This window comes from Salvelinus alpinus, chromosome 6 (genome assembly GCF_045679555.1).
Source record: "Salvelinus alpinus chromosome 6, SLU_Salpinus.1, whole genome shotgun sequence".
Classification (NCBI taxonomy): Eukaryota; Metazoa; Chordata; class Actinopteri; order Salmoniformes; family Salmonidae; genus Salvelinus; species Salvelinus alpinus.
In genome coordinates, this window is record NC_092091.1 from 70,636,837 (window position 1) to 70,781,015 (window position 144,179).

At 44.2% G+C, this 144,179-nt stretch overlaps 5 protein-coding genes across 15 annotated transcripts in view; 2 read left to right on the forward strand and 3 right to left on the reverse strand.

Annotated features, from left to right (window-relative positions):
* Positions 1-9,488: 9,488 nt before the first annotated feature.
* On the reverse strand, positions 9,489-69,182 carry gstcd (glutathione S-transferase, C-terminal domain containing). Of its 6 annotated transcripts, none has more exons than XM_071407718.1 (13): positions 69,067-69,182; positions 68,492-68,738; positions 68,099-68,326; positions 67,304-67,768; positions 65,203-65,472; positions 61,949-62,042; positions 31,390-31,505; positions 30,960-31,004; positions 30,296-30,424; positions 21,728-21,861; positions 20,235-20,265; positions 11,323-11,392; positions 9,489-10,256 (listed from the first exon to the last, which is right to left on the reverse strand). In XM_071407718.1, the coding sequence occupies exons 2-13, from the start codon at positions 68,690-68,692 to the stop codon at positions 10,087-10,089; spliced, it is 1,953 nt and encodes a 650-aa protein (XP_071263819.1). In that variant the 5' UTR covers positions 68,693-68,738; positions 69,067-69,182; the 3' UTR covers positions 9,489-10,086. The 6 variants fall into 6 exon arrangements, 4 of the variants coding, with proteins under 4 accessions (XP_071263819.1, XP_071263818.1, XP_071263821.1 ...); XM_071407717.1 differs by having other exon boundaries at positions 68,492-68,706; positions 69,067-69,161; XR_011675699.1 differs by lacking the exon at positions 20,235-20,265.
* On the forward strand, positions 69,177-73,640 carry ints12 (integrator complex subunit 12). Of its 2 annotated transcripts, none has more exons than XM_071407722.1 (7): positions 69,177-69,489; positions 69,919-70,089; positions 70,651-70,809; positions 71,274-71,470; positions 71,693-71,852; positions 72,233-72,385; positions 72,711-73,640. In XM_071407722.1, exons 2-7 carry the CDS (start codon positions 69,931-69,933, stop codon positions 73,329-73,331), a joined length of 1,449 nt encoding a protein of 482 aa, XP_071263823.1. In that variant the 5' UTR covers positions 69,177-69,489; positions 69,919-69,930; the 3' UTR covers positions 73,332-73,640. The 2 variants fall into 2 exon arrangements, with proteins under 2 accessions (XP_071263823.1, XP_071263824.1); XM_071407723.1 differs by having other exon boundaries at positions 69,331-69,489; positions 72,233-72,379.
* A 116-nt stretch (positions 73,641-73,756) lies between these two features.
* arhgef38 (Rho guanine nucleotide exchange factor (GEF) 38) lies at positions 73,757-91,762 on the reverse strand. 5 transcript variants are annotated; one of them, XM_071407716.1, is made up of 18 exons: positions 91,692-91,758; positions 91,280-91,342; positions 90,876-90,950; positions 90,287-90,562; positions 84,659-84,849; positions 84,169-84,286; positions 83,718-83,865; positions 83,580-83,597; positions 82,862-83,061; positions 82,364-82,500; positions 81,981-82,085; positions 81,578-81,700; positions 80,077-80,277; positions 79,556-79,735; positions 79,170-79,304; positions 78,293-78,494; positions 76,106-76,425; positions 73,757-74,536 (listed from the first exon to the last, which is right to left on the reverse strand). In XM_071407716.1, exons 4-18 carry the CDS (start codon positions 90,522-90,524, stop codon positions 74,354-74,356), a joined length of 2,499 nt encoding a protein of 832 aa, XP_071263817.1. In that variant the 5' UTR covers positions 90,525-90,562; positions 90,876-90,950; positions 91,280-91,342; positions 91,692-91,758; the 3' UTR covers positions 73,757-74,353. The 5 variants fall into 5 exon arrangements, with proteins under 5 accessions (XP_071263817.1, XP_071263816.1, XP_071263814.1 ...); XM_071407715.1 differs by having other exon boundaries at positions 91,280-91,762; XM_071407713.1 differs by having other exon boundaries at positions 90,287-90,950.
* Positions 91,763-98,684: 6,922 nt separating this feature from the next.
* On the forward strand, positions 98,685-106,639 carry ppa2 (inorganic pyrophosphatase 2). The gene is made up of 12 exons (XM_071407725.1): positions 98,685-98,955; positions 101,716-101,780; positions 102,423-102,467; positions 102,585-102,638; positions 103,236-103,355; positions 103,935-104,021; positions 104,548-104,674; positions 105,154-105,281; positions 105,496-105,581; positions 105,803-105,872; positions 106,013-106,052; positions 106,212-106,639. The coding sequence occupies exons 1-12, from the start codon at positions 98,781-98,783 to the stop codon at positions 106,238-106,240; spliced, it is 1,026 nt and encodes a 341-aa protein (XP_071263826.1). The 5' UTR covers positions 98,685-98,780; the 3' UTR covers positions 106,241-106,639.
* A 4,254-nt stretch (positions 106,640-110,893) lies between these two features.
* The window catches only part of tet2 (tet methylcytosine dioxygenase 2), a 59,353-nt gene continuing 26,067 nt past the window's right edge, over positions 110,894-144,179 (reverse strand). Inside the window, exons 2-10 of the mRNA XM_071407724.1 lie at positions 125,655-128,813; positions 125,467-125,557; positions 124,132-124,225; positions 123,317-123,525; positions 114,933-115,083; positions 114,724-114,813; positions 114,049-114,186; positions 113,488-113,845; positions 110,894-112,980 (exon numbers count right to left, since the gene is read on the reverse strand). Of these exons, the coding sequence (XP_071263825.1) occupies positions 111,554-112,980; positions 113,488-113,845; positions 114,049-114,186; positions 114,724-114,813; positions 114,933-115,083; positions 123,317-123,525; positions 124,132-124,225; positions 125,467-125,557; positions 125,655-128,769 (5,673 nt within the window). The 5' untranslated portion in view covers positions 128,770-128,813 and the 3' untranslated portion in view covers positions 110,894-111,553. The remainder of the gene's footprint in view (positions 112,981-113,487; positions 113,846-114,048; positions 114,187-114,723; positions 114,814-114,932; positions 115,084-123,316; positions 123,526-124,131; positions 124,226-125,466; positions 125,558-125,654; positions 128,814-144,179) is intronic.

Here is a 144,179-nt window from a genome sequence, read left to right on the forward strand (position 1 = left end):
GAAGAGACTTGCTTGGACCAAGAAACAAGCAATGGACATTAGACTGATGGAAATTTGTCCTTTGGTCTGGAGTCCACAACCAATGATCTCCGCATGTGTATTTCCCACCGTGAAGCATGGAGGAGGAGGTGTTATGGGTGGGATGCTTTGTTGGTGACAATGTCAGTGATTTATTTAGAATTCAAGGCACACTTAACCAGCATGGCTACCACAGCATTCTGCAGCGATACGCCATCCCATCAGGTTTGGGCTTAGTGGGACTATTAGGGTTGCACATTTTGGGGAATATTCAGAGGTGGAGACTTTCCGTGGGAATAAACAGGAATATGGGAATTAATGGCAATATATGTAAATTAACAGAAATATATTCAAATTAATATTAATACCATTTAAATGTAGATGTTTTTTGCATTGGATATATTTACCATATTATATGGAGACAGCAACAAACATTTTACCTTAAAAGTAGACATAATTGCAAATGATTAAATCCTTCCAATAGAAAAAAAAAACTATTTAGTTACGAACTTTAGTTAAATGAGTTGACTCTTCACACGGCATGATTTCACTGAACAACAAAAGAAAGGGAATATTGAATGATCCCCAATGATCCATCGCATCTCCCAAAAACGTTTTCAACATACATCTGTAAAATGATAGTCTAGAAACTAAAGCTTTGGTTGTCTTCCTCTCAGGCTTCCATGTCTTCTCCCTGGACCTCCTCAAAGTCCACCTCTTGAACATTAGACTCTGAGGCCTCATCTTCATCTGTCACTTTCCAACCTTGTTGAGGGTGGCTCGTTGTCAGGCTCAAAAAGCCTCAAATCTTCCTGGATGGCAACCAGTTTTTCAACCCTTGTATTGGTCAGCCTGTTGCCTGCTTTGGTGTGTGTGTTCCCAAACAAGGACCAGTTGCGCTCTGAGGCGGCTGATGTTGGTGGGATTTGGAGGATGATGGAGGCAACAGGGGAAAGAGTCTCAGATCCACAAATTCTCTTCCACCAGGTGGCTGATGAGATATGTTGGCACAATCGCCATATTGCATCTCCATCCCAAAGCCCTTGCTTGGAAGTGTACCTCCCCAGACTGCCAACAACCTTGCCCTCATCCAGGCCAAGGTGGCGAGACACGGTAGTGATGACACCATAGGCTTTGTTGATCTCTGCACCAGACAGGATGCTCTTGCCAGCATACATGGGGTCCAACATGTACGCTGCGGCGTGTATGGGCTCGAGGCAGAAGTCTTCACGCTTTTTGATGTATTTCAGAACTGCAGTTTCCTCTACTTGGAGCAACAGTGAAGGGGGCAGGGCAGTAGGGATTTCTGCTCTTACATCTGCAAGCAGAGACTGAACATCAGACAGGATGCCATTGTCTCCCTCAATCCGTACAATGGCTACTGCTATAGGTTTCAGGAGTTTTAGGTTGCTTACCACTCTCTCCCAAAATACATCATCCAGGAGGATCCTCTTGATGGGGCTGTCCATATCGGCAGACTGTGATATGGCCATTTTTTGTAGAGACTCCTTCCCCTCCAGGAGACTATCAAACATGATGACAACACCACCAGGGCAGCTTCAATGTGGTGCTCTTATTCTTCTCACTTTGCTTGGTGAGGAAGATTGCTGCTATAACTTTGATGACCATTCACATACCCAACCATTTCCTTGGAATTCATTGTTTTCCGTGTCATGATGTCCTTGAGGAGCAGATTCAATGCATGAGAAGCACAGCCAATGGGTGTGATGTGATGGTAGGTCTACACTTTACACCAATCAGCCATCATGTTTGCAGCATTGTCTGTCACCAGTGCAAATACCTTCTGTGGTCCAAGCTCATTGATTACTGCATTCAGCTCATCTGCAATGTGTGTCTGTTGTCCCTTGTGTCTGTGCTCTTGTAGAATACTGGTTGAGGGGTGGCAAGTATGTAGTTAATTTTCCTTGCCCACGAACATTCGACCACCCATTAGAAATGATTGCAATACAGTCTGCTTTCTCTATGATTTGCTTGACCTTCACTTGAGCTCTGTTGAACTCTGCATCCAGCAAATTAGTAGATAAAGCATGTCTGGTTGGAGGGGTGTATGCTGGGCGAAGAACATTCAGAAATCTCTTCCAATACACATTGCCTGTGAGCATCAGAGGTGAACCAGTTGCATACACATCTCGATTCATAATTTTCACCTCGAAAAGAGGGACTTTTGTCAGAGGTTGCTTGTTGTGAGTGCTGAGGGAACTTTATGTACTTGGCCAGATGATTCTGCATCTTTGTTGCATTCTTCACATATGATTTGGTACATTATTTGCAAATGTACACAGCTTTTCCTTCTACATTAGCTGCAGTGAAGTCTCCACACATCAGATAGTGCCTGTGACATTGTCCTGTAAAGACTATTTAAAAAAAATTAAAAAAATACAATTCCCTGTACAGATAAATAGTTAAGCAGTTAGATTAAAACAACTCCTTTGTAAGATACATGTTTTAAAATGAAACATGTATGGAAACAGGTGAATTAACACTCCGTAGTTAGCAGGCTCAAGCAAGCTAAAACCCACATGGTAGCAAAAACTAACTATCAGAAATTTTTAACAAGTTAGAAATGATTTAAAAACACATTTTTCTGTAGACTACTATTTATTAGTTAACAAAAAGGCATGTAATGTCATATAAAATATATTCACCCCACCCAGTATTGTAATCAAAACTTGTATCAGAAAGCATGTAGTACTTGGCTCAGACAGTGTAGTAGTGTGGGCTGAAATGCATCTCATCAGTGTGCAAGATCTTGAGAATCAGCTGTACATGTAATGGATGAGTGCGTTGCACATGTGATGGAAGAATGCACTGTGCATGCAGAGGGTTGCAATTCCATTGAGTTGGGGATAGTTTAACCAAAATATGCCACAAGACCTAGAATTGCCTTATGTGTATCCCACAAAAAAGGTTCACTGTTATAAGCTACCTAACCTTTTGATGAATTTAAGCTAAATTCCCGGCCTCAACTTCCCATGGAAATTTACCGGAAAGTTTCTGACCCTTTGCAACCCTAGGGACTGTAATTTGTTTTTCAACAGGACAATGACCCAACACACCTCCAGGCTGTGTAAGGGCTATTTTACCAAGAAGGAGAGTGACGGAGTGCTGAATCAGATGACCTGGCCTCCACAATCCCCCGACCTCAACCAAATTGAGATGGTTTGGGATGAGTCGGACCGCAGAGTGAAGGAAAAGCAGCCAACAAGTGCTCAGCACATGTGGGAACTCCTTCAAGACTGTTGGAAAAGCATTCCAGGTTAAACTGGTTGAGAGAATGCCAAGAGTGTGCAAAGCTGTCAAGGCAAAGGGTGGCTATTTGAAGAATCTCAAATATAAAATATATTTAAATTTGTTTAACAGTTTTTTGGTTACCACACGATTCCATTTGTGTTATTTCATAGTTTTGATGTCATCACTATTATTCTACAATGTAGAAAATAGTTTAAAAAAAACAACCCTTGAATGAGTAGGTGTTCTAAAACTTTTGAGCGGTAGTGTATGTAAATGGTTGATGATTTTATATGGAAACACTCATTACAAGTGACTTGAAACCGAAGCTACATATCTGTGTGATATATTTCTATATTTCCCCCTTTCAGGGGTATAACACTTGCCAGCGATGGGGTGATTGAACGTTGTGCATTTGTTCGTAAAGTTACACTGGGTAGTGGGTACATTGGCCACATCTGTAATTACTATCCCGCACATTGTCTTGGAAGGTGCTACTTGGCACCGGTGGAAGATCAGACCTTTGCAGGTTGTGGGTCAGTGTTCAAGATGTACCAGTGTTTATGTGGTCGAACTGTTAGCCAAGTGAGGAGTATTGAAGAAAGCAAAGGACTTGTTGGTCAGGGGGGGTGGGGAGGTTTGGGAGTGAGGCTGTCATCCTGGGTCATATTTTTGTAACTGTCCAGTGCGTCATGCAGCAAATACTCTGGGCAACCCCGTTGTCTGAAGCACTCATCCAGACAGTACGCTTGTCATAGTCACTCTGTGTACTACAGATCCTGCATATGCAACTGTATTGGCTGATAGGAGACTCTTTTTCAGGGCTGTAGGGTGGAAGATATCTCCACGTAACAGGGAATCCCTGTCCGTCGGCTTCCTGTATAGGTCCGTGCTAAAGCCACTCCCTCCCTTTGTGAAAATGTCCAGAAAACTTGTTACATCTGCATGAAAGGTGAGTGTGAATTTCAGATGCTCACTGCTTGTATTGATGGAGTGGAATTGATGAAGTTCCTCTGCTGTGCCATAGAATAGAAGAGATGTGTCATCAATGAAGCGTTTCCAGAGCTTGATTTAGCCCAAGAATGGACTGTTAGGGCTGAAAATAACAATTATTCTCAAACAACCCCACATACAGATGGGCATAATTCAGTGCCATTTTACTACCCACAGCAGTTCCCTTTTGTTGAATGAACATTTCATTTTCAAACATGAAAAAAGTTCTCAGTCAGAATAACCTCAGCAAATTCAACAATACAGTTAGTGCTAGGGAGTGTACCACTGGGTCGTTGACTAAGACAGAGTGCCAGAGCTACCATAGTTTCTAGGCCTGCCTGCTGGGAGATGTTTGTATAGAGTGATTCAACATCAAAGCGAGCCATAAGCATCTCCCGATCAATATTGTCCATTGTCTTAAGGGTGTTAATCATGTCCATATAATCACATACATAGGCATCTTTTTTCACCAATCTGCAGTTTGTTTCTTGGGAGGGATTTTTGTATCTTTTGACCAATCAGCACTTACAAAAATGTACCATAGTAGTACAATGAAAAAAACACAATGGTATTATTATGGTTGTGCGTTACCATGGTAGAATGTATAATGCAGGTTAAATCCATGGTATTTCTATTATCCATTGTCTACATGATGAAATACCATGGGATTATTTTAGGTGCTTGGTGGTACCATCATATTTCAAGGCTAAAACCATGGTACATTTCCATGATTCAGACTATACCATGGTATACGTGAAAGTACCATTGTAGCACCATGGTACATTTTTGTATCTAGATCAGAGGTTTCGACAATAATTGGGCAAAAGAGCAGAATTGGGCTGCCTGTTTAAACGAAGTCTACGTATCCCACTATGTCATTTGTAGTCACAGGTGTTGCTCCACTGTTTTTCATATCATCATGGTTGCTTGTTAGTTGAATTATAGCCTAGGCAGCTGTTTTAAGTTATTTCATTATTTAGAGAGGAGGGGAACATGTTTAACCAAGCAATTCTGTTTATCATAGCCCATCATTTTGATCCAATATCAATGTTGTCGTGATCCTCGCTATAAGAGCCACATTACAATTCCCACAAAGTGGATTTTCCCTATTGGTGCAATGTGTAGGGTGTTTACATTTTACATTTACATTTTAGTCATTTAGCAGACGCTCTTATCCAGAGCGACTTACAGTAGAGTGCATACATTTTATTACATTTTTACATACTGAGACAAGGATATCCCTACCGGCCAAACCCTCCCTAACCCGGACGACGCTATGCCAATTGTGCTTCGCCCCACGGATCTCCCGGTTGCGGCCGGCTGCCGGCTGCGACAGAGCCTGGGCGCGAACCCAGAGACTCTGGTGGCGCAGCTAGCACTGCGATGCAGTGCCCTAGACCACTGCGCCACCCGGGAGATTGCCTTTCACACCAGCGACGCAGGTTCGCTTCCCTGCCCCGACGTCCAATATCAATACTGTCGTGATCCTCGCTATATGAGCCACATTACCATTCCCACCAAGTGGGTTAACCTTATTGGCTTCCCTGCCCCGCCAATCGCGCCATTGGTGTCTGAAGTGGGATGGCGGCCATGAGGCCATCAGAATGCACAGCCTAGACCTGTGAGGTGGCTGAGTATTTCGAAGCAAGGGACGTGCCTTCCCATTTGGGAAGGTAAAATCACTTTATGAGACATGTTACAATTCCCACAAAGTGGGTTAAACCTATTGGCACAATGCGTAGGGTGACTTCCTTTCACGCCAGCGGCCTGGATTCGCTTCCATGCCCTGCCGTTCGCTACAATATCATTACAGAACATCTCTTGATTATGACCCAGATAGAAAGTACCGTCAGCTGTTGTAATAACTTGATCTGTTATTCACAGAAACATTGTTGAACATGTAACCAAAACAAATGGTTGAATGACATGAACAGCCAGACACATTCAAACCCAGAGAGTCTGTGTAGATGGTTCAACCATAGGATACAGTTAGTGGATATTATGGCCCAATACCAAAACAAACCCTAGAGTCTAGACCAGGGGTACTCCACTCTCTCCTACAAGGTCTGGACCCTGCTCGTTTTCTGTTCTACCTAATAATTAACTCCACCCACCTGGTGTTCCAGGTCTAAATCAGTCCCTGATTAAGGGGAACAATGAAAAAAGGCAGTGGAAATGGCTTCGAGGTCCAGAGTTGAGTTTGAGGGGTGTAGACCATATGCACTTTTGGAGATCTGAGAGGATTTGATATAATACATGAACAATTATACAATCAGCTTGCTATTTCCACACTGATTACTAGTCCTCCACTCTCTCCCACATACACTTGTGACGAGATGTTTATATGTCCGTAAGGTGTGCTTCCCTCTGCATTTGGCTCTTTAGTTGAGGGAGTGGTTCAGGTTTGAAACCAGCTGAAGTTCAGCTGCCGCTCTTTGAGAGAGCACTCATCTGTCCGTTTCTCATTGAAGAGTTGTCTCGTCTTCTGAGCAGTGACGCAGTTACTAGTAGCGTCTGTTTTTCAGAAGGCATATCAGTAAATAAAATGTTACAATGAGAAAAGAACCTCGTACTGATAGTAGAAAGGGTGCAGCTACATTCAGCATGAGATCACTAACACATATCACCGTCCGCATCCAAACTTTACAAGACATGAAGGTTTTAAAACGATTTCAGACTACCTCAGGACTTATTTGTCGTAGCTATTTTTGATACATGGTAGAATTGGCCCTCTATTGCCCCTGTCCCTGAGTAGGTCATGAATCTTCTGCCTTGCTCTAGCATACAGGAAGAAACTGAGGCACTAGGCCTCCCTGAATAAACTCCACAAAAAAACTAGTGCGGTGTAGTCTGGTTACATTGAACCCTGTTGGTCCCTTTTAATGAACTCATCACTAGAATTTCAGATTTGTTTGGTTTCTATTCAAAAAGCAACAACTCACACCTAGACAAGTTAATTACTGGTGCTGGCCTGTATTCCATAGAATAAAATATATGGACTTGTTACTTTTGAGTTTCATCCTCTGAAGATAAAAGCCTCTAAAAATAACTGCAGCTGTATGAAATGGCCATGGTTGGATTGGAACTACTTTCATGCCCATTTTAACGGGAGCTTGTATATCAGTGCCTGTCTCTTCCTCAGTCTCTACACGCCTGCCAGCCCAGCAGGGCCAAATAATAGAACCAAGGACATCGGAAATGAAGCCCTGGTATTTGTCATAGGGGGAAATTCATATCAACAGACCAAATATGGAGCCATAAACTGTTCCACTCTCTATCATAAACAATACGGGGTGTAATGAAATAGGGGAACGTTTATAATCGAAATGGTTAATAATCAGTGGTTAATAAAATAAACTGCTATAAGACCACTTAGTTCTAACTTCTAATTTAAACAGTGTTTTCGCAACCAATTACTCAACCTTGTCGGTTATGTTGAACGGTGTGGAACGTTTTTAAAACGCCTACAGGACTTTAATGATCCTGAACGAACCCCAGGGTGGCAGGACCTCTGCTGTACTAGAACACAATGATCTATGATGATTAATATACATCCCTCCTACACCAAGCAGAGAGAGGGCCACAAACAAATAGATTGGAAACGGGAACAAAATCCTCCCAGCAGGCTCATTAACTGCGAAATAAGCTCAAGCTTCGCTTTTACCTTCACACACACACACACACACACACATCAGCCAAACCACTCTCTCTGAGCAAATGCACGCACGTACACACAGCCGACAGCCAACACTCTCCATTCCCTTATGAGCGTAGTTGGCTAAGTCCGGTTGCCTCTACCTGCTCGGGCACTTCAGTATCCTTCCCTAATGCACGATTAGCCTGGCCATTCCCCACTACTCTCTCTTGCTGCCTATATGCATTTCCGTCATGCACACTTGGGCAGAGCTGCAGGCGCTGAAGGTCGGGCAGCAGTTAGGGGAAGGAGCCGTTTCCCTTTGAAATAATCCCATCCCCCTGGATGAGAGCAGTGTCTCTAGCCGTTCACCCCGGGATAGATTGACTCTGCTTGCGGAATTCAGATGAGGAGCTGAAGATTGGAAGCCTTGGAAGTGTCAGAACCCTTAGTGGAACAATGAGCCTGGGTGAGATTCCATTCTCGTACCTCCATGTTCTCATCTCAAGCCCTTTCAAGGAATTCTGTAAGGCGTAGGCCCCGGGCGCAACGAATAAGGTGCATGGACCAGAGGAGGATGGTGGGATGAGGTATAGAAGGACGGGCTCATTGTAATGGTTGGAATGGAATAAATTGAACGTTATCAAATATATGGAAACCACGTTTGACTCCGTTCCTTATATGCCATTTCAGTTGTTACAATGAGCCCGTCCTTCTACAGCTCCTCCCACCAGCCTCCTCTGGCATGGACATCACATATAAACTACCAACTGCGAGAATAAACAGCTTTAGGGAGTGTATATATAATATATCATTACAACGAATGTTTTTTGTGGTTTCTCCCTAGAAGCAACAGTGCACTCCATCCAGCACGCTGACCTTTCCAACAGCCAAGCCTTCATGAAATATTCATAGATGCTGTTGATGTATTAGGATATGCAAAATACGGCCTTTTTTCACTGGCACTCAGCACAAGGAAAAATAATCCTTGAGGAATCATGGTAAATGCTGCATGAGCCCTGTTTGAGAGTTATGCTTGCTTTGATCAAATTCTGAACCTTTATATACAAAATGAAATAGAACAAAGAAAAGCATTGAATGTCTCACATGGACGGCTTCCAGATTAGAATGAATAATTTAAAAACTAAGCAGGACAGGGATTTTTTGAGCAAGTTTTCTTTAGTTTTTCTTCTTGTAATACCTGATTATTGGTTAGGAGAGATGGGAGAAGGCCCGAGCACTATTACAGAATCGCTATTCATACAATTAGCAAAAAATGGCATGTGGAAATATGATCAATTTATTTTTCCCCTGTTTGAGGTAGGAACATTCATTTGACTTAATGTAAATCCTGTTGGAGCAGACAAGAATGGCCACAATTTTGGCAAAAAATTGAAATGGTAAGAAGCAGGCTTTACGAGTTAAGACACTTTTGAAACAGAACTAAAGTTTGAAACAGAACTAAATTGTCAATCCAGCTACATAATGCAGTGACCTAAATGTATATCAAATCAACAGTTGCGAGCCCTGATGTGGATGAAGTAATAGAGCAAAGTAAATGGTTAAAAATAAACATTTTACAAGACTTTTGGAGTACACTCAAGTTCCAGTGTGTTTATTAATTCAATATCCACATAATTGCCCGCTCATTAAAACTCATTTAAGGGATAAAACAAAGACATTGCTCAGTTCCAATACCCATAAAACCATTCCAAGAGAACTAAACACTAGGACACCTGCCCCAGATCATCATCAGGGAAAAGGGTCTAAAGGGCTTTTTCTTGATTGTAGGTCAAATATCATCATCATCAATTCAACCAGGGTGATTCATTCTTCTCTGATCTCAAGACAAATCCCTCAACTCCTCCGAGATGATTGATTTGACTTAGGATCTTGGTCCAGCGACTGATGCTGTTTGTTTCCTTACAGTGCTGTATTCTCAGTTTGAAACGGACTGTATGTTGGGTCCTATTCTATGTTCTTCTTATTGGACAAGTCCCTCCCTCCCTGATTCACTTGGTTTCAAGACGTTTTCTCCCGACTGAACACAACCCTGGGTCGTGATCATTAGGGCAAACCGTAGCGAAACATTTTGCAACAACAAACGTAAATCTGTCTTCTTATTGGACAAGTCGAGGTAGTTCCTTTTGTTTTTCGACCTTCCTTTGGGTGCCAACTGACATGCCTCTGGTTTACTGTGTGGCATAGTTGTCCCCTCCAGCCCCGCCTCCAGCAACACCCACCAGCATGTTGTTCTTGGGGGAGCAGCTGTCTGGCTCCATGGTCATCACCCTGACAGAGTACCCATGAGTCTCTGCTGCCCAGGAGCGGTCCAGGTCCACCAGGCCCATGCACTGTTTACCTGGAGGAGAGGGGTCAAAGACCAGAGTGATGATGTCACTGATAGAACAATAATGGAGGTAATTTATATTCCACACACTGGCAACTAAGAGGTGAATTGCAGTGCACAGAGACAGTACATAACTAAAACAACTGACAGAATGTTCCCCTGTCTCACAGTAGAATTGTCTTTGTTCTAATCATTCTTAGAATTTGCTTTCATATTACTATGGATAAACAAAGTGAGTCCTTTGTGGATAACACCCGTAGGCCTCTTCTGTACTGTAGCAGCCTTTAAATCAGTTTATTGAGGCGGAATAAGACATGAAGACATTCCACCAGGATCTGTTCATCTTTCCTTATATGACCCTCATTCTCAACATTCTACTGCAGACGCTTCCTAGACCGGCCTCTTCAGTACCAACAACTCTCTTCTTGCCTATTAAGACTTTGGGATCACTTCCACTGGCACTCCCCTATCAAAGCTTGCTTTAAAGGCAAAAGCCCACTAACCGCATTACGCTGCTCAGTGGCTCTGAAGCAGACCCAGACAGACAACAAACGCGTCTACAGCACTCAAGAGTCTCAGACGGACCGACGCTCAGATCTGACGGGCTCGGGGAATAAGGAATAAGATCAAAGATGGTAAGTGTGAGTTGAGGAGAGGTTGAGGAAGGGGTGTCATGGCGGCGGCAGCACCCCGCCAGCGGAATCTTCTATGACAGGAAGTGTCAGGTAGGGAACGTACGAGGGCGGTTCAAAGTGAAAACACAACGGGGAGTACCTTCACTAATTATTCACAAGTATTGAATGTGCTGGTATAGGATATGTTTTGCCTTTAAAATCACGATGAATAAGATTCTATGGACAGGGGGCAAGCAAGCCTACTGAGAGGCACTTTTTAAATACGGACCCAGGTACTGAAGGGAGTATCAGTTTGATGGAGATATACAATAATATCCCCTTTGACTTTGCGGTCAACATGAATCGGCGCCAAATGACATTAGTGGCCTGTTTGTGTTAAAAGGTGATCATTTATTTGGGGGTCAATCACAATGTGTGTGTGTGAGTGACAGTGTGTCTGTCACCTATTAAGCGTTGTTCTGAAGGCAGCTGGACAGCCGTCTGGTCTGCGAAGCGGCAGAGGATCATGTGCTCCTAAATGGAGGGAGAACAGAGAGAGAGATGGAGGGAGAGCACAGAGAGAGAGGTGGAGGGAGAAGAGAGAGAGATGGAGGGAGAGCAGAGAGAGAGATGGAGGAAGAGCACAGAGAGAGAGGTGGAGGGGGAAGAGAGAGAGAGATGGAGGGAGAGCAGAGAGAGAGAGGTAGAGGGAGAAGAGAGAGAGATGGAGGGAGAGCAGAGAGAGAGAGAGAGATGGAGGGAGAGCACAGAGAGAGGGATGGATGGAGAACAGAAAGAGAGATGGATGGAGAACAGAAAGAGAGATGGATGGAGAACAGAAAGAGAGATGGATGGAGAACAGAAAGAGAGATGAGGGAGAACAGAAAGAGAGATGGAGGGAGAACAGAAAGAGAGGTGGAGGGAGAAGAGAGAGATGGAGGGAGAGCAGAGAGAGATGGAGGGAGAGCACAGAGAGATGGAGGGAGAGCACAGAGAGAGGGATGGAGGGAGAGCACAGAGAGAGGGATGGATGGAGAAAAGAAAGAGAGATGGAGGGAGAACAGAAAGAGAGATGGAGGGAGAACAGAAAGAGAGATGGAGGGAGAGCACAGAGAGAGAGATGGAGGGAGAACAGAAAGAGAGATGGAGGGAGAACAGAAAGAGAGATGGAGGGAGAACAGAAAGAGAGATGGAGGGAGAGCACAGAGAGAGAATGTTAACTCAAACTCACACCACACACAGCTACAGCTAAAACTCATCAGCTGACACACCAATATATGCACACATGACTAAGTTGCTTTGAATAAAAGCATGTGCTAAATGGCATATTTATTAAATGTTTTATTTCCACAGACTTCAACCAACCCCAGCAGTAGAATGTTCGTTCCAGGCTTTCCTGAAAGTCTCTGTATAAAGCCATGCTGTACATCATTAGAGCCACATCTCTGACCTCTGGGAGAATGAGTCTCCTTCCTGCTCTTACCACTTCCTAATTTTTCTTCCCCAGAAGGTAAAAACACCAAAACCCAGGGAACAGTAGGGATCTTCTCATGTCTTTCTTTATTCACCATCTTGTCATCTTCTACACCCCTTTTTCTACAACCCTACGGTAAAAACCCCAACCACAGAAAAACACTAGTTATCCTCTAGCTCTAAGTGATTCCATTCTTCACTGTGGAAGGATCAGGACAGTACCGTCCTAGCCAAGGTTTAACCACTATGACTCAGCGCCAAGCACCAATACCTCACATCATTAGCGTTGTATTACAGCCGCGGAAGGCTATCTGTCATGGCGCTCCGCTGTCAGTCTGTTCAACTAGCTCAGGGGGGAAAGAGTGCACACCCGAGACTGTGATTGGTTGGTTCACTGTGTTACAGTAGCAGTGAACTGCCATATTGGTTTCTGTTAGCCACCACCACAGCCACTGGCCTAAGGTTTTAGAGTGAGGTGAAGGGGAAATTCAGCAACTCTGAGGACAACTGAAGTTGATTAAAAAATAATCTTAATTTTGGCCTTTAGCCTTCATCAGGGTTTTAGAGTGGAAATACCGTAGTCACAGTAATACAGCCTCTCTTCGCTAAGACGAGGAGCAAAACACTAAAGGAAGCACCAGTGACTAGATCAATAAAAAAAGTGGTCAGAGTAAGCAGATGCTAAGCTACAGGACTGTTTTGCTAGCACAGACTGGAATATGTTCCGGGATTCCTCCAATGGCATTGAGGAGTACACTACATCAGTCGTTGGCTTCATCAATAAGTGCATCGATGAAGTTGTCCCCACAGTGACCGTACGTACATACCCCAACCAGAAGCCATAGATTACAGGCAACATCCGCACTGAGCTAAAGGCTAGAGCTGCCGCTTTCAAAGAGTGGGACTCTAACCCGGAAGTTTATAAGAAATCCCGCTATGCCCTACGACGAACCATCAAACAGGCAAAGCGTCAATACAGGACTAAGATGGAATCATACAACACCGGCTCTGACGCTCGTCGGATGTGGCAAGCCTTGCAAACCATTACAGACTACAAAGGGAAGCACAGCCAAGTGCTGCCGGTGACACGAGCCTACCAGAGGAGCTAAATGACTTCTATGCTCGCTTCGAGGCAAATAACACTGAAACATGCATGAGAGCACCAGCTGTTCTAGAAGACTGTGTGATCACGCTCTCCGCAGCCGATGTGAGTAAAACCTATAAACTGGTCAACATTCACCAGGCCAGACGGGTTACCAGGACGTGTACTGTGATCATGCGCTGACCAACTGGCAAGTGTCTTCACTGACATTTTCAACCTCTCCCTGTCCGAGTCTGTAATACCAACATGTTTTAAGAAGACCATCATAGTGCTTGTGCCCAAGAACACTATGGTAATCTGCCTAAACGACTACCGACCCGTAGCACTCACGTCTGTAGCCATGAAGTGCTTCGAAAGGCTGGTCATGGCTCACATCAACACCATTATCCCAGAAACCCTAGACCCACTCCAATTTGCATACCGCCCCAACAGATCAACAGATGATGCAATCCACACTGCCCTTTCCCACCTGGACAAAAGGAACACCTATGTGAGAATGCTATTCATTGACTACAGCTCAGCGTTCAACACCACAGTGTCCTCAAAGCTCATCAATATGCTAAGGACCCTGGGACTAAACACCTCCCTCTGCAACTGGATCCAGGACTTACTGACGGGCCGCCCCCAGGTGGTAAGGGTAGATAACAACACATCCGCCATGCTGATCCTCAACACAGGGGCCCTCAGGGGTGCGTGCTCAGTCCCCTCCTGTATTCCCTGTTCACACATGACTGCACGGCCAGGCACGACTCCAACATCATCATTAAGTTTGCCGATGACACAACAGTGTTAGGCCTGATCACCGACAACGACGAGACAGCCTATTGGGAGGAGGTCAGACACCTGGCTGTGTGGTGCCAGGACAACAACCTCTCCCTCAAAGTGATCAAGACAAAGGAGATGATTGTGGACTACAGGAAAAAGAGGGCCGAGCACGCCCCCATTCTCATCGACGTGACTGCAGTGGAGCAGGTTGAGAGCTTCAAGTTCCTTGATGTCCACATCACCAACAAACTAACATGGTCCAAGCACACCAAGACAGTCATGAAGAGGGCACGACAAAACCTATTCCCCCTCAGGAGACTGAAAAGATTTGGCATGGGTCCTCAGATCCTCAAAAGGATTTACAGCTGCATCATTGAGAGCATACTGACTGGTTGCATCACTCCCTGGTATGGCAACTGCTCGGCCTCCGACCGCAAGGCACTACAGAGGGTAGTGCGTACGGCCCAGTACATCACTGGGGACAAGCTTCCTGCCATCCAGGACTTCTATACCAGGTGGTGTCAGAGGAAGGCCCTAAAAATTGTCAAAGACTCCAGCCACCCTAGTCATAGACTGTTCTCTATTCTACCGCACGGCAAGCAGTACCGGAGCGCCAAGTCTAGGTCCGAAGGGCTTCTAAACAGCATCTACCCCCAAGCCATAAGACTCCTGAACACCTAATCAAATAGCTACCCAGACTATTTGCATCCCCCCCTCTTTTCCACCGCTGCTACTCTCTGTTGTTATCATCTATGCATAGTCACTTTAATAACTCTACCTACATGTACATATTACCTCAACTAACCAGTGCCGCCGCACATTGACTCTGTACTGGTACCCCCCTGTATATAGTCTCACTATTGTTATTTTACTGCTGCTCTTCAGTTACTTGTTACTTTTATTTATTTTTCTTATCTGTATTTTTTTTAACTGCATTGTTGGTTAGGGGCTCGTAAGTAAGCATTCGGTGCATCTGACTAATAAAATGTGATTTGATTTGACTGAAGGAATTCATTGAAAATGAAATAGAATAGAATCGTTAATCATATTGTGATGATTCAGCACAGAGGGAGGTTTAGAGAGACAGAGAACATGCATGTTATTTGCCGGAAAATGAATCCGGTTGCTTAAAATGGAATATTGATTTCTCTTTCCAGACTGCAATTATGCGATCAACTATGTGGTCAAATTTCTTTGTCAAAGTTTCTTTCAAACTAGACAGAACAAAACAGGGATAAATGACACACACGACTTTCCACCACCAAATACCCTAAATTCACTGCAAAATACACAAGCAGTATTTTAAGATGGGGAGAAAAATTATTCTTTCATCTGTAAACCAAATCTTTTAAGACATTGGATTTCCTGCAGAGAATAGACCATTACCAAAATATACTGGTAGTAGTCAGTTTAAAGACACATCAACTGTCACATTCCAGTTGTCATGGCGAGGCCCTATAGCAGGTAGTGTAGTGAGTATTGAGGCCATACATCAGGGATCATTGACTAGATCCAGTCGCGGGACGATTTTGTTCTTGAGTAGATGGTCAGGGGTCCGAGAGACAATTACACATAATTTGGAGACTATAAAATGTACTGCAAGAAGCACAAGCAGATACACTACGATTCAAAAGTTTGGGGTCACTTAGAAATGTCCTTGTTTTTGAAAGAAAAGCAACATTTTTTGTCCATTAAAATAATGTTTCTTTCAAAAGCAAGGACATTTCTAAGTGACCCCAAACTTTTGAACGGTAGTGTATATTTGACTAAAACATGATCATTTCAAACCTTGCTTACATTTGTTTATTATCACATACAGCACATGGCCTAAAGTATGTGGACACCTGCTGGTCCAACATCTCATTCCAAAATCATTTCAAAAGCATTCATTTGGAGTTGGTCCCCCCTTTGCTGCTATATCTAATAGTTGTACTAGTTCCCATCCTGACAGACACCTTGTTAAGTTCGCTGATGACACTGCCTTGATCAGCCTGTTGCATGATGACGAGGAACATCATGGCCCGGTCCTAGATAACTTTGTAGAGTGGTGTGACGAATCACACTTGGTTCTCAATACCAACAAGACCAAAGAGATGTGCATAGACTTCAGGAAGCGTACAACACCTACCTCTGCAACATCTATCAGAGGCCAGAATATAGAGATTGTAGAGGAATACAAATATCTGGGTGTCCTCTTGGACAATAAGCTTCAGTGGAGTAAATGTACAGACCTGATCTACAAAAAGAGCCAACAGAGACTGTACTTTCTCAAAAAGCTGGGATCTTTTAATGTAGACTGTACTATACTGACTCTGTTTTACAAATCTTTTATTGAGAGTATTTAAACTTTTTGTATTGTTCGTTGGTTTGGCAATGCCACTGTCAGCTAGAGAAATATGCTGAGAAGGATTATCACCACAGCAAGCAAGGTACTTGGAGTCAAATAGACAGGCCTGGATGAGATCTTTAAAGTCAGGGCCCTCCGCAAGGCTCACAAAATCATTTTAGACCCAAGCCACCCCCTGTACCCCTGTTTTTTTAATGTTTTATTGGTATGTAACTATTATGAAAGTTGTATTGGCAATTTTGTTTTGTATTTAAACACCACTTTAAACATGTACATGACACTGCAACAACATTTCCCCATGGGAACAATAAAGTAAGTAAGTAAGTAAGTAATAACAGCCTCCGCTCTGGGGCGGCAGGTAGCCTAGTGGTTAGAGCGTTGGGAATCCTTGAGCTGACAAGGTAAAAATCTGTCATTCTGCCCCTGAACAAAGCAGTTAACCCACTGTTCTCAGGACGCTGTCATTGTAAATAAGAATTTGTTCTTAACTGACTTGCCTAGTTAAATAAAAGTTACATTTAAAACATACAAAAATTTTAACTATTCTGGGAAGGCTTTCCACTAGATATTGCTGCAGGGACTTGCTTCCATTTAGCCACAAGAGCATTAGTGAGGTTGGGCACTGATGTTGGGCGATTAGGCCGGCTCGCAGTCGGAACTCTAATTCATCTCAAAGGTGTTCGATGGGGCTTTGTGCAGGCCAGTCAAGTTCTTCCACACCGATCTCGACAAACTATTTCTGTATGGACCTCGCTTTGTGCAAGGCGGCATTGTCATGCTGAAACAGGAAAGGGCCTTCCCCAAACTGTTGCCACAAAGTTGGAAGCACAGAATCGTCTAGAATGTCTTTGTATGCTGTAGGGTTAAGATTTCCCTTCATTGGAACTAAAGGGCCTAGCCCGAACCATGAAAAACAGCCCCAGACTATTATTCCTCATCCACCGAACTTTACAGTTGGCACTATGCATTGAGGCAGGTAGCGTTCTTCTGGCACCTGCCAAACACAGATTAGTCCGTTGGACTGCCAGGCGGTGAAGTGTGATTCATCAGTCCAGAGAACGTGTTTCCACTTCTTCAGAGCCCAATGGCGGCGTGCATTTACACCACTCTAGCCGACGCTTGGCATTGCGCATGGTGATCTTAGGCTTGTGCTCGGCTGCTCGGCCGTGGAAAACCATTTCATGAAGCTCCCGACAAACAGTTGTTGTGCTGATGTTACTTCCAGAGGCAGTTTGGAACTCGGTAGTGAGGGTTGCAACCGAGGACAGATGATTTTTACGCAATATGCGCTTCAGCACTTGGCGGCCCCGTTCTGTGAGCTTGTGTGGCCTACCACATCACGTCTGAGACGCTGTTGCTCCTAAAGGTTTCTACTTCATAATAACAGCACTTACAGTTGACCAGGGCAACTCTAGCAGGGCAGAAATTTGACAAACTGACTTGTTGAAAAGGTGGCATCCTATAACGGTGAGCTCCTCAGTAAGGCCATTCTACTGCCAATGTTTGTGTGGCTGAACTAGCCGAATCCCCTAATTTGAAGGGGTGTCCTAATACTTTTATATATATAGTGAATGTCTCTCTATTATGCGTGGGAATCACTTGGAACAGATTTCCAAAATTAAAATCACTTGGAGCTGATTTGCTGTTGTTTTTACAGTCTTAAGTCCCCCAAAAATATTAAAAAAAAAAAATCAAATGCGGGCCAAAATCGGCATGCGGGCCGCCAGTTGGGAACCCTGCCATACATCATTAAGATATTATGATGTCATCATCTCCTACCAGTTCAGTGCACTGTCGGTGTCAAGTGATACGACTTAGGCCCTGTTCTGATACTCTGAAAAGGCATCCTGCCTTCCTTGAAGTAATCACTGATCTGACATAGAGCCGTGCTTTTACCTACCAAATATTGATGACTCCAAGGAAGGGAGTGAACTAAGGATGCATCTGTCCTCCTGTGTGGCTCAGTTGGTAGAGCATTGCGCTTGCAACAACAGGGTTATGGGTTCGATTCCCACAGAGGACAAGTACATCTGCTAAATGACTAAAATGTACATTTGGAATATTATTTGAACCTCCGCTGACCTCAATCAAGACATGAACTTTCTCAACATTCAGTCTCTTGACCGTCGATCTACTCATGATGACTAATGATGTTGTTGTTTTGAAATTGCTTGTTTTTTTGTTGCCGTTGCTTTACAGCGCCTTGACATTTCTTTATGTAATGAACAGCGCTGTAAAACTTTATACAGTAATTTCCGGACTATAAGCCGCAACTTTTTTCCCACGCTATGAACCTTGCGGTTTATACAATGACGCGGCTAATTTATGTATTTTTTTTCTTTTTCACAAGATTCACGCCGCCAAAAAACTGAGCACCGTCACATAATGTGACGTAAATCGAGCGCGCTCAAACTTCCCATCATTCTGATTACGGTAGTCATTTTGTCACCCTCATCATGGCAAAGACACGGAGAAATGCATATGATGCAGCTTTCAAGTTGAAGGCGATCGATCTGGCTGTTGGAAAAGGAAATAGAGCTGCTGCACGGGAGCTTGGCCTTAATGAGTCGATGATAAGACGTTGGAAACAGCAGCGTGAGGAACTGACTCAGTGCAAAAAGACAACAAAAGCTTTCAGAGAAGAAAAGCAGATGGCCCGAACTAGAAAATGAGCTTGAAGACTGGGTCAACACACAGAGAGCAGACGGCCGAGGTGTTTCAACTGTGCAGATCCGACTGAAAGCCAAAACAATCGCCACCGCAATGAAGTTTGACTTTCTTGGTAGGCTACTGTTTACTGCTATTTAAAAAAAAATTGTTACAAGCCGTGTTTCGTTAAAGCCTATTTATTTTTGTTACAAGCCGTGTTTCGTTTAAAAGCCTATTTATTTTTGTTACAAGCCGTGTTTCGTTTAAAGGCTGTGTAAAGTTCATTTGTTTCAATGTACCGGTAGGCACTTGCGGCTTATAGACATGTGCGGTTTATTTATGTACAAAATACATATTTTAAAAAAAAATTGTGGGTACGGCTTATATTCAGGTGCGCTTAATAGTCCAGCAATTACGGTAAATGATTATTAGTATTAGTGGTATTGTAGCGATGTAGTTCCTGTAAATGCTGGCTTTAGTTCCCAGGATACATTCAGGATAAATCAACAGGAGAGCTATTTCTGAGGTCAGATAGTTTATTCTCTCTACTCTCCCCTCCTCTCGCTCTCTCCCCTTCTCTCTCTCTCCCCTCGTCTCTCTACCTCCCCTTCTCTCTCTACCTCCCCTTCTCTCTCTACTCTCTCCCCTCCTCTCTCTCTGCAAAGAGTCAGCGAATGGAAAAGAACATGACTAGGACTACACTTGAAATTAAACCATGCACGTGTTTTGCATCTAAAACAGGGCTCTTCCGGAGTCTTTTAGGTTTTAGTAATGATATATATATATATATATATATAAATAACCTCTTGTACCTCCTGGCAAGGGAGCAACAGGTTTCAGCATGAATGTAAATTATTATGCTTTATAACTGAGGGGTCAAAACTGTTGTAGCCTGTGTAGGAGAACACTGTTCGCAATTACCATAAATAAAAAAGACAAATTAAATCTGACTTAGTTCAATCTTCGCTGCTGATATGCATCCAAACAAATAATAGATTGCGTGGGAAATCTAGCGCTCATTTGAAATGAAGTGAACCTACCTTGTAACTCAGTGTCTCCAGAAACCTTTTGCTGCAAAAAAGAGTTTGAAAGAAGTGAGATATTTTGGGAATAATGCTCAGAGAAAAGACGAGTGTAAAAACTTTTCAGCAAATCTGCACGTTGTGCTTTTCTGTGGGAAAACTATTTGTAGTGCATTGTACTAGTGTCTATTGTTCACACTGACATTCACATACTAAGTCCATCTTCTTTTGTCTTGATAAGTCATGACATAACAAACTATCTTCTGATGATAAACTCCATACGTGACAAAAAAACAAAAACCATGCTCCTTTTGAGCAAGTTCTTTATCCGATGTCCTGGGAAACAGGCAGTTTGATTGTGATGTTAAAGAGTAGCGAGAAAGAGCTTAAAGCTAGCTAATAATCAACATGGCACTGAAGACGTCAAAGGTCATGTCACGTCACGGGCAGTCAGACCACTCAGTTGAGGACTCGAATGTTTCACTTGGCCGGCTATAGCCTCTCGGTCACATACTCCATAGCTAGGTACTGTAAATATGATGTACACACATCCAAAGCTCCTGAGCAGGTGCTGAATATAAAAAAACTCAGGTATTCTGCAGACTGCACTTGGGAATTTAAACTTGGTATGTTGACTCTTGGTGAAGGTTTGTCTTCGGGACCATAACCTGAGGATGAACTAGTTAAGGCTGTGGTGTAGTGCAGAGTAGCATGAATACTGACACTGCTACAGGGCCCACCTCATATCTAGTAACAGCCTTTAGCTATGCCAGTAGCAGTGATATAGCACAACCTTCAGTGCATTCTCTCTTTAGAATACCATGTTTTGTGGTCATTGAGGCCTTTGTGTTGTCAACATGTCATGTATCCTTCCTCCTAGTTCTCATACCAGCCACTTCACAAACCAGTCAGTCAGAGTGCTGTCATGGCAACAGGAACAACAGCACAATAAACTAGCTCCTACATTTTTCTCCCTCTCCCTCGTGTTCATGCCCTCAAGCACATTTCACACTCTTCGGATCATACCTCAGCCTAGGAAAATATCAAGGCATCAAACACATAAGTTCGGCTCCGGCCCCAGAATGAAATGAGCAGAAGACATTTTCCGAGTGATCAGTGATTCGTGTTCGCCAACTTATTTGGTTATGCAGTAGTTTTTTTACTCTGTCATTTTGTGACAGCAGCCCTGTACTGAAAGATCATTCTCCTAATGCTGATTGAATGGACTGAATGAGAGAGCAGGGTGACACAGAAGTCGTAGATGCTGTGGAAGAAAACATAAGCCAGAGACCAACGCAGATAGAGAAGGAGGCAGAGAGGTACAAATGAAGATGGAGAGACCGGTGGAGCGAGAGAGAGGCAGAAATGGTGGGAGATACAGTCGATAAAGATAACAGAAGAAGATGGGTAAGGAGGCACAAGATAAAGACAACTCAGACAGACCGACAGACAGACATTGAGACAGAGAGACAGGCAGAAATACATGCATTGAGACAGACAGGCAGACAGACCTCCTGGGGAAGGTGAACTTCAGTGTGTTCTGGACGAAGCCGTAGCAGCAGGGGCTGACCACGAAGGTCGCTCCCGCCTGGATACACTGCTCTACCACCATGTCTGTCGCAACGCCACACGCATGGAGGGCCACCTGGAGACACACACACACACGTTAAAACACAGGCACACACATTAAAACACAGGCACACACGGTCACACAAATTTGTTATAAATTACCCAATCAGAACACCCTCTTTCTCTGCATCCATCGCATCGTCACGGTACGATACACCTCATTGGAAAACATCTAGCAAACCTAACCCTGAGTCAATAGGGAAAACAAACCGAACCGTTTGGAGAAGAAGAAAAAAACTCACTGATTAACTAGTTAAAGAAGCCGTTTGATGCTGAACGTGTGGAGTAAACAAACTTTTGAGTCGTTTAGCAGTGGAGGCACGGAGGGACCGGGTTTCCCATTGAGCAGGTAAACCGTGACGCTCTGCATCTCAATACACATTACCAGAGGAGTGGTTAGAGGATGCTGGGTGGAGACAGAGAGAGAGCAAGAGAGAGAGCGATGGAGTGAAAGAGACGGAGAGAGAGAGATGAAGTGAAAGAGACGGAGAGAGAGAGATGAAGTGAAAGAGACGGAGAGAGAGAGATGGAGTGAAACAGACGGAGAGAGAGAGATGGAGTGAAACAGACGGAGAGAGAGAGATGGAGTGAAACAGACGGAGAGAGAGAGATGGAGTGAAACAGACGGAGAGAGAGAGATGGAGTGAAACAGACGGAGAGAGAGAGATGGAGTGAAACAGACGGAGAGAGAGAGATGGAGTGAAACAGACGGAGAGAGAGAGATGAAGTGAAAGAGACGGAGAGAGAGAGATGGAGTGAAAGAGACGGAGAGAGAGAGATGAAGTGAAAGAGACGGAGAGAGAGAGATGAAGTGAAAGAGATGGAGAGAGAGAGATGAAGTGAAAGAGATGGAGAGAGAGAGATGGAGTGAAAGAGACGGAGAGAGAGAGATGAAGTGAAAGAGATGGAGAGAGAGAGATGGAGTGAAACAGACGGAGAGAGAGAGAGATGGAGAGAAACAGACAGAGAGAGAGAACCTCTGAGACTCTACTGTAGCAGACTGTTTTCCTAATATCCTTGTCCTGGGGGCCCACTTCAAGTCGATATCCATTAGTACAGTGTTAGTTGATCAGTTGACAAATTGATTCCGGAGTGTTAGTACTGTCTGAAATACATCAGATAAGCGGCATGGTTGGGGTACTCGAGGAGAGGTTTGGTAAACACTGGATTAGTAGATGTTGATAACTCTGAGGAGAGCCTCTTGGACTGAAAGCTAAGACATTCCCATCAAAATCCCATAACATCTATGGTAGGTGGACTTGAGCACCAGGGACCACGTTTAGTTGTGAGTAGGTTGGACCAGGGCCATGTATTTAGAGAGTTGGGCCAATGAGGTTTCTGCATTATGAAGCATTTACATGACACTTTAACATTCTATGGCAGCCATGTTAGCTCCCCATTAACATTACAGGCGGAATATTTATACAATGCTATGTAACTATCTGAATGTCGAGAACTAGAACACAATATATAACATTGTAAAGGTTGTCCTAACTCTCTAAATATTATGGCTCTGGGTAGTACTTATCAGCCTACTGTTACTACTGGTAATTCTCAATCAGCACCCTAGCATTGGAGCCCAGTCAGAAACACTAGCTAGCTAACTCCTAAGTATTTCTCCAATGTCATCAGCTCTGAATGGAGGATCCAAAATGATGTTGGGAGAACTTCAAAAAGAACCCCAGAGACAACGTTCGAGATAACACATGTTGATTCGGCCACGTACAACAGAATCTGTTCAATGTGCGAGACAGCCTCTTCCAAGACTTAAGATTTGAATTATAGCAAATCCCCCGCTAAAGAGCGATTAACGACCATTCTTTCGGGATGAACGTCCCCTAACGTTACATTAAGTCCACATCAAATGTATGGTGGCAGGCTGACTGCTGTAATCCATCACAGCTCTAACATATACCACCTGCTCCTTCACATCTACGTCACAGCTTGGCTTTTCTCTGTGGATTCTGACATTTACCTAACTATAAAACCGCAGCCAAGTTGTTGTATACGCTCCTCTCTCATTCTGTGGTCGCGGCAGAAGGCTTCAGATCACCTCAGCCAGGCATTTCCAGGGAGAGTTGAAAGGGCTCCTGAGAAACACACTGCAGCCTAGAGATTTAAGGGACCTTAATCCTCCTGTTGTTTGGCTGCCAACGTAGCGCCTCTCCTCCCCCCGACCACACTGGGGCCCTGCAGTACCCTGGCCTGGGTTGGCCCGTCTTTGGCATGACTATCTGAAGGCATCGTTCCAGACACGTCGGGGAACTAGAAGACAGGTACTTATAGGAGGACCAGAGTGCTGGGATGTTAGATGCAACTCTTTAAGCCAGGGATCCTTAGTCTTTTGTCCTGGAGACATACTGTAGATTCAGGTTTTCATTCCAACAACATGGCAGCATCTCGTTAAACCTATTATACCAGTGAAGGGAAATCCCTGTAAAATGGTGTATTGAGGTCAGTATAGGCAAAGTATCAGAAGTAGAATGGCCGACACCAGCAATAGCACCAAGACCACCAGCGACTTCAGCACGTGCAGCGCCAGCGGAAAAGAAGAGATTAAGAGTAGAAGCTACTAGCCACATATTAGGAACACATTCCGAGGCATCCTTCTGCCTTTTTATCGTCGGCCATCTTGGAAGCTAGCCCTCCTCCTTGTAGTAATGTGATAAAGATGGAAGTCCTTCCTGCCAACCAGACCAGAGAAATGTTGTTGTTGGCTGTTTTGCATTTCTGAGGAGGAAGCACTGCATACAAATTCCAAATGTATTCTTTCTTCTTGAAACACTCGGAGGGTACTACTCTGTGTGCTTGTATTGGTTACTTACTCAAGAGGGAGCGTTGCAAAGGACAACACAGACACACCATGTGATAAAACAAGACTAAAGAAACAATTGGAAAACCAGACTAAAGAAAGGAACTGTCCACGTGGGGAGAGCCTGTTTCCATTAAGCCAGAGGCTTCTGTGGAGGCCGGTATCAATTATGGATTAATGCGAGCCGATAAAGGATTGAGGATTGTTTGGAAAAAAGCACTCTTTATTAGTCTCACCCGTCTTTTGGGGGGTGGGAAGAGATCTTATAGAAGATTCTGGTCCACAATATTTTTGTTCCCCCTCTCATCTTTGCATGAGTACAACTTCTCTTCATAATGAATAACAACAGACAGTGGGCTGAAATATGAGCTCTGAAACTCATTATTCACAGCTCATACACCCTGGTCCACACACACACACACACAGTCTCAGTGTGAAAAACACTTCACGGTTAACCACGGCAATATATCACACCCCGTGTGCATCGGTGCTTATTACCTCTGGTATTGAATTAACATTTTTCCCCGGTATTACTTTCTACACATTGTGGATCATTTGCACTCTTATCAAATATTGTATCATAAATGATGTACTTGTCAGGGCTATAGGGGGCTCTGTCAGTGATGAGCAGAGATAACCTACCTATAGTACCTACCGCACAGAGCAGCTTTGCTTTGACTCCCACTGTTCTAGTCTACTCAGACCCTAAAACTCATCTACCCCTGCTGGGTGGAGAGGGCTAGGGAGGGAGAGAGGGGGGGAAGAGAGAGAGAGAGTGGTGGGAGAGATAGAGAGGGAGAGAAAGCAGAGAGTGAAAGAGGAGAGAGAATGAAGTGAGAAAGATAAAATAATAATGCGATAGAGGCCAGAAGAGGGAGCGAAAGAGAAAAGAGAGAGAGCGAGAAAGAGAAAGGGAAGATAAAGGGACAACACTGAAAACTGACGCAGCTCCAGATCAGATTTTCTCAGCAGTATCCAGACGTTACGCTCCACTACTCCTGTTCCTCTGAGGACCTGGCTCAATGTTTTCCCCAAGGAGAGGAGTGGTGGTGAGGTGTAGGCCTCAGCCATCACACTAGTACAAGGAGAGGAGTGGTGGTGAGGTGTAGGCCTCAGCCATCACTCTAGTACAAGGAGAGGAGTGGTGGTGAGGTGTAGGCCTCAGCCATCACTCTAGTACAAGGAGAGGAGTGGTGGTGAGGTGTAGGCCTCAGCCATCACTCTAGTACAAGGAGAGGAGTGGTGGTGAGGTGTAGGCCTCAGCCATCACTCTAGTACAAGGAGAGGAGTGGTGGTGAGGTGTAGGCCTCAGCCATCACTCTAGTACAAGGAGAGGAGGGATACACTGGTGGATATTCTATGAGATGAGATCTATGGAGGACAAACCCTCGTCTCCAACAGCGCAGCTCTGATGCCAAACTGATTACACACCTGGCCTGGCACACGCCTTGCTCTTCCAAAATGAGAGAGCACGCCTCCATGGCTAAGAATAGGGAACAACATAATTAGCCTGAGTAAATGACTATCTAGGGCTATAAATGGAGTCATGTATAATACATACTGGGATTATTCAGCATGATGGGCTGCACCTGGGGGTGAGGGAGTGGGCACTAACTGACAGCACTAAATAATATGCCGTGCATTCACACCACGGACAGGTGCACACGCACGTACACACACTACATGGCTGAGTCCACACAGATAATGTGTTAGAAACTCTGGGCTATTAAAAAGTTTAAACTCCTCTGCACAAAACCAAGGGAATTGTTTCTCAATAAATCTTTCTCCTTAATGCATAACCACTTGCTAAAGGTCTCTCCACCTGTGTGTGTGTGTGAGTGTGTAGAAAAACATTCCCTGACAACAGTAGATACCAAACACACTCCCCAACCCACACAGTACTGTGGAGAGTACATTGCTGTGGAGCGGGTCTCCATGAAGTGGCTGGTCTGGACCTGTAGTTAGGCCCTAGTTCTAATAACAGCAGGTATAAATATACCTTCTATTGGTGCCACAGACAGAGAGATGGGAGGAGGAACATTTCAGCACCATATACACTATATACAAAAGTATGTGGACAACCCTTCAAATTACTGCATTCAGTTATTTCAGCCACACCTGTTGCTGACAGGTGTAAAATCAAGCACACAGCCATGCAATCTCCATATACAAACATTGGTAGTATAATGGCCTTACTGAAGAGCTCAGTGACTTTCATTGTTTGCACCGCCATAGGATGTCACCTTTCCAACAACTCAGTCCGTCAAATTTCTGCCATGCTAGAGCTGCCCCGGTCAACTGAAAGTGCTGTTATTGTGAAGTGTAAACGTCTAGGAGCAACAACAGCTCAGCCGCAAAGTGGTAGGCCACACAAGCTCACAGAACGGGACCGAGTGCTGAAGCGCGTAGCGAGTAGAAATGGTCTGTCATCGGTTGCAACACTCACTACCGAGTTCCAAATTGCCTCTGGAAGCAACGTCAGCACAATAACTGTTTGTAGGGAGCTTCATGAAATGGGTTTCCATGGCCGAGCAGCTGCACACAAGCCTAAGATCCCCATGCGCAATGCTAAGCGCTGGCTGTAGTGGTGGAAAGCTCATCGCCATTGGACTCTGGAGCAGTGGAAACGCATTCTCTGGAGTGATTAATCACGCCTCACCATCTGGTAGTCTGACAGACAAATCTGTATTTGGCGGATGCCAGGAGAATGCTTTCTGCCACAATGCATAATGCCAACTGTAAAGTTTGGTGGAGGAGGAATAATGGTCTGGGGCTGTTTTTTATGGTTTGGGCAAGGCCCCTTAGTTCCAGTGAAGGGAAATCTTAACGCTACAGCATACAATGACATTCTAGACCATTCTGTGCTTCCAACTTTGTGGCAACAGTTTGAAGAAGGCCCTTTACTGTTTCAGCATGACAATGCCACTGTGCATAAAGTGAGGTCCATATCGAAATGGTTTGTCGAGATCGGTGTGGAAGAACTTGACTGGCCCTGACCTCAACCCCATCAAACACTTTTGGGATGAATTGGAACACCGACTGTGATCCAGGCCTTATCGCCCAACATCAATGCCCGACCTCACTAATGTTCTTGTGGCTGAATGGAAGCAAGTCCCCGCAGCAATGTCCCAACATCAAGTGGAAAGCTTTCACAGAAGAGTGGAGGCTGTTATAGCAGCAAAGGGGGGACCAACTCCATATTAATGCCCATGATTTTGGAATGAGATGTTCGACAAGGAGGTGTCCACATACTTTTGGTCATGTAGTGTACCTTCTATTGGTGTCACAGACAGAGAGATTAGAGGAGGAAGCCTTCAGCACAATGTCTGTCTAGTCTGAAACTCACTACGATGACTCACTGTCTGAACACCTCGTAACATAATATACCTGGGAGAATAGATGGACATAGAATACGTTTTACATTTTGTTTTAAAAAGGTATCACCGCAGATACTGAGATGAGCGAGATGCAAGACTTCGCTCACAAACAGTATCTGCACAAGTGCACGCGTTCGCTTCACACATTCACAGGGGAGAAGTTGAGCCTTTCCTTCAACGCTCTTAGTTGTGGAAATTCACCCACTACGCTGTTTCTTTCTGCATCTACGTCATATCACAGAGTCTACCTTCAACATCATGTTTGACCTCTTTTAGGGAGGGACTGATAGACAAATATAAACCCCCTGGACCTCAGCCTGGGGGAAGCAGGGAGAAGCAGCAAGCCTGAAGTACAGTCCAGATTCTAGTCTGAATCTCAGCTATGATGACTCACTCTGTCTGAACACCTAGTAACATAATGTACTGGAAGGAGAGACGGCCATAACATGTTTTACATTTAGATTTAAACATTATGTTTCACATATTTTAGAGACATCATATACTGTAATATAACATAATAGACAGTTTAGTTTACCAATCAATTATTATGAACGATGATCTGACACTTGATAGTTAAAGGTGAATGTTTTCAATGTATCTGTCCCTATCAAATAAATACATGATTAACACCAACATTTAGCATCTAGGTTTAATACACACTCAGGCCTTACAGTTCATTTGGGGCGAGAGAGGTTACTTCCTGCCCTGGTTAACCCTGACTGAACTCTGACCTCACCGTGATGAGTGAAGTGACACAATGGGGAAGTTAGCATCCAAGCTGGTTGAACCAAGCTAATGAATTCCTAAATCAAACAAGCACCTGTTCTGTGGCCAACAACCAACACAAGCAGATCAAAATAGACCTGATAATAGCGTAATTAACGACAACTCATTTAATTTGGGACTAATTAGGCAGTTCAGGTCGTTAGAGTGCCGCTGATGAACGTGGGCTTTTATTCGATTCTGGCAGGAGAGGAGAGGAATTGAAATACACTGCGGGAGACACACACACACACACACACAAACACACACATACACACACACAGTGTAAGTTCTAGGCTCTAATCTCATCTGGCCCACAGACTCTGTGTGGAGGAGAGAGAGGAGAGAGCAAGTAACTTAGAACTGCGGTAGCAGCGGCTCGCTGAGTGAAATAAACCACCACCACAATTATCTAGCACAGCAAAGGAGACTTGTGTGTGAACGAGCCACAAAACACACACACACATACTGGCTGATACAGATGCAAACGAGTCAACTAGCGGAGTCAGATGATTCATGTGGTCAAAATGAGAGGTCAATGTAATAAACAGTGCAAATAGCTGGGGAGTTGAAACATTTTGCCTTTATGATAAACATTTACTCTTCCAAACGGTTATTCCTTCTAACCTCTGCCTGAATAGCACATATTGCTCCTACATCTTTTGGCAGGGAGTTTGTTTTCACTCCACTTCAACGCTCTGCAAAGTAAGCAATTAAAAGGAAAATGTGTTTTCTTTTCAAAGTATTGGAGGAAGAGGAGGAGGCGGGGGAGAAAGAGATACTTCTAATGAAAATGGAGCACTGAAAAGCTTGGTCGTAATGTTCTTCTGATAAAATCCTCAGAGAAGGGAAGGACAAGGTCCCAATTATAATCAACTGGAGAGTTGAAGTTACCAAAATAAGCAGTAAAAAGTATTTCTAAGGAAATGTCATTTGTTTCCTCTCAAACAATCAAACATACGTATGTGGGCTAAACTTATAGCAAAATAAGTTCCAGTTCTGGGAAATCATTCTAAATCCATAACTGAACAAAAAAGGAATCATGCTGCTCACTCTGTGACAATGTAGATAAGACACTTTGAGAGCAGCAAGAATGAGGACGATTCCTTTCGTGTGCAAACTGAGTCTTCAAGTGTCACATTGACAACTTGAGAAGATGAGCCATCTAGAAGTACTTGTGAAATCAAACCGTTTGTTAAGCTGTCTTTGACAGTAGTAAGTCTCATGGTGTACAGTAAGTACGTCAAGTAAAAGAGATGGAATGAGCTTCTATATTAATGTCTGTGTAGTGAATATGAATGTCTCAGTGGGTTAGACTAGCATAGTTCTGGCAACACCTTGTTGTGGGTTTGATTTCCTTATAGGACTCACAAACTGCATGTACGTGCCACTGTCAATGTCGACAGTCCTGTAAGTTCCTTTAGACAAAAGCATCTGTTAAATGACCATATTAAATGATATCAAAAACAAGTTCTAATATAATATTCATCTGTACTCACCCCTATGTGGAAGGGTCCAGTGAAGTAGTCCAGGTTGGCATGGATGAAGCCTATGTTGGTCAGGCCCAGTTCAGCACTCCTCACCTTCCCCCTAACCAGAGACTCCTCCTTGTTCTCTATCAGGATCACCTACAGTTAACCATACAAGATTACCTCTTACATTTAGCTAATCAACTCTGGTCCTCTGTTGCTCAGTTGGTAGAGCATTGCTCTTGTTACGGCAAAACAAATGGATTCCCGGGACCACCCATACGTACAAAATGTATGCACGCATGACTAATTCCCTTTGGATAAAAGTGTCTGCTAAATGGCATATTATTTATTTATATATTATTACCTCTTTCAATTTGCTAATCTAACGCTACTCTTAGTTGACTCTTACATCCTAGGTTATGAATAGTTTACTGGACAGCTATAGGCTAAAAGTCTAAGATTTATTTTGGGGAAAAATTCTACAGTGTAAAATAATTAAATTCTCCTACTAAGACTGTTATTTGCAAAGACATGAATGAGATACGACATGCTCGAAAATCTAAAATTCTCTGGAAAAACACAACACAAATGTGTAACTCCGTATGAATTATGTCAAGCCACCCTAATGAGAGCAAATGGCGAGCTAGTTTCAACTTGGTAGACAAGACAGTTGTTTCAACTTTCAACCTACCTGGCAGTCGGGCAGCGTGTGAGCCAGAACGATCCCGACGTGGCCCTGGAGAAACGCAACACGGGAAAAGACAAGACAAATACATACGGAGAAAAAACAAGGCTCAAAGAGAAGCCGAGCACATCAAAGGGGTTGTGTGATCAGTAGCGGCCTACCGCTCTGTCCATTCCAATATTGACCCATTACCCACCCAGTCAGTGCTACTGCTGTGAAGTGTACTGTACACTCCCTTCATCACTCCACTCCGTCTCCCTCCTGTCTGTCTGTCTGTGCATGGAATAACAAGGCTTTTCAAAAAGAGAGAGGGGAAAGAAGACAAGAGAAGAAATGCACCCTTTCATCCTGATTTCTGACAGACAGACTAATGAGGACAGACGGACGGAGAGGGATGGAAGGATAGAGAGACGGACCGAAGGACTGACGGACGCACCCCTCCGCTGCAGAAATCCACCACTGTGTCCCCCGGTCGGGCCAGCTCCGTCACCATGGCGACCAGGTTGTTCAGCTGCTGCCGTTTCCTGGCGGCGCGGACGTCAGACATCTTCCCTGCAGACAGAGATGAAGATTCAGTAAAAAGGAACGTTGTGCTCATGCAATATAATTATAATATATACCATTCATCAGATGCTTTAATATTGGTGTCCCCAGCGGGAATCGAACCCGCGAGCCTTCACAAACATAAGTAAGTCTCATATAAGTGAAATAAGAAGGTATTGGATGGAATGGTAATATCAACATCTTCATATCTGTACAATACCAGAAGTATTTGCTTAGTTTCTATGTTTGACTGGAAGATGAATCAACATTATCCAGTCACAGTACGGTCAAATTCAGGTGGGACATATTTCCTGTTCTTATTCAAACATGTTTGAATTGCTAAATTTCTTCTACCCTTTCTTTCTGTCTTTTCCTTTCAGGAAGGAAAAACTTTTATTACCCAGGAAGATGCTCTCTTTTCTTCATATGAACGCAGAAGTGCCAGAGAGCGTTCCTATTTCATGTGTTCCTGCTTTGAAGTGCACAACATTGTCACACTGTGTTTTACAGGCACAGAGCTATGATGATACAGTACATGCTGTAATCCAGCTACAAGGGCCACTCATCATCATCCCTCATCAACAACAGTTCCTACCGACCGAGTGCAAAACACAATTCAACAGGGTGAAACAAAACAAGCGACAGAGCCAAAATGGAGTGGAAACTTTTCTGCTACTGCAAAGAAACAGAGCCACTTTAGTGGTATGCAGCCTCACAGCATGTACGTTATTAACGCAATACACTATCCCCGTGTTCCTCCTCATCCAACTCCTGTCTCTCGTTGGCGGCGGTGAGCCAAGCGTGGCGTGCGTCTGCGGTACCGTTTCTGGCCCATAAATCTTGAGTGATGATTGCTTCGTTTACCCCGGTGCCATGCTATGATACCCGCTGGAATATCAGAAACACATTAATGGTGGCCTTCCCTTCTCTCCCCAGATCACTGCCGCCTCCGCAAATTGATATACGGGCGACGCACACACACACAGGCCGGGTGGCGGGCTGAGAGAGAGAAGCGTCGACAGTAGCGGCGGGGTACGCCTATATTCTCGTCACGCTAATACAAATAAGGAATTTCACAGCCCTTGCCCTCGCCATTGTTATTTACCTCGCACCGCTTCATATTAAACCGGCTCCCAGGAGTACAAGGGAATGGAAAAAGCAAAGAGAGGAGCACGTCACAAACCATGGGGTGGTATTGACCAGGTAGCAGCAGCAACTTTTCATTTAGATGAGTTATTCAGATCCACGTCTGTTCTCGGCTAAATAGCACGGCCTCCTGTGAGGCCTACTATTGAGCGCTTTTATGCCGTCGGATTGGAGGAGCGCTTCGGGGTCTTAATTGACAATTGCCTTGCGCGGTGGGATGGCGGCTGAAACAAAACGCGCCGAAAGCCGAATGATAAACCTGGGACGTGACGAGTGGTACAATGCAGAGAGATGAGATGAAGGCAGGGTGAGTGCGAGAGATACGCGAGGGGCCAAAGCCCAACAATAAGGCTGACATGAATGATAGTGTTTTATGAGAGGCCGAGTACAGAGTAGAGACAACAGAGACGTGGCTCTGGGGCCTGTTCAGGAGGATTCAACACGACAGAGTGTTCAGATAAAAATGCATTGTGTAGAAGAGACATGCCTCTCTGTCATGTAGAATCATGTTAACTCTACACAAGACATTTCTATCACCACTATTCGGGTACGGGCCTGTGGGATGGATGAGTGGGATGGTAGGAGAGGTCATTTCGTGGCTCACCAACAACCGCTCCACTGTAAGCATGAAAGTGTTGATGAAGAGGGGGCAGCACTAGACGGAAGTAGAGAGGCTATTGTCCAGGACAGACAGAGAGCTGGACCTGGGTCTTTCATCCTTCTTTATCCTTCTCTCATCTGCAGCAGAGAGGAGTGACAGTGACCCACATGGCCCTGGCTGAATAGCCGTAATTGTGCAACCAGCAATTTCCATTCTGCAACACCTAGCAATTTCCACACAGCGAACCGTTCTCACACGAATAGAATGAGAGTAGAAACCGAAAAACTTTACAAGTAGGACAAATATAGTATGAAATAGCAGTGAGTGTATACTAACGTAGTTATTACACTGTAGTTTGGCTGATGAAGTTGTGACTGTGTTTTTGCCTTATTTACAGCCGAATTAGCTAAGGGTCTTGAGGAACCACAGCCAAGTCCAACTCCTCATTTAGAGAGATAAACACACAGGCTGATCTATTACACTGTTCTGTGGCTGGTTTCCTACACTGTCAGCACGTATCACCGAGATCATTCACACACACACACACACACACACTTTATGCAGCCGGAGGAAATTACCTAACAACTCCTATAAGTTTACCCATTAATCTCCCCAATCAAGTGTTAATTAAAAACCTTGAAGGACATATCCCTTTCAAATCCTCAGCTTGTAAGGAAGCACTAATCCTATCATTTATTTAATTAACTCTGAACTACAGGTACTCCAGTTAGGTTGCATGGTGCACCTGGTAGCCTGAAGTGATTGGCTAAGGACAGAGTGTCTGTCAATCTGCACTATTATGTCTATCAGTGCTGGAAAGATGTAATATCATATCAGCATGATGTCAAGTGCTATCACTCAGCAGCATGTACTCGGTGTTACACCAATGGCATGTCTCCCAGGAACTCTGTGTGTGTGTGTGTGTGTGTGTGTGTGTGTAAACTCTCTGTCATCATCAGCTCCAGTTCTAACCCCACAGGGGATTATGCTACTCTGTTACAGGGAGGGGAGACTTCCGATATGGAACACCACAAGATTCCCAGTGCTCCGGATGGAGTTTACGACAACAGGGCAGGGTAAGGCAAGGCAGGGTAAGGCAAGGCAGGGTAAGGTAAGGTAAGGCAGGGTATGGTAAGGCAGGGTAAGGTAAGGCAGGGTAAGGTAAGGCAGGGTAAGGTAAGGTAAGGCAGGGTAAGGTAAGGCAGGGTAAGGTAAGGTAAGGCATGGTAAGGTAAGGCAGGGTTTGGTAAGGTAAGGCAGGGTAAGGTAAGGCAGGTTATGGTAAGGCAGGGTAAGGTAAGGTAAGGTAAGGCAGGGTAAGATAAGGTAAGGCAGGGTAAGGTAAGGCAGGGTATGGTAAGGTAAGGCAGGGTAAGGCAGGGTAAGGTAAGGTAAGGCAGGGTATGGTAAGGTAAGGCAAGGTAAGGCAAGGCATGGTAAGGTAAGGCAGGGTTTGGTAAGGTAAGGCAGGGTAAGGTAAGGCAGGGTAAGGTAAGGCAGGGTATGGTAAGGTAAGGCAGGGTAAGGTAAGGTAAGGCAGGGTAAGGTAAGGTAAGGCAGGGTAAGGTAAGGTAAGGCAGGGTAAGGTAAGGCAGGGTAAGGTAAGGCAGGGTAAGGTAAGGCAAGGCAGGGTAAGGTAAGGCAGGGTAAGGTAAGGCAGGGTAAGGTAAGGCAGGGTAAGGTAAGGCAGGGTAAGGTAAGGCAGGGTAAGGCAGGGTAAGGTATGGTAAGGCAGGGTAAGGCAGGGTATGGTAAGGCAGGGTATGGTAAGGCAGGGTATGGTAAGGCAGGGTATGGTAAGGTAAGGTAAGGCAGGGTATGGTAAGGCAGGGTAAGGTAAGGCAGGGTATGGTAAGGCAGGGTATGGTAAGGCAGGGTAAGGTAAGGCAGGGTATGGTAAGGCAGGGTATGGTAAGGCAGGGTATGGTAAGGCATGGTATGGTAAGGCATGGTATGGTATGGTAAGGCAGGGTATGGCACAGGAAGATCTCCTGAGTTTGTTTTAGGAAGAGGGCCGTAGGGAAGGTGTGAAGTGGGTCATTTCAATCCATCCCACCATCTCAGATTGCACTGAAATGGTTTCTGTAGTTAGAAACAGATAGGACAATTTGATTTATCTTTCAACAAAATAATGTTTCAGGAATGCTAATCTTATCAGTTTCTAACTACAGAAATGATTTCAGAACAATCTGAGATTGTGGGTGTTGAAATCGTCTTTCTAGTGCTTTTTGAGGTGGAACGACTCAAGGGCAAAGCGCACACACCCTGGGAAGGGCGAAGCGCCAGCCCTATTTATAACTCTCCAGGACCTCAGGCGTTTTCCTGGTTTCCTTCATCCCTTTGTTGACAGAGGCTTTTTGGGTATGCGTGAGCACACCTGAAACATTCTGGCTGGAGTTGGAGACTGCAGAGAGGGTGTATAATTAATTTATAATGACGGTTGTAACAACATGGCTGCATCCCATTCCCATTCTGAGAATTTTAAATGGGAGTTTTTATTTAAGGTTTCCGGATCTAATAACCACTAAACAACGTCTGCTCGTACTAATTGCGGTTGCTTGGCTGCCTACTTAAGACTAACAAGTGCTAAAATAGCCTTACACACCTGTAGTTACAATGCTCTCTCCCTTGTGGTTGTGCTCCCCAAAAAAACAAGCAATTCCTTATCAGTTAATTCATTCACTCTTTGTCTGATATAGCCTACAGTCTTCAGCCATTAATCCAATCAAGTACTGCTTCTAATAAAATAGAATACAATATTCCTGGTGTTCTGGTTTAGTGTGATTACGCATTGTTGTTTTCCTGTCGTTTTCCCAGCCTGCACCAGGTCATGATTAGTGCACATGCTGGACTGGACTGTAGTCCACCCAGCCAAGACGTCTCCTTTCCCATGAAATGAGCCAAACCCCATCCCACACTCTCCTCCAACTCCCCCCTCTGAAATTAAAGCTAGACATTTCACTCGTTTCTTGTTTTGGCACACGCTCAGGGCCAGGCTGTGCCTCTTACGTCTGCTCTGAAAAATGGGGCAGGATTTGGACACCCAGCTTGACTAAAAGCCTCACAAACTCGCTTTCAAAGTCCGGAAAGCTCATGAATAGGAATGTCTGTTTTAAAGGGTGGCCCCGGCACCGCATCTCATTAAACCCATCGATTGAGATGATAAATAATACTGGTATAAATCAGCTGTAATAGCAGGTGTGATCTGAGCTACCTGTTTTGTTGCAAAGGATTTACTCATAGCCTAGTCAGAGAAAAACATTGCATTGACACAAAATATGACACAATACTGATTACTGCTACTGCCTTGCAAGGAGAGCTCTGCTAATACTGTGGAAGTATAGGTTTGGTCAGCCAGTACATGTTATATGAAATTCCCATGTACTAACCCCCCTAGCAGACAATAGGAATGTATGCAGGCTTTATGTTGACTACAGATCCAAGCCTGCTGCATAACTATGATGATTCATGCTGCTTAAATCTGAATGAGGGCAACCAAAGGTAACGAATACCTGAGGGCTGCATCACGTCAGACTATGTTGCCAAATAAGATTGGGTGTCGGTTGCCAGGTAGGGTTGGCGTTGTCAGGTTGGGTTGGGGTTGCCAGGTTGGGTTGGGGTTGCCAGGTTATTAGGTTGAGGGAACCTCCAAAGTGAAAACATGTCTGGACTGTAAAATACTGTCGTTTCTGGATTCTCTGTCTATGCAAGGTGGTTTAGTAGAAGCCCTAATAATATGGTGGATCTTGAAAACAACGGTAGGTTACTCAACCATCTTCCTTGTAATTCAGGAGGGATTGTGGAGTGAAAGGAGGACAATCTACATATTGATTTATGCACTCCCCCCACAGCTACATTCCTATTTGGTTTAAAATTCAGAGCCAATTTATAAACCAGCCGCAGCAACAACAGTGTAGTATATCATCAACAGCCTGCGACTGTCATCAGGCGAGGGCTCAAAACAAGCCAAAGCCGACACCTGTGTGACAGGTGGACCACATCCCACATTCTACCCCCGACTTCATCTCTATCATTATCATCCATCTTATGGACACAAGCACAGAAGAAAAGACAACGAAAGAAAAACAGACACTTCGGTGACTGCGAAACACAATCTCACGGTCGGAACAGACGTTCTCATTTAGACTCACCGAAGAGGCATTTGTGGCAGGTACGTGCTTTTGGGAAAGAAACAACTGCCTCCATTGTAAACAGAGTGACAGACAGGAGACAGATTATTAAACTAGCGTAAGTCAGTCGTAGTACAGGAGCTAGCCTATAGCTTAGAGCCACTAGCATAAGTCAAAGTTGTAGTACAGGAGCTAGCCTATAGCATAGAGCCACTAGCATAAGTCAAAGTTGAAGTACAGGAGCTAGCCTATAGCTTAGAGCCACTAGCATAAGTCAAAGTTGTAGTACAGGAGCTAGCCTATAGCATAGAGCCACTAGCATAAGTCAAAGTTGAAGTACAGGAGCTAGCCTATAGCCACTAACATAAGTCAAAGGCCTAGTACAGGAGCTAGCCTATAGCATAGAGCAATCTGTTGAGCAGAGTGTGTTGTGCAGCCAAAACAACGGTGGAGGAGATAAGGAGGACAAGGGCAGCCAACCAGAAGCCACCGTCGCCGCAACATACTACCCATAAACCCTTTCTCCTCTAGTGGAGCAAGATGGAGGTCATCCAACGGAGAGGAGCGTGGTCACAGTCAGTCACGTATGCTCGGAGGAAGTGGAGACGGATGTGTGTGCATGTGTGTGTGTGGCCACCCACAGAGACAGTGGCCACCCACAGAGATCCACCACTTTGTTTATTGTTGCTGCTGTATGAAATGCAGTCATTCCTCTGTCTTCCTCCCCATTGACTTGACTTGACACCCTAGATGTAATTCTGCTCACATAGTGGGTTAGCTAGTACACCTGTTTGGTAAGTGTGATGGGATCTGATTGTGAGTTTCTTTCTGAAAGACGACCCCTGTTGTTTAACCTTACACTGAGTTCTGTCTGCTATGTGAGAGGACTAGCTGAGCAGTAACAGAGTTGCTGGTGGTGTTGGTGTTGTGTGTGTTTGAGAAAGAGAACTTTGCCATTTTGCCACAGATCTGTTCTTGGTGGTGATAATGACAACTGGGCAGGCAGCCAGAGAGGACAGCCAGAGTGAGGCCTAGGGGATTCTTAGCCTTGGATGGATGCCAGGGGGGGTCACCTTCCCCAGTCGGGTCCGGGGTAGGGCCACCCTGCTGGGGTTAGCTAGTCAGGCGAGCCTGGGGATCCACGGGGCCGGCCTCTGGGCTGACACACCGACAGGCGAGCAGGATCCCTGCTGGCTTTTTTTCCTGGCACAGAGCCTTTATTTCTTCCTTTTCTGATGCCGCAGCGCTGTGACGGGCCTATGAGATGCAGCGGAACTCTGACGGGGCCCTATCAGATTGATCAGAACATAAACAGTGGGTAGCCTCGCTAGGGGGCCCTGTGTTTAGATCTCAGGGATCTGGATGAGTGCTCCCACCCCTACCGTCAGAGAGAGGAAGATGCTGGTTCAAAGACAAAACAGACTGGGCTGACATAAGTATGCATACATAAATAATTTAAGTAGGCTAACAATGCATATAGGCTATATTATTCCTTCTACGTAGCCTATTCATATTCATCAGCACTGATCACGTCAATGTAAAAACAGGAAGCATGTAGCACAACCATATATAATCGCATAAAAGCAGCATACATCCAAGTAAGCTTTAAATAAACTAAGCATGGGCTATATTCCTTTAATATATTATTTGCAAGCACGAGGCCTAATGATCAAGTCAGTGTTCGACAGGAAGCACACATTATATCCATGAGTAAAATTACACTTTAAAGTGTAAAGTTGTTCTATCAAGTTGGCCAAGTGATATTTCAGGGTTTAGAGAGAGGCCTTTAAAACATTTTCAGGCTCAATGCCCTACAACAGATTTTTCACACCACACAACCACTTAAGTCAAGGCTAACAAGCAAAAGAGAGTACTACGCCGACATTAACAGAGGCAGAAAAACTGAAAAGCTCACAGGGGTATGCTTGGGCGGTATACCGTATATACCGGGGTATTTGGAAAAAGTCTACTCTTTGAGGTTTTTCAATACGTGTGAATATTTGTAGCTACTTTCCAAGTTATTACCTGCAGTCAACTTGTGCAATACGTTAGGAGAAAGCAGATTGTGTTCTTCAATTCACCTGTCACATTATTTAGCATTATGAAGCTTACTGTAGTTCCCCAGAACAGTTCAGCCAGTCACGTGTTTGTTTGTAAATAGCACAACGGGAGAAAGCGATAGCATTCTACATCTATCGGCGAGTCTGTTGTGCGGCGCACATGAGGTGATGAAGTTACACTTGTACACAATTCACTACTAAATGATATCTTATAATGGCTTTCTGCCAGAAGTCAGAGAGAGCTCTGGGTGAGTTCTGTACAGCTGCCATTTTTTCTCCTCCATTCTTCTCCCATCTGCTCAATGTACACATGCTGCTCTTCCTTCAGAAAAGCATGCATCACAACTTTGTTCATTTGCACAATCTATCTTGTTCACTTTCACTTGTAATTGTCCACACTCACCGAAAACGACATTCAGTAGTTACTAGCTATGCTTGTATAACTTTATGAGCTGGATTTGCCTGTCTTTGCATTTCGTTTATGTTTGTTTTCACTTTTTTTTGCTCGTTAGCATTTAGCTAAAAGCGTCTATGTGATTTCGCAATTAGTTTGTGACAGTTTTGTTAGCATTCTGGTAAAAGAGGCCTAATGGGCTTTCTTGCGTTTTTAGCGCCCCCTTGTGTGCTATGCTGATAATACAGTAAATCCCAGGATGAGAGAAAGACGGTAATATGTGAAAATCTGGATTCCGCCCAAGCCTTCACAGGGGTAAAGTGGGGACTGCTTCATCCAAAATCGAGGATGAAGAATTCAACGAGCCGGGGTGAGGCCTTGCATTGATTTCCTGCCTGTTAGCGACACACGTGCGTAGCCATTAAGATGGAGTTTCGATCGCCTTGTAAAAAAGCCACATTCGCAAACGCAGTGATGGAAATAACAGACTGCTCATAAAAGACGTACAGGAACAGCATGCATGTAATCCAACAGTTAAAACAAACCTCAGACTTGCTCCTAAAAGGCATTGGCCAATTGTGGCCTCAGTCCAGGAGAAATATCAGGGTGGATATTCAGAGTGTTTGTGAGAGACCGTTGCGAATTTGTCACGCTAATTGCTGAGCGAAAACCCTGAGAAGGGTGGAAATAATCCATTTAAGAACGTTTGAGTCAAAAACTGAAATAGCCAAGCCAAGGCTTGTTTCGTTGTATATTCACAACTAGTAGCTTGACCAATGTCTTTGTGCAACAGGTGTGCTTGTCTTCCAAACACCGTGTTGCAGGCCCATGCTCAAATCTACAATGATACAAAATAAATTACTTTACATCTATTAAACATCCCAGAGCTGAAGCAAGCAAGAGCCTCCTTGAAAGATGCAGAGAAAAAAAATGTCACAATACAAAGCCTGCTGGAGGAAGTTTGATAATGACCTATGCTATCCAAGGAGCAGAAGCTTTTACGCAACAGTCACAATGATTCTGTGAATTGTGTGGAAAACAAGCTTGAGCACAACTATCGCTGACAGAATAGTCACTGCCTGCTAGATTTCTTTAGCCTACACGCTATGACAAAACATTCTCCATAAAACCCTGTTCCCACACCAGTATAAAGTCAACCAAGTTTAGGTCTAATTATGTAATACAAACTTAAAATTACACCCAAATTATCTCCATTCATTGTAATTCAAGATCCCCCCCCTACATTTCGAAGCAGCCAGCCAGGCATATTTTCCTTGTTTGTTTAGTTTGGGTGGTGATGGCAGCAGAAGCCGCATGGGCTTGCTGCCTCTAGAAATAATAACCGTAGCTGAGCAGAGACAGATAAAGACTTGTTAAAGAGAGTTGCACTGTTTTTAAAAGACACCTTCAACATCCCCGTTATATGACAAGTCCCTGACAGACGCCCAATGTTTCCTTTAATGGACGCCACAATATCTAGTTGGCAGCTACTGATTATTACCTTGGCCTTCCCACAAAACTCTTCCCTCTCTCTACTCCTCAGCCATTTGAGATTTGAAATGAGTGAATATTGATGTGTATTATTGATGTGTATATTGTATATTGATGTGTATGCAGGACTCACCTGAGAAAGAGGCCTTGGTCTCAGCATAACTGCATGTCGAAATAAAGGTTAAATAAATTGTGTTTGTCACGGTAAAAAAGCTACCCACGGGAGCGAAGATTCTCACTTACTTACAACCATATGGTTGTCATTAGCAGAGTCTATGAACCAAGAAGACAAAAAGAAAAACTAACTCGGTCAATCTCGAGGGTGTGTTGACGGCAATCTACGGCGGCGAGGAAGTACGTTTTCACAGCACTCCTCTGGGAAAGTGTGATGTTTTAACCAGAATCACAGACATTCTGAAAGCACTACACTATGAGGGACACCATAATGTGTAGTGGTGATACAGTCCAGTAGATATTGTAGATGTGGAAATCTGACTACGGACAGTCACAAACCCACAGATCGTAGCACAGCAATCAATAGTCGTGCAGATCAACGTTTTCACAGCATTCCTCTGGGAAAGTGAGATGTTTTAACAAGAATTACAGACATAAATTCCCAGAAACCCCTAGTCTGAGGGACACCATAATGGGTGTTGTGGTGATTCAGTACATACTGTAGATACATGCTGAAGATAGATACTGTAGCAATGGGAAGTCCACTATGGGAAGCCACAAACCCACAGACCTTAACTGCACCTGAGCTTCTGAGGCATGTGAAACTGCTTAACGCCAACCAATAAATAACAATGTAAGTATCAGCTATGATTTAGCCAACGGGTAAAGACCCTGTTAACTGTTGTACTGGTTTCGAGAACCACACATTTACACTCTTAAACATGGATGAGCACAGTCAGAAAAGATGATCATTCCTGCTCGGAAAAGCTAAAACTGTTGACAAGTTGTCATCGGAAACGTTTCCTTTGCACATATGCTTCAGTCAGTGAAACCTTTCAATGTAGTAGGATGAGAAAGTGGTGACAAGAAAACAAAAAGGTAAATGAAGTAAAAGACCAGGGGAAATAACTTCTCACCACGCATCGCTCAACAGCTTTGGAATGTCTGTCAAAACATACACGGTTTAGTTCAGCTTTGGCCAATGGCACCGTTAAAAATAAACATTTTACAATCTACACAAGTGTAGGAAAACAGATCCTCTGTGTCCCTGACTGTGTAGGTGGCAAAACAATATTTTGGGAATCACAAATGTCTTGTTAAAACACAAGAAAATGTCAAAATCTGTGACATACAATTAAAATATGGAAAAAGTGATTGCACTTAAAACATTCATTGATATCGCTTCTTCATGAGCAAGATTACAAAAGACTAAAGGATAACAAGACTGGATTGAAGGGCGAGTTGAGAAATCGAAGATATGCTCTTGAGATGAGACGTCAAAATAATAAAATAAAACAATTATTTACACCATCCCATCTGTTCCAAACAACACTCTCACTAACAGCTAATCATCCAAAACTTAAATGAGCTGCTGGCTAAATCTGGAACAATGTATATTTTCTCAAGTTTACTGAGGCTGTTTTTGTTGTACATTGTCCCTGCTCAATTCAACTCTATAAATAAACTCAATAGATAAAACTCATTAAATAAAACCCTTCATCCCATCAATGGCCACCCAAACCTGGGAAAGACGTCGTCATTACCCACAGATCCTGTCAGCTTTACTACAGTAACCCCCAGTGTGTTTTGTTTGGGGTACATTCATCCTTTAGTCATCTTTGGCTCTGTTCTTCATCGCCCTAGATGTCAGTCAATGAGTAAGTGGCACGATGCTGCAGTCTTCATAGAGACCATGTCATTGTCTTTTGGCCAGTAACCTTTGGGAAATTCCCGAAAACCCCAGGCAGCCGGTGGAGGCTGTGCTGAGCTAAGCTCTAACCCCAGGATCAGAGAAAGCTGGCTGGGCTCCAGACCCTGTCCTCCTCCCCTCCCTCCGCTGGCTGGATCTCAGACGGGAAAGGCCATGGCAGGGCTGCTAGATCCAGAGCCCCTCTGCTTGGAGAGATAAAGGGATTCTGCCACCGCGGTCATTAAACCACCCATCAGGAGGAGACATGGTTGCCCAAAGTCAAAGACAGACAAAGACGGAGTGAGCTTTAGGAAGAAAAAGTTGCTCAGACCTGGCTCTCTCCATCTCTCCCCTCTGTCCCTGAAGTCTGGGTGGGGGGGGTCACTCTGGCAGGCCCCTTCTATTCTACCTCCCGTCATGCTCTCTCCCTCTCTTTGCTCTCCCTCTCTCTGCCTGAATTCATTAGTCCTTTAGCACCCACATTTGATACCAGGGAATGAGCCACTTTGTCTGGATATCGACCGATTTCCTTATTAGGAACCTACATTTCCAAATGTCTCGGGGACGTCTGAATATAATTTGTTTTTAAGGCAAGCCAGCCGGGGATAATGGCCGATTGGTCACAAATGCTACATGGTGCCCTTTCAATAATTATAGAAGGGGATTTGGATGAATCAGTATTCCATTACAATGTGTCGCCAGCATACAAAAGAGGAGAACATTAAAAGGAAACGCCATTACTCAGTTTTCTTCTTGCACCTCCTCCAACCATAAATGAGTTGCCATCTTTCTCAACTGGTTTCTGTTGGAAACAAAATGGCTGCCAACATTAATTCTCAGTGCAACAGAAGGAAACCAGCCAACTTCCTGAAAAGGAAGTTCCTTAGTTAGAGAATGTTCTATCCAAACTGAAGCTGTGTAGCCAATCACCTTTCACGCCTGTTGCTGTTATGGAGACGAAGGCTCTAGTAGCTCCATGGAGAAGTGACATCTGTTTGTTTTCAGATCCACTGAGCCGCATGCAGATGTAGACCTGTTTCACACTCCTAGACCAAACCAACAGGTATCCATTTACACACACACACACACACACACACACACACCTTGTGACAACACACCCCTATCGGTGCCTCGTCGGGACAGCAGTGTGGAGGCGTGAAGGAAGACCAAACTCATCAAGGGGAAGTGAAGGTGTGGATATAACACACACACACACCTCAAACATGAATGAGAGAACATCCACACACAGCCTATTGTTCTAGCCTCTTTACTGTGCCGAGTATGGGGGCGCCAGCAACCCCTCAACCGCAAAAACCCATCTAACCACGTTTTTGAAACCGTAAAACACTGTCATAGAGCCTTTGCAATTTAGCACCACGTCTGTTTGATCCCAAGACATTCAACACACATCACCTGTTGCATTGTTCTTCTTGCCCTTCTGTTCGAACCCAAGACATTCAACACACATCACATTGTTTGAACCCAATACATTTTTTAAATGTAACCTTTATTTAACTAGGCAAGTCAGTTAAGAACAAATTCTTATTTACAATGACGGCCTACCCCGGTCAAACCCGGACGACGCTGGGACAATTGTGCGCCGCCCTATGGGACTCCCAATCACAGCCGGATGTGATGCAGCCTGGATTCAAACCAGGGACTGCAATGACACCTCTTGCACTGAGATGCAGTGTCTTAGACCACTGCGCCACTCGGGAGCCCACACATCACCTGTTGCATTGTTCTTCTTGCCCATCTATGCGATTCACAATAACAACGCTGTAAGTTTAACCCTGTTAAATAATGTGAGGAATGCTAGAGACGATACCAGTTTGTGGAGGGGTGAGAGATGAAGGGAGTGAGAGAAGTCGCTCCGACACTGCTGACGCCAGTTAGGAGGGGAGAGCAAGCACAGCATCGAGACAAGGAGTAATAATACAGAGTGGTTGGCACAGTGTGTCAGAGCAGCGTATGTGGGCTGCTAGAGGAGGGAAGGAGAGAGAGAGAGGGGTAGAGAGAGAGTAGAGAGAGAGTAGAGAGCAAGAGACAGAGAGAGGAGAGAGAGATAGGGAGAGAGCGAAGGGTAGAGAGAGAAGAGAGAGAGAGTAAGAGGGGTAGAGAGAGAGTAGAGAGCAAGAGAGAGAGGAGAGAGAGAGGGGTTGAGAGAGGAGAGAGCGAGGGGTAGAGAGAGAGAGAAGGGTAGAGAGAGTGGAGAGAGGGATAGGGGTGGGTAGAGAGAGATTGACAAGAGGAGACAGAAAACATGCTCCCCTCACTCTTTTTCACTCTCTCGCTTTCACACACATACACACACTTTCTTGCTGCAGTGTGCCATACTGTGAACCTGCTGAACTCACACAAACCCCTCCTGCTGGTCTGTGACATAAATAATGTAAGCAACATAAATAAGGTAAACTGTTGCTACAGTTACCAAGGGATAAGAGTCTTAAACAACGGCATTTCTTGAGTGAATCAGCTTTACCTCAAACAGGCGGCTCCAGTAGTACTCTTTTGTGTGGCATTAGGCCTCCACCAGACACGTAGGCCTACTCAAGCTTGCATTGGGATTCCACTAGGGATGGAATCCTGACAACTGCCTGGCTTGAGTTGGGCCTTGGAGAAATGTCCACAGACTGGTGGCATTTATTTCCATAGCCATCTCATTTTTATGTCTCTGTGTCCAGTTTGAAGGAAGTTGAAGCTAGCTGTGCCGGTAAACTTCCAGTCATTTTGCTAACGCAAGTTAGCAATGCCTTGCAAAACTTCCTTCAAACTGCACGCAGACATAAAAATTGTATCTTTAAGTTCATCGAAGTCTGGGTAAGCAAAAAAGGGCTAAATTTCCCAAATCTCACACTATCCCTTTAAAGCTACAGCACCAGTCGAAAGTTTGGACACACCTACTCATTCAAGGGTTTTCCTTTATTTTTTTACTATTTTCTACATTGTAGAATAATAGTGACAACATCAAAACTATGAAATAACACATATGGAATCATGTAGTAACCAAAAAAAGTGTTAAACAAATCAAAATATGTTTTAGATTATTCAGTGGCCATCTTTTTCCTTGATGACAGCTTTGCACATTTGAAATTCTCTCAACCAGCTTCATGGGGAATGCTTTTCCAACCGTGTTGAAGGAGTTCCCACATATGCTGAGCACACGTTTTTCCTTCACTCTGCAGTCCAACTCATCCCAAACCATCTCAATTGGGTTGAGGTTGGGTGATTGTGGAGGACAGGTCATCTGATGTAGCACTCCATCACTCTTTTTCTTGGTCAAATAGCCCTTACACAGCCTGGAGGTGTGTTGGGTCATTGTCCTGTTGAAAAACAAATGATAGTCCCACTAAGCGCAAACCAGATGGGATGGCGTATCGCTGCAGAATGCTGTGGTAGCCATGCTGGTTAAGTGTGCCTTAAATTCTAAATAAATCACTGACAGTGTCACCAACAAAGCACCCCCACACCATCACACCTCCTCCTCCATGCTTCACGGTGGGAACCACACATGCGGAGATCATCCGTTCTCGTACTCTGAGTCTCAAAGATGCAGCGGTTGGAACCAAAAACTAAAATTTGGACTCATCAGACCAAAAGGACAGATTTCCACCGGTCTAATGTCCATCGCTTGTGTCTCTTGGCCCAAGCAAGTCTCTTCTTCTCATTGGTGTCCTTTAGCAGTGTTATCTTTGCTGCAATTTGACCATGAAGGCCAGATTCATGCAGTCTCCTCTGAACAGTTGATGTTGAGATGTGTCTGTTACTTGAACTCTGTGAAGCATTTATTTGGGCTGCAATCTGAGGTTTAGTTAACTCTAATGAACTTCTCCTCTGTAGCAGAGGTAAATCTGGGTCTTCCTTTCCTGTGGCGGTTTTAAATGACAGCCAGTTTCATCATAGCGCTTGATGGCTTTTGCGACTGCACTTGAAGAAACTTTGACATTTTTCATATTGACTGACCTTCATGTCTTAAAGTAATGGACTGTCATTTACCTTTGCTTATTTTAGCGGTTCTTGCCATAATATGGACTTGGTCTTTTACCAAATAGGGCTATCTTCTGTATACCATCCCTACCTTGTCACAACACAACTGATTGGCTCAATTAAGAAGGAAAGAAATTCCACAAATTAACTTTTAACAAGGCACACCTGTTAATTGAAATGCATTCCAGGTGACTACCTCATGAAGCTGGTTGAGAGAATGCCAAGAGTGTGCAAAGCTGTCATCAAGGCAAAGGGTGGCTACTTTGAAGAATCTCAAATATTCCTTATATTTTGATTTGTTTAACACTTTTTTGGTTACTACATGATTCCACGTGTTATTTCATAGTTTTGATGTGGTCACTATTATTCGACAAAGTAGAAAATAGTCATAATAAAGAAAAGCCCTTGAATGAGTAGGTGTGTCCAAACTTTTGACTGGTACTGTATTTGCTGGATGTAAACCATAGCTTGATGCTTTTATTGTCTGGTGGCTATAAGATGCAGAATGAGTTCAGACAGTGTCAATGATATTCATGACATATAATCAAGGAAGTAGAGACAGCAGGAAAAAGTACTTTTGTAAAGTCTAAATAAATGCAGATTTTCAGAATGAGACACTTTGGTTGGTATGTGTTTTTCAAGACGACACTGCTTTGCAAATAGGTTTGCAGGGAACTCGGCTGTTTCGCACAAATTGTTTATTTTGATCGTAGTCTAGAGGATAATCAGGAGCTCATCATCTCACTTCTCCAGACACAGTGGGCCTCGATTGGCGCGACACGTAGGCGGACCGAAATTGGATCCTTGAAAGTGTGAATGTGAGCAATGAAATGATTTACTTTTCACTCAAAACATATAATGTTGTCACAGACCGGCACAAAGTATTTTTTTCCATTAGTCCACTGTTGATACAGTCCCAAAATGTTTTACATGTCAGCAGTTTTCAAGGTTTTGGAGTTTCAAGAAGCAAAGTGTCACCGGCCACATCCTCATGATGATGCAAAATGCATGATTCATCTGAAATAAATACCAAAAGATAGTGTATTTCCCCTTTAAATAAGAGAACTTTATCGATTGTCTGTTTCACGTACTACTACTGTACAATGCTATTGATGTTATGGAAATGTGTACAATGAGCACAAATTATACAAACAGACTCAAAGCCTCTCTTATGTTCATTAGAATCCTCTGTTGGGTGAAGAATCGTCTGCTTTGAAAGCACAACAGACAGACAGAACGAATGAAAGAGATGAGGAAGCGGTCTCTTTTGGGTTAATGCCTCTGAGTCACTCACTCAGAGTCGCAGCGGGTGTCCAGACAACCTTGGAGAATTCTTAATCAAGCAAATAAATGGTTATGTGAGCTAGGAATTATGGGTAGAGAGAGCCGGAGTGTGACCACAACAGAGAAGACCTATAGTTATGGAGCTGAGCCACCATGCATTATAAAAATAAGTTGAGTCACTGTGGTGGCACCACTGGTACCCCCATTAAAATAGGAGGTTGATTGTCATGATGAGAACAAGTGACAGGTCTTAAAAAGGGGGAGAAAGAGGTCTTGGCGTGAGCAAAGGGCAGCACCATTCGGTGTGACCTTCTGTAATGAGCAGAATGACAGCATTTATTCACACGTTCTGACACACAATTATAATTATCCCTGTAGAATCTGTGAGGGACATCGTTTTCTTTTAAAATTAAGTGATCTGCATTGCATTGCTTGTAGGCTCTGCATTAAAAAAAGAGAGTTGAGTCACTGTTTGTCCACCATTAACAGAGGGGCTTGATTGTCATGGTCAGAACAAGTGACAGGTCTTGGCATAAGGGGAGAGAGAGGTCTTGGCATAAGGGGAGAGAGAGCTCTTGGCATAAGGGGAGAGAGAGCTCTTGGCATAAGGGGAGAGAGAGCTCTTGGCATAAGGGGAGAGAGAGCTCTTGGCATAAGGGGAGAGAGAGGTCTTGGCATAAGGGGAGAGAGAGCTCTTGGCATAAGGGGAGAGAGAGATCTTGGCATAAGGGGAGAGAGAGGTCTTGGCATAAGGGGAGAGAGAGGTCTTGGCATAAGGGGAGAGAGAGGTCTTGGCATAAGGGGAGAGAGAGGTCTTGGCATAAGGGGAGAGAGAGCTCTTGGTATGAGGAGAGAGGACTTGGTATGAGGAGAGAGGACTTGGTATGAGGAGAGAGGACTTGGTATGAGGAGAGAGGACTTGGTATGAGGAGAGAGGACTTGGTATGAGGAGAGGGCAGCACCTTTCTGCGTGACCTAATGAGCAGAATAACAGCATTTATTCACACATTCTGACACACACTTATAATTATCTTCATGGAGTCTATGAGACATACTGTAGTTTTCTTTCAAATGAAAGTGATCTACAACTAAACTGCTTCTGGCATAAGGCTTATGATGCTCCAGCTTACAGATGCCACTTCTAAATCACAACAAAAAGGACTGAGGCATAACCTGTAACCACTTTAGGGTGCTGACTATTTAGTGAAATAGTTCTCTTTCAACATTTCTCTCTTACAAATGCCGTTTCTATGATCACTTTAAAGACATTAGGCAAAACCACTCTTATTGCTTGTTTCAGCTGGCTTACTTTTTAGGGGAGAGTGTCTCCGTATACCCCAAAGCTCACATTCTCAACATGCGACAATTGGAAGTAATTAGTTAATCATGAGTCTAGACTAGTGAGAAAAGAGTAACCTAAACTCTCTGAAAGCTTAGGGGAGCTCCAGGCAGTTTCCCCCTCCATCACTGCGAAGAACAAGTGCTTATTGAGCAAAACAAAACTGGGAATCGGAAAGAGGATGAATATTCATGATATGACATTCGCGGGGAGCAGACGATTATTCCAAACGCACACAACCCGTGGTGCTGCATTCAAGTGTAGTCGTCGACTCAAACCTCAACCCGTGGTGCTGCATTCAAGTGTAGTCGTCGACTCAAACCTCAAACAGTTTCAACAAACAGTGAAATTCGGTTGAAATACCCCTGAAATCCACCTCAAGGGAACCGGTTGTGTTTGAACTGCAATCACAGAAATAAAATGCCAATTATCCACCTAATTGGGCGGAACAACCCTTGAAGCCTCTTGTTGCTAGGTCTAGTTGTATTGGGATCTTTAAATAGCCCATTTAAAGGCTTATCATCAGTTTAATTCATTGAATATGGGTAAGAAAATTGACCTTTTCCCATTTTCCCCTGAAACCTGGATTGGCAGGAGATGCCTGGGGACGAGCACCTTTCGACAAGTATCTGCCACGTAGGCAGACAGTTCCTCCTCTACCTCCCTCTCTCCCTGTTCCCTTGTCACTCACATCCAGAAAGAACCACCACATCCCATCCACCGCACACCCAGACAGACAGAAATATAAATGAGCGCACACCACACACACACACTGATGCACACACACACACTCAACACACTCACACAAGGGTAGATAGAATAATATACATGCGTGCAGGCCTACACACCTTCTGACAGGGGAGTCATTCTACGTTCCCAACAACACGTCTCCCAGTGAGACAGACTTCACCCCAGGGCCCTCAGACGGACAGCTCTCTGACAAGTGATGATCAGACAGACTCCTCTACTCTCAGGCTGGCTGAGCCTTAGACCAACTGTATAACAGCATAATGTACAGAAGAGTGTGTGTGTGTGTGTGTGTGTGTGACTACTCATCGCAAAGATTGGCTGAGAATTGTACATTTCTATCTTATTAATGTGCATTGGGAAAGTTTTAATGGTGGTGGAAAATGTCTGTGAAAACAAGCGATAATGCAGTATATCCAGAAGGGATATAATCTACACACAGTCTGTTGGTGATTGCTGCTAACATCTCCGTCAAACTGACAGCATCTCAGCCCATTCTAAATATGGACTTTTCAAAGAGACGTATTCATTCTATATCAACTGTCAGACAGTCTTCCTTCAGAGAATTCCCATATGTGACTACCTAGACAGCACTAACTCCTACCGGTTTATGCTGTATAGGTTTTATGATCAAAACAGAGATGAATATGATATTGATATTGCCTTGGAATATCCATAACAAGCATCCAACCGCAGCAGCAATCAAGAGTTCATTTCTGTCCGGTCTATACCAATACATTGCCTTTGATGTGTCTTCCTGCAACACACATAACAGGAGGTCCTAATAGCCATACCGTATGACTAGCTTGGTAGCTCACATCATAAGTGTATCAGGTGTGCATCCCAGATGTGAAAATACTCATCGGGTCCTTCACATATTCTCTCAGCATGTATTGGACTAGATGTGAAAGCGTGGGCTAAGACAAGTCTACTGTTCTGGAGCTCAAATGACAAAACAGAGGATGTTTTTCTTTGCGTGGGTGGAAGGAAACTTTGCTGAGGGGAAACATTTTGGTGGAAAATTGAGTCAAATACTATCCCATGTCAGGTCCAGCTGTTAGAGACTTGGGACTGTTTATATATAACCGATGGGCTAAAAACTGTAGCGATCAGCTCAAGAGTGGTAGTGTTAGGGTCAATCCACATTGGAGTCCATTTTGGGTAGTGTGTAGAGGTAGACCGATTATGATTTTTCAACGCTGATACCGATTATTGGAGGACCAAAAAAAGCCGATACCGAATAAAATCGGCCGATTTATGTATATAAACTCGGCAAAAAAAGAAACGTCCCTTCTTCAGGAACCGGTCTTTCAAAGATAATTCGTAGAAATCCAAATAACTTCAAAGATATTCAATGTAAAGTGTTTAAATACCGTTTCCCATGCTTGTTCAATGACCCATAAACAATTAATGAACATGCACCTGTGGAACAGTCATTAAGACACTAACAGCTTACAGACAGTAGGCAATTAAGGTCACAGTTAGGAAAACTTAGAACACTAAAGAGGCCTTTCTACTGACTCTGAAAAAAACCAAAAGAAAAATGCCCAGGGTCCCTGCTCATCTGCGTGAATGTGCCTTAGGCATGCTGCAAGGAGGCATGAGGACTGCAGATGTGGCCAGGGCAATAAATTGCAATTTCCGTACTGTGAGACGCCCAAGACAGCGCTACAGGGAGACAGGATGGACAGCTGATCGTCCTCACAGTGGCAGACCACGTGTAACACCTGCACAGGATCGGTACATCCGAAATTCACACCTGCGGGACAGGTACAGGATGGCAACAACAACTGCCTGAGTTACACCAGAAACGCACAATCCTTCCATCAGTGCTCAGACTGAGGGCTTGTAAGCCTGTTGTAAGGCAGGTCCTCACCAGACAACACCGGCAACAACGTCGCTGGACCAGACAGGACTGGAAAAAAGTGCTCTTCACTGACGAGTCACCAGGGCTGATGGTCGGATTTGCGTTTATCGTCGAAGGAATGAGCATTACTCATGAAGGGTAGGTGAAGGGTCCGTCATGGTCTGGGGCGGTGTGTCACAGCATCGTTGGACTGAGCTTGTTGTCATTGCAGGCAATCTCAACACTGTGCATTACAGGGAAGACATCCTCCTCCCTCATGTGGTACCCTTCCTGCAGGCTCATCCTGACACTCCATCATGACAACGCCACCAGCCCTACTGCTCGTTCTGTGCGTGATTTCCTGCAAGACATGAACGTCAGTGTTCTGTCATGGCCAGCGAAGAGTCCAGATCTCAATCCCATTGAGAACGTCTGGGACCTGTTGGATTGGAGGGTGAGGGCTAGGGCCATTCCCCCCAGAAAGGTCCGGAAACTTGCAGGTGCCTTGGTGGAAGAGTGGGGTAAAATCTCACAGCAAGAACTGGCAAATATGGTACAGTCCATGAGGAGGAGATGCACTGCAGTACTTAATGCAGCTGGTGGCCACACCAGATACTGACAGTTACTTTTGATTTTGACCCTCCCCCTTTATTCACGGACACATTATTAGATTTATGTTAGTCACATGTCTGTGGAACTTGTTCAGTTTATGTCTCAGTTATTAAATCTTATGTTCAAATATTTACATGTTAAGTTTGCTGAAAATAAATGCAGTTGACGGTGAGAGCATGTTCTTTTTTTGCTGAGTTTATTTGTAATAATGACAATTGCAACAATACTGAATGAACAATGAACACTTATTTTAACTTAATATAATACATAAATAAAATCAATTTAGTCTCAAATAGATAATGAAACGTGTTCAATTTGGTTTAAATAATGCAAAAACATAGTGTTGGAAAAGAAAGTAAAAGTGCAATATGTGCCATGTAAAAAAGCTAACGTTGAAGTTCCTTGCTCAGAACATGAGAAAGCTGGTGGTTCCATTTAACATGAGTCTTCAATATTCCCAGTTAAGAAGTTTTAGGTTGTAGTTATTATAGGAATTATGACGTGTCAACTATTTCTCTCTATACCATTTGTATTTCATATACCTTTGACTATTGGATGTTCTTATAGGCACTATAGTATTGCCAGCCTAATCTCGGGAGTTGATAGGCTTGAAGTCATAAACAGCACTGTGCTTCAAGCATTGCTAAGAACTGCTCGCAAATGCAGTAAAGTGCTGTTTGAATGAACGCTTACGAGCCTGCTGCTGCCTACCACCGCTCAGTCAGACTGCTCTATCAAATCATAGACTTAATAATAATAAACACACAGAAATACGAGCCTTTGGTCATCAATATGGTCAAATCCGGAAACTATCATTTCGAAAACAAAACTTTTATTCTTTCAGTGAAATATGGAACCGTTCCGCATTTTATCGAATGGGTGGCAACCCTAAGTCACAACCTTCAACATCATGTCATAATTATGTACAATTCTGGCAAATTAATTACGGTCTTTGTTAGGAAGAAATGGTCTTCACACAGTTCGCAATGAGACAGCCGCCCCAAACTGCTGCATATACCCTGACTCTGCTTGCACTGAACGCAAGAGAAGTGACACAATTTCCCTAGTTAATATTGCCTGCTAATATGCAGATTTAAAAAATATATACTTCTGTGTATTGAAAGAAGGCATTGATGTTCATGGCTAGGTACATTTGTGCAACGATTGTGCTTTTTTCGCAAATGTGCTTTTGGTTAAATCATCACCCATTTGGCAGAATTGAAGTGGGCTGTGATTCGATGGCAAATTAACAGGCAGCGCTTTGATTATATGCAACGCAGGACAACGCAAGACAAGCTAGTGTCTCTATGTAGCCTCGCTACTGTATATAGCCTGTCTTTTTACTGTTGTTTTATTTCTTTACTTACCTATTGTTCACCTAACACCTTTTTTGCACTATTGGTTAGAGCCTGTAAGTAAGCATTTCACTGTAAGGTGAAATGTATTTGGCGCACGTGACAAATAAACTTTGATTTGATTTAGTTAACCTAGTAATATCATCAACCATGTGTAGTTAACTAGTGATTGTGAAGATTGATTGTTTATGAGATAAGTTTAATGCTAGCTAGCACCTTACCTTGGCTCCTTGCAGCCACCAGGTCCTTTTGATGCTGCACTCGTGTAACAGGTGGTCAGCCTGCCACGCAGTCTCCTCGTGGATTGCAATGTAATCGGCATCAAAAAAGGACGATTACCGATTGTTATGAAAACTTGAAATCGGCCATGCCGATTAATCGGTCGACCTCTAGTAGTGTCACCTCATTTTAACATTCTGTCATAAAGAGCACATGTTAAACTTAATAAAAAAACATGTTCTCTCATTTCAAGAGGTTCAATTAAATAAAGTGGTTATATTTGGTGCCTATTAGGTTCCAAATAAAGTAACAGGGAATAGTTGTATTTAAAAAAATGACATTTTTTGCACCTCCTGAGTGACGCAGCGGCGTCACTACAGACCCGAGTTCAATGTGTCACAAACGGCTATGACCGGGAGTCACATAGGGCGGCGCACAATTGGCCCAGCATCGTTTGGCCGGGGGGGCTTTAATTGGCTCAGCGCGCTCTAGGGACTCATTGTGGCAGGCCGGGCGGCTTTTTATTTCACCTTTATTTAACCACATAGGCTAGTTGAGAACAAGTTCTCATTTACAACTGCGACCTGGCCCAGATAAAGCAAAGCAGTGCGACACATACAACAACAAAGAGTTACACATGGAATAAACAAACATACAGTCAATAACACAATAGAAAAATCTATATACAGTGTGTGCAAATGAGGTAAGATAAGGGAGGTAAGGCAATAAATAGGCCATAGTGGCGAAATAATTACAATATGGCAATTAAACACTGGAGTGATAGATGTGCAGAAGATGAATGTGCAAGTAGAGATACTGGTGTGCAAAGGAGCATATTTTTTTAATTATTATAATAAATAACAGTATGGGGATGAGGTAGTTGGATGGGCTAGTTACAGGTGCAGTGATCTGCGAGCTGCTCTGACAGCTGGTGCTTAAAGTTAGAGGGGGAGATATGAGTCTACAGCTTCAGTGAACATGAACCAAACAAGGCAACAGTAAACATGTCATCCCCAACGAATGATGCAGCTGTGGGGGACAATAATAATCTTCAGAAATGACTGTCAAAGCAAGAAAATAACTAGAGCTTTACAGTGATGGTGAAAACTTGGGAGACATTTTGTGGTTAAGTGGGTTCAGATCTTCCTTCAAGTCACAGTGTGCGCACAGAGGGACGTTCGTGCTGTTGTCAAAGCAACCGCACCACATTTAACATCGGTACTTCACCAACACCTTCACTAAGCCAAACCCCCGCCCCGACAACACCTTGGCCTCCACCAACACCTTCACTAAGCCAAACCCCCCCGCCCCGACAACACCTTGGCCTCCACCAACACCTTCACTAAGCCAAACCCCCCGCCCCGACAACACCTTGGCCTCCACCAACACCTTCACTAAGCCAAACCCCCCGCCCCGATAACACCTTGGCCTCCACCAACACCTTCACTAAGCCTACACCCCCACCCACACCCGACAACACCTTGGCCTCCACTTACACCTTCACTAAGCCTACACCCCCGCCCCGACAACACCTTGGCCTCCACTTACACTAAGCCAAAACCCCCGCCCCGACAACACCTTGGCCTCCACTAACACCTTCACTAAGCCTACACCCCCGCCCCGACAACACCTTGGCCTCCACTTACACCTTCACTAAGCCTACACCCCCGCAACACCTTGGCCTCCACTTACACCTTCACTAAGCCTACATCCCCGCAACACCTTGGCCTCCACTTACACCTTCACTAAGCCTACACCCCCGCCCCGACAACACCTTGGCCTTCACTTACACCTTCACTAAGCCTACACCCCCACCCCGACAAGGCTTCAGCAACAATGATCCTAACATGAACTCCTTGTACCAAAACAAGAGCTTGTAATGAGAATAATGTTATAGGCATGACAGCTATGTGCCTCTCTCTCTCCCTCCATCCATCCATCTCTCTCCCTCCCCTGCCTCCTCCTCCGTTCCTCCACGCGTGGCTGCGGGCACGGCACCTCCTCCACGCGTGGCTGCGGGCACGGCACCTCCTCCACGCGTGGCTGCGGGCACGGCACCTCCTCCACGCGTGGCTGCGGGCACGGCACCTCCTCCACGCGTGGCTGCGGGCACGGCACCTCCTCCACGCGTGGCTGCGGGCACGGCACCTCCTCCACGCGTGGCTGCGGGCACGGCACCTCCTCTGTTCCTCCGGCCCAGACGGCATCCCTAGCCGCGTCCTCAGAGCATGCGCAGACCAGCTGGCTGGAATGTTTACGGACATATTCAATCTCTCCCTATCCCAGTCTGCTGTCCCCACTTGCATCAAGATGTCCACCATTGTTCCTGTACCCAGGAAAGTGAAGGTAACTGAACTAAATGACTATCGACCTGTAGCACTCACTTCTGTCATCATGAAGTGCTTTGGGAGGCTAGTTAAGGATCATATCACCTCTACCTTACCTGACACCCTAGACCCACTTCAATTTGCTTAACACCCCAGTAGATCCATATCTGGACATGAGGAATACCCATGTAAGAATGCTGTTCATTGACTATAGCTCAGCCTTCAACACCCTCCAAGCTCATCATTAAGCTCGGGGCCCTGGGGTCTGAACCCCACTCTGTGCAACTGGGTCCTGGACTTCCTGATGGGCCGCCCCCAGGTAGTGAAGGCGCAACAGCGCCTCTTCAACCTCAGGAGGCTGAAGAAATTTGTCTTGGCCCCTAAGACCCTCACAAACTTTTACAGATACACAATTGAGAGCATCCTGTCGGTCTGTAACACCGCCTGGTACGGCAACTGCACCACCCGCAACCGCAGGGCTCTCCAGAGGGTGGTTCGGTCTGCCCAACGCATCACCGGGGGCACACTGCCCGACCTCCAGGACACCTACAGCACCTGATGTCACAGGAAAGCCAAAAAGATCATCAAGGACATCAACCCCCCGAGCCACTGCCTGTTCACCCCTCTATCATCCAGAAGGTGAGGTCAGTGCAGGTGCATCAAAGCTGGGACCGAGAGACTGAAAAACGGCTCAAGGCCATCAGACTTAAATAGCCATCACTAGCCGGATACCACCCGGTTACTCACCTTGCACCTTAGGGGAAGCTGCCCTATATACATAGACATGGAATCACTGGCCACTTTAATAATGTTTAACAATATATAGCCAATATACCGTAGTATATTGTTCATATACCACACCCCCTCGGGCCTTATTGCTTAATTCTAGTCTATGCCACACCAACATTGCTCATCCTAATATTTATATATTTCTTAAATCCATATTTTACTTTTAGTTGTGTGTGTATTGTTAGATACTACTGCACTGTTGGAGCTAGGAACACAAGCATTTCGCTACACCCGACATCTGCTAAATATGTGTATGTGACCAATAACATTTGATTTGATGCATGGCTGCAGTGACGGCACCTCCCTGCTCATTTTTCTGCTGTCTCCTTGTGAGGTGGTGGTAGAAGGATGGGTGTGTTTGGTGAGGCGCTGACAGACGTTGAAGGCCCAGTCACTACAGGTCCATGACAAATTGTCTGTCTCATCTCCACTCTGACTAATTACCCTGACTCAGGAACACAGAGGGAACCTACCTACCTACACTACAGCCAGCAGCAGCAGTCACACGGATCTCTTTAGAGCCTCTGTTCATCAACTAGAGTACCCAACAACATCAAGTTTCTCTATGATTCACCCACTCAGAACGGTCACACTGCCCACACTACTTAGCTCTGTTTAGCAGTGTATAGGAGCAGAGAAAGAGAGCAAGACAGAGCGAGACACCGAGAGAGAGCGAGACACCGAGACAGAAACACACCGAGAGAGAGAGAGAGAGAGAGACACACACACCGAGAGACACACACACACACCGAGACAGAAACACACCGAGAGAGAGAGAGAGAGAGACACACACACACACCGAGAGAGAGAGCGAGAGAGAGAGACACACACACCGAGAGAGAGAGAGAGAGAGAGAGAGACACACACACACGAGAGAGAGAGAGAGAGAGAGAGAGAGAGAGAGAGAGGGAGACACACACCGAGAGCAAGAGACACACACACACACACACCGAGAGAGAGAGACACACACACACACACACCGAGAGAGAGAGACACACACACACACACCGAGAGAGAGAGAGAGAGAGAGAGAGAGACACACACACACACACCGAGAGAGAGAGAGAGAGACACACACACCGAGAGAGAGAGAGAGAGACACACACACACACACACACACAGAGAGAGAGAGAGAGAGAGAGACACACACACACCGAGAGAGAGAGAGAGAGAGACACACACACACCGAGAGAGAGAGAGACACACACACACACACAGAGAGAGAGAGAGAGAGAGACACACACACACACACACCGAGAGAGAGAGAGAGACACACACACACACAGAGAGAGAGAGCGAGAGAGAGAGAGAGAGAGAGGGAGACACACACCGAGAGCAAGAGACACACACACACACACACCGAGAGAGAGAGACACACACACACACACACCGAGAGAGAGAGACACACACACACACACCGAGAGAGAGAGAGAGAGAGAGAGAGACACACACACACACACCGAGAGAGAGAGAGAGAGACACACACACACAGAGAGAGAGAGAGAGAGACACACACACACACACACACACCGAGAGAGAGAGAGAGAGAGAGACACACACACACCGAGAGAGAGAGAGAGAGAGAGAGAGACACACACACACGAGAGAGAGAGAGAGAGACACACACACACACACCGAGAGAGAGAGAGAGAGAGACACACACACACACACACCGAGAGAGAGAGAGAGAGAGAGACACACACACACACAGAGAGAGAGACACACACACACACAGAGAGAGAGAGAGAGAGAGAGACACACACACACACAGAGAGAGAGAGAGAGAGAGACACACACACACACACCGAGAGAGAGAGAGAGAGACACACACACACACACAGAGAGAGAGAGAGAGAGAGACACACACACACACCGAGAGAGAGAGAGAGAGAGACACACACACACACACACCGAGAGAGAGAGACACACACACACCGAGAGAGAGAGAGACACACACACACCGAGAGAGAGAGAGACACACACACACCGAGAGAGAGAGAGACACACACACACCGAGAGAGAGAGACACACACACACACACACACACACACACCGAGAGAGAGAGAGAGACACACACACACACACACACACCCGAGAGAGAGAGAGAGAGAGACACACACACACACACACACCGAGAGAGAGACACACACACACACACCGAGAGAGAGAGAGAGACACACACACACACACCGAGAGAGAGAGAGACACACACACACACACCGAGAGAGAGAGAGACACACACACACACACACCGAGAGAGAGAGAGAGAGACACACACACCGAGAGAGAGAGAGAGACACACACACCGAGAGAGAGAGAGAGAGAGACACACACACACCGAGAGAGAGAGAGAGAGAGACACACACACACCGAGAGAGAGAGAGAGAGACACACACACCGAGAGAGAGAGAGAGAGACACACACACCGAGAGAGAGAGAGAGAGACACACACACCGAGAGAGAGAGAGAGAGACACACACACCGAGAGAGAGACACACACACACACCGAGAGAGAGAGAGCGAGAGACCAAGAAAGAGAGAATGTGGGTTTGCTTCAGTGTCAATTTAGCAAATGTCTGGACTGGAGTGTATATAAAGAGATAGCATGTCGGGGTGATAAGGAATGCATGACTGGAAAGGGAAGGACAAGTGGAACATTGCCAATGTCTGGACAGTTATGTGAGAGGTTGGAGGTAACTAAAATAGCTAAATCATCCAGAGCCGGTTAAGTTCAAGTTTCTGTGTTAAACTACTTCTGAATGAGAACATGTTTTGTTCTCGATACTGTCTGCTGAATTCATTGGAAAGAAACCGGAGGACAGTTGTCGGAATACCTCCCGTATCCGCCCACTGGCCGGAACCACACACAGACACAACGAAAAAGGAAGGAAAATTCGTATAACAGACAACACTGACCAAAACAACATGTACCTTCACACCCACACAACATCCTTGTTTGAAATCCAAGATTCAGTTAGACAGAAAGCACAGGAAAAACCTGAGAGAACAATCCTGCCATTTTATCACAGACAACAGTTTGGAGCATCTCAATAGTTTGAAGATGCACCTTCGTCTTCTCTCCTTTACACAAATAAAGGACATGATGCCACTGTAGTGTATTGAAATTAGTTCAGTGTATGGTGGGATGCATTTCCTCACTCTATTACCCACTGAACTGAACCCACTGCTGTGTGTGTGTGTGTGTGTGTGTTCTTGCTATCTGTACATACACATTCCTCTATAATGACCTTGATGTACACCAGCTGATTTAATGCACGTTAAGATGAGCCGTAAGCATGACACACATGTGAATGTGCACACGTGTAATGGAACCCCTTCACGCTGCGCTAGAATAACACTAGCATCCATCATCCTCATTAAGGCGCACAAACACACACCTCATTTATTAGCCTTCTCAGGGTATAATAAACACACTAATAAGGAAAGTGCTCGCTCGCCCCCTCCACCTCCAAGGAGAGACTCATTTCTCTGCTTGATTCGCGACACCTGGGACTGCAATCAACCCTGCTTCCACCACCCTTCCATCAGACACGGCTGCCACGGCAACAGAGCAGCCACTGTGTTCCCGACGACGGCTCTACCGTCCGAGGAGTGTGTCCCTGTCCTGGTGACAGGCCTGTTTCTCACTTAGCCCCAACCACACTGGGAGAATAGATCACAGCAAGGCACCGCTTCAGAATTCATTAGGGTGGGCACCTTGGAGAACGCATTACGTCTCGAAAGGCTCGGCCGGTCACAGACACTTCCACTGATTGTGTGTGTTTTTGTTTGAAAGGGGGCGACTCGTCGATGGAACTCACCAAGCCAAAGTAGTAGTGATGTTTTATGCAAACACTTATGCATCGTGTACCTGGATGCTCCCGCACATATCAATGGTGTTTGATATGGCTTTCTGGCTCAGTAAGGGTGATTGGATGAGGAAGGGAAGAAGAAAAGGATGGCGAGATGGATGAACGAAGGGAGACAGGAAAGGAGAGAGGGAAGAGGGATGGAGAGGAGAGAGGGATGAGGAGAGATGGATGAGGAGAGGGATGAACGAAGGGAGACAGGAAAGGAGAGGGGGAAGAGGGGAGAGGGATGGAGAGGAGAGAGGGATGAGGAGAGATGGATGAACGAAGGGAGACAGGAAAGGAGAGAGGGAAGAGGGGAGAGGGATGGAGAGGAGAGAGGGATGAACGAAGGGAGACAGGAAAGGAGAGAGGGAAGAGGGATGGAGAGGAGAGAGGGATGAAAGTAGTACCTTCAGTGGGGTTGACGGCCTCCGGTAAGCTGTCCCAGGGGAGGGTCCAGGAGGGGCAAGGATGAGGTGAGAAGACGGCCTGAATACCACTCTCCTGCGGGAACACCCACACACGGACACACACACCATCAAGGTTACCATAGAAACTTCTCTCTCAGAGCCTACAGGGTCTTTCCGGTCTCAACCAGCAGTAATGAAGTGGTTTACAGAGTAGGGAGCGCTCCTCCACCCTGATCGCCGTTAACCCTGTTCCAATCTGAAGAACCACCTGAGGACAAAGACCGCTTTTTCTTTCCAATCCTTTTTTTCTCTCTCGTTCTCTCCTTGTAGAGAAACACGCTGTCTGTTAAGTTGGCCTTGTTACCCGGCTCATAGGGGGATGGAGGTGTTCTCCAGAACTGAAGAGATAGATATTACAGGTAAAGAGCTACGGATGGGGACAAACACTGCATCTTTGAACACTGGCCTTTGGATACTGGATGAAAGCGTTATGAAAGCTTAGTTCACAAAGAACATTCCTCATCAAAAGTTAGCAAATTATTAGAAGTAGTACTACACAGAATTGCCTTTTATCTTTCATTGGTACAAACCAATGCCCTCTTTCTTCAGGCATAAAAAAGGGCAGTTGTTTTCTAAACGGCATACTAAATCACCAAGGACATTCTTCATCGAAATCAAAAGCTTTGAGCTAACCTTCCTTGGCAGATTTTTTATTTTTATTTTTTTCCATTAAAATAATGGACTTCATGGAAATAAGTAAGTATGAAAATAAGGGCATTTGCTGTATGCCTGAGGCAGTAATTCAGAGGGAAAAATCACAAACTATAAAAATGACCTTGAAAAGGCTGCCTGTTTTATGTCATTGTTGGGTAACAAAAATAAAAATGGCCTCTTGAACCAGTTCCAAGCTGGTGCACTACAGCGTAGGAGACAGTAGGTACATACTGCAGAGATACATTTGGAAACTGTCACTCTTATTTCTCAGTGCACCTGGCAAGAAGCCTTTGGAAGCCTGGCACACACACACAGAGAGCTGGGGGAAAGAGGCTCTATGACTGACAGACATCACTGGGCATGTCAATCTTCTCCATCACTACAGTGTGTGTGTGTGTGTGTGTGTGTGTGTGTGTGTGTGTGTGTGTGTGTGTGTGTGTGTGTGTGTGTGTGTGTGAGTGAGTGAAATGGGAAGACAAGGTGAAGCAGCTCTGTATACAATTATATTCTCAGCTTCACAGTAGGAGGTGATTCAGATTGTTTGTGTGGTGGACAGATGAGATGTAGTGCTGGAATTTGGTAAGCAGCAGTGAGGGATAGCACTTCACACTGTTGGAGCCTAGCCCTCTCTCTTTCTGTCTTTCTCTCTCTCTCTGTGTGCCCTGGGCTTGCCTCTACACACACAGGCCCCTTGGCTCCACCAAGGCCCCAGACCGTACAACAGCTGCACTCCAGTCCTGCCGGTGACGACCACACAAACACATGCACACACACACACACACAAAGTCAACCACCCCCGAAATCCGTCTGGGCAGGCGAGGGACGGCAGTATATGTGTGTGGGCAGTATGTGTGTGTGTATGTTCCTATGTCAGTGCATGTTCTAACTGTGTGCACCTGTGTCTACTCCGTAAACGACCAGTGTTGAATATCACATTCTAAGAGGGAAACTTGTTATCAACATTTACGATTGGCTGATGCACTTCCTGCCGTAGTTGGATATCATATCTGTGTGGCCAGCAAGAAATCTCAGATTTATACTTGGGACCAGCCGTGCCAGAGAACAGTGAGGGTGTTCAGGGTTAGGAAGGTTTGAGCCAGCTGAGGAAGCAGTTTCCTGCCTTGACAGCTGTGTCGGTTTATGTCCCACTGAAACCGCTACTCCATAACGTGTTCCAGGCAGCCATTTGGAGTCCAGCGCTAACCGTGCTAACAGTGCTAGTAATTACACCCTGAGAGGCTGTAGGCTATATTGAGTGTGGAGTAATTATGCTAGCGGGTGTGTACTCTGAGCAGTGGTGGTGTTTTTTTGCAATTACTACAAGCAGGATAGTCTGGCTGTAAAATTGTATTCTTTTTGTATTGGATTCAGTGTTTTTATTCAAATCAAAGTCTGAGGGGAAAGTGAAAGATGTGCACTATAGTGTAAAGTGGTGGCAAATATAAAAGTGGCCTATGGGACGAAAATGTCGACTTCAATTTGATTACCTGTCAAACAATTACACAGCAAATTCGGTTTACACTTGGTCTAATGACATGTCTGTAAACAATTAGAATGCGACAAGTGTAGCTGGTCAAAACGACATTTAATGTATACTCATGTGGAATGTCTGTAGACCATCGCTGCGACTCTCGTTTCCCTTGTTGCACAGACATGAAAAAAAGTGAATGTCTCTGAGACTGTCGCAACGTCCGTTGTCGTGGTTACTGGGCTGCTACAGCAACAAATCTAAATGTGACAAGACGATGCCGGATTTCTAAAATTCACAGACAGAATGACCTACTTTTATTTCGTCACACTCACAACCGTAAGCAATTTGACCTTGCAGGTAATGATGATGTTGTGTTGGGTTTATTTTCCTCAATTAATAAAAAGTAGCCTGCGTAAGTTCCGACGTCGTCAGCTATAAAGTTAACGTTACTCTGTTCATTATTGTAACTGGCTAGCCAGCTAGCTATTTAGCCAACAAGCTCGCAACGAACCAAATCATTGTTTTTAGAAAGTACCTTTGAGTTGCTTGGCTGACGTTTTGTGCTTATAATTTTTCATAACGACAACGTCAAGTTTGATGTTGGACGAAAATATAATGTTCATTATGTCACAGCGACAACAGTCCACAAACATATCGATAGACCAACTGCAAACCAGCCTTTAAAGTAACAGAACGCAACAGCAAGGCCGCAATAATCTGCGAGAAAGCCTTCAATTATAGGAAGCGGGACAATTTTACAACCAATTGGAGTGCATAAATCCTTTATCGTTGCAGCTCAGGGACACAGTCAGTAGGAAGAGGGAGTCCTATATTGGGGCAGTTCTGTGTGTTTGCACGCGCGATGTGCCTAGAGGCATTCAAGAGAGAAAGGCGCTGCTGCTAGAGAGTATGGGAGTTTTTACCACTGACAGCTTTCCTGAAACCTTCAATGTGCCTCATCCTCATCTAATCCTCCCAAAAAGAGATGGTGGGAAGGCATGAGGAGAGAGTTGATAGAGGGAAAGAGACCGAGAGGGAGTGGGAGAGAGATTAAAATATATTCAATTACTTTGAGTTTAGTCATCGTGGGCCTGGGGCCTCCAACGAAGTGCACCTCCTTCGTCGTTGTCGTCTCCAGGCTTTCCTGTTTCGCTTGGCTGGGCTGTTGTGCTTTGGCTATGGTTGGGGTGCCGGTAGTGAGGGCCTTGGGGGTGGAGAGGGCCATCCCACAGGCCTGGGCCGCCCTGGGGACCCCAGGGACTTCCTGGACCTGGAGGTACCAGCGCAGCAAGAGAGGCAGCTGGGACAGCATGCTGGCGTTGTGGCTCTGGAGGGATCTCTGTGGAGGAGGTTGAGGGGAAAGTGAAGATGGGGGGCCTGAGTCAGCTAAGTGATTCATCAGAAGTGTCATCTTCACTGAACCAAGAGCCCAGGTTCCACCAGGCTGATCCCCTCTGGAGATGGAGGAGAGAGACAGGCACTAAGAAAGGCAAGGGTTGGGAGAGAGAGAGATGGACAGCTGTAGAGGGGTGTGTGTGTGTGTGTGCGTGCGTGCGTGTGCGTATGTTAGTTATTCTATCCTCATGGGGACCTAAAATCCCCACAAGGATAGTAAAACAAGAAAATGTCTCCCTCTTGGGGACATTTCCCACGAGGACAAAGGCTATTTTAAGTTTAGGGGTTAGGTTTAGGGTTACAATTAAGGTTAGGGTTAGAATTAGGGTAAGGGGCTAGTGGTTAGTGTTATGGTAAGGTTTAGGGGTTGGGGAAAATAGAATTTTGAATGGAAATTAATTGAAGGTTCCCACAAGGATAGAAGAACATAATGTGTGTGTTTCCAAGAGAGAGAGCGAGAATAGAGAGTGAAAGAGAAACAGATAGAGCATAGAAAGAGGGGACAGTAGATAAAGCCAAGGGTCTTTTCTCTGGCTCTCTGTCCTGTGGATCTGTGGACAGACAGCAGTGGCTGTGTGGGAGAAGAGGAGACATGCTAGGCTGAGTGTGAAACTGGAAACCACTGGAGCACAGCTGACCTCTAAGAGTCTCATTGTGAGAACTTCACTTAATTCCAATCCCAGGCTATACAGCTGTGAGAACAGGAGGAGAGATGGAAGAGGAGAGAGGTGTGCAGAGGAGACCCTGTTGACCGCTTGGCTCCAAGGCATAATAGATCGATAACTAACACCCTGTGGTGGCATCTCATAAAAACCCAAACACTAAACAAAATATGGGAAATCTATAACTAAAATGTTTCCAGGAAGATTCAGCTAGGGGCAAATTAAAATAACTTTACAAACTAACTTGATGATGAACCACAGTAAGTGATCGGCAGCAAATCTCATCCTTTCAACACCACTCTCGCAGCCTGATTTCTCATATCCGAAATTAGGCTCCGTCTCCATGACAATGACATCATTTTAAAATCAGCACGTCGAACCAAGCATGATCCCAAAGCCGGTTCATTGAAATGCATATCAACCAACTACATTTAAAATAGACCTATTTGTCATTGTGGTGCTATCATCCACAGCCAGGTGGACCACCTTTGAGAATAGAATCTGTGCCCGCCCACACACACAGACACACACACACACACACACACACACACAGTCTTAAGAAGGCACTGTTCTGCCTGGTTTCCACTGTATAAAGCCTCTGTGGGTGTACAGGTACCACCTGATGAGACATTCTATGTAGAAGGGTGTCATGCATCATTTCAGAGGCCTTCATAATACGGTCGACATGGCAACAGGTTTAAGTACTCAAATGAGGTAGCAGGTGATGACAGGGGACAATAGGGTAATATGCTACTGTTAAAATAAAATGTGCCATACAGTCAGAGCTACCACTTGTCTAAAACTAGCATGGAGACTAAACAGGCCTGGGAAATGCAAGTTGCATAAAGATTGAAGAAACACGATTGCAAGAGAAGTGCTGGTAGTTTACATATTTAGTGACCAGCAGAAGGGAGGCTCGGTCCGTGGAATATAAATCAAGTGCATAAAGCAAGAACTCTGTAGCCTGAGTCCCAGATCTGTTTGTGCCGTTTTGCCAGTGACAGCAATGGAGTTGGAAAGACAGCACAAACAGATCTAGGACTCAGGCTAAGAGTTCTAGACTAACTTCCCTTCAAACATATAACTAACAGAACCTTCAAGGGCCTTCCTTACCAGGTATTGATGGATACAAGGCAGCAACACCACATCAGTCAGAGTGAAGTACAGCCCCTCGGCAAACACATGCTCCAGCTGCGGCAGCTCTGTGGTCTTCACTTTCCTGATGTCAGAGCTCTCCCTAGTGGTCGTGGACGGAACTGCACCACTATCCACATACAGCTTGGCCAGGGCTGCTCGGAGTTCTAGCCCGTCGGCGGACTGCGAATCCTGGGGCTGGGTGATGTCTGTCCCTTGGTCCTCCTGGAGGTCCTGAGAGATTTTCTTCTGGTTCTTCTTCTGCTGCTGGAGCTTCTGCCGGCGGATCTTGTCATCGTTGTGCACCTTGACGGGCTCGCCTAGTGTCTTTTCGAGGTTGAGGAGGGCAGAGGGGAGGTGCAGGGATGGGTTAGTGGGCTGCCGGAGGTGGGCCTCCACGGCCGAGGGGATACTGAGCTCACACAGCCTGGTCCACTGGCTCACCTATAAGGGAGAGGAGGAACATGCATTCATTTTGACTAATATTTGTGGCATTGGTGTAATGTAGAGTTGTATTTTTATACAGCAGTACTGTGTGTCCAAGACAACTAGTAGACAAGTTTATCCCATCTTAATCACTAGCTCATAAAAAAAAATCCCTTTGGGAGAATATAAGATTCAATTGGTTTTCCAATGGGAAAGCTCCTACAGATGTGACAATTTAATTATGCCTAAAAACAAAAACACTAATGTCATGTATACACAAACAGAATCATTCATAGTTTTGCCAATAGCACTGCATGCATATCATAATAATTGAGTGTTGCCCCTTACCTCAGCGCAGGCCTTCAGACAGGTCTTCTTGAACCCTAGCAGTGATGCTGCATCCTTCCTTCTGGGGTCTGCCTCACAGGTCCGGTCTATAATATGCCTGAGCACCACAGCCAGCCCGGCCCTGCAGTATCTCCCAGTCTCATCCAGTACGGCGGGGAGACGGCAGCCCCTCACCAACACAGGCAAGTCCTTGACATGGACCATCGAGACAGCTAAAGACTTTGGTACCTGTCGAAGAAATATTGTTGTTACACATATTGATGTTGACATGTATTCATTCACCATCACTATATTGTGTACTATAGTTGACGGAAACATGGTCAGTAAAGTTTTTCCCAACTTCTTTGCCTGTCATTACTGTCTACAACGCAAAGCAAATCGACAATGACAAACCTGTGACTTCCAGGATTGTGAGCTTTGTGTGTCAGGCTTGGCAGAGACGAGGAAGACTTTGAATGACGTGCACTCGCAGTAAGACAGGAGGAAGAGCGAGATGGAGGTGTGTAGGGGAACAGAGGGCTGCTCGTTTTGGGAGGATAGTTCCAGGTAGAGACACTCTGGTTGCTGCTCCTCATGTGGGTCTGTCTGCGTCATTGTGACAGGAGGTACTGAATAGGTTGAATATTGGTGTCAATCAAACCTGTAAACACGACAAATGGTATTGTGGCAACAAACTCTGACCAAAGTTTGCTGACTAAAGTCAACTCCATACATCTCAAGATGCATGTCTATATCGTGAAGTAGAGTTTAGTCTGCTAGACTAAAGTTGCTAGCTAAGACTTGCATATGCTTGCATATCCAACGTTAACTTAATTTACCTACTGTTAGCTAACGTTAGGTAGTAGCTGTCTAGCTAGGTATACATTGAGCTAACGTTAGTGCTCTACATAGACAGTTAGCCCACGCTTCGTTTCTGTTTAGGTTCTGACTATCAAGCAAACTATGATACACTGAAATTAGCTACTTACAGTTCATGTGAAGCTCACTGTGCACGTTGTTATAGTAAGCTCGTCACTTCCTCAAGTAAGTTTCCACGTGTAACAGTCAATACAGACCGTCCTGATCAATGATACATACATTCAAATACTTACCACAATTAAATGTAAACATTGTATTACAAAATGATTTATACACTACATAGTTATAGTGGCGTATTTTTAATACAGTCTAGATAATCAAAATATGCTACGGGTAATGTCGAGGTCCGTGCAACAAATTAGCTTGCTTGTTTCTTCGGATGTATTTAGTGGATGGACAAGAATGCCGCTAGGAAATAAAGGCGTTTCAGCTACACTAGCTCAAATGCCACTTGTTAAGTTACTGTAAATATTTACGTGTCATAATAACCACATTAGTGTGAGAAATACACGTTAAAGATATTTGAGAGTAAGGTAAGGTAATCAAACATGACGAATCTCAACTAACCTTTGCTAACTTACTAGCTAGCTAGCTACTTGAGCTAGCTAGCTGGTTTCCCAACCAAGGCTAACGTTAACTTAGCTACTTGGTATAGCTAGATAGCCAACTGGACACCTTGCGAGACAGCTTCAGAAGCTGACAGTCACGTACAAGTCAGAATTTCTTACCTAACATTATGTACATGCAAGTTAGTGTAGAAGCAGTTGACCTTTGTGTCAATAGTAACTAGTTGGTTATGTTTTCTGTCTAGCTTTGCCATCCAACAATATCACTAAAGTTACTCACTAGCTGTCAGATTACCAATTAGCCAGTACTATATTTATCAACTGGATGAGGCTAAAAACAGGTAGGGCCTATAGTCAAAGCCTATGCCATATTCTACATATCCTTTATATCTACAGCTCAGTGTGATCATGGCTGCATCTGTGAGTCTGGAGTTGGACCCTGTCTTCCTAAAGGGACTGGGATACCTGCACTCAAAGAGCAAAGACTCTGTGGATAAACTCAGAGCTCTGCTGGACGAGTCTCTATCTGGCAGAGGGAGTGATTCCTCTTATCGCTCATCACTGAAGGTATGGACTACTGTGGCTTAGTTGGTAGAGCATGGTGCTTGCAGTGACAGGATTGTAGGATCGATTCCCAGGACTACCCATACGTACAAAAATGTATGCAGGATTGTAGGATCGATTCCCAGGACTACCCATACGTACAAAAATGTATGCTCACATGACTAAGTGGCTTATGATAAAAGAGCATATATTGTTATTATACTATATGGCATTCATTCACCTCTCTTCAGAACATGATGTTGTCATCATTTTACAGGCTTGTGTGATTATATTTTAATGATGTCATCATATGGGGTTTTGACAGTAGTCCAAAGGGAATCCATAGACATACATGATTGAGGTGTAAAATATGAAACCTTACCTAGGCACCTGTGTCTTGCTTTACCCGTGTCACTCGTTATCATTTCATACATCCCTTCGCTGCCGCTTCTCTCTAGTTCTTTCAGTCACTCCCAACATTTGTATCCTGGAGAAGTAGCTCTAAAGCCTCGTGTTAAAAAATAAAATAAAATATTTGTCACATGCGCCGAATACAACAAGTGTAGACCTTGTGTCTATCAACAGGAGGTGGAGGTGACGAAGGTGTCGGTGTCCAAGATGAGCATAAATAAACAGGACTCTAAGTCCTCCTCCAGCTCCTCCTCTTCATCTAGCAGCAGCAGCAGCAAGTCCAGCAGCTCAGAGAAGAGCAAGAAGGAGGTGGAGAAGAGGCCTTCAGAAAAGGTACAAAATGGAATGGATGCTGTGCCTGAGTAGGGGATAGGGATTTATTCATGATCTGGGCTAGTTTGTTCCAGAACCAAACCAGTACTGCAAATCATGGAAAACATGATTCGTCGTACATAATGTTATTACATAGAATTTTAAGACGTTCATCCATATTCCAGTAATTCCATTCCTTTTGTTGAGACAATCTAGAACCAAACATGCATACACAATTATCCACTGTACATACATAATGTTATACATTGGATACATAATTGGAGTAATTTGTTCAGTGTGACATATCTTCAGTTTGTTGAGATGACACAGAACGTAAACTGTCACGTAAAGGTCATACGTCAACATTTTAGTATGAAATCCGCATTTGTTGAGGTCGAAGTAGAACATACCACCTACATATCAACTTTATAAACCTTCCTAACACCTTCATAACACCGTTATTAACCCTTCCCGTTGTCTTCCAGGTGAGGGTAGAGCCAGGTGAAGGACCTGAACCGTCTAAGAAGCTTCGCCTGGAGCCCAAGCAGCAGGAGAACCGCTCGTCCCCCGTCACAGTCCAGCCCTTCAAAGACATACCTCTGCCTGACTTCTCCAACTTCGACGCAGAGACCAATGCTGACGACTTCGCCATGGAAATGGGCCTGGCCTGTGTGGTTTGCAGGTACGTACCCGGAGGTTTTTGAATGTCACCTGGGTCATTTTTCTGAAAACGAAAAAGTCAATATAATCTTTTCCTGTTTGTCCATTTTTTCCATTTGGTGCCTAATGAACACTACGTCTAACTCTTTCAGTGATGAATGACTGTATGTACTGTGTGTAATGTATTTTCATTGATAAATAAAATCAATCAATTAATGAATTAGTTTCATTTTGATGACCTCAGGCAGATGACGGTGACATCGGGCAACCAGCTAGTGGAGTGCCAGGAGTGCCACAACCTCTACCACCAGGACTGCCACAAGCCCCAGGTGACGGACAAGGACGTCAACGACCCGCGCCTGGTGTGGTACTGCGCCCGCTGCACCCGACAGATGAAACGCATGGTAAGAGATGGATAGACGACCAAGTCATCCTGGCTGAGTCTGAAATGGCACCCTGCTTCTTACACAGTGCACTACTTTTGACCAGATCCCTATGTGCGCTGGTCAGAAGTAGTGCACTATATAGGGAATAGATTGCCATTTTGGACGCAAACCATGTGACCAATACTTATAACAAGGGGTGTATTCAGTGAGTTGAGACCTTCTGAAGGTTGCAGATAGAAATTTAATGAACAGAGCTGAAACGATTCCTTACTCTACCTGACAGACAATCATCTATTTTCTACACAATACATTTCTATCTGAATGTTCTGTAATGTTGCACACTCCCAAAAACACTCCAGTTGAATGGGTTCTTATGCTGTTGTTGTTTTTCCTGCCAGGCCCAGAAGACCCAGAAGCCTTCACAGAAGCCGACACCAGCCGTTGTGTCAGCAGCCCCCGTGGTGAAGGACCCTCTGGTGAAGAAACCGGAACTCAAGGTCAAACCCGACACATCCAGCACCTTTCAGGCCTTCAAACGAACTGAGGTGAAGGTAAGCATTACAACACCAGAGCTGCATATTTGAAATACAAGTCATATTTAGGTAAAAATGACATATTTCAATAACATATACCTTGTCTAATGCAACCTGATCATGTAATACCCAGACATTATACAACATTACATGGCATACAGTGCAATAGCCTTTTCAAAGATGGCGGACATTCAGGTTGAATGTAAAGACAAAATGTATATATGTTGTCATACAAACTGACCATGTGTGTAATACCTGGACATTATACTAGGGGAAAGGATCAGAGTCGTTTTGATGTGCTTAGGAGTATTGCATCTCTAACGCTTGTTTCTTTCCCTCCTAGGCTTCTGCAGCAGTATCTGCCAACCCCTCCAGTAGCAGCGGCTCCTTGCAGTCGGGCAGCGGCCTCACAGGGTGGGCCGCCTTCGGGGCCAAGACCTCCGCTGGCCCTGGCGCCAGCACCAAACCTGGCTCCTCAGGGCCAAGTGGAAGTAGCAAGACCTCCTCCACCTCTACCCCCCCTGGCCAGAAACCTGCCGGACTCTCTGGGCTGGCCAGCTCTAAGACGGGCGGAGGACTGGGCGGCAGTGGCTCCAAGATGGCGATCGGAGGAGGAAATGGAAATAACGGTGATGGTGGAAACGGCTCCAGCTCTGTGCCTCTGAAGCCTCCTCCACCTCTGACCCTGGGGAAGCAGACCCTAAACCGGTCCTCCAGTGGGGAGAACCAGGGGAGGGGGACAAGTCCTGGGTCCTCCCCCAGTGGGTCTCAGCCCAGCCTGGGAGGGAACGGCGGAGGGTCTGGGGGCAATGGAGCAGGGAATGGGACCGGTAACGGGTCGAAGGCGGCGGCTGAAGCGCCAGGGGGGGGCAAGGCGCCCACATCCCAGGAGTCTCAGCTCAACGCCATGAAACGCCTGCAGATGGTGAAGAAAAAAGCTGCTCAGAAGAAGCTGAAGAAATGAATGGAATGGGAGAAGTAGTGAGGGAAGGAAGAGAAAGAAAGAGATTAGTGTGTAAGTAAGATGTTAGAGGTGGAAGTTATGAATGGGAGGAGTGCCAGAGCATTGAATTAACTGTAACATGGATGTAACCTAATCCAATTGAATACTTGAATTTCATTGATGTATGAAATGCTGCTGGAGATACTGTTAGTGGCTATAATGTGCCTCTTCGTTCTGTTGAAACTCAGCCACGTCACAGAAAATTGAATTAACAAGTTTGTTTTGGGTTTTTGGGGGGGCAAAATGTAATAAAATGTATTATTTTTATGACATAGTAGAATTGTCTTTTTTTTGTGAGGATAAATCTCAAAAGTCTGAAAAGGACATGAGATCATCAGCAAGCAGTCATCAAATGAACAAGCCGTTAATTGAACAGGATCCCGCACCACTGATAAAGACTCTTTATTCATCACTGATGAGTGATCTAAAATATACATATTACATGGAGGAACTGTATAACTCTAAAATGCATTATCTCTTTCAAAATACATTTGCTTGACATATATTAGAATAAATCATTTTCATTGGGACAACACACATTCACAATATAAATTCATCAACACTGCAGGTGGCAATACTAAGTGCTCAGCACAATGATAGCTTCATTCTTAGTGCAAAATGCATATATGCAATGATCTTAACAGTCATGATCTTTTGATAATGACATTTTCTGGTCATTCTTTTTTTTTATATAGACAGACAGATTACAGTAAAACCCTATCCCAAATCAACCCTACGCCTGTGGAGATTTGAGAGGATATGGTAATAAATCTACCTTGTCCTGAAATGCTAGCTGGAACTATCAAATGTTCTCAAATCTCCATAGGGCCAGTTTCCTGAACAGAGATTTGGCCTAGTCCTTGGGAGTCTCTATTAAAATTGCATTTTAGTCCAAGACTAGGCTTAATCTGTGTCTGGGAAACCTGCCTGTAGGGGCTAGGAGTCCATTTGGGATTGGGCCTTCTTAATCCCAATCTATTCCTTTATGCGTATGACATTTTGCCGAGGTAGTTGGCTGGGACGTAGCCCTTCTGTCCGTTGGCCTCGGCCAACCACCAGTCCTTGTTGCCTCCCAGGTCGCTGAACTTGAGGATCCTCACATGCTGGTTCTCCTGCATGGTCAGCTCCTGGTCACAGCGTGCCTGGAACCCGTACACCGCATAAAACTGGAGAAACAGACAGAACATTCACATTACAGCAGTTATTGTACCATGCATACAGTACACAGGAGGCTGATGAGGGTGGAACGGCTCATAACGGCTGGAACAGAGCAAATGGAATGGAATCAAACGCCTGGGAACCATGTGTTTGATTTATTTGTTACCATTCCACTAATTCCGCTCCAGTCATTAGAATGAGCCTGTTCTCCTCAATTAAGGTGCCACCAGCCTGTGTGATGTAGTGGAGAAAATGTTAGGTTCATGTTCCTCAGAATCTGACCCCAAACTAATTGGTCAAGTGCCCCAACATACAGTTATTTACTAAAGTAATTTGAAATACAATCTGAGGAAACTTTTAAATCCAAAACGTGTCAAGGTATTGGTTAATTGCGATAGCACAGCGTATTCCATTGGCAAAATTTGCTGTACGGTCTACTGAATTCAGTGTGGTATTTCCTTAATTCACCAGTCGGTGTCACTGTTAGTCCATACAAAAGAAGATACAGACCCCATCACAACTGTATTCCCAAACCCACCATCACCAATATCCATTTACAATCTATATTAACCGCCTCATATTCTGATGGAGGTCAAAAGCGTCCTCCCAGGTCGCAGCAAACCAAGACATAGTAAGAACAGAGCCTGCCCAGCGGCTGCTAAAGGGACTAATGTTGAGTGACAGCGCTGGTGTCGTATAAATGTTATTCACTCCATATAATCTCTATGCGAGATGGAAGTGTGACCCTAAACCTATCAGAGCCAGACTTAACAGGCACAAACACACACCGCCCCAAGGCTTCCAACAGGCCTAATAGTGTGGGTTTTCAAATCATCTGCACTATAAACCAGCACACTTAACTTTTTACTGCTCCATGCAATAACCACCCTCATATTTCATACCACGACTCTGTCATACCACGGCGGTCATAGCACGGCTCTGAGGAGGCCTTTACAGGCATCACTATAAGCTAGTAAAGATACATTGCTTGCTTAGTTAAATCCTTTTTGTAGATTGTTATATTAGCTTGTGATCGATGTATTTCCTGTGCTTTGCTTTCAATGTAATCTTTATTGTTTGTAAATTACAATGTAGCCTGTATATCAAATAGTACATTTTGACGTGTTGTTCAGCGAATGGAGTTCGCCATTCATTCTATTGAGATTGTTATGTCAACTATGTAAAGCCTACTGAAAGGCACACCTAAGCCCTCTGTTTACTCTGAGCCCTGACAACTGAACCAGGATCGGTCCTTCCATTTCGTAATGCACCTGTCACGTAGACACATATTATACAAGTTTATATATTGCCTGGCTGGGCTGATGACACAGTGGATTGCTCAGTCAGATGGAACAGAGTAAATAGGTATTTTAACGTCATAGATTTAGCCGGTGGTAACTTGTGAAATAGACACTGGCTGGAATGCGGATTTAACCAATCAGCATTCAGTATTAGAACCACCCGTTGTATAAAGATATATTATGCTACATAGTGCACCACTTTTGACCAGAGCCTGTATAAAGAGTAGGGTCCATAAGGGTTCAGAACGACCCTTCTTTAACCTAGTGTTACCCCACCTGCTGGTTGTCTGGATCTGTGTCCACATCCTGGCGGATGTCTGGCTCTGTGTCGCCCTGTAGGCTGGACGGGGTGGAGCATCTGTCAAGCGAGGTACTGGAGGTGTTGTAGAGGCTGAAGTTAGGTATGCTGCTCCGGCTCCGTATGCTGTTGTTCCTCCCGCTGCCCGACACAAACAGGCTGAGGTTGTCAAAGTCCTCGTCCAGCACCACGATGGGCTGCTGGGGCTCTGTGATCCCCGTACCCTGACCTGGTCGACCCTGATCCCTGTTGGGGTTGTACTGCTTCAGGAAGGATGAGTACACGTAACCCTGGGTGCCTGGGAGAGAAGGAGAACAGGGGGATGTTTGTGTCTGTCAGACATATCTGGGTTCAAATAGTACTTGAAATCTTCCAGGTGCTGTGATGAATGTGGGCTTGAGCCTGCCTGGAGTGCCAGATGGGCAGGGTTTTCACTTTACGAACTATTCCATTGATTCACATAAAGTATTTGAAAGAAAAGACTATAGGCTGCTATTCAAATCAAATGTTATTTGTCACATGCTTCGTAGACAACAGGTGTAGACCAACAGTGAAATGCTAACTTAAGGGTCAACAATGCAGAGTTAAAGATAAGGGAAAAAATAAGTCTGTGAGAGAGCTAGGTGCAGGGAGGCTCAACAAATGCACAGGTGGTTGGGTTGCATGTGAATAGGGTTCTTTGTGAGACTGGGTGTACTGTGGGTAAGTCACAGGGAGATCGGTGTCACTGTCAACGAATGAAGGATGAAAGAAAGAATTGTGTGATTGCGCAGTCCTTAAACTGCCTCTAAAACGAAGGTTTCCTTAAACCGGGCGTATTGTTGCAATGGGAAATAGTAGTTTTGTTTACTGCATCGGTAGCATTAATATCGACCATATAATAAACAGCTTCTAATGAAGACTAGTAGTCCCAGTGGATGAAACAAATCTGTGAAGTAGTTTCAGAATGCAGTCGGTACCGAGAAACACACACACACACACACACACACACACACACACACACACACACACACACACACACACACACACACACACACACACACACACACACACACACACACACACACACACACACACACACACACACACACACACACACACACACACACACACACACAAACCTTTCTACAACTCCTTGCAAAAACTTGGCTGATTTGAGCCTTGTTATTCTGGAGTACAGAGAAGCGCGGCAGGCATCTCCTTTCTCCTCCTCAGCCTGTGTTTCTCAATGCCCCCAGGGAGAGGCTTTGTACTCTAAGTAACTCTGCTTACAGCGAAAGGCGGCTCGCCGCAAACAACTGGCAGGCACTCAGTGCTAGATGACGTGCGGTGCGGAAAATACATGGTAACAAACTCTTTGAGTTGGCCTTGTTGTGAGGCAGCAACTCTCTAGAGAGTGAGAGACAGAACGAGTCGGTGAGGTTAGTTTGTTCCAAGTATCACCGTGACATCACAGTCAGAGGCCTCTGGGAATTTCCCCAGCAGGCTGGCTGACTTGTCAGCTGTGGTAGGTTAGTAATCAGGAAGTGAGATGTGTATCTATCTACAAAACCCGCCACAGGACAGAAGAGCTCGGAGTTTAGTTCCACAGTAGTGAGGGGGGATGTTTGTCTGGAGTTAGGTCATGTAGATCAGACCTGTAGGATGATGTACTACAGTACCCATAATGCAAAAGACACACCTGTACAATGGACATAAACTGAGAGCATTATGTCTACATTACATAGACCTTAACGGTTGAAGTAGTGAATTAAACATCCTCTATTTGGGCGGTCTATCACCGCTAGTTTAGATAAAAGTGCAATTACAATTTTCTCATACAGATCAAACATTAGGGCTGTGACAAAATCTGTAATATATTTGTTCCATGGCATAAATGAAAACACTTAGCACATCAAACTCTTTGGTCCTTTTAAAAACCCGCTGAATGTCAAATGAATAAATGTGACTGGATGTGTTTCCAACATTAGAGCTGATTTCTAAAGAAGTTCAATCCGCTTTGTGTTTTGTTTCCTTGCCACAATAGTAACGAGCATCACCATACCGGTATCGTCCGGCCCTAACAAAAATGGCACACATCCAATAACTAAGCCACTGTAGCAACATGAGACAGGATGATCCAACAGCGTCACATCACATAATCCAACCTATGATAATGAACTTACTGCCAGTGTCAACCAGCCAGCGGCGCCGGCTCCCCAGGGGGTCTGTGTCCTCCAGCAGGCCCACCAGCTCCCCCTCCAGCAGGCTGACATCCTGCTCCTGACACCCGTTACAGTTCCTCTTCAGCTGGTACAGCCTGTCAGCTGGATACTCGTCCAGCACCCTGGTCCTGTTGCCCTCTGTCTGACGCTGGATCTCTGGGACCTGTGGAGGGGGAGAAGGGAGTTAGGGTGATATGAGCCGAGTCATCAGTGTCCCAATGGGGGAGTGGGGGAATGATCGCTAACGAGTCCCCTTGGGTTGGTGGGGGTGGGTGGGGATGGGTCTCAGGAGGGGAAGGTGGTTCGAAACCCATCCAAAGGAGTCTTGCGCTGTTCAGATACAAGCACATGTAAGCGTACGCACGTACGCACACACACGTACACAAAAACACACAGTTTGTCTTGGGGGAGTAATAACTGGAGTAGCGCTGGGGTTGCCAAGCGCTCTATTTAATCCCAACCCAGAGAGCTCGGCAGAGTCTGGTGGCTCCGATAACTTCTCCAACATTGTTCTTTAATTTACTTTTAATTGGTTCAATTAAACAAATAAGGGAGCCAATCCTGGAATAGGTGGTGAGGCTGTGGGGTAATGCTGCTTTTACCTAGAGCCTACTGGCATTACGGCAGATAGCTGGCTCAGTGAGGATGCTCCAAGATGTGTTTGTGCTGTCTTACCAACTCCTAATGTCATTGGCATGACAACAGCTATACAGCACAAACATATCTGGGACCAGGCTAGCCTTTAATTACCTTAGCTTATCACATACTGTAGTAATAATGGGGGATACATTGAGGCAAGTCCTTCCAGCTTTCAACCATGTTTTCTTCCCAAACTTACAGCTAAAATTTTCTTTGTTTTCTCGAAGCTGACTTTGCGTTCTATTAGAGTCTGTGCGTTGTCCTTGACGAGAGTCAGGTTGTTGAGCTCTTCCATGATGCTGCTTTGGACTTCACTGATGTTGGACAAAGGAGCCTGGACAAATCAAACATTTAATCATACTTTATCATACTTCAATGTGTGGTATTTTGCATAAACTCACAACACACTGTGTCCACCACAAATCCTTTCCCTTTCATACTACAAAATATATTGCTGTTCAATTAAAGTCGCCCTCTCTATTTCACCACACAAAACTCCACATAAACCACCTATCGCCAAATGCACCTCCGCTGTCCCACTCCCTCCCTCCCTCAATCTCCCTTACTCCCCCTTCCCGTCTTCACCGGTAGTTGCTGTATGGAGGGTGCGTGGTGGCAGGCCGTGTCCATCAGGCCTTTCAGCAGGGTCACCAGGCAGAGGACACAGTTGGACAAGATAGTATGTGCGGCCATGTTGAATCTCTGCAGCTCCTCCACCAGCTGAGCATTGAGGGCTGCGTAGTCCCTCCGCGCCGCAACCTGTCCCTGTAGAAACAAACAGATTTAAACATTTTAGCAAAGACCTTGATAGCATTCTGAAATTGTCGTATTTATTTAATTTTAACATTTATGATTTTCTTTATTGTAACAGCTAAAATAATTCAGTTTTTAATGAGAACTGTTATAATGCTGAAAGACCAATAAACTAAACTCTCAATAGCAAAATTATTTTCGGTTTTAATATTGTCGCTAAAATGCTATAATCCCTAACTAAATGAGCTATTTGCGGCTTCAATATAACATTTAGGTATGTTCATTCTAATAGGTTAACGTAAATTGTTGCTAGGTAACATGATCGCTGCAAACGGAATCCTTGTTGAACTCACCTGGTCCTCAGATACAGGTGATGGAGAGGAGGAAGAAGAAGAGGCAGAAGACGTGGAGGAGGAGGAGGAGGGAGAGCGCTCCAGGCGGCTGCAGTAGTCCAATAGTTTGTCGTAGCGTTTCTGGATGAGTTTCTGCGGGGCGGCGAACATGCCTTGGAGTGAGGAGAGGGGTGTCAGGACCAGATGTGCCATCCTCTCTTTCTGAAGGGGTCATATAGGGAAGCAATGATGGAGAATGAGTGTTTTTCCATACATTACATGAATCTTGCCCTGGAGACAGCTCTGCAGAGTGGTCACTAGCTGACACAGCCACAAAGTCATAAAATCTGATTTGAAACCTAACCTTAACCCTAACCTTAACTACACTGCTAACCCTAATGCCTAACCCTAGCCTTGAAGACCAAAAAGCTATTTATTTTTTTCATACATTTTTACATTATAGCCAATTTTGACTTTGCAGCTGACCCATCTAGCGGACATCGTTCAGTTCTGCCTTCAGGGCAAGATTCATGACAATAAACATCAACCTGCGTTTTTGGTGTGAGATCACACAAACATACAGGGAATCGAAATACTGTAGGGCATTTATTTTGCATAGATTACAAAATAGAAGCCCTTGTCTCATTATATATGATTGTGGCTGTGGGAATCAATCAAATGAGGCACGAAATGGCCTACAAATTGGTCTGTCGCAAATAGTTCTGCCATCTGCACTTTAGTTTGTATAATCTCCTCTGAAAACATCTTGCCTTGCACAATTCGAATAATGATGTGCCTATTTCGAATAGTAACAAAAGGCATCATAATGAAACTCGTTGATACAAAAGAGCACCCTTATTCTCCACCCAGAGGGCAGGTGCGTTGCAGTTTCAGAGGCTAGTTGCTGTATGAGCTGTACTGACCTATTAGCGCTGTTAGCTATTAGCGCTCATTAAAGTCTCTGTGGGCCCTCGAGTGGCTCCTCATCCTTCACTGAGAGCACCAAGTAACACAAAGAACTCTATTCAAAAGGCTCGTTATCTCGGAATGAGCAACAGAGCTATCCCCACAGAAAGGAGGGCAGACGGCAGAAGAGAGGGGTGGGAGGGAGACATTAAGCGGGAGAGAGAGACAGAGGAGTGTGAGGAGAGTGCAGTTTTAGAGGGGTAGAGGGAGAGATTAAATGTTTCACCAGGCGGGAGTGGAAGCCGAAAGGTTGACTGACAGATCACTCACTCACTCTGACGGAGGAGTGGAGAGAGAGAGAGGGAGCCGTGTAAGCGCAGGAGGGCACAGCTAGGGCAAGCAGGCCCCACAAGTGAACAGCGTCCACGGAAGAAAGGATAGACAGGCTGACAAGCAGGAGAGAGAAGAGAGGAGAAGAGCCGGTGGCCTGAGAGAGATGGAAGATGGAAGAAAGGAACAAATAGTTAAGTTGTCAAAAAGAACACACAGCTCCTCGACAGGAAATAGTTTGTATTTACTGTGAGAATAGGGTATCCAAATGTGGAGTCAAACTTACAAAGTGCTTGTATGGGTTGTTGCCGTTCTTCAGGTGCTGAGTACCGTTTGTGTCTATTTTGTCTGGATCCTTCATGATGTCCTCCAGGTCTGCAGCATTCTGGACCGCGACACCTACCATCTCCTACACAACATGTAAAAGACACCGTCACTATTGCTTTCCATGGGTATTACTCCCGTATGTCCATATTATTGACTGGAACATTGAGATTGTCTACACCACCTTATTTGTTCTGAATATTAGGACATTTTCAATCCATCCATCCATCCATCAATCAATCCATCCATCCATCAATCCATCCATCCATCCATCAATCCATCCATCCATCCATCCATCCATCCATCCATCAATCAACCATCAAACCATCCATCCATCAATCAATCAATGGCTGGTACATGATTACCTGTATGTGTATCAGGTAACAGTGGACGTTCTTGACTAGTTGTCTCACTGCTTTCTCCAGACTCCTGAACAGCTTCTCCTCCTTGTCGAACACCTCATCTCTCACCTAGAGAAGAGGGAGGGAGAGAGAGAGACAGAGAGAGAGAGAGGGAAGGAAGGAGTTTACTCAGTGGTTCAGATAATATTGACCTTTCCAGCTCCTTAGACTAGTATTTACTTTTTAATGAAGGCAGATTGTTCTATTGATAACCTCAAGACAAAAATAGGTTTTACACAAATGTCCCCAAGTTGTGGTTATGTCATTAACACATGAAGTGTATTTACTCACATTCATATTATAGAACTTAGTGTAGAGTGGGAGAGGTGTAGCAGGTAGATATTTACCTGTGGCTCCACACCTGTGAGGATCTTGAGGTATCCTGTGAGCCTGTCAGACTTCTTCCTGATAGAGTGGATGCTGAACTTATTCAGTTTACCCATGAGTGTCCCCCCATCCTCCTCGGTCCTCTTGTACTTCATCACTACAGCATGACAGAGAATCGGATGTAAAGAACAAGACCAAGTTGGAGCCACACTGTACAATTAGGAATTAGAATACTAACGTTAAAAATAACTTCATCGGATCTCTATGGTTGAAGCACTAAAGGGGTCCTGACATTTAGTAATGGGATGTAAAGCATGGTAATAACTGCCATACAGTATAATACTTGAATTGCTTCCAATCTTAACTACAATGTTCTGTGTTCTATAAAATGTTCAATGTAACAATGGTTTATGTCAGTTCTACACATTTCTCAGACAGTGTATTTAGAGCGGCGTGTGTAGGTGATATCTACATCACACATTTCTCCATCTCAGACTATAGCATATTTAGAGCTGTACCGATGTCCTTCCTCCTCTTGAACTCGTTGATGTTGACGTTGATGATCTTGGCGGCGGTCAGGGCCTCCTGGAGGGGCCTGTTGTCAGGGTGGTCGCTGGGCGTGGCCTGCCACAGCTCCCCGAGCAGCAGAGGGTACTTCATGACCCGCTGGACCGGCTTGATGAGCAGAGAACCCATGTCCAGCAGGTTGGGTTTACCCCTGAAGACCACCACACAGCTTGATGTTAATAATAATGGGACTACACTAGAGGCAAAAAAAATATTTCTGCAAAATTCTGCCAATTTTTAACAGAAATTGCTGCGGAAAATTGAAAAAGATCCCAGCAGATTTGTTTGGGTTACACATTATTATACAGTTAATAACACATGCTAGAAGAGTTAACATGTTAGAGCATGGCACTTGCAACGTCAGGATTGTGAGTTCGATTCCCGGGGCCACCCATACATTAAATGTATGCACTAAGTGGCTTTGGATAAAAGCGTCTACTAAATGGCATATATTATTATTACGATTACACTGACAATAACACAGGATGATACAGTTAGTTACACATAACTAGTCTGTCAATTTTATTATACATTTAATAACATTGTTATACTTAATACTAATTTAAACCACTGAAAATCAATATAGATATGAGATACCTTTTGATATTATAATGTAAATTATTCAAAGATATTCTTACAAGAACGATGATACAAATCTGGTGTACTTACTCTTGGTCGTATATCTGCCTGCAACGAGACACAAAGTCATTGGTTTAATAAAAGTAGTTATGGCCAACAGTATAAATGCCTCTTTGGGAGGAAATGCTTAGTTGATGAATGAGGGGGAAGTATCAAGCAGTGACTCACTTCAGTGACAACACACAGCTGATGAAATGTTGCTTTATTCCTTCCTCTTTCTCATAGGACTTGAGTAAAGAGTTAGCGTCGTCGTGGTGATAGCAGTAGATTTTATAGACGTCCTCCAGCGCTGCTTTGGCCTGAATGAACACTTCCCCTACGGTGGGAAAACAAAACGTGATACATTTGAATTAACCAGTATTAAATCCGTCAACCTGAGTGGCTTATTTAGAAATGTGGCATATTATAATGGCAGTATGGTCAAAACAAGGGTCATGTTCATTAGGTCACTCAATGGAAAACGTTTTTTTTAAGTTTTGAAAACGAGAATTTGCCTTTCTTACTGGACCAGGTAAGTCCAGGTAGTCCCCTCCCTGTTTCAATCCATTTTATTCACTAAGTTTCCCTGATGAACACGACTCAGGTGACTGAGGTTAAACAGAGGTCAGAGGTCACCTACCTATGACTAGCGCCTCAGGGTCTGGCTCAGCTGTGGCCTCCTGCAGCCGGTGGAGCAGCGCGGCCGACACCTCACACACTGTCTCCATGTTAGTAAACAGACGATCCACGTCCACCACCTGGAGCCACACACAGGGAGAGACCTTTTAGACACATAGCCAGTCATACATATACTTCAATGTTCTGTAACAACCCTATAGCCTATGTTAGCCTGGCATGATCTCCCCCAAGTGTAGATATCCCTATTGGGGCAGTGGCTATCTTGGGAAGAGCACACGCCTGATATTCGCTACACTGGTGTCAGAAGTGGGCTGTGTGCAGTTCAAACACCATGCGTCGTCTTTTGAAAATCACTTCATAAACCAACTCTGCCTGAATAATGAACAATACAACATTCACTACCAAGCAAGGTAACACAAGGTAACCACCCCTCTGTATCTCTGTAAGCAGATGATATCACCCACTGAGTACTCTGTCTACTTCCTCGTTACCTGTCTGTCTCTGAGGGGCTTGACCACCTCTCTGATGCAGAGCTCCAGGTCGGTGAGGAAGTCCCTCTCCGTCTGCACCAGCTCCTGGATGACCTTCGACCTGCGGCTCATCTTCCTCAGGCGGACCTCCGCGGGGTCAAGGGCCGGGGAGGCCAGGATCGACGACAGGGGGGACAAGGGCGCCATTTTCTCTTAAGACAGGCACAGGGATAAGTTTAGGATGTGTGTTGGATGGCAAGGTTTTCTTCTATGCAGAATATACCCACTGGGCACAGAAGTCAAATGACTGTCTAGTCTATGTTGCTTCAACGTCATTTCATTGAAATGACGTGGAAACAACATTGATTGAACCAATGTGTGCCCATTGGATAGTCTCTGTCTGAACAGATAATGTACAAAATATGACATAACACAATAACATGGTGAGATATGACATGATCATTGACACAATAAACGTGTTAACTACACATCATACATCTACACATCAATTAAAATGTGAGATCTGTTTAAAAAGGGGCCGTATCAAACGATCTATTCCTGCATTCACTGGCAAAGTAAAGAGAGAGGATACATGTACAAGAGCCCTCTGCATGAAGTTGTATTTACATCCATGGGCACGGTATGTAATGCATGAGAAAACATCCATCTCTCCTGACTTCAACCCTCCCAACCCTCTGCCAGTGTTTCACGCTGATCTAATTGTTTTGAGTGAACTCCGACCAGCCCCCATTAGCATGCCTGTCAGGTTCCTCTCCTCTTTATTCATCCTTTCTTTTTTCTCTCTTTTTTTTATCGCCCTGCTCCCCCTAATCAGTCCCTAGCTGGCAGTCCTTTGCATGGCGGGTGAGGAGAGAGAGAGAGAGAGAGAGAGAGAGAGAGAGAGAGAGAGAGAGAGAGAGAGAGAGAGAGAGAGAGAGAGAGAGAGAGAGAGAGAGAGAGAGAGAGAGAGAGTGTGTGTGTGTGTGTGTGTGTGTGTGTGTGTGAAGAGGAGTGAAGCGTGTGTTCAGGGAAGGGAGATGTTTCCTTTCCGCGTCTGCTGCCTAATCGACCTCAACACACCACTTCCCCCTCTCCGGGAGAGAGATAGAGAGGGAGGGAGAGAGAGAGAGAGAGAGATTGAGAGGGTGGGAGAGAGAGAGATTGAGAGAGTGAAGAGGGAGAGGGAAGAGAAAAAGAGGGGAGAGAGAGAGGAAAAGAGAGAGAGTGTGGGTGGAAAGAGAGAGAAGAGAGATGGAGAGAGAGGGAGAGAGAGAGAGAAAGCGACAGAGAAAGAGATAGAGTGGAAGGAGGAAGAGAGAGCTGTGTCAGGTTACTGAACTAATTGTCTCGCTGATGTAATGCCACGGCGTGTGCAGGCATTCCATCTGCTCCAGCTGGGGGGGATGCACCTGACACACAAACACGCCATCCCGCTACACAACCCAACCCCACCCCCAGCACACATCAAGACAGTCAACAAAAATCTGACGCACAAACACCCACACACCACACCACACTCATACATGCATATGCGTACACATTACACACCCAGCACCCTCACAACACACCCCTCCCACCTCTTCCCCACTTCTCAGTCTCACACTCCTACCAGTGCATTCATGTCAACACACCCCTGGCATTCACTTGTATACATGCGGTATTAAAACGTAACATTCAAAAGCTTTGACATTGGAGAGCTATTTGACCATTTTTCACAGAGAGGTGGAATGAGGATATGATGGTGTCATGTCCTTGGAAGGGCAGGTGATAAGACAAATGCCATGTCAAGCCCTCTAAAGCTGCAAAAAGCTAAATGGACACCTTCACCCCTCCTGGCTATCAGGTTCCAATGGCCCCTCCTAAAAAATAGAATACTTTATAATTCTCCCTAAAAGAATGGTGGTCAATTACTATATTTTGGGGAGGCAGGTAGCCTAGTGGTTAGAGTGTTGGGCCAGTAACCGAAAGGCTGCTAGATCGAATCCCCAAGCTGACAGGGTAAAAATCTGTTCTTCTGCCCCTGAACAAGGCAGTTAACCCACTGTTCCTAGGCTGTCATTGTAAATAAGAATTTGTTCTTAATTGACTTGCCTAATTAAATAAAGGTTAAATAAAATAAAAATTGTTGTAGCAATTAAAATGACTTGACATCACGTAAAAGAGAAGCATGTTAATTAATTAAAATAAAGTGTTCAAATTTAAATAAATGTGAATAAAACGTGTGTCGCATTACAACATAACGTATGAAATACAGCTATTCAAGAGACTCTGCTGCAAGTGAAAAGAAAGTGCAGATTCAGTGGCAGGGCTGAGTACCTTCTAGCCTAGCTCCCTGCCTGGGTGAGAGCTGGACCTGAGACCTTCTAGCCTAGCTCCCTGCCTGGGTGAGAGCTGGACCTGAGACCTTCTAGCCTAGCTCCCTGCCTGGGTGAGAGCTGGACCTGAGACCTTCTAGCCTAGCTCCCTGCCTGGGTAAGACCTGAGACCTTCTAGCCTAGCTCCCTGCCTGGGTAAGACCTGAGACCTTCTAGCCTAGCTCCCTGCCTGGGTAAGACCTGAGACCTTCTAGCCTAGCTCCCTGTCTGGGTAAGACCTGAGACCTTCTAGCCTAGCTCCCTGCCTGGGTAAGAGTTATTGAAATAAAACAGGTCCACAAAAGAGGACCAGCATGTTGTTAAATTAAGCACTTCTATCACAATATAGTCATATCATGGGTCAGTGTTTGATAGAGCCATAATGTAATGGTCTATGTAGTCCCATTGGCCACCATTATGCTACTGTATTATGCTGGTGTGGTTGCAGGCGCAGGAGTTCCCATGAAAGAGGACACGCCAGCCTTTTCACCAGGCTTGGCCATTGAAAACGATCTAACGTACGGAAGCCCTTGGAACACAAGGACCCTGACGGATCACGTATCGCCACAAGGAAAAATAACACGTTAGATGCCCCCGGTCACCCCCCTGCAGAATACAATAGGATGGAGAATGTCATTGAAGAAAGGACTGAGTTCAAGTACATTAGGGGAATAGAGGTGGAGACTTATGGGAAGGGCAAAAGGGCCAATGCTAACGGCTGAAGCAGTTATTAAACCACTGGCTTTGGGTTTAGCTGCGGTTTGTATAGGATATCTCACCGAGTTGTGCTTGGCTCCAGTCATCTCTCCTAATGGCCCACAGGTGAGAGCTGGGCCCGAGGACAGTAGCTAGGTTGATAGGGGCTCTTTGTACCCCGTAGTACGGACACACTATCTGATGCAATAACAAGACACAAAAGGACCTTGTTGAGGCCAATTCACACACACACACACATACACACACACACACACACACATGCACGTACGCACGCACACACAACACAACACACACGCACAAACACATACACACACAAAGACACACACACACACACGTATCATGCATACCAATTGACCAGTTTGTCTTGTGAATATTTAGATACTTAGTAGTGGATGACTGTTCACAGCTTTCAATAACTCACTATAAACTGAGGAGGTGAATTACCGTATGACACTAGCCAGTGTGCAATATCATATCAGGGTGGTAACGCTTTGTGACTGACCATAACTTCTGGTTGCTATGGACCTTGAGGCCAGGCTTGATCAACCTGTTTCACAGCAGACAGAATGATAGAGGAGAACTCAGTGTTCAGGGACAACTCGCACACTTCCCCATGTGACGCCACCATTATGTCAATATTTGCAATGTACCTGTACACTTATACTCAAGGCAGCTTGTTTAGTGTGATGGAGAAACCCTTTAAAGTGGGCGGTGGCGGTGACGATCAGTTTACTGAAAACAATCAGCTGTTTGAGAACTGAGTTGTGACGCTGGTCCTTGGGCACAAGTCAAGAAAACAGAAAGTGGTGATAGGCAACGAGTGCCTGTGTTTCAGGTAAACAGTGGATGTGCTGACAGGACAAGGAGTGTCCTACATCACACTCTGTTCACTACTTTTGACCAGATCCCTATGGGCGCTGGTCAAAAGTAGTCCACTATGGAGTGAATAGGATGTCTCGGTGTTTCAGGTCAACAGTAGGTGTGCTGATAGGTTAAGTGTGTCCTATTCGGCACGTCATTATAATACAAAAGAGTTTAAATGGCTCTTTTGCTTGGTTAGATGGGAGATTGACGGTATTGTTTAATTGTGTAAACTAATGCCCCTAATTGACATTAGCAGGAGTGTGGGTCACCATTGTTCCCTTCTTGAGGAAACCTACAGAACTAGTGGCACAAGAATCTCTACATAGTTAACCTCTTATTTTCTGTAAGGCAGCCAGTGACTACTTGGCTGGTTGGCATTTATTAGGATGACTCATGTACTGGAGGCAGCTCTGCAGGGTAATCATTAGCTGGCACAGCCACAAAGTCGTAAAATCGTATTTTAAACCTACCCCTAACCACACTGCTAACGTTATGATTAACCCTAACCTTAAAATAAGTTTTTAAAAATGTCAAGATTTTTACAATATATAGTCAATTTTGCAGCCCTGCCTCCAGGACAAGATTCATCCCAATAAACGTCAACCTGCGCCTGAAGGTCTACATTCCAAGTGCGTGACAACACCTGATGTAATGCAGTAGAGGAAGGACAGGTGAGGTGAGTTTTTGCTGATGAGACACACTGACTGTCTGGGTAAAGTGAGAGAGGCTAAAAGGACACTGCTGACCTGCAAAATGACAAACGAAAGAAAAAAAACTGACCTTAACATTGACCTTAACCCTGACCGTAACCTAATTTGAACCAATTCTGAAATTAAATATTGGTTTGCAGGTCAGGAGTGTATCTGTATAGCCTTTTTCGAGAAAAGCTATGTCAGCCATTATGACGACCAGTAATGATACTTTAGTTCAATTTTGAACCCAGATTGTGTTAAAATAAAAACAATCTTATGATAAATGTATAAGAATTTGACTTTAGAGAACGTCAAGGCTGACCATGTCGTGGCAGGCACCTAGACATTGTTTAGGCTGTGGTAGCACAGTAGTAACACTGGTGTTGACACGTGTCCATATATCTGGATGTTCACACTTCCCCTTTAAAGTCCCAGAGACCACACACTGGTTTAATAATTAAACGCTTCAGTCAGTGATAGAAACCCTGTTGTAGTTCACTCATAATAGGTTTACTTATCTGGTTTAATACTGGGCCTGTAGCTACAGTATAGCCACTCCTCCGTGCTGTAAGGCTACTGTGGCTCGGTTGGAGCACGGTTTGCATATGTGACCTCATCCCTGCGGGAATAGCTTGGTGCTCCCTCAGTAACATAACAACACAACAGGTGCTCGGCAGAAGCATCCATAGCTACAGTGACCTTCGTCTATCTGGCTTTCACCCTCAAGTCACACGTGTTCCTCTGGAATCTATGACGCTACGGTTGATTTGCTGAACGTCTATAAATGCTTCCCTGTTGAAAGTCAACAGACATGCTGTTGACGTCTTACTGATAGTCTATTGATAGTTTGTTGAGTATCCATCTACAGATGGAATATCCAAGTAAAGTGTCACCTTTTCTTTTACAAAGCACTTAGGAGCAGAACTTACTATCGTTCAAGTCAACAGGAAGCTATGAGATGTTAAAACCTGACCTATAGCTAACCTAGTTGCCATAGTTATGACCTCAGGGGATCCAATTACCTTTAAGTTTGGCACTGTACTCCGTTTTGTCCGACTGACTCCTCCGCACCAGGGTCCCAAGGTTGATGTCACCTTTAATGTCGGCGGCGGGGTCATCGTTGGCCACCACGATGGTGTCCGTCTTCCTCCTCTCCAAGTGCATGTAGCGCAGGAAGTTAGGCCTGGTTCTCCTCTTGATCACTTTCTCTTTTTCCTTCTCTTTCTCACTGCCGTTGTTGGCCTCCTTGTTGGGATCCATGTCGACCAAGAAGCCCTCTTCTTCTCCCCCCGTGCTCTCTGTCCAGCCAGGGAGAAAGAGAGAGGGAGAGAGGGACGGAGGAAGAGAGAGCCTGAGAAGTGCAACAGGTGTACTGTAGTGCACTACTGCCAACGCCACACAGGTACTGTGGCCCCTCCCTCTCCCAGGCACCTGCCCTGCCGTATCTGTCACAGGAGAGCTCTGTGGCCCCTCCCTCTCCCAGGATACTGCCTGGCATACCTGTCAGAGGAGAGCTCTGTGGCCCCTCCCTCTCCCAGGCTCCTGCCTTGCCGTACCTGTCACAGGAGAGCTCTGTAGCCCCTCCCCCTCCCAGGCTCCTGCCTGCCATACCTGTCACAGGAGAGCTCTGTGGTCATGCCCCCTCCACTGCTGTGCAATGCAACGTCCCCGGGAACACCTGCATCTCTAGAGAGAGATAGAGGGATAAGAAAGGAGCAGTGGAAGAGAGAGGGACTATGACCACTACACTAACAAATGTACTATTTTGGATTTACTAAAGAGAAGGGTCTCAAGGGATAACATGCAAAGCAAAAGAATGCATGGAAAACTCTAGGTATTACATTGGTTACAGTATGCGTCAAGACAATGAGCCAGCGTTTGTAAAAAAAAATTGTAATGTAAATGATGGTTATTGTTTTTTTTCCATTTGAAGAACCTGGGGTCTTTAACTAAAGGTGTTTACTATTCAGAATACACAAAACAAAAACACTTCAAATATATAACCAATAGATAACCTTTATTTCTGAGAGCTCAAGGAATCCCACATCCATGTTCATGAGATCATTATTTCCCACCAACTGTAAAATTAGATGCATGAATTCAACAAGTGGGTTGCTGTGGGGAAAAAGTCTGTTCAAATGTCAATTAAGTGATTCATTGCAGCAGATGCTGCACTTTAGGCAGATAAATATTGAAGGATAATAACAGAATGCACAGAATCCACATGTTCACAAACATACAGCATATTCTTCATCATAGAGAAATGTTGACGATAACGCTTAAAGTGGGTCCAGGAAGGCTACAAGCTATAACTAGGGCCCAGAGGTTTCCCTGGTGATTTCACTTGGTCAGGGAAAAAACCCTGGTCCTAATCATACTGTATATTAACAATGATGAAAAGATGGTTGGAAAAAGTTACTTGCTTACCTTTATAGGTCAAATCTCTTCTAAACTACAGCAAAGTAAATAGGGAATTAAAACGAGAGCACAAAGCACCAGGTCAAAGTGCACAGTGAGGAGGGAGGAGGGTTTTAAAGCGTGTATACTCATCTGGGTACAGCATTTGACCTGTGTTGACCAGTCCTAATCGGCTGGGCTAGCCAATAGGTTAGCTTATGTAGTTAAGACAAGCTACAGCAAACATTGAAAGCGATCAACAGTCATGAAGCACTGACTGCACTTGAGAGAAAGAGAGAGGGGCATAATGGCGTAATATAAACATCATGTACTCTATACAGTCTGTCCAGTAAATGAATGGGCCAATTTGAAAAACACATTTTATTGAACCTACAAACGATTTGATCACAGTAACACAATAATACACACGGTTCTCACTCTGCTGATAAAACTGCCATACATTCGTTTCAAGTTTCAATGTCACATGCACAAGTACAGTGAAGTGCCATTCTTGCAAACTCAAAACCCAGCAACGCAACAATGCATTATCTTTCATACTTCAGCCAGATCTGGTTCAACAGGTATATTGGCCATACAACAATAAGCTACTACAATGGTTTCTAGACAGGTAGTGCATTCCATGGTGAGAGGACAATGAATGGAGGCACCATTTCCCTCCCCACTGAAGCACAGGGCGATAAAGGCTCATATTGTGTTTCCAGCTCACTGTGTAGTGTGTTGTTAGACACCTGTTAGTCCTCCATTAGACTGTGTTGCTCCCTGTAAAACATCTCGTCCACTCCAATGATACTCAACTCCAACTCCATCTTCGTGACAATTTAGTAACAGCGTAGAGACTGTACCTCTGAATTACATTTTCCTCTCATACTTGTGTCGTCCCCCCAAAACGAATATATGCAGCTTTTACAAAAGTGAAAAAGCAAAGGAACATGCATGATATTTAATCACCTGACTTATTTTTTTTATCAAGGTCAACACAGTGTGACATACAATAAAGTTACAAAATGCACTGTGACATCGACTCAGAGTATTCAAGTACACATAGTAAACATTACACATCAGGTTGAATGACGTCATCCTGATTTTCTTTTATTCCAGAATAATACTTCCTCTTGTGTGCCAAGCCTGTTCAGTCTGCTGAAGTTCATATGCCCTGGGGGAGCTTGTGGAAGTTAGGTAACCATGGGTGTGGACTGAGGTTCCGGCTTGGCATGGGGCTGCTATGCTGCTCAAAGATAGACTGGCTACAATGACTTCACACATGAGAGAATGGGATTGTCAAGAAGTGACAAACAAACTCAAGATAAAACACACAATAGATGCGGTAAAGAGGTCAATGGAACTCGACCAGAACAATGGAAATACCATGGAAACGTGTGGGGGAAAGATCCCACATCTCCTCATTTACCCCCAGGAAAATTAGCCTACATTTAGGCTATTGTTTACATGTGTATTTCACACTATATTGAGGTAAAAATCTGAGTATAATACTTGTATGGATGTCAACCCCAATACATGTTCATGTCATCGTCACCAATGAACTGCATTACAGTTAGAAATGACTTTGAGTACCACCACCGATTTCTCTATGCTAGCTATGCTACCAGCTTATACGAGCAGGAGTTAGCATTTAGCAGTCACTTCTTCTAAACTTGAAAAGGGACTACTTCTAAATGTTCAACATGGTCTCAGAGTATTTTGTATTATTCTGTACGTAAATCCGAGGTACTCCATTTAGTATCATATGTTACGTTTCGTATGGTATGTTACGAATTATAAACTGGGTGGTTTGAGCACTGAATGCTGATTGGCTGATAGCCGTGGTATATCAGATCGTATACTACGCGTATGACAAAACATGTATTTTTACTGCTCTAATTACATTGGTAACCAGTTTATAATAGCAATAAGGCACCTCAGAGGTTCACGTCGTGCCTAAGAACAGCCCTTAGCTGTGGTATATTGCTTAATTTTAATTTGCACAATATGTTACAAATTTGCTAAACGTACAATATGTTACGAATTTGCAAAACATATGGGCTCCCGAGTGGCACAGGGGTCTAAGACACTGCATCTCAGTGCTAGAGGTGTCACTACAGACCCTGGTTTGAATCCAGGCTGTATCACTACTGGCCGTGGTTGGGAGTCCCATAGGGCGGCGCACAATTGGCCCGGTGCTGTTAGGGTTTGGCCGGGGTAGGCTGTCATTGTAAATAAGAATTTGTTCTTAAAACTGACTTGCCTAGTTAAAGGTTCAATATTTGTTTTTTTAAAGTATATGTTATAAATTCTAATTTGTTGTGGCTAACGTTAGCTAGGTGGCTAGCCCTAACAATAGCTAGCTCTAGGGATTAGGAGTTAAGGTTAAGGGTTAACTAAAAGGGGTTAGGGGAAGGGTTAGCTAACATGCGAAGTAGTTGCAAAGTTGCTAATTAGCTAACATGTTAAAGTTGTCCGTGATAAGATTCGAACATGCAACCTTTGGGTTGCTAGACGTTTGTGGTATACGGCCATATTGTGGGCCTGTTAAAATACATCAATCATGAGTCATTGGACAAATATCCACTTTGTTAGATCACATTTGTTGAATGTGCGCCAATCCGGCGTCCCTCTATCCCCCAAGGTCTGTGTTCCAATTACCTCTTTACCGCATCTATGTCTCAAGTGACTCCCTCCAGCAGGTTACTGAAGGCCTACATACGGGTCAAAGTCAATCAATTCATCTATGTTTGTCGTGATTAAAGTACAGCGCCTTCAGAAAGTATTCACACGCCTTGATTTTTTCTACATTTTGTCGTGTTATAGCCTGAATTTAAAATGGATTCATGTCGATTTTTTTTATCACTGGCCTACACACAGTACCCCATAATGTCAAAGTGGAATTGTGTTTGGAGAAATTTTTACAAATGAATTACAAACTAAAAGCTGAAATGTCTTGAGTCAATAAGTATTCAACCCCTTTGTTATGGCAAGCCTAAATATGTTCAGGAGTAAAAATGTCACATAAGTTGCATGGACTGTGTGCAATAATAGTGGGATTTCTGAATGACTAGCTCATCTCTGCACTTCAAACATACAGTGCCTTCGGAAAGTATTCAGATCCCTTGACTTTTTTCACATTTTGTTACGTTACAGCTTTAATCTAAAATGGATTAAATTGTTTTTTCCCCTCATCAATCTCCACACAATACCCCATAATGACAAAGCAAAAACAGGATTTCTGTTTGCTAATTTATTACAAATAAAAAACTGAAATATCACATTTACATAAGTATTCAGATCCTTTACTCTGTACTTTGTTGAAGCACCTTTGGCAGAGATTACAGCCTTGAGTCTACTTGGGTATGACGCTACAGGCTTGGCACACCTGTATTTGGGGAGTTTCTCCCATTCTTCTCTGCAGATCCTCTAAAGCTCTGTCAGGTTGTACGGGGAGCGTTGCTGCACAGCTATTGTCTGGTCTCTACAGAGATGTTCGATCGGGTTCAAGTCCGGGCTCTGGCTGGGACACTCAAGGACTTTCAGAGACTTGTCCCGAAGCCCCTCCTGCGTTGTCTTGGCTGTGTGCTTAGAGTCGTTGTCCTGTTGGACAGTGAATCTTTGCCTCAGTCTGAGGTCCTGAGCACTCTGTAGCAGGTTTTCATCAAGGATCTCTCTGTAATTTGCTCTGTTCATCTTTGCCTCTATCCTGACTAGTCTCCCAGTCCCTGCCCCTGAAAAACATACCCACAACATGATGCTGCCACCACCATGCTTCACCGTTGGGATGGTGCCAGTTTTCCTCTAGAAGTGTTGCTTGGCATTCAGGCCAAAGAATTCAATCTTGGTTTCATTTTACCAGAGAATCTTGTTTCTCATGGTCTGAGAGTCTTTAGGTAACTTTTGGCAAACTCCAAGTGGGCTATCAAGTGCCTTTTACTGAGGAGTGGTTTCCATCTGGCCACTACCATAAAGCCCTGATTAGTAAAGTGCTGCAGAGATGGTTGTCCTTCTGGAAGCTTCACCCATCTCCACAGAGGACCTCTAGAGCTCTGTCAGGGTGACCATCAGCTTCTTGGTCACCTCCCTGACCATGGCCCTTCTCCCCTGATTGCTCAGTTTGGCCAGGAGGCTAGCTCTAGGTGTAACAGTTTAACTTTACGTCCGTCCCCTCGCCCATACCCGGGCGCGAACCAGGGACCCTCTGCACACATCAACAACAGTCACCCACGAAGTGTCGTTACCCATCGCTCCACAAAGACCGCGGCCCTTGCAGCGCAAGGGGAACCACTACTTCAAGGTCTCAAAGCGAGTGACGTAACCGATTGAAACGCTATTAGCGCGCACCACAGCTAACTAGCTAGCCATTTCACATCCGTTACACTCACCCCCTTTCGACCTCCTCCTTTTCCGCAGCAACCAGTGATCCGGGTCAACAGCATCAATGTAACAGTTTAACTTTACGTCCGTCCCCTCGCCCATACCCGGGCGCGAACCAGGGACCCTCTGCACACATCAACAACAGTCACCCACGAAGCATCGTTACCCATCGCTCCACAAAAGCCACGGCCCTTGCAGAGCAAGGGGAACCACTACTTCAAGGTCTCAAAGCGAGTGACGTAACCGATTGAAACGCTATTAGCGCGCACCACAGCTAACTAGCTAGCCATTTCACATCCGTTACATAGGAAGAGTCTGGGTGGTTCCAAACTTTTTCCATTTAAGAATGATGGAGGCCACTGTGTTCTTGGGGACCTTCAATGCTGCATAAATGTTTTGGTACCCTTCCCCAGACCCTTCCCTTGACACATTCCTGTGTCGGAGCTCTACAGACAATTCCTTTGACCTCATGGCTTGGTTTTTGCTCTGACATGCACAGTCAACTGTGGAACCTTATATAGACAGGTGTGTGCCTTTCCAAATCATGTCCAATCAATTGAATTTATCACAGGTGGACTCCAATCAAGTTGTTGACACATCTCAAGGATGATCGATGGAAACAGGATGCACCTGAGCTCAATTTCGAGTCTCATTGCAAAAGGTCTGAATACTTATGTAAATAAGGTATTTCTGTTTATTTTTTATAAATGATAAAAACCTGTTTTCACTTTGTCCCTATAGGGTATTGTGTGTAGATTGCTGAGGATTTAAAAATATATATATTTTAGAATAAGGCTGTAACGTAACAAAATGTGGAAAAAGTCAAGGGGTCTGAAAACTTTCCATTGGCACTGTACAATTATCTGTAAGGTCCCTCAGTCGAGCAGTGAATTTCATACACAGATTCATCCAAAAAGACCAAGGAGGTTTTCCAATTCCTTGCAGAGAAAGGCACCTATTGGTAGATGGGTAAAAAATAAAAAGCAGACATTGAATATCCCTTTGAGCATAAAGACTTAAAAAAACAAAAAAACAATTAGGAACTCAGTCTGGCTTCCAACTTACTCTTGAAATGTTAATAGTAGAATATTCTTGTTACAGTATGTCAGTCATTGCAAACCTTAGAGAGATATATATAACTTGTCAGAAATGCCCAGATCAACTAGCCCATGTCAGCTAACATTTTTTAGTTACTGTAGGTTTTTTTATCCCAAAGATTTTGTTGTAATGTTTGAGTCACTGAAATATCACGAATACACATTAGACATGGCAAAATGTATAGAATTGCAAGACAATTTGCTTTAATACTGCAACATGTTCTCTGTACCTCATGACAAAATGTGTAGAACAGCAGGGAATAAGCTTTAAAACCTGCAAAAAAAAATCCATATCTGTGTATGTATGTGTGTGATTGTGTTTGTGTACATCAATAGTCTATTTATGAACATGGATACACTTTGAGATTTCAAACCAAGGACAGGTGCAGCTTAGTCTACCACCCGCTGGTGTTTATAGCACTGATGTGTGCATCTTTTGTTTGACAACCTGCGAGGCAATATGACAATAAAAGAAGACTGAGGGGAGGGAGAAACGCTGAAATGGCTAGTGTGGGTGTTTGTTTATCGAAGAACGCTAGCTGGGCACAAAAACAGCAGATAAGGACTTTGGTCTCTGTGGCTTCGCCAGCTTAATTACTAGCTTCCAGAACCATTACACCATTCAGGATGTGCTAGAGATAAGAAACACAAAAGCTAGGGCGCTACAAAGCCGTTACTATGGTGGCCATAAGGAGGACCCCGTCGCTTGAAGGAGGTTCAGAAACTAGTGGGCAGATTAGGCCTGGATACAGCCCTTAGCCGTGGTATATTGGCCATATAGCACAAACCCCCGAGGTGCCTTATTGCTATTGTGGCTTTCAGCGAATCAGCATTCAGGGCTCGAACCACCCACTTAATAATGTGTAATTAGTAGCCTAACTATGAAAAAACAAATGTTTTGCAACAGAATCGGCGTAATGAAGACCCCATGTCTGTAATTGTATTTTTTATTGTACTTGAATTTTTTTTCTAGCACATATATTTTTATTAATATCAGTCTGTGACCTTTTCCAAGATGGCGGTGAACAGGGCCAACCTGCATAACATTTTCATGCTACACAGGAACAACTTAGTGAGCTCGCCATCTACTCTGACGTCGACCTCAAGAAGCCCCTCCAAGGTCAGAGTTCAGCACCTCGCAAGGTCATGTAGTGTGTCATAAATAGTCCCATTTTTTTTTTAGAAGAGATCTTTGTAATCAAAGAAAAATAAGGTAATACCACCAATTATCAATTGTTTGTCAATAGTTGCACATATCACTTGAGGATGAGAAAGTGATTGCTTGAGTATTTGGGCCCAATTAGTGCCCATGTCTGTAATGTTGAACAGGGGTTGTCTTGGCTGCACTGTATTCACTATTACAAACAAACATGTGATTCAACACATCAACAGACAGAGCCACGTCGACCAACACAGTCAGTAACACAAGACAAGTCTACATTCTCCCATTGATGGATGTCAGCCATTTTCTTTTGGCAAAGGTCTCCTGCGTCTTCCATGTTCTCCTTCCCTTGAGGAATGACCTTGGCTGAAGATAGGGGGCGGTAAACGATAAGGTAGGAACACATTCAGGAGTAACGCGGCATCGACGTGGGGAAATACTCAACGGGAAGCAGGAACTAAATGAAAAGAAGCCACTATAATGCGTTTGCTTCTGCGCTCTTCGTTATTGTACACATCGGCATTTCTTGGTTCGCATACTGCCTTTAAAGGCGAGCTTGTCACACAAGCAATTACCTCATATCTGATAAAAACGATGCATTATCAAACCGAAGAGCGAGGACGCCCGAACTCCTCTGACTACAGGATATATTTTAGTAAGTTATTAGCCGAACGTTACCGCCATGCAAGACACGGTAGCTCATTCCTTCACCGATGACCAAAACGTGGCCGTTAGTTAGGGTAAATGGTACGGTATTAGCTAAGGATACATATTTCACAGCTGGTTTGGTAACTTACAATTATGTCCGCGTGGCATGGTTGCATTCGATACATTTCAAGTGGGAGCCGTGTTCTGACTGAAAAACATCCATAATATTAGGTCTAACATGCTGTTGGATTAAAAACGCTACATTTAAATATTATGTTGCAACACTTTCAATTTTCAGAGCTCTTGAATTTTGATGGGACATATTTTGAGTGGCTACAATGTTGCCGTTCCCTTTAACCTTTGTCACGTGTTCTGTCATTGAAGACTTGTTACAAGTCGCCACAAAGTAATCCGTTTTCGCTTTTTATACGGTCTGGCTGTTAGGCTGTCACATTACAAGTACAGGACTGATATATAATTAAGTCAAATTTGAAATACTACTTTCTATGGGTATATATGGGTTGTTAAACTGTGCTCCAGTGTGACATTAATAATGGCCGGTTTAAAGACAGGTCCCCATTGAATGTTTTCATTGCAGAAGACATTGATGGGGTATTCCGTTTTAAATTTGCTTTGTGGACCTCGGTCCATATAGGTCAGTGTCACCCGTCTGACAGTTAAAACCATTGAGGGGGTAGGGCATGTTGTCTTTAGTGTGAACTCCTTCACCCATGTACTATGGGAAGATAAGAAATGCACTCATTTACAGAGAGGGAGCGAGTGGTCACACCTATACACCTATGTTTAGATTATTGTTATCTGGATGATGTAGAAAATTGGGTGAAGTCAGGCAAATGCCCAGATCAATGCCCTTTGCCTGAGGGATTTAACCCCATAGATTGTGATTTAATGGAACCTATGCATTTTGCTTGTTAGAAAACATTGCCCTAATCCAGGTCAATGAGTTTGGGTTAACCTGGGTTTTGATGGGTGCCAGATTAGTTACTTAAAGGGCAATTCTGCCATTTTCAACATCTCCATCACCAAACTAGTTTCTACATGTGAAAACAGTGTGTTACTATGACCTGTGCTTAAAGATAAGAAGAAAGGTCCTTAAACAATGCTTCTCTGTGACATCACAGGGTAGGATTTAAAAGTAAAAAAGTGATTTTCCAATAGAGGATATTTTATTGCTCCTCACATCACCGCAAATATTCACTTTTTGATCATGTCATCGGGGAGAACTAACTTTATATCGTTTTTCTTCTACAAAATGTAGAAATGCTCAGTTTTCACACGTTGACACTGGTATTGTGCCAGAGATAATGAAAATGTGGTTGAAAAGGGGTGGAGTTAACCTTTTTGAAGCGTTAAAGTGGAACACTATTGCATTGCTACATTTTTCTGTGTAGGGGCCTTACATTTTCTGTACCTACCAGTGGAAGCTCCTCAGGGGAGGACCGCCCTCAGTGAATTTCAATAAAAATAGTGAAACATTAAAGTTATCCATTTTTAGATTAAACTATACTAAATATATTCACATGTCACCAAATAATTGACTTTTAAAACACAGTTCTGCAATAAAGGTCTACAGTAGCCTCAGCAGCACTCTGTAGGGTAGCGCCATGGTGTAGCCAGAGGACAGCTAGTTCACATCCTCCTCTGGGTACATCCTCCAGTGTAACTGCTAAACTGCTTTCTGACTGTATACTGTACGGCATGATTGTAGCTAGCAGGTTTACTAACTCGTTAGTTCTAGTCGCTATGTTGACTGTGACATGACAAGGATGTAGGCTGTGTGTAGCGGTTATAGTGGTCATGATATGAAGGTTTAGCTTGGATAGATTTTTTCACCTGGTCACAGACAGCTGATGTGTTGTGCACTGAAGTCCATAAGCTAAGGGAAAAGATGAGAGGAGGAGATAGTTGCGAGAAGGAATTATATATATATATATATATAACAGGAATGGGATCATGCTGTTTTTCTGTGGGCGCTATGAAAGTGAACTGTTTCTCTGTGATCGGGTGTATTCATTACGCCGATTCTGTTGAAAAACATTTCTTAAACGGAAGCAAACGAAAAGTGGATAAAAATAACTGAATTTGTCCAATAGAAATTCACATTTGTGACTGTTGGACTAATGATTACTCCCTAGATCAGCTAGATGCAGGCAAGAGTATCTTGATTACTCAAAATGATCTACGTTGTAAACTTTTATTCATTGGCTAGGTTGTGGCAGCCTCATGATGGTCACAGGGAAAGTTTGAGTCATGTATAGCCTAAACTTATTGATGTTACATTGAGCTGGGTGAATGGAATATGAATGACAGTCATCCAATATGCTGTAATAGAAAAGGCCATGTTCATAAAATAAAATCATCCTCCAAAAATGTCAGGCTCCCAAGTGGCGCAGCGGTCTAAGGTACTGCATCTCAGTGCTAGAGGCATCACTACAGACCCTGGTTCGATTCCAGGCTGCCACCTCACATCCGGCCGTGATTAGTTGTCCCATAGGGCGGTGCACAATTGGCCCAGCGTTGTTAGGGTTTGGGGCCATTATTGTAAATAAGAATTTGTTATTAACCGACTTGCCTAGATAAATAAAAATCCTCCCACATCTTGAACGGCACCGACCGCCACTGGCACCTAGTAACACTATGAATGTTGCATCAAGCACTTGCGGTATACCAATAGTTCCAGAAAGGTTTGAGAATGAATACAGTACGTCAGTCAATTTACTTTGCATGCGTTTCTGTTTTCTTCTAGAAACCTCTGACGGGAAATACATCTCTCCCTTTCATGATATTCCACTTATCGCCGATGGAGTTCAGGTATGCTCTCGATGGTGCTACACATTTTGTTCAATCTGGCTCTATTCTTACTTGGTTGTTCTAGCTTTTATGAAACCGGTCTATGTGATGCAAGGAACGAGTCAATGTTTCCATATTTCCTTTTTGCGTGTGGAAATTATAATGGGTGTGAGTATGGAACCTTTTAGGCAGGCATTTTCAAACAGAAGCCACATACATTGTCATTGATTTTTGGTGCGTTCAAGTGCTAAGACCACGTGTCAAACTCATTCCACGGAGGGCTGAGTGTCAGCGGGTTTTTGATTCACCCTTGTACTTGATTGATGAATTAAGGTCATTGATTAGTAAGGAACTCCCCTCATCTGCTTGTCTAGGTCTTAACTGAAAGGAAAAAACAAAAACCCGCAGACACTCGGCCCTCCTTGGATGAGTTTGACACCCCTGGCTTAGACAGAAAATCTCTGAAAAAGCATGATTTTATCTGACAAGGAAATATGTTTATTGAATATATAAAGGTTACGCATACTTCTCAGCGGGTTTGTCAATAGTAAGGTGACCTGCAAATGTCTAGCCATTTTGTAGCACCTCACGTGATGATGTCAGATATTGTGTAGGTCTACCAAATATGTCTTTATTATTAATGTAATTTGTGTCTTACTGAAGGAAAATGATGTGCCATTTAAAAAACTGAAGAAGAATGACAATGAGGTATTTGCTCATGCTGACATCTCTACTACAAACAAAGAAAAACAATTTAATCTCTTTAATGAATGCTGAACGCCTTGATTATATTATCTTTGATATAGTTCATATTTTGTTTTACAGGTTCTGTATAACATGGTTGTGGAGGTACCTCGATGGTCCAATGCCAAAATGGAGGCAAGTATTGTTTTGGGAGCCTGTCAATGTTACTTTAAGTATTAATCTAATACTATGGTGTGTCCATATACAAGAGAATTTGAGACAACCACCGACATAAAGGAGGTAGACTTTTGTCCGACGAGGTTTGTTGTCCCTTGTTGGCCGAGCTCTGTTTTGACTGATCCAAACACCGTTGAGAGCTTTCTGACGTGCTAGCACACTGGTCTTTGACTAGAAACAGCCAGACAATAGATTAATAATGCATCTGTCTTAAAAAGAAAGGTCCTATAAATATCATCTTCCCTTAATTTATAATGATGTCCTTGCACCAGGCAACTTGTTAATGATATTTAAGCACTTCAGGCAGAGGGAGAGCGAGCTGGAGCTGTGTGAACTTTGAAAGTTGATGGAAAAGGTCATCTCACTGTCTCCAGCAGTGGCAGCTGATGGAATAGTAGAGGAGAATGAAAGTGCAAACTGGGTTTGTGGGTACTATTTATTTTATGAGGATTTTAAAATGGACGCCCTTCTGATGTCACTGTCTCTCTTAAGATGGTAAACTGCTGACCCAAGTTTAGACTGTCATCGTGTGTTAATTATGCATCTTTCTTTTAGATTGCAACCAAGGAACCACTGAACCCGATCAAGCAGGATATGAAGAAGGGCAAACTCCGATACGTGGCCAACGTGTTTCCTCATAAAGGTTACATCTGGAACTACGGGGCGCTCCCACAGGTGAGACCTCTGTCACCTCTGAGTTGATCATCCCGCTGTTGCGTTACGGTGTTCTCTTGTTACGGAGTTGATCATCCTTCTGTCGTGTTACGTATTTCACCATCCCTCTGTTTTCTTCTGGAGAGATTCTAAATGGACATCTATCCCATTGTTAACCCTATTCGCTGGTCGTTCAGCGGAAAACACTAGAACGTCTCAGTGGAAACTCGACTGCCAGTAATGCATTTCTTCTTTCATCCTCTGGCAGTATTGATTTGGCCAAAGTGAATGACTAATACAGGCGGATACATGGAAAACACTTCACGATTCATAAAATGGGTCTTGTTGGTGAAATCCACAGCGTGTGGCCCTGAGCGTTTTCAAATACGAGTGCATTAAGCAGCCTGCCCCGCGGACATCATTGATTTGCCCATTACTTATTAGTATTGTCTGCTGCCCTCCCCACTGGCTGAGAAAGATGCACTGTGGTCGGCTCGACAAATTTGACAGTTCATCTCACGATGTTCGAAATGACGGTATACAAACAAAGTGTTTACATGGCTAATGTTGTTAGAGCTGTCTCTTCTCGTGTTGAAACAGACATGGGAAGACCCGAACCACACGGACAAGGACACCAAGTGCTGCGGTGACAACGACCCCATAGACGTCTGCGAAATTGGCACGCTGGTAAGAGTGTCTAGACTTTGGCTAAATTATATCCAAGAATAATAACATTACTTGTATGTATGAAAGTTAATTTAGTCAGTTAATAGTTCATTTACAAACAATATGTGTCTAGACATATTATAATTAAGCAATAAGGCTTGAGGAGGTGTGGTATATGGCCAATATACCACGGCTAAGGGTGGTCCTTATGCACGACGCAACGCAGAGTGCCTGTATACATCCCTTAGTCGTGATATATTGGCCATATACAACAAACCCCCGAGGTGCCTTATTGCTATTATAAACTGGTTACCAACATAATAAGAGCAGTAAAAATAAATGTTTTGTCATACCCATGGTATACAGTCTGATATACCACGGCTGTCAGCCAATCAGTATTCAGAGCTTAAACCACCCAGTTTATAATATTGATTATAATATGTATATAAAGTAACTCGTATAATGTAATACATGTTAATGTATAGCATGTCATGTATATTGTACTTTTATCTGAGGAGTTGTCTGTCTGCTTACCTGTGTCCTGCAGGTGTGTTCCCCAGGTCAGGTGATCCAGGTGAAAGTGCTGGGGGTCCTGGCCATGATCGACGAGGGAGAGACGGACTGGAAGCTGATAGCCATCAACGTTGACGACCCAGAGGCCCCCAGCCTTAACAGTCAGTCTTAGGAACTTGTCACTGTTGTAGTAGACATTCTCAACACATCGTACACATATTAGGCTCCGTTTACACAGGCAGCCCAATTCAATCAAATAGTGATAAAAAGATATGGTCTTTTGACTAATCAGTTTTGAAAACGATCTGATGTGTAAAGATTGGATCTGACTGGTCAAAATACCAATTAGTGGAAAAATGATCAGAATTGGCCTGCCTGTGTAAACCCAGCCTTAAACACATTATCCGTAGGACAGTAACCTAGTGTGTTTGATCTCAGTATTTTACATTTTTGTAATTTAGCAGACACTGTTATCCGGAGTGACTTACGGGGTAGTGAGTGCACACAATTGTCATATACTGGTCCCCCTTGGGAATCGAACCCACAACCCTGGTGTTGCAAGCACCATGCTCTACCGACTGAGCCACACAGGACCAGCATATGTTTAGAATCACAGTGTGCTCTCTTGTATTCTCCTCAGGTATCGAGGATGTCCGCAAGAGCAGATCAGGTCATTTGGAGGCCACAGTCGACTGGTTTAAAAAATACAAGGTGCCAGACGGCAAGCCCGAAAACCAGTTTGCGTTCAATGGACAGTTCAAAGACAAGGTACATATAGTTTCTCCATTAGGGCCACATACTATATATTAAAGCATAATAGCTGGTATATATCGTACTATTTTCCTGAAAGTGTTCCAGTCCAGTGCCATGGTAGTTACTTTAATAGGAGAGACTCTGATGGTGCATTCCCTTCCCCAGGGATAGCAAATGATTAGTTTCTTTCTATTGTCCTTTGTCTCCCTCCATTCCTTCTCCTCTTTAGGACTTTGCTGTGGAGGTCATTAAGTCCACTCACGAGCACTGGAGGGCACTGGTGCAGAAGCAGACTAATGGTGGCGAGATAGATTGGTGAGGAGCGTGTGTGTGTTATCCCAGCAGGGTGTGTTAGCCCACAATTCTGTGTGTGTGTGTGTCAGTTTCATCCTACGTTACACATAATACACTGCTCATGTGGTTGGTCAGCTAACAGCCCTCCAGCACCCCTTATGAAATTACAATAAGCCTGCATTATATGTTGTTGATTTTTCTGTGTTGCTCGATAATGACCTAAGTTTCTTCTTTAACAACAGTAAAAACGTCTCTGTCTGCGAGAGCCCTTTCAAATTCACTGGGGAGGACGCCTGCAATGTGGTCAAATCGGTGAGAATATCAATTCAGCTCTGTGTGTGTTGTAACTATAACTAAGCTTTGTGTTTTCAAGCAATGTTGTCAGGAACATTCTTAGTATCGCGTTTGGATCTGATAGTCTTGTGACATCATATCCTGTGCTTCCTCCTTAGGCTCCTGCTGGTGGCGAGGCACTTCCTGTATCTCCAGAAGGTATGTATCAAGTGACTGACTTGCTTGACCTTGAGACCCATTTTAGCCACATGATTGAATTGACAAGAAATAAGAAATGCATATATTCATATTATAACTATGTATATTTTACATTCCCTTATTTATTGTCACATTGATATCCACTATTGTCTGTTACAGTGGACAAGTGGCATTTCCTTTCCAAGTGATTCTGGACTGAAGTCCTGCGATGCAAAAAGCTGAGAACTTTTGTCCTATATTCAAATGAAGCACTTCAAGTACTGTATTTTTTCTATTGTTACTGCAAATGTTTTAGTATTCAGCTGATTTGGTTATTCCCATCTAAATTTGTAAATGATTATATCATGTTTTATTGCATTATGTTTGAGACTGACTGTTCTTGTACAGACCAGGCCTATTGTATTTTATTTAAAAGTGCCAAAGTGCATTTCAGTAATGGGTTGTATGCTATTGAAATAAGAACGCATTCTTTGATATTTGTTATTCATAATTTCTCAATTCGAAAACTACATTTGGACAGTTTTCTTTGTAAGGTATCCAATGGTTGGATCCACCTTCTTTTGATAAATAAAAGCATCCAGGTGTGAGACGCTGTGCCTTCGATTGACACCAACAACATTTCCACTCACAAACATGCAGACCAAAATAAATATTTTAAACACTCAAATTCAAATGACAACTAGATGTGAAACTTAAAACGTGCTTTAAATAAATATAAATTTTATTAAAAACACCCACATCTCAGCAATATCAGGAATGATATCATAAACAGCTTTCAAATAAACTGCATTCAGTACATTACAATACTTACAGCATTATAACATTCTTAATTCCATTTTTAGCATACCAACCTTAAAGGGGAACAAGGGAAGCAGTAACAAAAAAAGACGGAGGCAGAAAATAACAAAATGTTTTAAAAACTTTAGTGTCTCGAACTGCAAAATACCAACACGTGTACGTTAAACTGCTAGCTTAACATAAGAGCTGTGCACTCTCCTGCGTTAGTCAAGCTCAAAGTCATTCAAGTAATGTTGAAACACACTCCAACACTCTGAAGCTTTTCAAGTATGGCTATGCTCGTCACCCGCTATGTCTCAGACACTCCTTTTCACCACCACAACCTGCTACTGTCGCTGGGTCCTGTACACTGAAATTCAACATTAGAATGTTCTATTCTTTTTTTTCACAGAAACTGCAATCCTTTACAAAAACTATTAAGTGACTTTAGCTAACAGGAACCTTAGAGCTGTAAACATTGCTGTTTTTTGACAGTGAGTGCGGCAATCTACAAAACCCAGGAACATTATCTAACTGAGCGTCCTGTGAACCTGGAAAAGACTAAAAGATAGATTTGAAAGAAGATTGCTGATAGAAACATGGGCCGTGGGTACATTTGACAAAATTACAAGAAACCTACACCTTTTAACATATTACAATAGTAGGTTGTTATTAAAATCAACAATTGTATTTCCGTAATACAAACACATGGTATGTACAATGTGGCATAATTTATTTTAAACACATTTACAATAATCTACTGATTTTCTTAAATAAAGTGTTTTGTAATATTTTATTACATTGTTTTTTTTCTGAAAAAAGAAAGGAAGTGCTTTGGGAAAACGATAGTATAAATGTTAGCGTGGGGGGGTTGTCACTCAGAAATAACTGTTGACTCATCATATATCATTAAAATCAAATGGAGAGAAAGATAATCGTAATATAATTGTTTAGTGGTTATAAATACATTTCACTATTAAACTATACACAGGCACACAAATGTGCGTCATCTAGCATCATAACTGCCCTGGTCTTGCCTCACAGTAAAAGCGAACGCATCGCTCTTTACCTTGTCAATGCCATACTTTCCCTTTAGTCAATTCAGTGCATATTATATGTTCAAATTTACTTCAAAAGTATACCACCAATCTACTAGCTAAAGCATAAGTACACAAAAAAAACGCAGGTCGTCAATTTCATATTTTGCTGATAGTTTAGTTTTGTGTTTTTTAAGTGTGTGTATTTGAGGGGGGGGGGAAGAAACCCACACACTGCTCTTGCTAGTGTCACCGCTCTTTACTAAGCGTTACGTATCAGCCTCAAGGCCTTCATCAGATGGCTCTGACGAAAGCTCGGACAAGCCTTGAGGCCGATACGTAAAGCTTAATAAAGAGCGGTGATACTAGCAAGAGCAGTGTGCGGGTTTCTTCTTTTTTCTCCTCTCAACTGTTACCGTGCACTTGCAACAAAGATAGCTCAGATGTGCGAGTGCCTTTTTTAAGGGTGTGTGTATACAGTACCAGTCAAAAGTTTGGACACACATACTCATTCAAGGGTTTTTCTTTATTTTTGACTATTTTCTACATTGTAGAATAATAGTGAAGATATCAAAACTATGAAATAACACATGGAATCATGTAGTAACCAAAAAGTGTTAAACAAATCAAAATATATTTTAGATTCTTCAAAGTAGCCACCTTTTGCCTTGATGACAGCTTTGCACACGCTTGGCATTCTCTCAACCAGCTTCACCTGGAATGCTTTTCCAACAGTCTTGAAGGAGTTCCCACATATGCTGAGCCATTGTTGGCTGCTTTTCCTTCACTCTGTGGTCCAACTCATCCCAAACCATCTCAATCGGGTTGAGGTCGGGTGATTGTGGAAGCCAGGTCATCTGATGCAGCACTCCATCACTCTCCTTCTTGGTCAAATAGCCCTTACACAGCCTGGAGGTGTGTTGGGTCATTTTCCTGTTGAAAAACATATGATAGTCCCACTAAGCGCAAACCAGATGGGATGGTGTATCACTGCAGAATGCTGTGGTAACCATGCTGGTTAAGTGTGCCTTGAATTCTAAGAAAATCACAGACAGTGTCACCAGCAAAGCACCCCCACATCATCACACATCCTCCTCCATGCTTCATGGTGGGAACCACACATGCAGAGATCATCCATTCACCTACTCTTCGTCTCACAAAGACACGGCGGTTGGAACCCAAACTCTCAAATTTGCACTCATCAGACCAAAGGACAAATTTCCACTGGTCTAATGTCCATTGCTCATGTTTCTTGGCCCAAGCAAGTCTCTAATTATTATTATTATTAGTGTCCATTAGTAGTGGTTTCTTTGCAGCAATTTGACCATGAAGGCCTGATTCACGCAGTCTCCTCTGAACGGTTGATGTTGAGATGTCTGTTACCTGAACTCTGTGAAGCATTTATTTGGGCTGCAATTTCTGAGGCCGGTAACTCTTAATGAACTTATCCTCTGCTGCAGAGGTAACTCTGGGTCTTCCTTTCCTGTGGCGGTCCTCATGAGAGCCAGTTTCATCATAGCACTTGAAGGTTTTTTTTTGCGACTGCACTTGAAGAAACTCTCCGGATTGACTGACCTTCATGTTTAAAGTCATGATGGACTGTCATTTTCCTTTGCTTATTTGAGCTGTTCTTGTCATAATATGGAAATTCCACAAATTAATTTTTAACAAGGCACACCTGTTAATTGAAGTGCATTCCAGGTGACTACCTCATGAAGCTGGTTGAGAGAATGCCAAGAGTGTGCAAAGCTGTCATCAAGGCAAAGGGTGGCTATATAAATTATATTTAGATTTTTTTCACACTGTTTTTGGTTGTTACATGATTCCATATGTATTATTTAATAGTTTTGGTGTCTTTACTATTATTCTACAATGTAGAATATAGTAAAAATAAAGAAAAACCCTTGAATGAGTAGGTGTGTCCAAACTTTTGACTGGTAGTGTAAGTAATTCATTGGGATTCAAGGTGGAGGCAAATCGCTGAATGAGAGGAAAACTAGATGAATGTACAGAAATGAGTTGAAATATCCCTGATTTTGCTATTATATCAAAGCTTAAAGGTCAAGTAATTCTTCCTAGTAGATCGAGCATGAAGAAAGCAGTAAGCAATGAACTCAGCTTTGGTGGTGGCCTGAAGTCTGTTATTGTAGTTAACTTTTTTTTGAAAGTGACAACAAAGGAAGGAGAAAGAAATGCCTTTGTATCATGCTCCTGTAATATTGCCAAACTAGTTCTGAGGTATATGGCAAGTAGGTACTTTAACTGTACATCATTCATTAGCCTTCTCAACGCCCCTAGGGTCTCACATTATATGTTCGCATAGCAGGTTGAGTAGCACCATATGTATTTAAAATCAGTTCAAACCCAAAGAAATATAACTTTTCTTTACAACACTAAAATCCTTAAGCGTTAAAAAAAGAGTAATTAATTTACTGTACAAATCTAATCTTTTATCATACAACTAGATTACAATTATTTAAAGATCAACCACAGCAAGCCAGCTGCCTTTGAAACCGTGATACTGACATTTGAGCTAACCCTGTTTCATGTCCTACACCAAAGGAAGGTAAGGAACATGTTCACAAAACACAACAGTCGCATGACAACACGTAATATATCCACAATTCAGGTTTTTTCTGTGAACCTGTGGTCAAGAACTCTGAAACAGTTGCTGACAAAGTAAATAAACCTTGAGAGAATATGCGAGAATCACATTTTTTGTTGTTGAAACATTACCGTCTAAAAATGCACCTTTTTAGAATGGCTCGATTTACAATGTAACGGACATGATAACAATTGTGAAACTGAAAGCACCAGAAAGTAAAATGTAAAAATTCGATTGGCATGATATTCATACTGTTTTACAGGTAGGCTACAGTAATTTAAATCAAGTTTTTTGTGATAAATCTATCAATTTCATGTCTAGAAAATAATTCCTTTGTTGTAACTGTAGACATTTTTGCACCAATCATCTGATCTGAAGGTATTATCAAAATATTTCACCTTCAATATCAAAAGTGCTTTTTTTTTGCTGATGATATTTTGTACAGTATTTTCAGTTTCATTCATTTTCACACAAATCATCTGGAGAAACGCGTTTATCTATGCAAACTGATTTGGTTCAAACATGAAGACTTTTGAACAAAACTGTATAATAAACAAACGCTCCACTTTTAGCACCGTTATTGTGGTGTGTCCACAAAGTTCAGTGTTTTTTACAGTATGTCAAGATTATATATATAAAAAATAATGTTTAAACGCTTAATTAGAAAATTAAAGCCACCAAAAAGAAACAATGTTTCCAGTAAATATAGAAGTCCTGATGTATTGGACCTGCAAAGCACCCGAGAAACGTTAACAGTGTGTATCTTGTAAAAGTAACCAGATAATAAATACTTCCTTAGTAGAGGAGGGTCAACCAACCAATCGGTAAGGTCCGAACTTTCAAGAGGTGACAAACCTGATGTACTCCATAACCAATTGATCAAGGTCCTTCTCCAACTACGCTGTGTGTTCTTCTGACACGGTTGCTTACCGTCAGGAGAGAGAGGACGCTCTGTGTTTTGAGGCTAGTGGTGCTTCAGCTTGAGGTTTTAAGATAGCACCGTCAGTATAGCACCGTGAGTTTTAATTCTCAGTGTTATTCCTCGTGAGTGAACCCTACAGAACAGTATGAACATCTCTTGTCTAGATGAAGCGGCTGTACGGCCCTGTGACCTTGGTAAAAGCGTAGGGCGACGTGTTGACGTAGGTGTTTGTGGTGCACGACATGGACCTCTCCATGAGGGTCTGGATGAAGCGCTTGTACGGAGGCTCCCCTTGCTGCTCCGACAGCTCCGGGTGCTCCCTCTTCGCTCCCTTCTTAGTGCTCTTGCTGGGCGTCACTGTGGCGCCCTCGGCCCCGTTCCTCTCGGCGTCCTCATCCTTCTCCCGTTGCTTCTCGGCCATCTTGGCCTCCCACAGCGCCAGGCCGTGCTTCGCCTCGTTCATGTTCTTGTGCTGGTAAAACACCAGGGAGATGCGAGCGGGGTGGTTGCGTTTGGGGTTTTTTAGCGGCGTGGTGGCATGCATCTCCCGCTTGGCACACTCGATGAGGATGGAGCCGTGACTGGGTGCCACAGCCACCCCGCCGATCTCCGGATCCAGGAAGTTGTGCTCGTTGTCGGACCACATGGCCGGCTTCTCCTTGGGTGTGGTGGGCGTTGGCGGACCCGACCTGGGCTCCTGCTTGATCATGGGGGAACCCCCATGGAGGTGTTCGTTGGGGAACCCTGGTTGCGTGGGTGTCATGCACGGGCTTTGGAGACCCATCTCGGTCTTGACTTGCATACAGAAGGGGTCCTGGGGCCCGCCGGGGGGGAACATTTTGGTGCTCTGGGAGAGGTAGGGATTGGGGTACCCACCAAACTGATTGCCTTTGCTTACTGCTGCTGCATAGTCCAGCCCTGGGTGGTGGGCTGAGGGCGGCCTGGAGAGGGCATCCAGGTATTGGGCATCGGGGGCACCGCTGGGACCGTACGAGGGGGGACCGTAGGGGCTCATGGGGTGAATGCCGGACCTCATGCTGCTACAGTTGCTGTAACCATTGATCTGTAAACCGGGCTCACCATACTGCGGCGGGTAGTTGACCCCATAGCGTTGGTGCGCACCATACTGTTGCTGCATGTCGGGGTAAAGCGCTCCTGGCCTCTGTTGCCGGTACATGTCCAGGTGCTTTGGGTTCGAGGTGTAGTAAGGGTGGTAGTTGTCTAAGGGCGAACCTCCGTTACACTGGTAACCCGAGTAGGGGCTACCTGGAGTCATGGGGCTGGGATAAGAGCTCGGTGGATTCGACCCATTCATGTAAGAGGTGGGTACGTGCAAAGGGGAGGGGTAAGGGCTTGCTGAGGCTGGTGGCTGGGGGTACATGCTACCTGGCTTGGAAGTGCTTTGAAAAGGGCCGGGGTGGTTGGGGAAGCCGGCGTAGGGGCTGGCTGGATGGGGGGAGCCAGGGAAGGCGTGAAGGGCGTTCTGGTGCTGCTGTTGCTGGAGTTGCTGGAGGTGGGCGCCGAGGGGGTGACCTGGCGGCTGACCTGGTGGCTGGGGGGTCGTTCCCATGGCACCTGGAATTGGACCTGGGAGAAGAGAGCGATGGAAACACATCTTAGAAACAGGCAGCATAACTCGGGCCCGTTGTTTTGGGTGATCATGTCCTAGATTTTTATCTTTATTTTAAGTATTTTCCAAAAATTTGAATTACACCAAAAATGCAAGCAATTGTCTGAGAATGGTGCTGCACCATCTGACATAAAATGGGACAGTTTGATGAAAAAGCTTTAAATGAAAGGCTCAAATCCAAGTAATGTGACAAAACACAGGGCCCTAAGCATAACATAAAAAATTCTAAGAAATACTGTAGACTGACTGTGTACGATATCACCAGTCATTATACAAGATGATGCCAAGCATGCATGTTGATCGATCTTTAAAGATTCAATCTATTAGAGGCTGATGGAATGCTAGAACGTGCCGGAGGAGAACAACAGTATCGTCTGTGTCTTCTATTCTAAAATATCACTATAGTCCTACTACATTAGCGTCTTGTGTCTGAACCCTACTACACTGTGTACATCTCCACCCACCTGTCCCTGGAGTGCTCTGAGCTATGCTCTCATAAGTGCTACTAGATTTCAGCTTGGCCTGTAGGGCTTTCTCCGCCTTCGAAGGCGTGTCCGGTCCCCCGGCATTCTTGGTTGCGGCAGCCCGCTTGGCGTCCAGCTTCTTCTGCCGGCAGGACTTGGCGGGCTCGGAGAGCATGCGGATCTGGCGGCGGAAGGCATTGAGCACCTGGATGGCGCCCGTCTTGATCTTCTCCTGCTGGCCCTCTGCACTGCCAAATTCGTCCGTTGGCGAGGCCTTGTAAAGGGGCAGCACATGGAGCTGCTCGTCCTCCGGAATCTTCCCGATCTGGCGGTTGTCCTCCTTGGTTAGCGTGCACACCTGGGATAGATGGTGGGTGGGAAGAGACAAGCTTGAGTGCTCTGTTTGTTTTTTACAAATGTTTTGACTAGTGTTATTTTATTTACTTCTGAATATCCACTGGGAAGAGGCGTCTTCTGTTTATTGCAGTAAACAGAAGATTTATTGCAAACATTTGATACTGTATTGGCATTTTGCTCTGTCATATTTAGATGTTGGCTTACAACAGTGCTGCCCCCCTGCATGTTGTGGAGGTCTCTGTGAGCGTGAGCGCAGAAGTCCATACAAGCGGTGACCCCGGAGAACGGTCGCCCCTCCCCCTTTCCCAGACGGCAGTCTGGCGCTCTTTGCTCATGTTCCACCTGTGGATGAACAATATGGGAGTTAGTCACTGTCTGCAGACAGGTGGCGTCATTCCTCAGGCGAGTCACTGTACTACTGTAGATAAGTGGTTCTATCTGGCGTTAAGAGAATGTGGGTTACTGGGTTAAGTACCAGTATGTCACAGAAATACCAGGGTTGTGTTCAGTTGAAAATGTTTCGAAACATCGAGAAAAATGGAGGTACAACTTGAACTTGTCCAATGAACACACAGATTTTTGTCTGCGGTTGCAAAACATTTTGCTACGGCGTGCCCCACTGAACACGACCCTCAGTGCAAAGAGAAGACATGGATTCCCATAGGGTTTATGTTACGAGCATAAAAATCAGTCTCACTAAATGAAACTTATCACTGTTCAAGCTAATAAATAATTTCATTTAAAGGCTCTTGTTGGGGATGTAGCCCCCTTTAAATTAATCATGGGTAGGATTTTTTTGTTGTTGTTAATGTTGATTTAATGCTATACATGTAAAATGTCTGGCAGTACTGTACATGGAAGCTGCCCAGAAATCCTTACCTGGTTTTGATAGGCGTCCGGTGCCAGGGTTTTGTATGTGGGGGCCATTAGGGTTGCCAGATTCTGAAGGTTTTGCTCCAACCTTTCTTCCTGATAGAGAAGCAAAACACATTATTTCAGTGTAGCTTTGTTTTGATGACTGGCAATGCATAATTAGAGTAACACTAAATAAATATGTTTATTAATACAGTATGTACTGTATGTTTCACCTCTTTCGGGTCGTCCCCAGTTAGCTTGAATTTGCGTGGGATTTTGCTCCTGGCAAACTTGCAGCCGTTGTAGTACATGCTCCAGGAGCAGCCGAAGGAGAAGGAAGCGCCACAGGCCTCTGGGTCCAGCCCCTGGCACGCACACGTCCTCCTAAACAACAAGGATGAGAGGAATAACTCTGTTATATAATTATACTGAACAAAAATATGAACGGAACGTGCAACAATTTAAACTATTTTACTGAGTTATAGTTCATATAAAGAAATCAGTCAATTGAAATTAATTCATTAGACCTTAATCTATGGATTTCACATGACTGGGCAGGGGCACAGCCATGGATGGGCCTGGGAGGGCATAGGCCCAGCCAATCAGAATCTTTTCCCCCACAAAAGGGCTTTATTACAGACAGAAATGCTCCTCAGTTTTATCAGCTGCCCGGCTGGCCTCAGATGATACTGCAGGTGAAGAAGTCGGATGTGGAGGTCCTGGGCTGGCATGGTTACACGTGGTCTGCGGTTGTAAGCCGGTTGGACATACTGCCAAATTCTCCAAATGACGTTGGAGACAACTTAAGGTCGAGAAATCAGCATTCAATTCTCTGGAAACAGCTCTGGTGGACATTCCTGCAGTCAGCATGCCAATTGCACGCTCCCTCAAAACTTGAGACATCTGTGGCATTGTGTTGTGTGACAAAACTGCACATTTTAGAGTGGCCTTTTATTGTCCCCAGAACAAGGTGCACCTGTGTAAAGATAATGCTGTTTATTCAGCTTCTTGATATGCCACACCTGATGGATGAATTATCTTCGCAAAGGAGAAATGCTCACTAACGGGGATGTAAAGAAATTTGAGCAATTATTTTTGAGAAATACAATTTTTATGCATATGGAACATTTCTGGGATCTTTTATTTCAGCTCATGAAACCAACACTTTACATTAACATTTTTGTTCAGTATATTTGGTGGGAACCTATATTTGTCCTATTTCACACATACAAGTGTGTATTGGAAATGTGTTTTTTTGCATATGCCAATTCTCCCTGAGAGATCCTAAGAGAGTGAGGTCATGGCCAAGGTCTGCCATTGTCAACCACGATCTTAGAGCAATTAAGCTAAAGTGCCTTGCTTAAAGGCACATCAACAGATTTTTCCCCTTGTCGTCTCTGGGATTCTAACTAGCAACGTTACGGTTATTGGCCCAACGCTCTAACCAATAGGCCATGCTATTATACAAAAATATAAACGTAAAATGCAAAGTATTTGTGTTTCATGTTTCATGACTTGAAATGAAAAATACCAGAAATGTTCCATATGCACAAAAAGCTTATTTCTCTCAAATTTTTCTCTCACAATTTTTTTTAAATCTCTGTTAGTGAGCATTTCCCCTTTGCCAAGATAATTAATCCACCTGACAGGTGTGGCATATCAAGAAGCTGATTAAACAGCATGATCATTACACAGGTGCACCTTGTACTGGGGACAATAAAAGGCCAATATAAAATGTGCAGTTTTGTCACACAACACAATGCCACAGATGTCTCAAGTTGAGGGAGCGTGCAATTGGCAAGCTGACTGCAGGAATGTCAAACAGAGCTGATTCCACAGGATTTAATGTTCATTTCTCTTGAATGTTGATTTCTCTACCATAAGCCGCCTCCAACGTCATTTTAGAGATTTGAGCAGTACGTCCAACCGTCCTCACACCTGCAAAACACGTGTAACCATACCAGCCCAGGACCTCCACATCCGGCTTCTTCACCTGCGGGATCATCTGAGGGTGGGGTGGGGGGGGTTTATCTCTGTCTGGTTCTGGCTCCCCAGTGGGTGGGCCTATGTCTTCCCAGGTCCACCCATGGCTGCACCCATTACCCGGTCATGTGAAATCCATAGATTAGGGCCTAAGGAATTGATTTCAATTGACTGATTTCCTTCTATGAACTGTAACTCAGTAAAATCTTAGAAATTGTTGCATGTTGCATTTATACCCCTGGCACGCACACGTCCCGCACGCACATGAGAGGAACAACTCCTTTATATCAGGCACATGTACTCCTTAACAACAAGGATGAGAGGAACAACTCCTTTATATCAGGCACATGTACTCCTTAACAACAAGGACGAGGGGAACAACTCCTTTATATCAGGCACATGTACTCCTTAACAACAAGGACGAGGGGAACAACTCCTTTATATCAGGCACATGTACTCCTTAACAACAAGGACGAGGGGAACAACTCCTTTATATCAGGCACATGTACTCCTTAACAACAAGGACGAGGGGAACAACTCCTTTATATCAGGCACATGTACTCCTTAACAACAAGGACGAGGGGAACAACTCCTTTATATCAGGCACATGTACTCCTTAACAACAAGGATGAGAGGAACAACTCCTTTATATCAGGCACATGTACTCCTTAACAAGGATGAGAGGAACAACTCCTTTATATCAGGCACATGTACTCCTTAACAAGGACGAGAGGAACAACTCCTTTATATCAGGCACATGTACTCCTTAACAACAAGGACGAGAGGAACAACTCCTTTATATCAGGCACATGTACTCCTTAACAACAAGGACGAGGGGAACAACTCCTTTATATCAGGCACATGTACTCCTTAACAACAAGGACGAGAGGAACAACTCCTTTATATCAGGCACATGTACTCCTTAACAACAAGGACGAGAGGAACAACTCCTTTATATCAGGCACATGTACTCCTTAACAACAAGGACGAGAGGAACAACTCCTTTATATCAGGCACATGTACTCCTTAACAACAAGGACGAGGGGAACAACTCCTTTATATCAGGCACATGTACTCCTTAACAACAAGGACGAGAGGAACAACTCCTTTATATCAGGCACATGTACTCCTTAACAACAAGGACGAGAGGAACAACTCCTTTATATCAGGCACATGTACTCCTTAACAACAAGGACGAGAGGAACAACTCCTTTATATCAGGCACATGTACTCCTTAACAACAAGGACGAGGGGAACAACTCCTTTATATCAGGCACATGTACTCCTTAACAACAAGGACGAGGGGAACAACTCCTTTATATCAGGCACATGTACTCCTTAACAACAAGGATGAGGGGAACAACTCCTTTATATCAGGCACATGTACTCCTTAACAACAAGGACGAGAGGAACAACTCCTTTATATCAGGCACATGTACTCCTTAACAAGGATGAGAGGAACAACTCATTGAATGCTATTCATAAAACTCCATGCTAGATTTACCAAGTGCTCCCTCCTAGAAGTACATTTGCCAAAACCCTTAATCAACACCTACTATTTATTGTCATAGGCTTGGAAAATGTGTAAAAATCTTTAATCAAACACATTGCTGTGAATTTATACATTTCTAAATACCAGGTGGTACGGTTACCATTCCAAAAAAGGTTTATTACGTACAGTTGAAGTCGGAAGTTTACATACACCTTAGCCAAATACATTTAAACTCAGTTTTTCACAATTCTTGACATTTAATCCAATAAAAAATTCCCTGTCTTAGGTCAGTTAGGATCACCACTTTATTTTAAGAATGTGAAATGTCAGAATATTAGTAGAGAGAATGATTTATTTCAGCTTTTATGTCTTTCATCACATTCCCAGTGGGTCAGAAGTTTACATACACTCAATTAGTATTTGGTAGCATTGCCTTTAAATTGTTTAACTTGGTTCAAACGTTTTGGGTAGCATTCCACAAGCTTCCCACAATAAGTTGGGTATATTTTGGCCCATTCCTCTCACATGCTTTTTCAGTTCTGCCCACAAATTGTCTATAGGATTGAGGTCAGGACTTTGTGATGGCCACTCCAATACCTTGACTTTGTTGTCCTTAAGCCATTTTGCTACAACTTTGGAAGTATGCTTGGGGTCATTGTCCATTTGGAAGATCCATTTGCGACCAAGCTTTAACTTCCTGACTAATGTCTTGAGATGTTGCTTCAATTTATCCACATGATTTTCCTTCCTCGTGAGGCCATCTATTTTGTGAAGTGCACCAGACCCTCCTGCAGCAAAGCACCCCCACAACATGATGCTGCCACTCCCGTGCTTCACGGTTGGGATGGTGTTCGTCAGCTTGCAAGCCTCCCCCTTTTTCCTCCAAACATAATGATGGTCATTATGGCCAAACAGTTCTATTTTTGTTTCATCAGACCAGAGGACATTTATCCAAAAAGTACGATCTTTGTCCCCATGTGCAGTTGCAAACCGTAGTCTGGCTTTTTAAAATTGTATTACTTTTTTCTGAGGTCTTGGCTGATTTCTTTAGATTTTCCCATGATGTCAAGCAAAGAGGCACTGAGTTTGAAGGTAGGCCATGAAATACATCTACAGGTACACCTCCAATTGACTTAAATTATGTCAATTAGCCTATCAGAAGCTTCTAAAGCCATGACATCATTTTCTGGAATTTTCCAAGCTGTTTAAAGGCACAGTCAACTTAGTGTATGTAAACTTCTGACCCACTGGAAATGTGATACAGTGAATTCTTGTAACGGTTTTCCGAGCAGGGATTGAAGGAGCAGGGATTGAACCAAAATGCAGCGGATTGTGAAGACATAATGATTTATTAAAGTAAAGACGGAAAAACACGAAAACGAAATACACTTGAATAATAAACAAAATAACAAAACGGAGTAGACAGACCTGGACATGGAACTTACAATAAACACGAAGAACTCACGAACAGGAACAGACTACAAAAAACCGAGACAGTCCCGTATGGTGCGACAAACACTGACACAGGAGACAACCACCCACAAAGAACACTGTGAAACAACCTACCTAAATATGACTCTCAATTAGAGGAAACGCCAAACACCTGCCTCTAATTGAGAGCCATACCAGGCAACCCTAAACCAACATAGAAACAGAAAACATAGAATGCCCACCCAAACTCACGTCCTGACCAACTAACACATAAAACAAACTAACAGAAATAGGTCAGGAACGTGACAATTCTAAGTGAAATAATCTGTCTGTAAACAATTGTTGAAAAAATTACTTGTGTCATGCACAAAGTAGATGTTCCATCCGACTTGCCAAAACTATAGTTTGTTAACAAGACATTTGTGGAGTGGTTGAAAAACTAGTTTTAAAATGACTCCAACCTAAGTGTATGTAAACTTCCGACTTCAACTGTATACTCCCAATATCTTAAGTCAAGTATAATTGTAATTGCGAATACGTAAGTATGGATAATTGAGATTTACACTGCTCAAAAAAATAAAGGGAACACTTAAACAACACAATGTAACTCCAAGTCAATCACACTTCTGTGAAATCAAACTGTCCACTTAGGAAGCAACACTGATTGACAATAAATTTCACATGCTGTTGTGCAAATTGAATAGACAACAGGTGGAAATTATAGGCAATTAGCAAGACACCCCCAATAAAGGAGTGGTTCTGCAGGTGGTGACCACAGACCACTTCTCAGTTCCTATGCTTCCTGGCTGATGTTTTGGTCACTTTTGAATGCTGGCGGTGCTTTCACTCTAGTGGTAGCATGAGACGGAGTCTACAACCCACACAAGTGGCTCAGGTAGTGCAGCTCATCCAGGATGGCACATCAATGCGAGCTGTGGCAAGAAGGTTTGCTGTGTCTGTCAGCGTAGTGTCCAGAGCATGGCGGCGCTACCAGGAGACAGGCCAGTACATCAGGAGACGTGGAGGAGGCCGTAGGAGGGCAACAACCCAGCCGCAGGACCGCTACCTCCGCCTTTGTGCAAGGAGGAGCAGGATGAGCACTGCCAGAGCCCTGCAAAATGACCTCCAGCAGGCCACAAATGTGCATGTGTCTGCTCAAACGGTCAGAAACAGACTCCATGAGGGTGGTATGAGGGCCCGATGTCCACAGGTGGGGGTTGTGCTTACAGCCCAACACCGTGCAGGACGTTTGGCATTTGCCAGAGAACACCAAGATTGGAAAATTCGCCACTGGCGCCCTGTGCTCTTCACAGATGAAAGCAGGTTCACACTGAGCACATGTGACAGATGTGACAGTCTGGAGACGCCGTGGAGAACGTTCTGCTGCCTGCAACATCCTCCAGCATGACCGGTTTGGCGGTGGGTCAGTCATGGTGTGGGGTGGCATTTCTTTGGGGGGCCGCACAGCCCTCCATGGGCTCGCCAGAGGTAGCCTGACTGGCATTAGGTACCGAGATGAGATCCTCAGACCCCTTGTGAGACCATATGCTGGTGCGGTTGGCCCTGGGTTTCTCCTAATGCAAGACAATGCTAGACCTCATGTGGCTGGAGTGCGTCAGCAGTTCCTGCAAGAGGAAGGCATTGATGCTATGGACTGGCCCGCCCGTTCCCCAGACCTGAATCCAATTGAGCACATCTGGGACATCATGTCTCGCTCCATCCACCAATGCCACGTTGCACCACAGACTGTCCAGGAGTTGGCGGATGCTTTAGTCCAGGTCTGGGAGGAGATCCCTCAGGAGATCATCCGCCACCTCATCAGGAGCATGCCCAGGCGTTGTAGGGAGGTCATACAGGCACGCGGAGGCCACACACACTACTGAGCCTCATTTTGACTTGTTTTAAGGACATTACATCAAAGTTGGATCAGCCTGTAGTGTGGTTTTCCACTTTAATTTTGAGTGTGACTCCAAATCCAGACCTCCATGGGTTGATAAATTTGATTTCCATTGATAATTTTTGTGTGATTTTGTTGTCAGCACATTCAACTATGTAAAGAAAAAAGTATTTAATAAGAATATTTCATTCATTCAGATCTAGGATGTGTTATTTTAGTGTTCCCTTTCTTTTTTTGAGCAGTGTATATAGGAGCTAGTCATCGCTTCCCAGTGGGAAAGTGTAGTTTCGCGCACACAAAGAAACTCCTATAACTTTTACTTATGAGTCAGCCTAGCAGTGAAAAATTACATTGGAAACCTGCAGTTAAGCCTGTCCGTCTTATGTCCCATGCCTATGTGAATGACATGGTAAAAGGGAAATAGCATGTCGATTTTGGCTAGCAGGGTGTGCATTCATAGTATACTATCGGCAGTTGTTTGATGACATGGTGAAGGACATTACATCATGCTGAAACTGCACGCTACACCATTACACATGCGCTCCTGTAGAGTGCAGACATTATACCTCCTGTTTGAGCGGTTGAGACAGATTGAGACAGATGCTGCCAGTAGAATAGTTAATGCAGTCATTGTGTGCATTGACTAGAACAAGCTGTTCTACCTGACAGAGTGTAGCCACGTACACAGCGCTTTGGAGAGCTAAATTAGTTAGCTATGTTATACATGGAATAGCCTGGTCCCAGATCTGTTTGTGCTGTCTTGGCAACTCCTGTGAATGGTCATTGTCATGCCAACAAATGACCATAGTAGTTGGCAAGACAGCACAAACAGATCGGAGACCAGGCTAGACACAGAGGGATAAAGCATTAGAATGTGTAACTGACTGAGTGTAGGATGATGGACCAGCTTTGGGAAAACTTTGTCACAAACAACGCTATGACATGGTAAGTGTGATCACTTCCTCTCACCATGGGTTGGGTTGAATAGCCTTCAACTATCAATAATTCACCACCAGGTAACTCATCCCAGATATGGTTCAGGGTATTGTAAAGTGAAGCTACCCAGGAGACAACAGAAGGGAGTGCGTGAATGAGCTGTTCTGTTCATTGGTATCAGGACCGGGACAAGCTGGCCTTTGATATTATGGTATATCATATTATGGTAACTGACCAAATACCCAGCTAGTGTGTGTCATGCCTGGTTGTCAGTTAAGCAGGTATGGTTAAAATGTATCCCCTATCATAACTCTACTACCTTAGTTTGTTTTCAGGTATTATATTCAATTTGAAGATGTACACTGAACAAAAAGATAAATGCAACATGCAACAATTTCTACGATTTTACAGAGTTACAGTTCATATAAGGAAATCAGTCAATTGAAATAAATTAATTGAAACAATAAATGAAACTATGGATTTGACATGACTGGGAATACAGATAGGCATCTGTTGGTCACAGATAGGCCTACCTTAATTAGAAAAGGTGAAGAAAATGTGTGCGCTTGGTTCAGCTGTCTAAACACATGTATGGTATGATAGAAGCAGGGGCGCAACTTTCGTTTTAGAAGTGGGCGGTACATCATTTCTATTTTTTATTTGTTGCCAGATGGATAACCCCTCCAAACAGTGTACCCAACCGCTCGGAGGCGTCCGCATAGTCCTAAAACACACCACTGCCTCGTTTAGGATCACATTCCAATGCTAAAACTGGGGGGGGGACAAAAATGCAATTTCAGAATGTGGGGGGACAGCCGTCCCCAGTGAAAGTTGCGGCCCTGATTAGAAATTACAATTTTAGAGGCAAAGGCCCTTACTCCTCGTTAATGGCACATCGTCGCTGGGTGAGGGCCCCGTGTCTCGTCAGCGTGTCGCTGAGCTCCATGTAGAGCTGGTCTGCCATGGTGGTGGGGATGCCTTCCCAGATCAGGATGATCACCACGATGCACGCCGCCTCGCACTTGTGGCGCTCCCGCTCACGCACCAGCACCAGGAGCTTCTCGTCCACGCTGCCGCGCCGGATCACCTGGAACACACCAATGTCTTGATTTATTTTATTTGATTGTAAATCTCATTGAGATTAAGTGCCTTTTTCCCCAGAGGCATCTGGTCTGAGATCACAGCGAGATAGTACAGTAAAGTTTCCCTTCAAATTACAATATGGTGCGTTTTCACAATTGACAATTTTGCTCTAAATACCAATCCTCGATTCTAATTTCGGCTATCCCAATTGGGTGGCAGGTAGCCTAACGTTTAGAGCGTTGGGTCAGTAACCGAAAGGTCGCTGGTTCTAATACCCTAGCCGACAACGTGAACGATCTGTCGATGTGCCCTTGATGAAGGAAAGGAACATCTTATTAAGATGTCACCACCACCCATGACTTCAACTCTATTCTTAAACCAATACTGTCTGATCAGTGATCACCAAAGTATGGAAGGTACACGTTACAGCATCCCCAATTCAGAGTGAATCCTCCATATATTTACATTTTAGTGCCCTAATTTGCTCCAGAGGCGCTGTACTACTATGGCTGACCCTGTAAAACAACACATTTCCCTGCACCTATCCGGTGTGTGATAATAATAAAATAAATGAATTTCGGAGATATTGTCATACTTCATTCACACTTACCCATTTAGCAATGGGGCATCCCTGTGTACTCTTCCCTTCTTTGCCTGTGTACACCACTTTTTCAATCCTGATGGCACTGCCAGTTAGCCCAGACCTTCAAAAGCAAGAATGATAGTTAGAGTAGATGCATGTGATATAGTAACAGAAGAGTGTACGGCAATACAATGAGAATATGAACAATGTTTGTTAAGTGTGGGTGTAAATATGGGGTTCAGAAGTGTACAACGTTACAGAGCGTTCTGATTGTAACGTTACAGAGCGTTCTGATTGTAACGTTACAGAGCGTTCTGATTGTAACGTCTCCACATTAAATGTGATATATATGATATATGCAATGATATATATATATATACATACAGTAGATGACTGACAGGGGGCGCTGTGTTGAAACCACAGAGCCTCCATCTTGGCACTCTCCCACCATTGTAAATAATATTTTGGAAGCTTTAGAAATGCATTTATTAATGTCTACATTTTGTTTTTGCCACGTTTATTCTATTACAGACACCTTAATGCATACTTTTAAATTATATGATGTCACCTAAACATACAAATTTAAAAAATAGACAATTTTCCTTAAAATATCATTTTTTAGAGATCACTAATGTTATTGTCCCCACCACAACAACAAAACACATGTAATTTTGTTCTTAAAACACTGTAGAAATCAATTCATTCCTAACACGGCCTGCTCCTACTGGGGAGTACCAATATGGCATCAAAGCCTCTCAATAGCATCAGCGATCCAGGGCTTATATACCATTTAGCAGACGCTGTTATCCAAAGCAGCATACACTCATGCATGCATACATTTTACGTACGGGTGGTCTCAGGAATCGAACCCATTATCCTGGCGTTGCAAGAGCCATGCTCTACCAACTGAGCTACAGAGGACCACAGTCACACAGCTACAGAGGATCACAAATGTAAAAGGAATGGAACAAATACAGACTTGACGCACGTATTCCCAGGTTAAATACTAATGGAATGTCTACGTGTCATATCCATTTATATGCCACCATGTTGAATTCTGGTGAGTGGTAAAATCAGGAACCTGTCACTCTAAGTATGGAGGTCATGTGACCAGAAAGTGATCCCAAAATGGCTCTGGTGTGAGAAAGCTTGAATTGAAATGTTTGTTTGAAACCATGAAAAGTTCAGTAATTGTGCACAGAAATACCTGTTCCTATGGTTTATTTGCGTGTGAGAAAGCAACTGTTAAAATGTTTGTTTGAAACATTGAGAAGTTCAGTAATTGTAATTGTAATTGTAATTGTGCATAGAAAAACCTGTTCCTTTGTATTATGTGGGATGACTCGGGATAAAACAACCCACCTTGTCTCCATGATGTCACGGATGGCCTTGATATTCGGAGCGGAGCCCAGGTGAGTGTAATACGGCCCTTCGTCCTTCTCACTGATTGACTCTGTATCAAAACAAAGAAAGAGACATCCCCCGTACCCAAATTAGACATCAACCAACAAATAATCTGTGTGTAAAGACAGACATGAAATGTGACTCACCCACGCAGTGGCAGGAAGGGATATCATACTGGGTTTTGATAGGAGTATCCAATAGGTTTTTAATGGGAGTATCCAAGAGTTTCATGGGGGAATTCATAAAACTCTGGAGCAGGGGTTCCTGCTTGGGGGTGAAGTCTAGGTGGGGTCTTTTCAGACCATTGGAGCCAGGGCGCCCCATCCCCATGTCCTCCATCCCACCCGACCCACCGTCCAGGTCCGCGTGGGTCGAGAGCACCGTCACAGCGCCAGACTGCTCCACCTTGACCTTGTTGGGTGACCTGATGACGAGGGACTTCCTGTCGAAGACTGGCGAAAGCTGATACTGTCTGAGAGTCTGCTCCATGGTGGCTAGGATGCTCCGCTGGGAACTGCTCTGGCTCCGCTCGCCGCAGCACGACGTCTGGGGCTGTAGATTGTACTCCTGCTTGACCTGGATGCCCCCCGTTACCATACCCATCTCCCGGCCCTGCTGTTGATGCTGCATCAAGGGCGGTGGTCCAGGCCCTTGGTGGTGAGGGTGTTCGAACCGCGGCCCATTCACCATCTTGATGGTCCGGACGCCGTGCTTGAAGTCTACAGGGTTCTGTGGATGAGGGGGACCCAGAGACCCCCGCTCAGACTGCCTCTGTAGAAGATGCATCCGCAGGGCCGCGTGCCTCTGGAAGTCCCCCTGGGGGCCCCCGTGTCCCAGGGGTGGAAGCCCCCCCCTCTGGAACTGGGCGCAAGACTCCTGCTGATTCTGCTCCATTTTAGGATACATCTGCTGTTGCTGTGCAGACACCTGCTGGTTTAAAGCACCGTGTGGTAAGTGAGGTAGCGGTTGTGGGGGGGTCTGGGTAAGGGGGAAGTCCATGTGGTTGGGGTGTGGTTGTCGGAGGTGGGGCGGCGGCTGCTGCTGGTGGGAGTATTGCTTGGGTCCGGGGCTTGGAGTGTACTGCCTCTGCTGTTGTTGTTGGTGCTGCTGTTGTTGTTGTTGCTTCATCTCCAGCTCCATCTCCATCTCCATGGTATTACTGCTGCTGTGTCTCCATGACGCCTGCTGGGACTGCTGTGCGTCGTTGGGCTGAGAGGGGTCTACAGGATTGTACCCAGGGTTGTTTCTCATCATAGACTGTATCTGCTGCTGGTGCCCAGGCTGGGGTTGACCACCCTGACCTCTGTAGCCTCCACCAGGGGATTTCAGCTTTTTCTCTAGCCTGATGTAGTCCTCCAGCTTGAGTTTGTTCAGCAGCTGTTGACCGTCCATCGTGCCCTGGTTGGGGTCCTGCGACTGGGGTGTGTTGACCGACTGCTGTCCGTCGTACTGAGATGGATGGGACAGCGGGCGTTGCTGCTGCTGTTGATGTTGTGGACGTTGTGGCGGCTGCAGAAAGCTAGGTGATAGTATTTCCTCTAGATCTGGGTCGCCTTCACATAAGTGCTCTGGCTGCATGGGGGCTCGAAAACAATTCTCCCCTTGCTGCTGCTGTTGAGGAGGAGGAAGATTACACTGCTGCTGGTGCATGTGTTGTGTATGTGGCTGCTGTTGAGGAGGAAGATTACACTGTGGTTGGTGCATGTGAGATGGGCCTTTAGAGTCGGCCTGCTGCTGCCACTCTGGGGCAGTGTTGTGTTGGGCAGGAGGCGCTTGGTGAGGCGACTGGGCCGGCCGCGGCTGCTGTTGCTGGTAGGCCCCTCCGGTGGGTCCTACATCGAAGCTTTGTCCCCCCGTCTGGAACCTCCGTGCTGAGTCGGGCTCCAGCATCTGGCCCCGGGAGTTTAGATCTATCCAGCCCATCTGGGAATTAGGGCAACCGGGATCCGCTCCTCCTCTCTGCTGCTGCTGGGGTGTGTCTTTCATCATCACGTTTTGATTGGAGCGTTGGGGTCCAGGCTCACTGCCACCGGGCAGGGAAGCTGGGCCCATGGAGCCCTGGGGGCCCGTAGAGTCAGCTCCACAGGGGTTCCCTGTCTGCTGTTGCTGCTGCTGCATCCCATACTGTTGCTGCCGGCGCCTCCCCTCACTCTGCCCCATGCCTGGGCTGGGGAAAGGGCCGGGGCTGAACCCAATGGCCTCTTCTGTCTGCAGCGGAGTGCCCTGCTCTAGAGGGGTCAGGAAAGAGTTCTGATGGTTAAACTCCTGGTTAGGTTTCCTGTAAATGCCCTCTGTGTTGTTCTGATGTTGTGAGACGTCAGCGGGCTGCTGTTGCTGGTGCTCTCCTCTGTAACTGTTAGAATACCCATTCACCATATACGGGGAGGCTGAGTTGTTGTATCCATTGCTGCCTTGCCCTTTAGGGGCTGCTACCCCAGTCTGCTGCTGTTTCTCAGAGGCAGGCATCTGGGCTGAAATGGGAGAGAACCCTGAGGTAAGAGAGGTAGGTGACTGCGTCGTGGCTTGTTCGGGCAGTTCAGGGAGTTCGTTGGTGAGTGAGCTAATGTCGTCAACCAACCCCACCTCCGGTTGAAACTCCTGCGCGCCCGTCTGTTCTGCGATGGACACTTGTTCTGGGTAATACTGAGACAGAGTTTTCTCTAGAAGGTCACCAGGTGTGCCTTCAATGGAATTGGGGCTCACTGTAGCACCGTTAGCTATTTGCTTGTTCCTCGATAGTGAGAAAATATCCCCTCCATTTGAGAAAGTATTACAGTTTCTCTTATCCAGTCTTGTCCCATCGCAGTCAAACTCCCCAGGCTTTGTCAACTCCGGGAAATCGTCCATGATGTCTCCACCATCCTTTTTGTCCCACATCTCCTCTCCATCCCCTCCATTAATCTCCAAATCCGATCTGAGTTTCTTGGCCTGGTGAAGGCCCAGTAAGGACTGGTCACAGAGCGCATGCTTCAGATCCCTGCCATTGATCATGTTATAAGAGCCTTGGTCGAACAGTCCCTGCACTCCGGCAGGACTGCTGCAGTTCTCCCTGTGTCTCTTCATTGGGTTGATGACCCCTGCCACGGCCTTGTTGTAAAGGTTCCAGTTTCCGTCCCCGTTGATCTGCTGATGGGCTCCTTCCGGCGACTGGGTGCCATTTTGGAGCTTGGCGGTGATCAGGTTGTCTGGTTGAGTGGCGGCGCTGAGTTGTGCTAGTATCAGACTTTCTTCCGTCTCCTGGCTGGCCTTTTCTGTTTCCATCTGGCCTGCTCTGAGTCCATCCACAGGGCTGCCCTCTGTGCGTCCTGCAGGGGAGACGGAGAGAGAGAGAGAGGTATTACTAACCATGAAATACAGAAACAACAGACAGTGATAAGGTATGATTACACATTTAAACAATCATGTGAATGTGCACATAGCACTGATCTTGAATTAAGGTGGAAATTGGTATTATATGATGATAGACTATTTTTATACAACCATCCTATGATTCGTCAAATGTCATCACTAGTTTCCACTTTCCCATAACATCACATTTGTTTGAAACGAAAGGGAAAAATCACACATTCTCTCCTAAATTGAATGGAATTGGATGTATTTATAAACACTGAGGACAAAACACATGTGGGTGGTAGCCTAGTGGTAAGAGCTTTGGGCCAGTAACCAAAAGGTTGTTGGATCGAATCTCTGAGCTGAGAAGGTAAATATTTGTTATTCTTCCCCTGAACAAGGCAGTAAACCCACTGTTCCTAGAGTGTCGTTGTAAATAAGAATTTGTTCTTAACTGACTTCCCTAGTTAAATAAAGTGGCGGGAAACAGTAGCCTGGGTCGCCAGCCTGGGTCACAGAGTTGAGTCAGGGGAGTAGTATGTTTACACTTGGCTATGAGTGGATATCAGTTATGTGACATGAAGGAAGAGTCACAGAATTAGATTATCCTCAACTGGGTGGCAAGCAGGGAGAGAAATAAGAATGCTGGGGGAAGGTTATCCCAGGACAACGTGCCGGGTCAACATGGAGTGACACACACACAGTGTGAGAACCAGCACGGTTGAACATGTTTTACTTATAATAAAAGGAGGTCAGACTTTCTGTAATACTGTCCTGTGAGTTTCTGCCTTTATGAAATCAGAGATGGTGAAATTTAATCAGCTCCATTTCCCTTAGAAGTGCATTAAGTCAACCGAGCTAAATGTAAAAATACCACGAGGCCAGATGCATAATATTCCCAGTCTACATCCATCATGCTGTACCTGATGGGAGAAACACCAGTGAAGTTGAGGAAGATATCTTCTGAATGTGCTGCTCTTTATAGACACACATGAACCCAATGGCACTCAGATTCTCACGAACAAATTTGCGGCCAGAGCAGTATGAATGCTTCTCTGAGACAGACTCTCTCAGGCAAAACATTATTGGGTAGACAAAACATGACCAAATTATGTACATTCACCCCCTCTCCCAACCCCCACACCCTCAACCCCCCCACCCCCAACGCAACGAGGCATTAGAAACTGTCTCTGTCTCGATATAGAGAGGCAGTTTCAGGAAGGAAGGGGTCTCAATATAGAAAGAAAAGCCAGAGGCAGCTTGCAGCATTCTTTGCGTGAGCAGCGTATTCACAACACAGCACACAGCTCCGAACCTGAGCAGCTGTCTTTGGGGCTCAGCTTGGCGAGTGAGGCTTCACTCCACAGCTAGAAGCAGCCGAGCATGTTTACAGAAGAGCGGAGAGAGAGAGAGAGAGAGAGGAGACATACCAACGGCTCCTCTACTCCTCCACCATGCCTCTTTCTTCTCAGGCAGATGCTGCTTGTATCAAACAAAGGGGTGCATGTGTCTGATCACATGGCTAGACACTGACCTCATTCCATTAACTGCAACACGCTGCGAGTTTATGCTATAGAATGACTTGTAATACGTGCTGGAGGATAAGATGACACTGCCCTTTTCTTGAAGGAGAGGGCGGGGAATAGGTTTTGTTCCATTTTTTGCTGGGGACTGGTACCTTTTTTCATACAATATTGAAGAATAAAGGTATATTTGTTAAAAGATATTGAATGGGATCTTAAGCATTTACACATTTGTAACGTATTGTACGAATTGGAATTCGTAACATATCATACAAAATGGATGACGTTGTGCACAATTTTCGGGGACCCGTTTTGGCTCAGAGCGCTAATTTAAAAACTACTGTCTGAAATTATACAAAACCTCTGTATCATCACTTTAAAGGTACATTAAATATATTTGTTACAGGTATAGTAAATATGTATATACACTGAACAAAAATATAAATGCAACATGTAAAGTGCTGGTCCATCTTTCATGAGCTGAAATAAAAGATCCCAGAAATGTTCTATACGCACAAAAAGTTTCACTAAAATGTTGTGCACAAATTTGTTTACATCCCTGTTAGGAGAATTTCTCCTTTGCCAAGATAATCCATCCACCTAACAAGTGTGCCATATCACGAAGCTGATTAAACAGCATGATTATTACAGAGGTGCACCTTGTGCTGGGGACAATAAAAAGCCCCTCTAAAATGTGCAGTTTTGTCCCACATCACAATGCTACATAAACAGTTGGCATGGAATGTCCATCAGAGCTGTTGCCAGATAATTGAATGTTGATTTCTCTACCATAAGCCATCGCCAACATCATTTTAGAGAATTTGGCAGTACGTCCAACCGGTCTCACAACCGCAGACCATGTGTATGGTGTCGTGTGGGCAAGCAGTTTGCTGATGTCAACGTTGTGAACAGAGTGCCCCTTGGTGGGGGTATGGGCAGGCATGAGCTATGGACAACATACACAATTGCATTTTATCGATAGCATTTTGAATTCACAGAAATACCATAATGAGATCCTGAGGACTATTTGTTTTAAGGTATCTGTGACCAACAGATGCATATCTGTATTCCCACTCATGTGAAATCAATATATTATTTATTTAACTAGGAAAGTCAGTTAAGGACAAATTCTTATTTCCAATGACAGTCTAGGAACAGGTTAACTGCCTTGTTCAGGGGCAGAACAGCAGATTATTACCTTGTCAGCTCGGGGATTCAATCTAGCAAACTTTCAGTTACTAGTCCAACGCTCTAACCACTAGGCTACCTGCTGCCCCTAGATTAAGGCCTAATGAATTTATTTCAATTGACTGGTTTCCTCATATGAACTATAACTCAGTAAAATCTTTGAAATTGTTGCACATTGGGCATATATTGTAGTTCAGTATCTATTTATTACATCAATACTGAGTTCCACATTTTTCAAACTGTTGAAACATGACTGAGGCTGCATCATGTAACAACGATATTCTCCTTCTGTAATGTTGACGTTTGAGACAGACGGGGTAATATTGGTAATATTACAGATGGTAGATGGGAAAAGAGCTTGCTATGCGTCTGCTGTTTAGCACTGCTATTCCTCACCTTCTGCCCCATTATAATGTACAGGTAACTGCCAAAATAAAGGAAACACTTGAGTAAATGAGCCCCATTAAAGACAGTATGTTGGCGTTTCCTTTATTTTGGCAGTTACCTGTACGAGGGGTGGTTGAGGCCAACTATCTTATAGGAAACTTGGCTTTATCCCCTCCGTATTGTCATGTCAGTAAGGCCATACTCTGGACAATATAACCCTGGTTCCACAGAGGTGTGAGTCCCTGGTAACCAAGACAGACAGTCTACTCTGTCCTATATTGTAGTTATGAACTTTATCATATGGGATTAGAGGTATAGAGTTCATGCAAAACTCCTAGAGGACACCTAGCGGGACGATTGGGCTGTCGCAGATATTGAATTATATTATGGATTTGATTGAGTGTATGCTTATCAAATCCATGACCTTTGGTCTGGCCGTTGTGACAGACAGTCAACTAAGTTCACACTCTGGGCTGTCTATTGTTCACAAGGTCAAGCGATGACATCACGGCAGAGTCACGATCGGATAACACTGGATAGGCAGGAAATAAGATGCTCGATTCTCATATTATAATATGAGTCGGCCCCTGCAGTGCTCACACACCACATCTCACCCCCTTTGAGTCATTCTGGTCTGTTGTGACTTGACAACAATGCTGACTTGTCCTGCCCATTCCACCGCAATATCACCATCTTAGTAAACATCAACACAGCCAAGTCTTTGTCAAATTTTCAACAGGCAAATTATGCTGATGTAGCATAATTACAGTATGTCCTTGTGTGGAGATATTTCAGAGAATGGTTTCAGAGCTACTGCACACCAATGGGCCTATCGTAGCTAGGTGAGAAGCCAATTATAGGCTGTTGAGGGTTGTATTGCATTGTGATGCAGGGAGGCATCTCTCTCCAAGAAGAGAGAGTGGAAGAGCAATACTGTGAACCTTCACCCCCCCCCAGGGAAGCAAATATAGATTCCAGCGATGGCATTGATTTCTGTCTGCCACACGCCATTATTAATGCATGTAACATCCGCAGCATCTGCAAAATAATTACAGCGCGCCAGGGCCAGAATCCAGCCACAGTCTAATCCATCATAATTATGAGCAACTCCTCTGCAGATGTCTCAAGGAGGAGCCGGCCGCGGCTCAAAAAGGAAGGGACTTTTCTGTAAAATATCACTGAAAGAGAGAGAGTTTCGGTGGTTAGTTTGACGCGGTGGGCTTCTAATGTTTGTCGACAGCGCCATTAAGCCGGGAGAGCGTTGTCATCCCGCCGTTGAGATTTATGCTGTATCGCATTAGTGGAAACCAAGACTGTTCTCAGGACAGGTCTGCTGCTTTTGACTAGCAGAAGTGACTTTTCATAGCAAGTTAGGAGAATTAACGTGGCAGGTTAGGGCAATTAAGTTAAGGTTAGGAAAAGGGTTTGGGCAACCAAGACTGTTGTCAGGGCAGGTCTGCTGCTTTTGACTAGAGCGTTGTCATCCCGCCGCTGAGATTTATGGGCCGTGGAAGACGAGGGGTGGTCGTGCATGGCGTGGTGGCACAGGGCTGTATCTCAATAGTCTAAGATGGCTTCCTTTTCTCTTTCTTTACGCATCTCCTTTCCCTTCATCATTGATGATTGGAGGCCCGGGCCGTGCCTCAATATTCTAACATTGAGACAGGGCATTGAAATGACAACTTCCTCAGATCTCTGTTCTCTTAGGGACCACACACACCACACGGAATGATGATCTGCTGTTTGTCTGCAGTTTGTTCGGCGCCGTGTGTTTCAGGGAACACCCGCTGGTGTACGTCTGACTGCTGACATTTTTGTCCTGTTCTACATGTAGAATCAGTTTGCAAATTACGGCTGGCACTATATTCAGAAGTGCTAAGTACTGTTGGCTGGCAAACGCTACCGGTATGTCCGTGACTTTTAAAGCTCTCAAAACTCATGTCAGCAAAAATGTGTGTTTGAGGGCCACTAAATCATGTCCTTTCGTGCATGGAGCTCAGTGTGGGGGCCTCTAGAACGAAACCGACTAACCGCCATGGTCCGATAAGAAAAACATGGTCCCCAACCTTTGAAAAACATAATTGGATCCAGCTTTAGATTCCCATGAAAACTCTCTCCCTCCCTTAAAGCGCGCTCAGCTCTATACGAAGCCGAAGACTGGTGTAGGAAAAAAGAGGGAGATTTAATAATAAATAGCAGTGGCCGCGTGGTATGTTTCATTTGGCACAGTGTGTATGTGTGTGTCTGTTTGTGCACGTGCACACCAAGTCAGTGATCTTACTCTTACTCTCTCTCTCTCTCTCTCTCTCTCTCTCTCTCTCTCTCTCTCTCTCTCTCTCTCTCTCTCTCTCTCTCTCTCTCTCTCTCTCTCTCTCTCTCTCTCTCTCTCTCTCTCTCTCTCTCTCTCTCTCTCTCTCTCTCTCTCTCTCTCTCTCTCTCTCTCTCTCTCTCACCTTCCAAGCCTGAACTCCATTAGGGCAAGAGAAGACTAAAAACAACGGTGAGAAAAAGTTGTGTGTGCATACTGTATGTCTGTGTATCAAAAATCTACTAATGCTCATATTGATGTATGGAGAGCTATCTATTTATCTGTCTAAAATAAAGGGTTGACTGATAGTAGATACGGTGTGCTGGCTACAGCTCAGTACAGACTAGGTTGAGGTCGAGAGGAGAAAGGGATATGAGTGTATGTAGAAAAAGCTCATATGTAACCGATTCAGCTCCACATATGCTGTATTCCATGTGTCTGGCAGGGCAGGGAGTGCATGGTGTACAGTTCAGTTTGTATGACTTTCTGAGAGGGAAGAATTTAAATGGGGCACCTGCTGGGGCAGACTGACAGGAAGAACGTAATTCATCATACCCAAAGTTTAGATGGAAAGTTATTTCGACTTCTATGTCGAGGGTCATAAGGTTCACACTGTAGTGTGCTTCCAGCACTCCCAATTTTTTACCCTTTAGTGAAAAAAAAAATGTTTTATTATCACATACACAGGATAGGTGCCGTGAAATGTTGTTTTGCAGACTCAGCCATAGTAGTATGACGCCCTTGGAGCAAATTAGGTTTAAGTGCCTTGCTCAAGGGCACATTGACAGGTTTTTCGGCTCAGGTATTCATTCAACTGGCCTAACCTGCTGCCCTCTACTCCTACAGTTTCTGTTAGTCACAATACAGAGACATTTCTTTACAGAAAAAGTTACTCGTCCACTAACTTGAGGCGATCAGATCAAGCCATTATGGCTCATGTTTGCCCACTCCAGCTATGCAGTTGCATTGTCTGTTGGGAAACAACAATAAACTCAGAGAAAACTGGTCAAACTCAAGGCAGGCTGGCTGGCTGGGCATTAACAATGTCCCCCCCTGAGACTGTGTGTCATCCCTCCAGGACATTACCACCTCAGCACCAGACCCCCGGTGTTAGAGTGATAAATCACACACTAACGAGCCAGCCTGCCAGGACAAAACGGGGTGCTGCTCTCCCTGTCACTCTCCCTGTCACAACAGAGGTGACAGACCAACTGGAGGAGGAGTGAGAGGTAGGGAAATGGGAATTCTCAGGTTAACATCCAGTCCACTCTGGTGGTGTCTCTTGTGAACATGTCCCCAGGTTCTGATGTTGAATTGGTCTCACGTGACGTGAAAATGCCCCAAGCTGAGCTCCGAGTTTGAGTATAAAGTTGTTGTTGTGAGTTAGATGTCTATTGTCTATTCTAAGACTGAGTATGTCTCAGGATCAGGTCGACAATGAAAATCAAATCAAACGGAGAGTGGTGGAATGTTCTATACATTATAGCAATTCGTGAAACAGTCCCTTTTGCAAGTTACAATTACTTAATTTCCAAAACCGTTTCTAGTAAACTATCAATAAACAATCAATAGCTGTCAAGACTTGAGTAAGTAAGTATGCCTTGGGCAAGTAAGCTTTGTCTGAGCCTGAATGGCCCATAGACTTGACTAAACAGGAATATAAGCAGAATATGACACGCATCTATATCCTGAATGAAACAATATACCAGGGTTCCTCAACTGGCGCTCTGTGGGCCGAATCTGGCCCGCGGGTGATGTTTATTTGGTCCCACAATGTTTCTGAGCAAATTTATTTAATTATTCTTGTTGGACATAAAAGACTGTAAAAACACCAGCAAATCGTCTCCACGTGATTTTAATTTTGGAAATCTGTTCCAAAGTATTCTCACACATAATAGAGAGACACGTGATCGTATGCAAATGTAAGCAAGGTTTGAAATTATTATGTTTTAGTCAAATATTATATCTGTTTGGGTTTCTTGCGGTCAATTAGCAGTCTACAAATTATTTGCAATTATGTTCTGGCTCCCTGACCATCCGCTCAAAATAAATCGTCCCACTGCTGTATGAAGTTGATGATCCCTGGTATTGACCATCTATTCTAGAGTGCATGTCCTTAGTTATGATGCTGGAAACACATGGTGAAGATCAGCCATTAATAAAGCTGAACTAACTAATGTAGTTTCACTCAGACTGAGGAGCTATTGGGACCCTTAAAGATGACAAGTCTTCCAGCAAGCTGCGGATGTGTGTGTGTGCATGTGTGTGTGCATGTGTGTGTGCATGCGTATTGCTGAGGTAATCCCTTTCAGACACAGCTGGATGTACCGTGCTACGGGCGTCCCCTCTCACCCTCCGCCATCATAATCAGAAGTGACAACGTCCCTTTGTCCAACATGGGTGAACCCTCTTTGTTAGATAGCTTCACATATGGCTCCAAAATACTTCAACATCTTTTCACGAACCCAAAAGGCAAGACTTAGACAAAAAATATGGTCAACTTGACAAAAAAAAGGTATGGCCCCAATATAAACTACTGTCCCATGTGACTTTGTTTTGTTTAGTCTCCCTCTCCCTCTATGGAGTTAGGGTGTAAATCAGTAACTATGTCAGAGGTAAAGCACTATCAGTGATCTGCTCCCAGCCCATGGCGCCCAGCCTCCCACTGGGCCAAGTCAGTGTGCGGCTCCGCTCCGGATCCTCGGGGACTCCGCTCCAAAGTTTAGTGTTTGCCGAGCAGAGCTGAGCTGCTTGTCACAGTTGGATACACCCACACTGACACAAAAAAACTCTCTCTCTGAGAACACAGATAACAAAGCCAGAGATCCCAGCTGAGTGCTCTACAAGCGCACATGCACACACACACTGAGAAAAATGTCCAATGTTGACTGTGCCTGGTTCCAGAAAAATAGGGACAGATTGGCTGCATTCTATGTACTGCTAATTAAAAGGAATGATTCACAGTCTTCCTATTGTAGCTCAGGAGTCTTCTGCATAATATGAGAAACCAGTGTCCACAACAAACATATGTTTCTATTGGGATCCATTGTGTTACAGGGCTTCACTGAAGATGCCTGATAGAACTTCACATTACTGATGCGTTTGATCTATTTTAAGTTTCCCTCTCCAGTTCCTAATGCCCACCAGGGAAAAGCTAGGTTTGTTATTCATTAAATGACTCCCTTGCTTTAAAGGTAGACTCAGCAATATGATGTTGATGCAGAAAGCAAACAGCGTAGTGGGTCAATTTCCGCAACATCTAAGAGCGTTAAAGCGCGAGGCTCAACTTCTCCACTGTTTTGGTCCCGTGGCTACCACACAGTAACAGCCTGAAGCGAACCCGTGCACCACAGATACTGTGTGTGACTTTATCTGTGTGTGACTGTGTGAGAACGAAGCGTTGCATCTCGCTCATCTCAGTATCTGCGGTGCCGCTCGTGGCAACATCATTCCGCTGAGTCTACCTTTAAAATGGAATTCAAATTGAGCTTGGTCCCTTTGTCCCTCCAATGGTGTGTGTGCCCTTTGTTTTAATATTGTTGCTTGTGTGCTGGGTTTTCTAGCGTATGCTAGCGTACCTGTAGACTTCCAGTTATTGCGCTAACGCTAGTTAGCATTGGCTCGCAAAACTACCAGAATCTTGCCAGAATTGCCAGAATCTTGCAGTATCCCTTTAAGCCTGAGGGTAAGGGGTTTGATACTGGCAACAGTCGGTTATTGCTGTTAGACAATGTGGACAGTGTGCGCACCAGTGTCACTTAAGGACACTGGCAAAGGGACGAGCGTGCAACTGTCATGAACAAGACGTTTTAAGCATTAAATGTAAGGATTATGTGACTTTTTCCGACAGGAGAAGATTACAGATGTTGTACTAGTCATGTATGAACCACGTGGAGTCCAAAGCGTGAAGGTTTACAAAACACTGATGTTGTTTTCAAGGTCCCATTTCAATCTCTTTAAATGAATGGAGGGCTATGAATGGTTCTGAGGAGGGGGCTACTGTACTAGGCCTACTGACAGTTTGTCTTGTCATGGTCAACATATGACTTAAAGCGGCATTCAGCAGTTGAAACAATTACAAAGTGTCCTCCCCGCTCCTGTTTCTGTAAAAAGCTGAAGGATGGGACTGGAGAAATGTAACCACTCTCAAATTTGTAGACAGAGCTATGTATACAAGGACTGACCGTCCAAAATTATAGTTTTAACCATATTATAGGGCTATATAGTGTTTGTTTATGTCTATTTAGTTTACAAACATTGGAGTAAAACAAGCTTATATTTGGGGTTCTGATGGGGTGAACAGTTGAACTAAGTTTAAGGCATTTCTAAGTTAAATTCTATAAGAATCGATGGGTATATATAATTAATTTATACATCCCAAAATTTAGCAACTGCAGTTTCCCCCTTTAACAGGTGTCAGGTTCCCTTAGTAGCCTATTCAATGAACAGAGTGATTCATTTTGGAACGAACTGACACAAAAACTCTCCAAAACACGCCTGGCAGACATTTATCTCGACCCTAATGCTCTTTCGTTATGTCATAATCTCAACATTTCCCTCCAAGAAATAATCCATGTCTCTTTCAACTAGAGTTAAGTGCAGCAAAGTGCATTGCAGTGGACCCACACTGTGTTTGTGTTGTTTCAGAGAGAGAGGGAGCAGCAGCAATAGGAGAGGTGCGTTAGTAGACAGGGTCTACTGGCAGCCGACTTGGCAGCCGTACGTGACATTCACGGATAATGACAGCCGCTAGAAGGACCATGTCTCAGTTGGTCTCAGGTTCAGACTTGGGCAATAGTGGGGGTCAGAGACGGACTCAACATACAGACTCAACACGTAGGGCAATTCTGGCAAATGCCAGAGGGGCTGGTCCATCATTAGCCCAGTGGGCCTGTCTAAAGTTGGGTTTTAGCACGGAAATATAATTATTTTTCGCTAATAATGGGGGCCTTGAGGAAAGAATGGGCCGGTGTGTTATACACTGGTGGGGTATAAGGACAGGCTCTGGGTCTGTATATATAGTGTCTCAGAGTGCTGATCCAGGAACAGTTTAGCCTTTTAGATCATCATTTATATTATTCTATGGACAGAGGCGACCTGATCCTAGATTAGCACTCCTTCTCTGAAAGGCATTGTGAATACAGGCCCAGAGCTGGAGATATTCAAGAAGGACTCGTAAATCAGATGCACACCCCGGCAGTCAAGCACCTTTTTCTTTGTCCCAGAATGGTCCCAAAAATAAGCCATTATCTCAAGTGTATGTTTCCCCTTCTTCGCCAATAGCTGCTTAACTATGTTCCTGTCTGGCGGTGCGAATGGGGAGCACGCTTCCATAGAGGCTGTAAATTTTGGGGAAACGTTTAAGTCACTGCCAACCTTGTTAAACTGGATTACAAATCCAGCACTTCCAAAGTAACTTTTCTTAGTGTTTTATTGTCTTGTGTTTTTACTATTTCCACTTGATTTCCTCGTTTAAATGTGCCAAACACCTACATAGTGAAATGTTATGCCAAATCATGTGATTAAAAACACATTGTGGTGAACAAATGTTGCGTGTTTGTCTGGTCTGCCCAGTTTTTGATTTTCTGTTGTCAAGTTCCGTCAGTCAATGTAGCGATTGAGGTTTAAGATACATTTGTTGTACAGTATCAGTTGAGGTGGACATTTAAACAGACTAGAGAATTAACACGTGCCATTTTGAACCATAGATGTTGTATTTGTAACCCAGATGTTTCAAGCGTTCAAGTCTCTGCATGCATGGTCTCTCTCTCTCTCTGTCTCGTTCTCTCTTTCTTTCGTTCTTCACCCTAATGCTTTATAATTACTGGGGGGGGGGGGGTCACAAGGTAGACCACTGACCAGCCCAGGGCACTTTTGAAACAGCCTGCCAACAACTCAGTCACTATAGGACCTTTGTTAACTCATTAGTATAGTACTCCAGTACTACAGCCCTGGCTGGTTCAAACTACACTGGACTGTATGTTTATCAAGCACTTTAGCTAGTTCACATATTTACATGTGTATTTGAACAACATGGTCTCTATGCACCATTACCACAATGGAGTCCAATTAGAAGTTGTCTCAATGTTTAGAGTGGGACTGACCTCTCACCTCATACTGAACTGAAGCAACACACACACACACAAATGCATGCACACACACTTTTCACAAATTACTGTACATCTGACAGTCTAACGTTGAAATGTAGTCTTTGTCTAATGCAAACGTTTAATCTTTTCACAAAGAGATGTTCTGTTACTTCACCGATACACCACTGTGAATAACAGCCTGGCTCCACTGTATCTGTCTTCCCTCTGGTCTAGCCAGGCAGCACTGGACTGGTTTCAAGTTGCACACTAGCTGTAGGACTTGAGTGACACCAAGTCATTGGCTTCCCGTCCGAGCTGTAATTGGGTCAGATGACTGGCGTGCTACAGCGGTTTAAATCCCTCACATAAATATAGACCTGGAAGACTCGCTTGCTATGCGGAGCTCCCCACACGACCCCCCCCCCCCCCTTTCTCACTACATTACTCCAGAGTCCAACTAGCTCTTCCTCATGCAAACAACCAAGTGAGTAATCAAGAGTCCTCGTATGTTGATTACTTTACGTTAAGTTGCTGTAATGTAAAGTAACAACATACAATACATTTATGTAATGTAAAGTAACACTTTACAATAAGTTGCTGTAATGCAAAGTAACACTTTACAATAAGCTCTTATAGCTAAGTAGTAACACTGCAGTTACTACAGTAACAGCATAGTTATTTGTTAGTGTTACGACTACTACAAGTATTACAGCAGCGTAATGTCAAGTGTACTGAGTTGATTCGGTCCATGGGGTAGTGCCTCAATGGTAATCCGCCCTGGATGCCTGAACCTAAACACTGTAATACGGTGTTGGTAATAAGAGAACTCATGTTTCATTGTACGACAAAGCCCAACTATGCCTTTAAACAAATACAAAAATGACAAGTAAGCATTTCATTGTATCCTGACGAATAAACATTGATTTTGTTTTGGATCAGCACTCTGAGACACTTTATAAAATACAGGACCTGGACGATTAATGGAAAGACGTGCTACTTTCTTTGCAAGTTTTATTCTGACATCTAAGTTGCAAAATAATACCAGGCTCTGAAGTACTAGATTCTTTGTCGTGAAATATGAACTATTTCATTTTTTACTGGGACTCTTTCACGGCCTCCTGGAATCCACACATTATATTGACCCTGTGGCAACAATACTGAACGAATGAACACATTTTAAGTGCAATACTAGAGCAATTGTATGCAAAAGTCACGAATACAAAATACAAGTGAACACAAATACTATGTAATAAAGAACGTAATAGAAGACGTTATATATTGAGAAAAAAAAGAAATATACTATGTCAAGTAACAGTATATAGGGCCTTGAGAAAGTATTTTTCACATTTTGTTGTTACATCCTGATTTTAAAATGGATTCAATTGCGATTTATTTATTTTTTTGTCACTGGCCTACACACAGTACCCCAAAATGTCAGTGGAATGATGCTTTTTGACATTTTTACAAATTAACAAAAAATGAAAAGATGAGTCTTGAGTCAAGTATTCAACCCCTTTGTTATGACAAGCCTAAACACAGTGCCTTCAGAAAGTATTCAACCCCTTTGTTATGACAAGCCTAAACACAGTGCCTTCAGAAAGTATTCAACCCCTTTGTTATGACAAGCCTAAACACAGTGCCTTCAGAAGGTATTCAACCCCTTTGTTATGGCAAGCCTAAACACAGTGCCTTCAGAAGGTATTCAACCCCTTTGTTATGGCAAGCCTAAACACAGTGCCTTCAGAAAGTATTCAACCCCTTTGTTATGACAAGCCTAAACACAGTGCCTTCAGAAGGTATTCAACCCCTTTGTTATGGCAAGCCTAAACACAGTGCCTTCAGAAGGTATTCAACCCCTTTGTTATGGCAAGCCTAAACACAGTGCCTTCAGAAGGTATTCAACCTCTTTGTTATGGCAAGCCTAAACACAGTGCCTTCAGAAGGTATTCAACCTCTTTGTTATGACAAGCCTAAACACAGTGCCTTCAGAAGGTATTCAACCCCTTTGTTATGGCAAGCCTAAACACAGTGCCTTCAGAAGGTATTCAACCTCTTTGTTATGGCAAGCCTAAACACAGTGCCTTCAGAAGGTATTCAACCCCTTTGTTATGGCAAGCCTAAACACAGTGCCTTCAGAAGGTATTCAACCCCTTTGTTATGGCAAGCCTAAACACAGTGCCTTCAGAAGGTATTCAACCCCTTTGTTATGGCAAGCCTAAACACAGTGCCTTCAGAAAGTATTCAACCCCTTTGTTATGGCAAGCCTAAATACAGTGCCTTCAGGAAGTATTCAACCCCTTTGTTATGGCAAGCCTAAACATAGTGCCGTCAGGAAGTATTCAACCCCTTTGTTATGGCAAGCCTAAACACAGTGCCTTCAGGAAGCATTCAACCCCTTTGTTATGGCAAGCCTAAACACAGTGCCTTCAGAAAGTATTCACAAACATGTGTTGTTACAGCCTGAATAAAAATGTCATTGAATTGAGATTTTGTGTCATTGATCTACGCACAATACCCCATAAGGTCAAAGGGTTTGTAGGGAATTTGAGTTTTTTTTTTTTTTTAAATGTACTGAAATGTTTTGAGTTAATAACTATTCAACTCCTTTCTTATGGCAAGCCTAAATACGTTCATGAGTAAAAATGTGCTTAACAAATTGCAAAATAAGTTGCATGGACTCGTTCCATAACAGTGGTTAACATGATTTTTGGATGACTACCCCATCTCTGTACCCCACACATACAATTCTCTGTAAGGTTCCTCAACTGAGTAGTGAATTTAAAGAACAGATTCAACTACAAAGAGCAGGGAGGTTTTTCAATGCATCGCAAAGACTCTGAATATCCCTTTGAGCATGGTGAAGTTATTAATTACACTTTGGATGATGTATCAATACACCCAGTCATTACAAAGATAAAGGTGTCCTTCCTAACTCAGTTGCCAGAGAGCAAGGAAACTGCTCAGAGATTTCACCATGAGGCCAATGGTCATTGGTCATCGTTTCAGAGTTTAATGGTTGTGATATGAGAACTGAGGATGGACCAACAAAACTGTGGTTACTCCACAATACTAACCTAAATGACAAAGTGGAAAGAAGGAAATATTCCAAAACATGCATTCTGTTTGCAACAAGGCACTAAAGTAATATTGCAAAAAGTTTGGCAAAAAAAGTAACTTTTTTCCCTGAATACAAAGTGTTATGTTTGGGGCAAACACAACACATCACTGAGTACCACTCTTCATATTTTCAAGCATGGTGGTGGCTGCATCATGTTATGAGTTTGCTTGTCATCAGCAAGGACTAGGGAGTTTTTTAGGATAAAAATAAACGGAATACAGCTATAATCACAGTCAAAATCCAAGAGGAAAACCTGGTTCAGTCTGCTTTCCAACAGACACTGGGAGACAAAAGTACCTTTCAGCAGGACAATAACCTAAAACACAAATCATCTTGCTTACCAAGGCTACATGAATGTTCCTGAGTGGCCTAGTTACAGTTTTGACTTAAACCGGCTTGAAAATCTATGGCAAAACTTGAAAATGGCTGACTAGCCATTATCAGCAATCAACTTGACAGAGCTTGAAGAATTTTCAAAAGAATAACGGGCAAATATTGTACAATCCAGGTGTGCAAAGCTCTTAAACTTACCCAAAAAGACTCACAGCTGTAATCGCTGCCTAAAGTGCTTCTACAAAGTATTGACTCGGGGGTGTGAATACTTATGTAAATTAGATATTTCTATTTCATTCTCAAAAAACATGTTTTCACTTTGGCATTATTGGGTATTGTGTGTAGATGACTGAAAAAAAACTAAAAATGTAATCCAATTTGAATTCTGTCTGTAA

What these genes read in the sequence shown, in the direction of transcription:
- arhgef38 (XM_071407715.1), bottom strand. Translation starts at nt 90,524, where the DNA reads ATGGATCCCAACAAGGAGGCCAACAACGGCAGTGAGAAAGAGAAGGAA. An exon ending in GTACAGTGCCAAACTTAAAG is followed by an intron (nt 84,850 to 90,286) that starts GTAATTGGATCC and finishes GCCTGTCTTAAG; the next exon opens with AGAAAATGGCGCCCTTGTCC. An exon ending in CCTCCATACAGCAACTACCG is followed by an intron (nt 79,305 to 79,555) that starts GTGAAGACGGGA and finishes TGATTTGTCCAG; the next exon opens with GCTCCTTTGTCCAACATCAG.
- ints12 (XM_071407722.1), top strand. Translation starts at nt 69,931, where the DNA reads ATGGCTGCATCTGTGAGTCTGGAGTTGGACCCTGTCTTCCTAAAGGGA. An exon ending in CTTATCGCTCATCACTGAAG is followed by an intron (nt 70,090 to 70,650) that starts GTATGGACTACT and finishes GTCTATCAACAG; the next exon opens with GAGGTGGAGGTGACGAAGGT. An exon ending in AGAAGAGGCCTTCAGAAAAG is followed by an intron (nt 70,810 to 71,273) that starts GTACAAAATGGA and finishes GTTGTCTTCCAG; the next exon opens with GTGAGGGTAGAGCCAGGTGA.
- ppa2 (XM_071407725.1), top strand. Translation starts at nt 98,781, where the DNA reads ATGCGTTTGCTTCTGCGCTCTTCGTTATTGTACACATCGGCATTTCTT. An exon ending in AATGGTGGCGAGATAGATTG is followed by an intron (nt 105,582 to 105,802) that starts GTGAGGAGCGTG and finishes CTTTAACAACAG; the next exon opens with TAAAAACGTCTCTGTCTGCG. An exon ending in ACTTCCTGTATCTCCAGAAG is followed by an intron (nt 106,053 to 106,211) that starts GTATGTATCAAG and finishes TGTCTGTTACAG; the next exon opens with TGGACAAGTGGCATTTCCTT.
- gstcd (XM_071407717.1), bottom strand. An exon ending in CTTGTATCCATCAATACCTG is followed by an intron (nt 65,473 to 67,303) that starts GTAAGGAAGGCC and finishes CCTCCTCCACAG; the next exon opens with AGATCCCTCCAGAGCCACAA. An exon ending in ACACGCTGCCCGACTGCCAG is followed by an intron (nt 30,425 to 30,959) that starts GTAGGTTGAAAG and finishes GGTTAACTGTAG; the next exon opens with GTGATCCTGATAGAGAACAA.